This window comes from Cnephaeus nilssonii (assembly GCF_951640355.1).
Source record: "Cnephaeus nilssonii genome assembly, chromosome: 13".
Classification (NCBI taxonomy): domain Eukaryota; kingdom Metazoa; phylum Chordata; class Mammalia; order Chiroptera; family Vespertilionidae; genus Cnephaeus; species Cnephaeus nilssonii.
In genome coordinates, this window is record NC_137084.1 from 29420472 (window position 1) to 29564650 (window position 144179).

Here is a 144179-nt window from a genome sequence, read left to right on the forward strand (position 1 = left end):
TTCTCAGGTCTCCGCCAACACCCCGCGCCCATCGAGTTTGGCACCAGTGGGCCAAGCCTCTCCCTCCACACACCAATTTCTCCTCGGAGCCACGGGGCAGAGGGTGATCGGCACAATCATGCCTGCCAGGGATGGCAGGGGGAAGGGTCCCGGCTAGGGTCCGGAGGGTAGGTGAATGCATCTGGGGCTGGGCAGGGGTCGCAGAGCGCGCGAGTCCCAGTCCGACGGCCCCTGGAGGGCCAAACTTCATTCCCCACCTTTGAGTCAGAGGAGGGGGGTGCTTGCAAATTAAAAGGAAAAAAAAAAAAGTTGCTGAACTTTTCCCCCAACACCGTCGTAGAGGCGGGTCCGGAGGGCGGCGCCTGTACGGTGATTCGCGGCCGGTTCGGATCTGGAGGCTCGGATTGGCGCGCGATGTCCGGGGCCGGGAAGAGTGGGCGTGGGGGAGGGGAGCGGCCCGCCCTGCCCGCGGGATGGGCTCGCGCGGGGAGCGGGTTAATTTCAAATCGGGGGCTTGACTGCTCCTGGACGGTCACGCTACCACTGCTCTCCCGCCGGCCCGCCAGTCCCGGTCCCGGCGTTCCCTTCTGGCACCCACCTCGGCACGGCAGAAGGACCGACTGGACGGCCCGACTCGCGGGGCTCCGGAGCCTGAGTGGGGAAGAGCGCCGAGGAGTCCCCGCTCAGATTCCGCCCGCTCCGACCGTGAGGTGAACTGACAGGTCAGCGGGACGCCGAGGGGAGCAGCGCCCGGCCAGCCGGGCACCGGGAGAGAGCTGGGGAGGGCTGCGGCGGCGGCGGCCGTTTCCCGCCTCTCGCTCCGCCGGGGGCGGCGGAGGGAGGAGCTGAGCTCCCGCGCAGAGGGGAGGGGGCGAGCGAGGGGGAGGGGCGGGGTGCCGAGGTTCCGGGCGCGGGTTTGCCCGCGCTCTAGCCCCGCGCTGCTAAGGGGCGGCGCCGGCCACAGTCCGGCTTTCCGCGCCAAATTTTTAAATCGAGGGCGGAAGGTCCGGGCCCGCCCCTGGCACCTCCAACCAATCAGAGGCCCGCGGGTGGCTCTCTGAGTGGTCGGCAACCGTTGCCCTGGAAACCGCGAGGATGCTGTCCGGAAACTGCCCCGCGGGCGGCGCGCGAACCGGGCCGCGGGGGAGGGGGCAATTGACCTGGTGGAGGGGAAAGAGCGCTGCGTGCGAAGCGTGTGGCGCCAGAGGGACTGTACCTGGTCACCTTACGGAGCCAGGGCAGTCTTCCAGGGCGGGGTTCAACCTCGTGAAGCGAACTGGCCCTCCGAATAGCTAGTACAGAGCGCTTTGCATCTTTAGGAAAGCCTTTATAAAAATCTGAATCATAAGGCGTTCTTTAAATGCCCAGAGTGTGTTGGGAGCTTAAGAACTGAATTTGGAATTTGCCTATCAAGCTATTTTCCAAGACTTGACTGCTGAGCCTATGCACGTGTGTGAGTGTCAGGGGAGAAATTCAAGCATCGAAATTCAGGCTTTTAGCCAGACACTTGGGGTCGTGTCACTTCAGCGGAACCTAGGCTCGCGAGCTCAGTCTTCAGCCCTGACCTGTGACTGGGTGGGTGCTTGAGCTGGCTCCAGTCCGTTCGGAGGGCTTCCAGGAGTGGCCTGACTTCTCTGAAGGTGAGAGCGGGCTGTCACTGGAAATGCTGTGGGTTGCTTGAAGTCTCATTACAGCGGATCCGTTTGCTGAGAGAATTTACAGGCGTTTGATGTAGTTCCCTGCCCAATGGGGCTATCTCTGGTCTGGAATAAAATGTACATGCAGATTGTCAGTTTTCGTTAGTCTTTGTTTCTGTAGCCTATGGTGTCTGTGAAGGAATTTTCAGTGGATCTCCTGCTTTTATTTTTCTTTAATTTTGCTATTTCCTTTTTTCTTTCAGGATATTAAATTTTAATAGAATTGTGTGGACCACCTGAACCATCAGGATATTTGGAGGAACTTCAGATTTTTTATTTTTTTAAAAACTCTAAAAGTATGAGAAATTTACAGGATGGAGAACGAAAAGGTACCTTTTTAACTTCAGTATTTATTCTTTGTTTTAAATAAATTATCATCCTAATTTAACTCATAATTTTTCAATATCCAATATCTTAATAATTTTGCATCCTCTTTTAGTTGGCTTCTGTAAAAACCCATAAGGAAGGGAAATTTAATTTTTGAAGAGGAAGACAGTTGCCCAGAGTTAAAATAATCTTAAGTCTCAAATAGATAAGCAGAGAGAAAAGTTATTTTTAAGAATAGTAAAATTTGTTAGTTTCATTATGATATTTCTGAGAATTTTTGAACAAAAGGAATTCAGAAAGGGCATTTGACATGATTTAAGTTTGGATTTCTTTTTAAGATAATTTTCTACTGAATCACCAGCTTCTTTAACTATTGGGTCTGCAAACACTCTAAGGGAAAAAAATTTTTTTGTAAAATTGCAAAAGAATTGTCAGTGGGAGTGTCTTGACTGGTGTTCAATGACTGCTAAGTTAACAAAAAAAGAAATGTGCAAATTTCCTAAAAGTTTTATGTATTAGTCAACTGAGAAAATGGCGGATTTGGCGGTTACTTTGATAGCCTGAGGCTAAGGAGAGTAGCCTTTAGAAAAATCCCTTCCTGGGTAAGCGCCTCTCCAGTACACATGCTCAGGAGGGTTTCCCATTGGAAACCTTACATGGCTTTATGTAAGAGTGCCATAGTTGGATTGAGGATTCACGTCGGGTGTGACTTCTCGAAGCCTGGCTGTCCTCTTCTGCAGAACGGGACTATAGGATTTGGTGAAAATACAAACTGATAATCCTAAGGAGTCACAGGCATACAAAATAGTCCCATTAATCTTTGTTTCTAAAGTCACTGAGGAATTAGTGTGTCTCTCTATTCTTTCGCTTATTGCCATTCCAAGCATTTTCTTTAAAAATAGATTGGAAGGATATGTGGGGTCCCTAGTGTCCAAAAGTAGAAGAAACGTGGTCTCCATTAGTCTTATTTCTGAACTGCTGTCAATTTACCCTTTTACGCCTCAGTAGCAGTTCCCCCACTGCCAGGGAGAAGCTTTGTGACTTTGAGTAACTAATTTTATTCTCCATCAGTAAAGTGAAGGGGTAGATATTCAAAGGGCAGCCTTTTCTGGTCAGAAATCCTACTCTTTGGCACTCTGGATTTTGCTCCCTACCAGATTTTTACCAGCAAGTCTGACCACATGCTAGCCCTCACCCTCGTCTTCTTGGCTGTCTGACTCTTCTACATCAGTGGTGTTTTATTGAGCACCTACTGCATGCAGCCGTTGTGCTGGTTACACAGATGAATGGGACATTGTTTCTGCAACGGAGACCTTTACTTATTACAGTTTCACTTGTGTTAGGGCAGTGGTCGGCAAACTCGTTAGTCAGCCGAGCCAAATATCAACAGTACAACGATTGAAATTTCTTTTGAGAGCCGAAAACCGACTTCTGCACATGGGCCACGAAGTTTCAATCGCACTGTACATGCGCGCCCGCACGTGGTATTTTGTGGAATAGCCACACGCAAGGGGCCAAAGAGCCGCATGTGGCTCGAGAGCCGCAGTTTGCCGACCACTGTGTTAGGGGAAGCTGAGTGAAAGGTGTAGGAACTCTCTGCTATCTTTGCAACTTGACTCGAAAGCTAAAATTATTTCAACATAAAAAGTTAAAAATACGTAAATTTTGAAATTTTTTAATCCTTGGAACAAGAGATGAAAAAAATTAAATCCATGTTTTGTTGCAAAATTTTTTTTAAAAAATGGGAGCATTAGTTTTTAAAAGGACAGGTATCAATATCATTACTAATTTAATCAACTCTGCAACCTCCTTTGGCACTCTTTCCCGTAGCAATATTCTATTGTATAATTTCTAGAGTCAAAAGCTATCTGATAAATCCTGTTTTACAGTGAATTTAATTATTGTTTTAAACCAGGAAAATCTCTTTTTTGAGCCACATAAAAGGGGACAGATGAAAACACCTCTGAAAGAATCCACTACAGCAAATAGAGTGTTGGCAGAGATCCAGCCTGACTTTGGCCCTTTAACCACACCCACCAAGCCCAAGGAAATCTCCCAGGGAGAACCCTGGACACCAACAGCCAACCTGAAAATGCTCATCAGTGCCGTGAGCCCCGAGATCCGCAACAGAGATCAGAAAAGGGGGCTGTTCAACAACAGAAATGGATTACCTAAGCCCAAAGATTGTTTACACGTAGGTTTGCAGAGGACTGAAGGGATTTGGGGGGAGGAGAAGAGTAGCTATTGCAGAAATGCCAGCAATATAATGTATCGCCATCCCCAGACTATTAGCCTCCTCCAAAGCACGAGAAAGATTTGGACCCCATCCATTATAGCACTGGGAATTCTGAACCTTGGACTTACTTTCAGCTCAAGCTTTCCTTTTAGATCTGCCACACAGCTTATACTGGCTCCACACCTTATACTCCCCGCCCCCCCGCTAAACCCCCCAATTTTGCAGCTATTTAAACAAAGCACTCGTACCAGTGTTAGTCATAGAATGCAGATGCCCCTAATATATCTGTCAAACTTGATTTCATAAGACATATTTACCTCTTCCTTTGTAGGAACACTTATCAGGAGACGAATGTGAGAAATCCCAACCAAGTCGAAAAGAGAAAAGTTTAGGATTATTGTGTCATAAATTCTTAGCACGATATCCTAACTATCCCAACCCTGCTGTGAATAATGACATCTGTCTTGACGAAGTAGCTGAGGAACTTAGTAAGTATGCAAACAGCTCACTGAAATGGTGAAAAAAGTGACTTTGTGGACTTACGCCTTCAGACTCACACTCATCTAGACAGTGTAGTGACACAAAGAAGGCCACAGAGAATTATGAATCTCGAAAGCCCTATTAATTCAGGAATAAAGGCATATAGTTTCCAATGTCAGTGAGTCTTAAAACAACAAAAAATCACAATGGAGATTGCTTGGGACTGCATTTCAAAAGCTCTGCAGCTTTAAAGGAAGGCAGCATTGTTTTATGACTTGTTTCATATCAGCTACAACTTGGAACTTCTCTCTTGGCTCTGTGGTTGAAAAGCCAGGCTGTGGAATGGTGTCTGCACAGTTTATGATGAGCATCAGCTTGGGTGGGGAGGAGCAGGGCTTTAGCGCTCCCTGCCGCTCAACGCTGTTATAAGGACCGATGCATTTTCTGAGCGTTTGGCAAAATTACTGTGTCCTCCCTGCCCCCTTTTACTCCTTTCTTTAAAGACTCAAATCTAGTTATAGCTAAGAAGAGGTCTAAGGCAAATTTGGGGCACCTTTTTAATCATGAAAGTATCTTAAACTTCAAAGAGATATGCAGGATATTTTAATATATAGCTATTAAGCCATAAAGTTTTGATCTAATACATGTTTATAAAGGTTAATTTTACTTCACATTTTAAGAATATGCCATTGATAGTCATCGATTCACCTACATCATTGTAGCTATGTCGGATGTACTCTGTAATTCAGCAGGCATCTATTGATCGCCTACTATGTGCCAGGCAGTGTTGTAGCCACTTGTGATAACATCAGTGAACAAAAAGGAAAAATGCCTGCTCCCATGGAATCAACATTCTAGTGGGAGCAATAGACACTATTCAAAGGACCTAATGAGAAATTATAACGTATGTTAGTTAGAAGGTCATACATGTTATGGAAAAAAGAAAACGTGGACCGGGATAAAAGGATTGAGCGGGAGTGCTGGGGGCGTGTTTTGCAATTTTAAAGTAAGCAGTCAGGTCAGGCCTCAGTTTGACAAGGTGACATTTGAGCAAGGACTTGAAAGAACTGAGGTGGGGAGCCATGTGGACATCTGGGAGAGGGATTCCAGGCAGAGGAATAGCCCAGCACCAAGGCCTTCAGGCAAAGGCATATGTGGCAGGTTCCAGGAACAGTAAGAAATCTCAGCACCTTATAGCTATCATATGACAACCGTGCGTGTGTGTGTGTGTGTGTGTGTGTGTGTGTGGCGGGAGGGGGGGGGAGTAACAGAAAAAAACAGGTTGTAAAGTGTGGTATTTGGAGTATTAAAGATTTGATTTTGCCACTTACTGGCTCTGTGCCCTGGGGTGAGCCACTTAGCCAGCCTGAGCCTCGATTTCCTCCTCATTCAAGTGTGCAGGATAATACCTACCTCACACGTTTAGGCTAGAAATTTCTTAAAGCCATATGGCACATAGTAGACCCTCAATAAATGGCATCTCTAATTCATGTCAATTAATTTGTACCCTTTGAGAGTAGGGACATGTCTTTCTCATCTTCACCCTTGTTGAGTGTAAATAAGTTGTAACATCCAGAACCTACTGACAAATAACCATGGAAGAAAAAAAAGTTATTCAATTCTGTACACATTCCAAAATCTGATCCTAGTAACATACAGCTGCTCATTCCTTGTAGATGTTGAGCGTCGACGCATTTACGATATCGTGAATGTCCTAGAGAGTTTACACATGGTGAGCCGCCTGGCCAAAAACAGGTACACTTGGCACGGGCGGCATAATCTCAACAAAACCCTGGTGGCTTTGAAAATCGTCGGGGAGGAAAACAAATACGCCGAGCAAATCATGATGATCAAGAAGAAGGAATATGAACAAGAGTTTGACTTCAGTAAGAGTTGCAGTGTAGAGGATCATGTCACCAAGGCAAACACGGACCAAAACGGGCACGCAGACACGTGTTTTGTCGAACTCCCGGGAGTGGAATTTCGAGCAGGTGAGAGCTGATAGTCACAAGGTCTAAAAAGGAGGTTCCTTCGGAAACACTGCTCTAAAGCTACTGCTGCCTTTCATGTTAAAATGCCGCAGTTGTCAACTGTCTGGTCAGGTGGTGGTATTTTTAGCCTTGTTACTTTAGAAGTCACTCGTCCCTTCATGCATTTTAATTCTCTAATCCTCAATCTTCTTCAAAGCCTCTGTAAACAGCCGCAAAGACAAGTCTTTAAGAGTGATGAGCCAGAAGTTTGTGATGCTGTTTCTGGTGTCAACGCCTCAGATAGTGAGCCTAGAAACTGCTGCCAAGATTTTAATTGGGGAGGACCACGTGGAAGATTTGGATAAAAGCAAATTTAAAAGTAAGTGTCATGACTCCGTGGACTTTTGGACCTGTTCTTAATAAAATAAAATCTCTGTTACAAACTGATTTCCAAATATATTTGCTATATAAATAGGTCTTCTCTAATTATGCTTTTGTATTTTCACTTCTCCCCAGAAGCCATGGCCATCCTGCTTTAACTAATGTGTATGATCCAAAAGATATGCATATAACTACTCTGATTTGTCTGACAGTTTGTTAAAAGTTACCTCGTTTGCTACTGTAGCATTGTCGCATTTTACTAGTATACAATCTGTGGTTGCCTGAAGTCTAAATGAGCAGTAAACTAAAGTGGGACTGGAACTCGGGTCTCTGCTATTTCCACTGTCTCTCATATGTCAGAGTACAAATAACTTCTAAAATTGTCCCCAGAAGTGAATTGCGGCACAGTTGGTTTGCCAGTTTGAAAGAGTGGTTTTGGCCAAAATATTTGCTCAAAGTTGGAATAGGATTATAGGTTGGATTCCTGGCACAGAATTCTGCCCTCACATCTATAACAGACTTTGTAGGATCCTCCATGAAGGCAGAGAGAGGGTGTGGAAAAAAGTGCTTAGCAGACAGGGAGGGGTGTGCTGCACGCCCATCTCGCCAGGAGGCATTAGCAGACCACTAAGTAGGGAATGAGGCTAGCCTGAGCAAGGGACACTTTGGGGACCCAGCAGAGGCTATGGGAACACCTGGGGGCTGTCACAAATACCCCTTCCCATCCCTGAAGAGCTGTACTGGTCTCAGGAAAGGATATTCAGACATCCGTGGGTTGATAGTGGCTCTATCAAGATAAAACTAAGTAGAGAAAAAGGCAATAATGCCGACAATTGGCTTGGGAGATCTGCAATTTCAGAAAACACGTCCTGATACTACAAATGAGCTGCCTGCTTTTCTGAGTCACCAGTTTTCAGCTCTCCATTTCCCTGGTTAGTCACAGCCTTGGAAACCATTCCAGGAACTGCAGGTGTATAATTTGCTGAATCCCCAGGGAACTCGGAATTTTCTGGCGTGGCTAGGAAGAAGCGGCTTGATTTATAATTTTGTACTACCAAGCTGGAGGTAAAAGCAGACTATCTGTAACAAAACTTGTTCATATATATATAAGATCTGTAGAATTAATAAATCTAGTCTTTGCATATTATATAAGGACAGTCTAACAATTTACAAATTTTGATGGACTATGGAACTTTCCACACTTATGATATTAAGTCAGTCTTACTGTTATAAATTCTCACAAGCAGGAAAGCAATGCATTTATCATTAATGCTTTATTTCTTCTGTTCATAAAATTCTTCTGAATCCTCATTAGGAGATGGCCCGGTAATGGTGACCTTTTGTCAAAAAATCTGTGACATGTTCCTGACAGGGTGATCTCATTCAGTCATTTTTCCTTTTTCAACACACGCTTCTGTCATTTCACAATTCAGTACCCGCAGTCACTGAGTCTTTTCAATATTTAAACTACTTTTTGTTTTAACTAAAGCAGTATCACTAGGCTAACTTTAAAAGAGTCACATTTTTCTCTGCCTGACATTGATGGTTAGGATCGGATGGCTCTTTGAATATATGAAATCCTTAAGAAGCAAAGTCCTTTGATCTTTCATTATTCCATTAAGTGGTGTATATGAATTTTTTTCTCCCCAGCAAAAATTCGGAGGTTGTATGATATAGCTAATGTTCTGAGTAGCCTGGATCTCATCAAGAAAGTTCACGTTACTGAAGAAAGAGGCCGAAAACCAGCTTTTAAATGGATAGGCCCAGAAATCGGTCCTAATCCCAGTGGTATGTAATCTATTTTCTTAAATTCTTTGCTTCATTGTTTTGAATTAACACATATTTAGGGATTGTTCTCCCTTCCCCTGCCTACCCACACTCCACATGGAAAGAACATATACAGGATAAATGAAAAGATGAGTGCCAATAAGGAAGGTCTGGCTACTGGCCCCATCATCAAGCCAAGGTTTATACCCACCTCCCACACAGTGCCCAGGAGGTAGAATCTGAATGGGAAAGGATTTGGAAAAGTTGAAAGCACCACAGAACATAAGATACTATTGCTATCGTTCTTATGCTTCTCAGTGACCATGACAGAGCCTGTCCACATGGGGAATATGAAATGAATTCATCCCGGGGTCAGGATCCTGGTCTCCGTTTCAACTCTGGGATTCTGACACTGCATTCCACCAAAGCTCCCGCACAGAAGTGTTAGAAAGTGGCAAGAACATGGGCCATGGAGGCAGAGGGAGACTTGGTGTCCAGTATCAGCTCTGCCACTTATTAGCTGTGTGGCCCTGGGCACGTTACTCCTGCAAGGCTGGGTTTCCTCACCTGCAAAATGGGGAGAACCGTGGCGCCTTTGTGAGGTTATTGTCAGGTGGGATGTAATCTCAGAGAGAGGTCCTTTGCCACAGGGATTTGTAGTGCAGGCTCTGGGGCCACCCTGGTGGAGTTCATATCCCAGACCCACATTCCACCAGCTGAGAGACCATGCCTCATTGGTTAAGGTCTGAATGGGGATGCATTTCCTGAGAAGTACCTCCCCCGTGGAGTGGTTGAGAGTGTCTTACTTAGTGTGTTCAGGCTGCTATAACAGAATACCATGGACTGAGTGGCTTATAAACAACAGAAATTTGTTTCTTACAGTTTTGGAAGTCGAAGATCAAAGTTTTCATTGTAAGCTCACATGAGGGAAGAGGAGCTCCTGTTCAAGAAGGCTCTGCCCTCATGACCTTAGCACCTCCCACAGGCCTCACTTCCTAATATTATATTGAGCATTAGGTTTTGACATGAATTGGGGGTTGGGAGGAGCACACATATTCAGTCCATAGCAGTGAGGGTCACCGTATTTCATCAGATTAATACTCCACTGATGCTCTGGCCAATGTTGCTCAGTGGACTGGAGCATCCTCTCATACACCGAAGGGTCGTGGGTTCGATTCCCAGTCAGGGCACATACTCAGGTTGTGGGTTCAATCCGCAGTTGGGGAGGCATTCCATCAGTTTTTCTCTCTCCTTCTCCCTTCCTCTCTAGAATCAATGAAAAACATATCCTGGGGTGAGGATTAAAAAAATAAAAGACCACTGATTATAAGATGCACAATTTTTTATATATCAATAAGAGAAAAAAAAACCTGATAATTATGCCATAGCACACCACTGGTTATAAGTTACAATGGATTTTCGAAATGTTAAGTGTGAAATCTTATCTCAGAATTCAAGGTTTTATTTAAATAAAAGCCCATAACGCAGTGTCCGGCATGTGATTGGTGATCTAGAACTGCTGCCACTTAATTCCTAAAATCATGTTAGAACTGCGCTTTGACCTTACATCCCAAGAGGAAGATGAATCGCTCACGATTTAACGCCCTGCCCTTTTCTTTCAGGTGTGAACCCTGTCCTTTCTTTCTCCACCTCGGATGTGGAAGTGAGGCAGCCTTCAATCGAGAACTGTGCCAAAAACCTCTTTTCCACACATAGGAAGCCAAACTTTACTCGGCACCCATCTCTTATCAAACTGGTAAAGAGCATAGAAAGTGACCGGAGAAAGATCAGTTCTGCTCCCAGTAGCCCTATCAAGACCAGCAAAGGTGTGTTTTCAATCACGTCAGGGCTCTGCAGGGAAGAAGTCCTTGTTACCTGATTTTTTTAGATCCCTATGAGACTTGGAGGAGAATTGTTTCCATATCCATATGCTTAACCCCCCTTGAAGCCTAACTTATGCATGAATTAGACTCTAATTACTAGAGGATTAGTAGTTTGTGGGGGGTTTTGTTTAACTGCTGTGTGCTTTGGAGGGAGATGCATTTTTTGTGTGTTCATTGGGCTTCGATGATCTGTCATCTGTGTGAGCATTTATTCTTTCGCTTTGACCAACACCCACACCCCTTCTTTCTATTTTACCAGCTGAGAGTTCTCAGAATTCTGAACCCTTCCCAAGTAAAATGGCTCAGCTCGCAGCAATTTGCAAAATGCAGTTAGAAGAGCAATCAAGGTAGGTTGGCAATCAAGGTGGGTGGGATGAAGGACGTAGCTGCATCATTAGGATTACTTACTTTATGTAAGAAAAGGCACTAGCCTTGGAAACTGGGGAGACAGTCTTTTTCTGAAACTCACAGCAAAATATTACGGAAACTATCTGCTGGTTTCATAAAAGCAAGGCTTTCCATCTGGGACAGTCTAAAGTGGTAGAACATTTTAGAGAAAATGTGTTTATGTCATGTTTTAAATCTTGTCTTTTAGTGAATCCAGAAAGAAAGCAAAATCACAGCTGGCCAGATCCGGGCACTGCAAGCCAGTGGCCCCTCTGGACGCCTCAGTGAATGCTGAGCCGGAGCTCCCAGCACCGCCCCTCATCCAGCCCCTGGGGGTGGTCCCTTTGTTCCCCAGCCCATTGTCATCGGCGGTGCCCGTAATCCTACCTCAAGCCCCTTCGGGCCCGTCCTATGCCATCTACTTGCAGCCTGCCCATACCCACACCATGATGCCGCCCCAAGGCCTGAGCCCGACAGTCTGCCCTAACCCCTCTTCTAAAGCTACGAGACCAAAAGACTGCACAGATGCCACCACCGAGAAAGCAGCCAATGATGCCACCAAGCCCAATGTCTCCATCAGGCCAGTTAGCCTGTTGCCCATGCCGGAGAGACAGGGTGCACAGAATGGAGACACAGAATCTGCTGGAGAGAGAGGCTCAAAGAGGGCAAGCATGCTCGAAGACAGTGGTTCCAATAAGAAATTTAAAGAGAACCTAACAGGATTTGAAAATGTCTCCACAGTAAGTACATCCTTGCAATGTGCAAAGTATTAGGAACTCCCCAACTGATTAGAGGAGGATTTGGTGGCTTGTGAAATCTACCAGAGCAAAGAGCAGTCTCTCAGAAGACAAGGAACTGTTCCTTAGCATCCGTAATGCAAACAAAGCCCCAGACAGCTAATCCCCTGGCTGGGACGATGGCAGGGACATTTTTAGCCTTTGGAGGAAGGGATTATTTGCTGTCTTTTTAAAGCACCATGGGTGGTTGTCCTTAGTCCATTTCTCCACCACACACTGGAATGCAAACACCTGTCATGAAAGTCTTAAATAATTTACAAGCAGATGTAACCCCCAATGAATGGATGGATACATGGGGTTCCAGTGACTCCTACTTTCTGAGTCAGTGCCTAATGTTTGTTTGATGTCATGTAACTGGCACCTGTTGCCTAGAAGATAAATTGTTCCCCCTGTTTTTACTTTCTAAAATCGAAACCAAAATTTCTATTTTGTGTAAGAAAAATCTTAACTTGTAAGTATATTTGAGACACTGGTTTCTAGGGATTGTGATGTTCCCAATCATTTTTTCCCTAGGTGGAGTAGAGCTCAAGAAGGAATTAACATTTATTGGATGTCAGGAAGATTAGGCACTTTTACATACATTATCTCATTTTCCTCCCTTAGGACAATTATTTGTGAAAGACATGATCACAGAATGAGCACCACTCAATGTGGGAGCAGATGTTACTCTCTCATTCTGTCGCTGCTTAACTCGCATTCTTTTATTTCTCTACATCTTGTTTCCCCGCATCTATAACAAATTTGTTCCACCAGTTTTTTCCCGATCATCTACCGGGTATAAAACACTGTGCTGTGGTCCAAACCAAACCGAACCCAGCACCTTCCTTTGGTGATGGTTACCTTTGGAGTACTTGCCGCGGGGCCCTATTACAGTTTTTGTGAGGCTAGGTGAATTTATTACATGATGATATATGTAAAAGGGATGTGATTCTTATAAGATGAAGGGTATTATCTGTAACTTACTATTAAGGAGGCTTTAGAGTTTGTCAAGTCTTCCCTTAGGATGGCCTCATGGTAACCGTTCAAAATCTCTTAGTATAGTGTCATTTTGTATGTAATATCCATGCTAGGGAGAAAATTACACGGCTTGTGCCTGATTGGATTTTTGGGGGGAGGTCCATAATCTCTTTGGGCCAATGGGGTAATTTAATAATGGTCTCCTGTTGCTCACTTAGTTATTCAGGATTAGGGTTTTCAGTGGATAGATTTTCCATGTCCCCCTGCTTCTTTTTTCATCTCTGTGACTTCATTTTGACCATTTCTTTTTAGCATGAACTGAGCAGAACAAAGAAAATGTGTTAATTTGTGTATTAATTCATTCACCAAACATTTACTGAGAATCTACACTTCTGAGGGTGGAGAGAAGACAGTATACAAATAACACAAACATATCAATAAATAATAAGAAGAACTACAGTGAAAATAAACTAGGATGTGTAATAGGAAGAGGGGGTAAGAGGGCTAATGTAGGCTAGATGAGATCATAACATGCAAGTTGAAATATGTCAAATTCATTCATCCTGCTCATTTAATAATTCTTTGGTGTTTTTTTTTCAAAAAGGGAATTGGCATTGTAGGCTAAAAGATGTTATGATGAATGTAGTTTGTAGAAAACTGAAAAATAACCTGTAGTGGAGTACTACAGGTTTTGCTGAAGACTTGAAAGAATTAAACCAGCAACTTGTACTACGAGAGCATGATTAACAATAGCAAAATAGCTAAGAGGATTTGTAAAATCCCTAAATTCACTCGTTAACAATTTCTATCTCTGCAGCTTTCAAGGAACCTACCAGTAAAGAGAATGAGCAGTGCCAAGCAGCTAAGAAACCAAATTTTAAAGTTTGTGGTCCACTTTTAGCATTGTGGGTTCTGAACTGATTGGTTCCCAAGGAAAAGACATGACTATTAACAGCTAGATCAAAGTGTAGACTGTTGTTTTAACAATGTCCAGAAGAAAGATCTGGACACACACACACACACACACACACGTTTACAAGAGCAGCTTTCAGCTATTGCCAGTCCCGCTCAGGCTAAGGCCGAAGCAGGCTTCTTGGGCTTTCTCTGTTTGGTCAGGTACAGTGATCTAGCAGGCACGGGGAGGATGCGCACAGCCCAACACTCAGGCCGTTTCCATTTGGTCTGTAATGTTACTGCCTAAAAGCTTTTGCTACATGGCAGTTGAGTCTCTCATGTGAATGAATCCGTTCTCTTTTTTTACCTTAGTTTTTGAATTCTGGTGCCGTGCCCTTTAGTTTGTAATAGTATATGCATGTTTTCTTGATAATCATTAGAACCTAAAGTATTGGAAACAAATCTGTAGTTGTATAACTCCTTTGTTCTAAATCAGGGATCAGTAAACATCATTCTGTAAAGAACCAGATAGTAAGGATTTTTTACTTTGTAGACTATGTCGCCATTGTACCTATTCCACTCTGCCATGGTAAAAAGAAAATAGAAAAGCAGCTATAGACAATACATAAATGAATAGGCATGGCTGTGTTCGATGCAATTTTACTTACAAAAACAGACAGGAGGCTGGCTTTTGGCCCATGGTTTGGCAACCCCCTTCTCTAAATCAACATTTCTTAAAATGTGTTTTCTCTGAATTCCAATACTACCAAAAATTTAGTTGCCAGATAGCCTGGGAAATGCTACAGGCTGGAGGCTCCCCCTTGGAGATTTACAATGCATGCCACTATTAAAGAAATTCTCTAATTAAAACACCATTTTCCTGTGAATTCAGCATTTCCCAAACATACTTGAGCATGATTCAAGTGGTGCTTGCTTGCATCCCCTGAAACTAGGGTACTTCAGAATACTCTGGGAAATACCATTCTATGTAATTCAAGAACAATCTATAATAACATAACAGTGTCACTATGGTGTCCAACTGCATTCACTTAGTTCCCACAGTTAGCACCACATCATACCAAGGAGTCTGAGCAGGAATTAGGATGTCGGTGTGAAAGGGATCTGCTGGGTGCATCCTCCTCTCAGCAGACTCAGTGGTAGCGTTAGGACACTTCTTAAGACCACAGAGGGCATTTAAGAACACTTGGTTTGTGCTCTGGCTGGTGTGCTCAATGGTTAGATCACCAGCCTGCACACTGAAGGGTCACAGGTTCGATTCCTGGTCAAGGACATACCTGGGTTGCAGGTTCAATCTCCGGCCCTTGTTAAGGCTCATGCAGGAGGCAACCAATCAATATGTCTCTCTCACATTGATGTTTCTCTCTCTCTCTCCTTCTCTCCTTCCCCTGCCTCCCTTCCAGTCTTTAAAAATCAATGGAAAAAATATTCATGGTTTGTATGACTCAGGACAAGTGTTGGAATGGGAGGGAGGGATATTGTCTTCAGGGAGCTGTACAGCTGTCCTGCCTATAGCCCTACTGTTTGGAAGCATCAGTCTAATGAGACAACCATCAAGGTATATTAGTCCTGGAAGAGGCACAGGGCCATTTTTCTTCCAGTATTTATGTGTAAAATAAACCCTTCCTCTTTTTTTCTAGACACTGTTCCCATCGGGATACCTAATCCCTCTCACCCAGTGCTCATCCCTGGGGGCAGAGTCCCTTTTGTCTAGTAAAGAAAACTCAGGTACATTTTCCCCAAACCACAGGATCTACAGCTCCCCGATTGCAGGTGAGTGTACATCAAGCATTTATTCAAACAGTAGGGGCCCAGTGCACGAATTCGTGCACCTTGAAAGGAACTGTGGGCCACGAGGCTGCAGTGGGCACAAGGGTGGGTCTTGGCCCATCCTCCCGCCGCAGCCCCCAGTCTCCTGTCTGCTGGCAGTCCCGCTCCCGCCTCCGCCGCTCCCATGCATTGATGGTGCCGGCCCTGCTCGCACCTGCTGACAGTGTGGAGTGATTGGGGCTGGTGCCAGCAGTGTGAGCAGGGCCAGTGCCGTCAGCAGGTGCGAGCAGCAGCTGCTGCCCCGATTGCCCCTCAGGAGCAGGGTGGGGGGTGTGGAGAAGCCCTCAGGGGCGAGCAGGGCTGTTGCCGGCAGCAGGTGACAGCACCAGGTGGGACCGCAGTGCACGGGAGCAAAGAATTTTCAGTAACCACCAGAGACTCGCCCCGATGACAGCAACCAGTGCCCCACCTTGTCTGGCGCCCCCGCTCACCTGCTTCACCTGCTGTGGCCAACGCCTGCCATGTTCTGCACGCGCCCCCTGGTGTCAGCACACATCATAGTGACCGGTTGTTTGGTTGTTCTGCCGTTCAGTCTATTTGCATATTAGGGTTTTAGATAGATAGATAGATAGATAGATAGATAGATAGATAGATAGATAGATAGATAGATGGGGTCAGTCTCAAGTTTACTTAAGCCTTGTAAGCTTCTTGGACAAATGCCTGTGCTTTTAAGATATTTTCCCTCCTTTTCTTCCCAGGTGTTATTCCAGTGACATCATCTGAACTCACTGCTGTTAATTTTCCCTCTTTTCATGTAACACCTTTGAAGCTAATGGTCTCACCAACTTCCGTGGCGGCCATACCTGTAGGGAACAGCCCGGCTCTCACTTCGAGCCACCCCATTCCCGTTCAGCACCCAAGCTCGGCCATTGTAAACTTCACCCTGCAGCACTTGGGGCTCATCTCCCCCAGTGTGCAGGTGTCTGCCAGCTCCGGGCCCGGAACTCTTCCCATGTCTTCAAGAATAGAGGCTGTTAGTGTCGTACCAGAACATGCAGGCACTCAGCAAGGAAGGGCCACCCGGTATAACTCTCCGGTCCTGGGCCAGAACCAACTGAACGGACAGTCCCTTGCCGTGATGGGGGCACAGCAGGTGAGAGTATTTCCACTCATTTTTTTCCTGGGGTTATTAAGTCCCAAATGTCAGACTTGCTTTTGCTTTTCTTCTTTGGAGAGGGAAAGGATAGGGGAGTGAGGAGGCTGAAGGCCTGCCTGCTCTCCAAGCCTGGAAAAAGTGTGCAAGGAATTCATATTATTGCTTTACTGTGAGCTTCTTTTCTTGCCTTAACAAAAATAGTTGAGAATGGAAAACTCATCCAGGCTTACCTAGCTGATTTCAAAGTATGCTGGGCTCCCACGTGTGGCATGGCCTTCCAGTCCAGTCTCGTAAATGCTGCTAGAGTTAGAGCATACCTGTCTGTGGTGTGGGTTTGACTTCTTTTTTCCATTCCTCTCTTTCCAATCAGCCTGTTCCAGTAACACCCAAAGGGTCACATTTAGTGGCCGAAAGTTTCTTCCGTACCCCAGGTGGACCAGTGAAATCGATGGGCTCACACTGCATGGATTTTGATGGTGCTAATAAAACCTCCATAGGAGCTCTCTTTGTCCCACAGCGAAAACTGGAAGTCTCAACGGAGGATGTCCATTAATAGACAAATTTGGCTTCATTTAATTTTCTAAAGAGTTGTTTAATAGAGAAGATGTACTCAGACTCGTTTGGAGAACACATTCCCTGAAAATACTGTAAATACGTTGAGGGTTTACTTAATTTCAAAACAAACACTTATTTTCTTACACATACACGCATACATATATATATATATATTTGTATTAAGCTAAATTCATCATTAATCCTAAAAAATAAAAGTAAAATGTTGAACTAAGGTATATTAAATTCTAGGGGAAAAGAATGAATTATTTCACCTGTGCCTATACCATTATGCAAAGTAACTGTATTAAAGTTTACTTCCCTTTGAGTGAATATGTGACATGCCTAACACAGCATTCTCTTAAACTTTGCACAAAGAAAAAGCTGTGATGTATAATGTATTTTTACATAGGACTATAGCTATATTTTTTTGTAATTTTAATCTGTTTTTGTTGCAGTCTGTCTTTTTGTAAAGTTTGCAACAATCCTCAATCAAGTCTATGGAAAAATTATTTATAAATGTATTTTTAATCATAAATTGTTGAAATTAAAACTTTTCTAAAATGTATTTAACATTTTCATTTGGCCAATTAGGGCACTGTGGGAAGAAAATGAAAATTTATCTCACTGACCTCAAGGGCAAATTCTTGGTGTGGAGCATCATTCCTCCTGGGTTCCCTTAGACACGCAAAGTTTACCAAATATTCCTACATTCTGTCTCTCGTGTGATCTCCCATTGGCTTCATTTTTACAGAAATGGAAATGGCTTCAGAGATTCTGTTGCTTGGTCAAGGTCACCAAGCTAAGTCTCGTGCTTCCCTTCATACCCAGGGAGGTCAGAAATGAAAGGGGGATCTGGGGTGCTCACTACCCTGCCCTGGCACCACCAGCATCTACCCCAGGCCTCCTGCTGTCTACAGAGGAGGGGCTGCAATACAGTCCTCTTACCATACTTTCCAAATGACCCAGCTCCAGGGAGGGGAAAGCAGCAGTTTCTGATTTTCTCCACACTCAAGGCTCTACACTAAATCCCTCGAGCTCCAAGAGAAGACATGAGCTACAATGTGCTGAGTGCGCATCTCCTTGCCCTTCCTTTGTTATGGGACGAATTGCAACTTGAGAATTGACACGTGCCCTCCCAGGTCAGGTTCTTAAAGGATCATCATCATATCTATTTCCCACATGTTTACTGTATGCCGGGCACTGTGTTATTCAGTTTTTAAAGCTACTCTATGAGCTAGGACTATGAGGTCACTGAGGCTCTCAGAAATTAAAGCAATAAGTCCAGAGTCACACTCAACCATGTCTATTGGCCCTCTTTGTCCATTACCCACCTACCTCCATGTGCAAGCCTAGCAACTCTGGTAGAAACCAAGCGCATTGTATCAGGGTAATCGGAGCATTTGTAAGGTCACCCCTTTCAAATATACTTTTTTTTTTTAACATAACCAAGTAAAAGGGGAGAGATTTTCACATTATCCCCTCTTCCTTCTCACCACTAGATAACCAATATGAGCTATTCCAAAGTGCCTCTGCCTTTTACACTCCTTGAAAGACATGTGAATGGTTCCTGATAGAAGAAATGGCTCCTGCCTTTAGGTGCTTATTTATAAAATACAAGGGGTGAGCAAAAGTAGGTTTGCAGTTGTCATAATAATGCAAGAATAAACTTTCATGTACTCACAACTGTAACCCTACTTTTGCTCACACCTGTATAGTTGAGGGAGACAATATATACATGTGAATAAATGAGAGAATTTTCATGCAATAAAAAAAAAATTACCAAATGGTAAATACAGACAAAAGATATAGTTCAGTGGAGGCTATGAGATTCAACTGCGTACAGACAACTTCGAGGGAAACACCAACTAGAAGCTCTTTACGTCCCTCCCCTTCCCTACAGCTGAGCTGGAGAGATTGGAGGCCTGGGTGTTGTTCTGCCCCCCTCAGTTTTCCACATGCGATACCTCCCCAGGATTGACATTTAGGGAAACCAGATGCATAGAAAGAGGTATGTTAGACTCCACGGCAGCTCTGGGGATTATCCCATTCAGTTCTGCCACTCTGACAGATTCATGGGTTTGCTCCAACACCCACCTCCTGGTATTCATGTCCCTATGCAACTCCCTCCCCTTGAGTATATGTGGGACCTATGAATCCGTTCTAACCAAAAGACACGGTAAAGGTGATGGGATGGCGTGATTACATGCACACAATTATGTGCTTCCATAAGATTGTAGTGCCTGTCTTGCTGGAGTCTCTCCCTTGCTGGCTTTGAGGAATCCAAGTGGCCACGTTGGGGAACCCAACATAGCAAGGAACTATATGCAGCCTCTTTGAGCTGAGGGTGGCCTGCAGCCAAAAACGAGCAAAAAACTGAAATCCTCAGTCCTACCTAGAGCTACAAGGAACTGAATTTTACCAACAGCCCAGGTGACCTTGCCAGTGGTTCTTTCTCCAGTCAGGCCTCAGATGAGATCACAACCCTGATCCCTTCACTATAGCCTGATGAGATCCTAAGCAGAGAACCCAGCTAAGCTGTCCCCGGACTCTTGATGCATGGGAACTATAATTTAATAAATGTGTGCTGCTTTAAGATGCTAAGTTCGTGGTAATGCTGTTATGCAGCAATAGAGAACTAATACAACACACCAGTGCTCATAACTGTCTTCTTCCAATTTGTCTTATTATTGTTCATTGGTTTCATAGGCATTCATAGATGCAAACATCAGGGGCACGTGATAACCCCAAAGGCTTTCATGGGAGAAGCATGCCCATGTTTAAAGCTGGAAGCAACTTTAAAGATGCCAAATAACACAGTAGTGGACAAAGTTATTGGCCTGGTATGCAATTTCTGTCTTCAAACTGCCTTCTGATTTCCAGTTAAGGAATTACAGTGAGCTATAACTGGAGGCCCCTCATCTCTATACCAAGGGTGGGCTTGTCATCCAGGCTAGGCCAGCCTCCCTGGAATCTGATGTTTCATTTCATCCTAGCAATGATCTCACCTTTTTGGTCCCCCTGAAAGTTTGTTGCTGGATTTCCTGCTTCCCAGCCTCTGGAAAGGCCCTGGCACCTGCCCACGTTCAAACCTGATGTTCAGCCCTCCATCCATTCTGTGGGCCTTTGTATCCTTCCAATAAATTCCCTTTGCTTGACGTTGCCAATCATTTGTGGGCCTAGTAACCAAAGGACTCTTACAAATCACAGAGGGAAACCCAAAGCCAAACTTCCCAATCCCCATACCAGTTAGTTCTCTGTTCCCTGGCCAACAAGTGAATAGAAAAAGCCTTCAGATATGCTTATCTCACCAGAAAATGCAAGCAACTCACCTATGTTCAAATGAATGCAAAGTGCCATTTTAAATACCTGGAAGGGAAATAGTTTAAATAAAAGGCACAATGAATCTAGGAAACTAGAGCAACAGAATTTGATGGGGGGAAAAAATAAAATTTTATATATATATAAAACCCAGCTTTAAAACACATTTCTCAGCCTTGTCCTTTTCAAGTCATTAGTGTTCCTACAGATAAAGGATAAGGAGATTTCCAAAACTTAAGCATATAAGCTGTCTGAGCAATCCTATTAATAATATTGGAGACTGTGGGTGGACTGTAGATTCTTTACAGTATTTATCACCACTTGGTAGTTTTCAATACTTGAGGGCCTAAAGTAGGAGATAAGCTGGAAGTATACATGTCATTATTGTATGTTTTATAAAAAGAGTATAACCTTTTATTTAACTTTTAAAGAAGTGGTTTTACATCTCAATTTCCTATGCATTCAGGCCAATTACTTACTTAGTCGGATAAGTAACTAAATGTGGACTTGTCATGATTGTCAACATTTTGCAGAAAATTATAGGCAGGGAATGTATTATCAGTGTCCTCCAACAGTCAAGTAATTAACTGCATTTTGAAAGGCTGTAAGAGAATCTTCCATAGTTCATGCGTTAGGCTCAGAGACTGGTTTGTCCTGTAAATACTGAATTCTATTTTTAAAATATTTGTTCGATTATTACCCTATGCTCTGCACTGTGTTATGCAAAATCATGCCTGTTACCCTACTTTGGATAATAAAAGATTCTCTGTGTATGAATCTTCTAGAAGTTTATCTTAAATGAAAACATTTTTATTTTAGAGACTATTGATTAAAATCTTTCTAAAATGATAAAATAAGCTTCCCAGATTCCTAAATAGAGTTCCTTGAATATAATTTAACTTTTCCTTCATGTTTAAGAAACACATGAGCACTATTGTTTTGTTAAACTCAATAAACAATTTAGGCCACCTATGATAGAATCATGCCTTGGGGGCTATTAAATGTGTAGGTCTATATCCTCCTGAAATGAATGGCTCTAGAATATACCTTTCAAGTTCTGATTCTATGGTTCTTTGTCTCCAACTTTTTGTGTGTTTGTTATCTTTACCCGAGGATATTTTTCATTGATTTTTTAGAGAGAATGGGATAGAGGAGAGACAGAAACATACACATCAATTGGTTGCCTCCCACATGCTCCCTGACCAGGGCCAGGGATCATGCCTGCAACTGAGGTACATGCGCTTGACCAGAATCAAACCCGGGAACCTTCCGTCCATGGGCTGATGCTCTATCCACTGAGCTAAACCAGCTAGTGCTGTCTCCAACTTCTTTTTTATCAGCTTCAACTTTCCTCTTCCCTCTACTTTCATTATTAATTCTTGTCTCCTGACCCAGGAAAACTGCAGGATTCCAGGGAACTGCAGGCACCACCCTCGCTTCTATACACCATTCCAAGTCCACAGTTGTAACTACTTAAGAGATGCTCTGTTTCTCCCCTGTGGGGTGAAAGCAATGAGCTTCTTCCCAGGTGTTTCCCTTGCCCATCAGTGGTCTTTCTCGTGGTCCACAGGAATCCAAACTTGTTGATCCTAGGAATCTGGGACCTGATGAGGTGCCAGGGATGCTGAATATAAATTATACACCTGTATTCATTATCAAAATCCAACACTCAGACAGTAAGAGCCTTTCTACATGGAGATATCCTGAGAAACAGGATGCATCCTAGATCTATTAGGGGAAAGGGTGAGACTTGAGGCATGAAAAGAATAATTTTTATTGAGCACCTACCATTATACCTACTTCAAAACAATACTATGAGGTCATTACTAGTGGCCCCATTTTACAAGGGGCATAAGGAGCATGTCCCAGTCACACAGCATGTGTGCAAAGCCAGCATGTACTTGTTGGTATGTCTGGTGACAAAGCCCATGCTGGTTCCAGAACACCGCACTCCAGAGCTTCACCACATGACAGCAGTCACGTGTTTTCAGACTGGGGTGAAACAGGCTGACTCCAGACTGTTCATGACTAATGAGAACAGAGCTTTGGGAGCATTACTCCCAAGGCGGGACAGCTATTTCTATTTCAGGCTGGCTGCCTACAGTGATTTACACTCAACTCGTTTAAGCCAGAACAACCTTTCACACAAAAACCCCTTCATGTGTGGCTGTGCTTTTGAGTTAGCCAAAAAGAGGAATGCTGGGCCTTTTGGATTGACTGATTGACTGGTTGGCGACAGCTCTGATTCTCCAATTCAACCTTCCTAACTTTCACTTCCACAGCTCCTCCTACCATCAATCGCACAAGGTCTCATTTCTATTAGAAATCCCTTATTGCCCTAGCGGGTTTGGCTCAGTGAATATAGAGCATTGGCCCAAGGACTGAAGGGTCCCAGGTTTGATTCCAGTCAAGGGCATATGCCTTGGTTGCAAGCTTGATGCCTGGCCCTGGTTGGGGCATGTGTAGGAGGTACCCAATCATGTGTCTCTCTCACATTGATGTTTCTCTATCTCTGTCTCTACCTCTCCCTTCCACTCTCCCTGGAAATCAATGGAAAAATATCCTTGGGTGAGGATTAACAAAACAAATAAACAAACAGTTAACGTTAACTTGTTTCATAACTTCCAATTATGAGTAATTCCTTATTCATAACTCATCATGGTCTGCTTCCCTGATTAAAACCTGACTATACAATACCATGTGGCACTTTTGAAAAGAAATGGGGTGGGGGGAGTTCCAGTGGTGGCAGGGGCTATATCTACTGCCCAGTGTCCAGGGAACAGGATGTGTCAGCTAGTTCGAACTTTATAAACTAGGGGCCATTTTGTTTGCCAATATGTTTATAGCCGAAAATCCAGGGGCTAAAACCTTTTTAAGTCAAAGTGCCCTTTAAATGTATTACATGGAACTCAGCCACATTCCACTACAGCTATCTGACCCAGCTCAGTGACCAGGCCAGAAGACCCTGCATCCCAGATCCCACCTGGCTCAGCTCAGCTGGAAAATGCATGGCCCGGGAGTCAAAGTCTGGCTGCTCATCCTAGTTCTGACCCCCATATAAGGCACTTAACCTCGCAGGGCTGGTTTCTTCTTCCGTCGTTATAGAACGAGCTCAAATAATTTCTGAGGTCCCTTAGAAGTAAACCTTTATGACAAGTAAATTTAAACTCACTAGTAATTCCTAGCATATAAGCAGAAACTGCACTCAACCAAAAGAATTTTGTCAAATATATGGAAAGGGCTAATCCTACGGAGGAAAGGAGGCTCTTAATAAAACCACTAATCCTCAGACTTGAGCCTCCATGGCATTCCTCCTGGCTAACACCACATAAAGCAGATTTAGAATCTGCTGCTGTTATTATTGCAAGAAGTTGTAATTTCCACAAAACTAATCTTACAGGTTGTGAGTCCACTTATTCTCCTGTTGGTTTTAATATCTTGGCTTTTTCTACCAGTGCTCTATTTTCTTTTTGCTGTTCTGTTACAATATTTGAGATGACCTATGTCAGTGGTCGGCAAACCGCGGCTCGCGAGCCACATGCGGCTCTTTGGCCCCTTGAGTGTGGCTCAGCATTAGAACCACTTCAAAATAGACTCGCCCAGGCCGAAAACCGACTTCTGCGCATGGGCCACGAAGTTTCAATCGCACTGTACGTCCGTGCCCGCACGTGGTATCTTGTGGAAGAGCCACACTCGAGGGGCCAAAGAGCCGCATGTGGCTTGTGAGCCGCGGTTTGCCGACCACTGACCTATGTGATCTAGAGCTTCAGGTAGACATTTGAAGGAAGTGAGCAAACTGGCACCTCACTAACAAGCAGCTTTATGAATGGAATATTCTAAATAATATAGAGGTTGAGGATCTCTGACTTGGAAAGCACCTTGGAGATCATCTCAACAAGAGGTTCCCAAATTTCCAGCTTGGACTCTAACTTTGGGCCTTCAAGTTAGTGCCAGGTTGGCTAAAGGGTTTCAGGTTCGATTCCGGTCAAAAGCACATACCTCGGTTGCAGGCTTGGTCCCTGGCCCTGGGCATGTGAGGGAGGCAACCAATCAATATATTTCTCTCACATGGATGTTTTTCTCTTTCCTTCCCTTCCACTGTCTCTAAAAATCAATGGCTCAGGTGAAGATTAACAAAAAGAAGAGGAGAAGAAGAAGACGTGGAAGAGGAAGAAGAAGAAGAAGAAGTAGCAGCAGGAAGAGTAGGAGAAAGAAGAGGAGGAGGAGGAGGAGGAGGAGGAGGAGGAGGAGGAGGAGGAGGAGGAGGAGGAGGAGGAATCTCTAACCCTTAGAGACAGCATGGAGGGACCTGGAGAGTATTACAGTAAGCAAAATAAGCCAATCAGAGAAAGACAAGTGTCACATGATTTCACTGTTATGTGGAATCTAATGAACAAAATAAACTGATGAACAAACTAGATCCAGAGCATGCAATAGACTGACTAACTTCAGAAGGGGGTGGGGGGTAGGGGAAAGAGATTAACCAAAGAATTCTAACATCTCTTCTTGATTCTTTTTTAGAATTTCTATTTCTCTGCTTATATTACCTATCTGTTATTGCATATTGTCTACTTTTTCCTTTAACACTCTTAGCATATTAATGAAAGTTGTTTTAAATTCCTGGACTAATAATTCTAACAACCTTGTTGGACATGATGTACTGGGTAAAGAAACCTGGTACTGGTTCCCATGGAGGTTTATACTTGGGAGTTTCTGCTCCTAAATCGTGATTCTCGGTATCTACCTGCTTGTCTCTCCAATTTGGGGGGCAGCAGTTTATCCTGTGATCTCAATTTTCTGATGGCTCTAAGAAAAGTTGTTGATATTCAACTTGTTCAGCTTTTACTTGTTAGAATGGAATAATGACCTCCAAGGTCCTTACATGACAGAATGGAAACTAAAAGTCCCTCAAGTAGTCTTCAAGTGGAGAAGGATAAGCCCTATGGTAGATGTATGCAATGGAAGATAACTCACCACATGGATGAATCTCAAATACACTATGCTAAGTGAAAGAAATTTGGTTTAAAGGGCTGGACACTGTGTGATTCCATTTACATAACATTCTAGAAAAGGCAAAACTAGAGGGTTAGAGTACGGATCAGTGGTTAACAGTTAGGGATTTGAGTGGATTTGACTACAAAGGGTTAATACAAAGTAATTTGGAGAAGATGGTGGAATTGTTCTGTATCTTGATTGTGGTGGTGGTTATGTGAGTTCATGCATTTCTCAGAATTCATAAAACTATACATAAAAGTACATAAATTTAAAAAATTAATTGTCATTATAACATCTCATGTGAGTTGTTTCCAAATTCTGCTTGAAGATTTTCTGTGATGGGGAATTAATATTTTCAGAGGCCACTGGTCCTATGACTACATAGCTTCCCAATGGTATGAATGGGTTACAGGTTACCATGATATTAAACATCTCAGCCCTCAGGCAGTCAGGAGTCATTGGACTAATCTTTTCCACAGTGAGCTCTAAAAATTCTGTAATTTTTCTCTTATTGCCACAAAGTGAAAAGGGATTCACTATGTTATTAGATAGCTCAATGATTTTCTTCTATATTGAAACAATATCAGCCTATCTGCAGCAACAATCCTCATTGGTCCGAGGTTTTCCCTTTCTTGAAACCAATTTTCTCACTATATACATATAACAGTTCATCAGATATTTGGAGATTTGCTACACATTTTCATATTCCCACCATCACCAATTTTTCTCTGAGTAAATGTGCCTGGTTCCTTGAGCTATTCCTCACATGGCATGTTTTTATGATTCACCATTTCCCAGAACAGAATCTTCATTGTCAATATTCCTTCCCAATCTCCCAAATAAAACATGATGTTTAAGTTTCAATTAGCATAGGATCTATAAGGAAAATTTTTTTGTTTACTGAAATCAGTCCCATGATATCTGCCTTCACACACATAGGAGAGAAGGCATAATGCAATCTTCCTTTGCAGACTGAAAAAATTACAGGGTCTCATGACTATCAACTGTACTGGCTCTATAGCCTCTGAGAGTTCTTGCAACACTTTCAAATTCTAGTATTTGGGGAGAACTCACTAGAAGGAATTCATATACTTGAAACATCACCAAACAAGTCAACGATAACTGTAACAAAACCACCAATACCATCTTCAGCATCTATAAAAGGATCCACATCTATAAAAATATCCACAGCTGTCATACCATACACTTGGCCACTCTCCACCACTATGGCATTCTGTTACTAGAGCTCCTTACTACACTGACCACTTAAATACTCATGAGGCAAGATCCTCCCATCTTCCAGTAAACAGGAGACCTTTCTTAGATTCCAGCTAATCTTCTCAGGAAATTGTTTATCAATCACAAAGAATCTTGCCATCTACTTAGTTCACATTACAGTGGACAGACATTGTCATCATAGTATGTATACTCAGCAAGAAATAAATTTTATCTCCTGCAGGCTTATGAAATATTTTGGAGCCCCTTGGTCTATGACTTCAGATGTAGCAAAAGTACTTTTAACAAATTGGGTTACAAAAAAGGAAAAGAAATTGGGTTGAAGTCTGCCAACCCAAGACATCCCCTCAATGGATATTTGAAACACACATTGCAAGTTATAACTTGGCTTTGATCACAGATGATTTTTCTTCTATTTCTATTAATTCCTAGGTCAAGGAAATACAAACGGAACAAAGCCTATTTCTACAGGCTAGAAAGAAATTTCTGGATAAGTAGAATTTCTGCTAAAGCAATTCAAAAGTAGAATTTTGCTGGAATGGGTCTATTAAAAATGAGAACAGCTCTGCAAAAAGACACTGACAAAAGAATGAGAAGGCAAACCACAGCCTGGGAGAAATTATTTGTAAAAGGCATCTGATAAAGGACTGTTATCTAAAATATACAAAGAACTCTTAAACTCAACAACAAGAAAATAAACAACTCAATTAAAAAATGGGCAAGCCCTGGCTGGTGTGGCTAAGTTGGTTGGGCGTCATCCTGTGCACCAAAAGATCACTGGTTCGATTCTCAGTCAGGGTTGCAGGCTTGATCCCCAGTAGGGGGCATGTAGGAATCAGCCGATCCATACCTCTCTCTCTCTCTCTCTCTCTCTCTCTCTCTCTCTCTCTCTCTCTCTCCCTTTCTCTCCTTCCTCTTTCTTTGAAATTAGTAAAAACATTTTTAATGGGAAAAAGTCCTTAAAAAACACCTCACCAAAGAAGATATACAGAGGACAAATATCACATTAAAAGATGTTCAATATATATGTCATTAGGGAACTGAAAAGTAAAACAATGAGATACCACTACACACCTTTTGCTACCAAGAATGTGGAGCAATAGGAGAGCTCCCGAGGCAGGGCGCTCATTCATTGCTGGTGGGAATACAAAATGGTACAGCCATTTTGAAAATCAGTTTGTTTGTTTGTTTTACAAAACTAAACATATTGCTACCAAACAATACAGTAATTCCACTCTTTAGTATCCACCCAAAGGAGTTGAAAACTTATATTCACACAAAAACCTATACACAGATGTTAATTGAAGTTTTATTCATAATTGCCAAAGCTTGGAAGCAACCAAGATATCCTTCGTGGCTCACTTAGTTTTAGATAACTAACTAAACTACGGTACATCCAGACAATGGAATATTATTCAGCAGTAAAAAGAAATCACCTATCAAGCTATGAAAAGAAATGAAAGAACCTCAAATGCATAGTACTAAGTGAAAGAAGCCAATCAGAAAAGGCTACATACTGTATGATTATAACTATATGACATTCTGGAAAAGGCAAAACTATGGGCACAATAAAAAGATCCATTTTTCAGAGGTTAGGGGGGAAGGAGGGGTGAATAGATAGAGCACAGAGGACTTTTAGGGCATTGAAACTATTCTGCATGATACTCTCATTGTCGATACATATCATCATACATTTGTTGAGACTCATAGAATATATGCATAGCCCGTGGACCAAGACAACAGTGTGGTGAGGGCTGGGCCCAGGGGGTGGAGGGAGGGGCTGGGTAGAGATGAGCAAGGGGCAGGGGTGGGGGGGATGTGGGGCATCGGTAATAGTGTCAACAATAAAAAAAAAAAAAAGCCATCAAGAGTGAGCCCTAATGTAAACTACAGAATTTGGATGATAATGAGGTATCCGTGGAGGCTCATTGATTGAATGTGCCACTCTGGTACAGGAAACTGATAATGGGGGAGGCTGTTGCATGTGGGGGCAGAGGGTGTATGGAAACTCTCTGTACCTTCTACTCAATGTTGCTGAGAACCTGAAATTGCTCTAAAAAATAAAGCTTTTTTAAATGGATAAAACAGCATTTCAGACTATTGGAGGGTGGGGGTGGGGGGGCGCTTTCTTGTTATGCAAAAGGAAACTGCCACAGCACCCAGCACGAGCCAGTGACACAGGTCCACTCACCGTCTTGAGGATTCCCAATTTCCTTTGTACCCGTGACATATTGTAAGAATGCCTTCCCTAACATCCTGAGCTTAAAACTCAACATCCAAGCATCTCTCCTTCCTCTCCAAACTGTTTTCATGTATGACCTTTCCACTTTATTCTCTCCTTTATCTTTATGAACCCAACAGAGCAACTATTATTTCTGAGGTTATTGCTTGCCTAATGGACAGCCTTTCAATTTCAAAGGAATGGAGCCCTGATGTTTTGATAGTAAGGAGTTTTTTGTCAGTTTGTTTGTTTGTTTGTTTGTTTGTTTCCCTCTCTAATGAACTCTCATTTCGTAAAATATGTTGTACCCTTTCTAGTACTCAGATTTTATGTAGTGAGGCCACGGTAGGACAAAGGTGTTTTTATGACAAGATAGAATGTCTGCTCTTATTACTAAGGGATCATCACACTCAAAGAAAAATAGACTTAGTTTTTCTAACTAGAAAAGAAGAATCATCCAATTTTAGAATTAGAAGACAACTTAAAAGTCATTTTACCCAGCATGAACGTTTGTAAATAACGAAACGGAAAGGGGAGCCGACTTGTCAAAGGCGCACAGCTAAGCTAATAACAGAGCTAAAAGAAACCCATTATCTGTCCATTCCAACCAGGTGCTCTTTCCGCTTTAGCCACAGCACAGACTTTTTGGGAGAGCCAATAAAAGTCTTCTAACTCTTCTAAAATTGCATCCAATTCTTACTTTAACAGTTTAGGTAGAGTGACTATATGCTTAAATAATTTCTTCTTGCTAAGTTTGTGCTTTCTCTTTTGCTGCTTAACTCAGATCTGGTAGGAATTTAGTTATTTCAAGACCTCTCAGAAATATGAATAAATTCAACCCAAAATTTTCAGCTTGCCTACCAGGTGCCAACTCCAAGGACAAAGATAATCCAGGTGCTCTGTTCCCTAAGCGTTCACCATCTCATGAGCCAAAATAACATGTGAACAAGCATCCACAGATTCTTGTGATGAGAAGTGTGAAGGGAGTGTTTGGGGGCCTGGCACAGAGTGGCACATTCTACCTAGTGGGGGTGGGGGTGAAGGTCTGCGTGGAAGAGGCAGCATCTGAGCTGCTCATGGAAGGATGAAGAAGATTCCACCAGAGGGGGCTGGTTCAGGAGGCAAAGGACATTCCAGGCAGAGGATGGATCATGAGCAAAGCAGAGAGGCATGAAACTGCTCGCTATTTTTAGAGAACAGTGATTAGACTGGAGAGGCTGAAAGATAGGATAAGGGAAAGTGGGGTGGTGGGAGAAAACGTTGGAAAGTTAATTTGGGGCGAGATGAAGAAATTTGAACACCAAGTGAAAGGTTTTTTGTTTTTAATCCTCATCCAAAGATACGTTTTTATTGATTTGAGAGAGAGAGAGAGAGAGAGAGAGAGAGAGAGAGAGAGAGAGAGAGAGAGAGAGAGACGGAGAAGGAGAGAGAGAAACATAGATACGAAGAGAAAAACATTGATCGGTTGGTTGCCCCTGCAACCTTTTGGTGACCAGGACGATGATCCAAGCAACTGAACCACACCGGCCTGGCCTGTATCAAAGATTTTTAATCTGATCTTATAGTAATGGGGTGTCAACAGTACTCTTCAAGCTGAAGGGTGCCATCATCAGACCTGTGTTTGGAAAGTGGGCTCTGGTAGCAGCGTGAGACACGGAGAGAGGTGGGGAAAACTGCACGGGAGGCTCCAGAAAACATCTAGGCAGATATTTGAACCAGAGCAGTAAGAGGAGCAGGACTAAAGAGGAGGGCTGGATTCAAAGAACTGGTGAAGTATCTGTTGTTGACACAGGTGAACTGTCATGGACTCTACTCAACCCATGGAAATATCTTCTAAGAAAATAATCTCATTGATCCACTTCTGAACCTCTGTGAGTTCATTGCATTTGTCAATTTGCTGGCCTTGCATGGGTCAGGGGCTTGAACTGCTTTGGGCTTCTCCTAGAGGCTTTGTACTGACTGAACAACAAATGTAAGAACAGCCTCTACTGAACCCATGGGACCACTGATGTAAAGCTCTGCTGATCTCTCAGTGCAAGTTGAACTTTGGCTATGGCGGTGCTCAGACCAGCAGTGGTTCTGGGATCTACACTGTCCTCTCTCCTGGCGCCAACCAGATCTGTTAGAATTGCCCTCAGAACATTGCCTCTGGAGCAGAGAACCTGGTTCAACCCCCGACTTTACTAGCTGTGTAACCTGCCCCCTCAAGTCAGGTTCCCTTTCTATAAAAAGGGAATAATAACACCTAGATCCTCCCCTGCTTGAGAGAAAAACAGAAACAGACTTAGAGGGACAGAGAAAGAGATCACACCTGAGAGAGGAAACACATGGTCATGCTTTTAAGCTGAAAGCATTATGTAAAGAACATGTTATCTCTATAATCAGCAAGTGATGAATGGCCATAAAAAAAAAAAAAAAGAAAAATTTTAAAAATCTGGATGATGCATGTAAATTCAGCTATTTGTTTCATCAAGTCTCACTTCATTTTAGTGAAGATGGCAATATTTATTTTTTATCTCTTGCGGGGGAAAGTCATCTTAATACATTTAAGTGTTGCTTTACCCATTTCTCTGCCTTTCATGGATGGGACACAGGGTCAGGAGCAACCTTTGAATGATAGTTTTAAATTAATTCTGTCTTTGCAGTAAGAACCCGTGGCAAATGTCATACTCATGGTGCACAGAAATACTGAAAAGCACCAGTAAGGCTAAGAATGTGGCTGATATTGAATACATTAAGATCCAATCATGTTTCCTTTCAGAGTCGTTTGGATGAGCAGATAGAAGCTGATATTTCCAGGCCTCTGTGATCGACAGCCTGTTCCTTCTTTGTATGGCATGGTTTACAGCAGTGGTTTCCAAAGTTTAAGAGGACCAGCACATGAGGGAGCATGTGAAACAATACTGGAGTATGAGAAAATAAATTGAAACTTTTATTACAATTATTTCTAAATTTTTAGTATATCCTTTTGAGTATGTTTCATTATGTATATAACTAGAGGCCCAGTGCACAAAAATTTGTGCACTTGGGGGGGTCCCTCAGCCCAGCCTGCACCCTCTCACAATCCGGGACCTCTCGGGTAGGGTCCCTAGGCCTGGCCTGAGATCAGGGCCTATGAGGGCTTTCCTTCCCCTGGCTGCAGGCAGCTGGCCCCACCCCTGCCGCTGCCACTGCTTGCCATCTGTGCAGTGCTGCTCCCCCCTTCCCTGCCACCAGTGGCCTCCCTCTGCAGGTGACAGGCTGGGGTGTGATGGCTTGGCTGGCCTGGGCCTCCCTCTTTCTTTGCTGGGGGGTGGGGCCAGCCCTGCAAGGGGCCATCTGCCTACCTGGTTGCCCCTAACCGCTCGCCTGCCTACCTGATCACCCCTAACCACTTGCTTGCCTACCTGATCACCCCTAACCTCTGGTATGCCTACCTGATCACCCCTAACCATTCTACCTGCCTGCCTGATTGCCCCTAACTGCTTGCTTGGGGGCAGGGCCGGCCTGGCGAGGGGCCGTGGTGATCTGGTCTCTGGTCGTTTCAGTCGTGACACCTCTGGCCTTTTATTATATAGGATATTACAATAATTTTTATAATTTATAAATATAGGTACACATACTAGTATGTACATATGCATGTATGTGTGTGTATTGTTCAAACATGTTTACTGAGGGGACCATGATCAAACAATTTGGGGAACCACTGTTGTAGAAGGGGTTCGATCTGAGTTTAAATTTCTCTGTCTCCTTAGTGATCTGTGTTTCCAAATGATTATCAGTTTTTAGTGATTATAGGGGAATGAAGAGAAAGTAGTGGATTCGAGGCCTGACACTGCCACTGGCTTACTGTTGACTCACTGTGTGGCCTTGGAGAGTTACTTAGCCTTCCAGAGCTGCATTTACTTCATTTCTCATTCAGACAATGGGTATAATACCTTCCTTACAAAGTTTCATGAGGGTTAAATAGAAGCATGTTTATTCTGACTTGGGGTATAAAAGTCATGTTTTAAGGCATGTACTTAAGATTGTCCTCATTGTTCCACCTCACTCTTTTACCTGATCTTCTTCATGTCCTACATTTCTCAATGGCTTACTCATTTATGGTTGTTCTGGGGAAACAATGGGACAGAGAAGAGTGGGTTATAGTCCTAATCTTACCATTCACTTCCTGCTGAGTCAACATTCAGCTAGTATTGATTGAGCACCCTGCTAGGTATCTAACATGTGCTTACTATTATCTGCTCTTCATAGAATCCAAAGGGATTTGCTTCATTTGTCAGAGGAAGATGCTCAGCCATACTGTTTAAGGGAACGTCTGCAATAATGGAAACCTGCTCTCTCTAGGCCGTTCAATTTGTGGGCACTAGCCAAGTGTGGGCATTAAACACTTGGAATATGGCTACTGTGACTGGGAACTGAATTTTTTATTTTTTTAAGTTTTAAATAATTTCAATATAAATAGCCACACATGACTACTGGCTGTTGTATTGAACAGAACAACTCTAGAGACTGTTAAACTAGCATCCAAGTGTAAGGCAAAATTAAGGCTGTTGTGGGCTGAATTGTATTTCCTCCAAATTCATATGTTGAAGTCCTACCCTCAGTACCTCAGAATGTGATTGTATTTGAAGACAGTTCCTTTAAAAATAAAATGAAGTCATATGAGTGGGTCACAATCCAACATGACTGGTGTCCTTATAAGAAGAGGTGATTAGAACATAGACACACACAAGGGAAGACCTTATGAAAACATGTGGAGAATATGATCGTCTACAAGCCAAGGAAATTAACACAACCTTTTTACAGTGAAAAAATTCTATCACTCAACCAATTTTTGTGTGTGTGGTCCTGTAACTAAAGCGCTAATATGGCTGATCTGAACGAATATGAATTTTACTATTATACACCTTTCGATTAGGAACTACCTACATCTAATCTCAACATTCCGGTCAACATTAGTGGAAAGTGCCTTCACCTGAGAGACAAATGACCTGAATTGCAATCTGGAACCTGCCAATGGCTCATTGTCTGGCCTTGAGGAAGAGGTTCCTCAGTTACATCAGCCATAACATGAAGAATTAGTTTATTAAATCTCTAAACTTCTTGTCAACTATCAAATTCTACAATTCATGTGAGTCCCTGAGGGTTGATCAAAGCCAAAATATGTGCATACCAGGCAAAAAAGAAATTAAACCTCCAATGAAAATGTGGATTTACAGAGACTTATAAAAACCGGTCATAAATATGATGCCTGTCGGGTTAAATTCTTAAGTAGAAAAGATGGTGCGCAAAGTAACTCAAAACTTTTGAGAGAAAACTTTTTTTCCTAGAATGGTGGGCCATGGAGGGATGGGACCCTGATGATTACTGAGCTTTTCCCCCCAAGCTTCTTTGAAGAGCGTGTCTAAGGATCGTTTCAGACACCCATCACTCTTATTTTTAGCTCTGAGTTCTCTTCACGAGTGTACTGACCTGTGCCTTGGAGTTCAAGAGGGCTCCCAGATATGGCTCATGATTCATTTGCAGGTACCTCGCATTGATTTCCAGAAAGGTCAGAGGAGAAGGAGCCTGGAAAAATGATTTTGAACATAAATTCCTTCTTTGCTTTTGCTCCTGGTACAACCAATTGATCAGAAATTTACACTCCACAAATTGATCCCTTAGGTGCCATAGGTAATTGGCAATGAAAACAGAAGCAATATTGTTCTCCAAGGGCCCCACAGCTGGTGTGGGGGGAACAAAACGCAGGGCTTTGGTCACAGGCTATTTTCAGCCTCTGATAGCAGTTGTGTTACTCATGTCTCCCCTCAGCCTCCCTCCCGCCCTTCCCTCTTCAGGCCAAGGCTGGTGAAGGCCTCCATATATTTAAAAGGACATTAGCCCCTCCTTACTCAGTTGAGCTGACAGAGACCGAACAGGCAGGTAAGTAGAGAAAAGCAAGGGTTTGGGCTGGAGGTGGGCTCCCGGCTTGGTGGCTGGTTGGGACTATGGAAGGTCCCACAGCATAAGGATCTGTTTCACATCCCAAGTACGAGCAACCACTCTGGTGGTCCTGTGTGAGGAGATTCAGTTATGCTCGACTCTGGTGTGGACCTAACAGTTATTTAGAAAATTCCTAAAAAGGGCGATTAACATTTGGGGGCTTAAGAGAACCTCACAGACAGATAAATGAATAAGGTGTTATTTTTGGTCTAAAACTATTTTCATGGTGGAATAATGTTTCCTATTGTCTTAGCCCAGTGGTCGGCAAACTGCGGCTCGCGAGCCACATGCGGCTCACGAGCCTCGGTTTGCCGTGCTGTTGACTAATGAGTTTGCCGACCACTGCCTTAGCCTAAAGACCTGAATTCTAGTCCTAGAACCACATAATGAATGGATGTGTGACTTTGAGAAGCTCCTGCCCTCAGGGTCTTGGTCTTCTCTGCAAGGATCAGTATGGATGTAGTGACATTTTCTAGACTGTAAAATACTGCACAGTTATAAACTGGTGTGGTAGGTATAGTAGAGCAGAAGCCAGCTTTCCAGTGCTCCAAATACAAGGAATTGTGCTATTCCTAAGGTGTAAGTGAGTGATTGAGATTTTTATTCTTCACCATACCCTGTCTTGCATATAGGAAATACTCGGTGACATTTGTTGGTTTAAAATAGATTTTCCTATCCCAAGGATGTTTAGCAACAGGCTTGCTTTTAATAATTTTAAATTAACCAAAAGAGTATCTGAAAAAGGTATTGCTATGTTGAAAATCCATTGAGGGCTCTATTTAGTAGGAGGATAATTCCTAACCAGGAGTGAGGGGGTGATTCCCAGTGTTTCCTCTAGGCTTCTGTCAAGAACATTTTCTTTCCTTCTCCTCCTCCCCGCCCCCCCCCCCTCCCCACTTTTTTTTACATCCCAGTGAATGACAGGCACGAGTGTGACTGAGAATGAGGAGTGGTTTTAAGCAATGGTCTGAGTGGAAATGCTACCCAAAGAACAAAGCCGCCACCTCTAATTTCTCTTCCTATCCCTGAGCTGGGATTGTGACTTCTCCAACGTGAAGTTGGTGAACTAGTAAGAGAAACCTTGTTTCTCTGCAGTGCAATTCAATGCAAATTTAATGAGCTTTTATTGACCAAGTCCTGTTCCAGGGCTGGGGAAGTAGAGGCAGCACTAATGCAGGGAATGGTGGGCTGGAACAGCAGAAAGTGCGGGGAAGTAGGAAGAGCCTGTGTCCTCAGTTTACTTTTGGGGCTGAATCTCAAGGTTGGGTATATACAATTCATCACAGTGTATGTAAAACTGCTTTATGGCACAGAAAATGTAAGGGATTCTTCTGGTTTGGCTTTGGTTCCATTTTTAAAAAATATATATTTTTATTGATTTCAGAGAGTAAGTGAGAGGGAGAGAAAGATAGAAACATCAATAATGAAAGAGAATCATTGATCGGCTGCTTCTTGCACACCCCCTACTGGGGATCGAGCCCGCCGCAACCTTGACCTCCTGGTTCATAGGTCGACACTCAACCACTGAGCCACCCCGGGTAGGCCTTTGGTTCCATTTTGATCAACTTAGTCATTAAAATGAGCCCTGGCTGTTGGCAGGGAGTACAGCTGGCCCTCAGGGCTTGGTGTCATCTCCAGCCCAGGCAAACAGCTGCTCTTGGGCCCATGTGTGCAAGCCATTCATTAGAGAATGAGGAGGCAGCCTGAACATCACTTCTCTGAGTTTCCATTTTCTGAGCAGGAAAATTAAGGTAAGGCCAAAGGGATTTGCTAGATTCCAATGAGATGAAGTATAGGAAAGTACTTTGCAAAGCTTAATAAAGCTGCACAATACTCGAGACCTTTCGGAAAAGGCGCAGGGCCAAACCCCATGGGCTGCAGGAGGATTTCCTGCTAAGTGCAAGTGTGATGACAAAAGTCCAGAGGTCAGAGTGAATGATAAGCTGAGCGGGAGTTAGAGATGATTGATTTGTTTTACAAGAGGATGGACCCAGGATAGGAATATAATACACAGGAAATACTACTCCCGAGCAGGCAGACTTCCAGTTACAAGCGTAGGGCTCGGATATCTGGGAATACTGTGTCCAGGCTTCATGGCCAAAGAGAAATGTGATGCCTTCAAATGTAAAAAACTAGTTCTTGATCGCAGTGAAGAAAAGGAGGAAGACTATGATTGTCTTAAGGACCATGGAGGATGGGAGACTCTTCTGAGCCTCAATAAGATCCTCATCACGGGAAAGGGTTGATCATGATTTGCTGGTTGTTTACGGTGGCGGGGGAGTGGGGGGGTAGGAAGGGGAGACAATAGTAGCTTATTGGACTGGCACAACGAGTCCTGCAAGAAGTCATTCTTCAGGGGAAGAAACAAGTTTAAGGAAGCGAAGTAATTACTCAGGGTCACACGGCTAGAAAATGACAGAGCCAATGCTACATGGTCTTTAAAAACAAATTACAGCCCGGCTGGTGTGGCTCAGTGGTTGAGTGTCATCCCATGAACCAGAAGGTCACTGGTTTGATTCCCAGTTAGGGCACATGCCCAGATTACAGGTTCGATTCCCATTGGGGGGCGTGCAGGAGGAAGCTGATCAATGTTGATTCACTCCCATCGATGTTTCTATCTCTCCCTCCCTTCCTCTCCTTCTAAAATCAATAAAAGCATATTTTTTTAAAAAAAATTACAATGGTCAAAGTAGAACAAAGTGAGTTTCTGAGAGTGAAAGTTGGCCCTCCTTCAGAGATAATGTCAGAAAAGTTGTAATATGACCCCCATGTTATACCCTAAGAGTAATGGGCAGGCACGTGTACTGTGTCTAAGTTTTAAAGGGCCTCTTCACAGGGAAGAAGCTTAGGAGGAAGCTATTGACCTTGAGTGTCCTACATGTGGGAGCTGAAGGGCACTGTCTCCCTGAGCCACAGGGAGGGACTCTGCTGTTTCCCTTCAAAGCACAGGTCACCAGAGAAGTCAGCTGGTGTTAGGCAACAGAGCTGCCAAAGCAAGGAAGTGGCTGCCCTGGGTCACCAGGCACCCTGATCCCCCAAGGGGGTTGCCTCTTTCCCTGGCCTGGTTGTGTCTCTTCCTGGGTGCAGCACACTCTGAAGGTTCAGAAACAGAATTGCTTCATAGTCTGGACCAGAAGGGCCACAGAGCAGAAGTAAGGAGAAATTTGCTTGTTTTAAGAAAATGGATTTAGACCCTGGCTGGGTAGCTCAGTTGGTTAGAGCATCATCCTGATATACCAAGGTTGTGGGTTCAATTTCCAGTCAGGGCATGTACAAGAAACAACCAGTGAATGCATAAATAAGTGAAACAATAAGTCGATGTTTCTCTCTCTAAAAATCAATAAATAAAAATTTAAAAAGAAAATGGATTTTAAAAATAGAGGTAAAATAATAATAGCAACACAAATTATTAAACACCTGCTACGTATTAAGGATCTATATATAGTATCTTTGCTATTATTATTATCTTTTTTAACTTGAAAACAACCTTCTAATTCAAGCCTCCCCATCCTGTCTTTGCATGAGGACACTGGGCTCAGAGATGTTGAGCAATTAGCTGACAGTCCCACTGATTGTGTTGTTTGAACTCTGGCCATTCTTTCCAAAGCCTGAGTTTCCACTATGCCACATCATCTCCCTTACCTGGATTAAGAGACTAGACTAGAGAGGAGGCAGTGTTTGAGGGGGATGCAACTGGGGCAGCATTTCTGTAAGGTGAGGCTTCAGTTGCCATTCAGATCCCTAAATCTGTCTCAGGGCTGGAAGGACCCTTGACGGAGCCTCACAACATTGCAGCACTTGGACATCCATCCCCAGTCGAGGTAAAATCAGTAGTGAGAGAGAACTCTTCAGCTCCAAAGGAGTCCTTTCCATGTTTGAATAGCACTGGCCTTGGAAAGTCCTTTATGTTAGTGAATCGAATTCAGTCTCCCGGTTACTCCCACCCATGAGTACTCTGTCCCACGGAGAGACAATGGGTTAACCAGATTCCAATGCCCATTGTCTGGGACGTTTGGTTAATGGAGGTGCTGAGTCTTGACCCCTCTCCAGTGGGTTGGGAGACTGGACAATGGCAGAGCAGGGACAATGGGACACAGAACCAGCTTAACTGAGGTTCCAATTGAAGCTCTGCCATTTACCAGCCGTGTGACCTTGGACAAGTCACTTAAGCTCTAAGTCTCAGTTTTATTTATCTGCAAAATGGGAATAACAAACTTAGCTCTGTAGGACTGTTACACTAAAAATAGTTTATATAAAGGCAGCTGATGCATGGTTAGCAATAAGTAATAGTTAACGTTAATATAAGAACACAGCTTTGGGGTCAGAGAGACCCAAGTTTCAAGTAGCCATGTGACCTTGGGCAATGTAATTTCCCTCAGACTCCATTTCCCCATCTCTAAATTTTGTAATATTACCTAGCTTGAAGGGTTGCTGTGAAGATTAAATGAGATATGACACAGGCCCAAGGGCAGGTCCTCAGACACACATTAGCTTCAATAATAATCCTATATAATAAAGGCATAGTATGCAAATTGTCCCCTCCACTGGGAGTTGTCTGGGAGTTTGACCAGGGGGCAGGGCCAGCTGGGAGAAGGGAGGGAGGCCCCAGCCAGTGGTGGCAGCAGGCGACCAGAGGAAGGGAGTGAGTACCCGGCTGGCAGCCGGCAGCAGCTAGGGAACCTACCAGTGCATGAATTTCATGCACCAGGCCTCTAGTGTTATTATATTTGCAATAATAATGATCTCTGAGGTTCCAGATAACAGTTTTTAAGATCCAAAATCTTTGTCTCAGCCAGTGCAGACAACTTAACTCACTGTAGGATGATCAGGCTTCTAATAGGATGACTAAATGAACCAACACTGAGCTAAAAATGGCATTTTCGATTGAGGTCTCTGCTCAGTCAGGGCCTAAGATTCCTTCCCAGGTACTTTAATGGACAAAGAGGAAACTCAGTGCCCATTTTATTCACCCCACCCACTTTTGCCCTAGGGTATCACCTTTCCACTCCATAGTTGGTATTTAAAAACCAAAGAAACAAAGTGTTGGATTAGGAAGAATGTGCCTAAAATACACAGTTGGTTTTTCTTTTAAAAATTCAGTTGATGCATGGCCACTTTGAGTTAGTACTGAACTAATGGGCTCTTACATTTTATAATACTCTACAGTTGACAAAGCTATTTGACGTACTTGAACTGCTACAGTCCTACCAGCAATAGTGAAACAGACAGGACTACCATGCCAGTTTTAGAGAGGATATTGAGGTTCAGAGCGTTGAAGGGTTTTCCCCGATCATATAGCTTCGAAGAGGCAAGACAGAACTGGGACTCTGATCTGCATTTCACCAGGGCTTTCCCAGCCCCCACTACAGCACCTTCCCAGTGTGATCTCTGCCACAGCGTTATTCATTCAGAAGTTGTACAAGTTGTCTCTCACTGGGACCTGGTATCCAAAAGTCTGCAGTCCCCCATCTCACCCGCTGACATACAGGGCCCTGCCTTCTGCCTCATCCCCATAACTCTCAGACTGCCCCCCATTTCAATCCTGAGCAACTTCCTCAGTGACAACGCAGCCATCTCCTCACCAGGCCCAGGACACGGGACGGAGATGGTGACCCAGGGGACAAATGGGTCTGAGTGACAGGCATGCCTATATTTGGTGTCCCACCTTCACTGGCCCTCGCCTGTGCCGGGCAACACTGATAAACAAATGGCCCATCCCTTGGTGTCTTGCCAGCGTGAACTCACATCGTGGGCCTGGCCAGGGGAGTGTTGAGACACAGGAATTCCAAAGTAATGCAAGAGGCTGAAAAGATTATGCATGGAAGCCAGGGCCTAGATGTGCCTTCAGCCCATAGTGACTTACTGAGCAGACTGGTGCTGTCTGCATGCCCTCAGATAAAGGGCGTGACGACGCCTTGCCTTTGAACAGCTTCTCAATAAAGTCCCCCTTACCCGAGGTTCTGATTTTCTGTGGTTCCGGTTACCAGCAGTCAGCCGTGGTCCAAAAATATTAAATGGAAAATTCCAAGAAGCAAACAATTCATATGTTTTAAATTGCACGCCGTGTGATGAAACCGCGCCGCTCTAAGTAGGGATGAAATCTCGCGATGTGTCACCCAATTCGTGAATCTCGTATTCACGCTGCATACACTCCCCGCCCCCGCCCGTCAGTAGTCGGGTTCGTGTTCAGATCCACTCTTGTGCTGTCCCAGGGCTGTGTTCAAGTCACCCTCGTTTTACTTAGTAATGGCCCCAAACTGCAAGAGTAGCAACGCTGGCGATGCAGATATGCCACAGAGAAGCCGTGAAGTGGTTCCTGTAAGTGAAACCGTATGTGTAGGGTTCACTATGATGCCTGCTTTCAGGCATCCTCTGGGGTCTTAGAACATGTCCCTCCCAGGGATACTGCTGTACTGCTTTAAAGTCCGTCTTTCCATGGCCTTCACAGTGGTCCTGCGAGGAAAGTGCAGGAGACAGTATTATCGCCATTTTTCACCCAAGTTCAAGGTTACAAGGTCAGAAATAGAATCCATGCCTTCCAATTCAGGATTCTTTACAACACCCTTATCTTTGGGCCTTTAAGCATTGAAAGAAAAAAAAAATCAGAGGTGTCTTCTGTGTTTGGCCTCCACTGCTACAGTTCTATCTTCAGAAATGAAACTGGGCACCTGTTCAATAGAACCTTTACGGATTTCTATTTGGGGTTTCAAATCCTGACATATGTGTGTCAGTTATTTATGATCACTTTTTAAAAACCTGTACTAGGCTAGGTTACTTTGTGAAGAAGTAATTATCTATAATCTTATCCTCACTTTGAAAAGTATCACGTGTAGGCGATTGCTGCGCGCGCGCGCGCGCACACACACACACACACACACACACACACACACACACACACCTCATACATCCAAGAGGCATATCTCTCTCCCATTAACTTGCAGGACATGCCAATGAAATCTCCAGTGGAGATCTGAAGTGAGAAATTTGACCTCAGGTTTTTTTCCTTGAAAATTTCCACATCATTAATTTCACAAGTGTCACTGTCACATTCCTGGAGATATATTACATTTCTCCTTTATTTTATATCATATTGAAACTCCAGATCAAAATGAACATGGGCAATATTATGTGATTCTATTCTTTTCCAGATAATATATCATCTTTAATTAGGGAAAGATGGCTCTAAGAAAAGGAGGTTAGCTAAGAAATTACTACACCAAGTGTTTACTTATGCCTCACCTTGTTTATAAGTGAAGGGATTGGTCAATTGTGAAAATCTATTCCAATCATAAAAGCCCTAACATTTTAATGAAGTAAAATAAATAAACTTTTTGGGGAATATTAAGGCCTCTATGCCTTTCTGGGTGCTCTTTTCTCTGCCTGAAGTGTTCTTCCTCTTTCTCTGACGAACTCTTAGTCACCCTTCAAAACCCCATTTGGATGTGCCAACTTCTGTGACCCTTCAACACCACTGCTTTCATTTCTAATCTAAACGTGGGTAGCCATATCCTCTGAGTTTGCATGGCACGGCTCACAAGACTCTTCTCTGTTGCCTGTCTTCCTCAATAGAATGTGGACTTCCCAATTCTGGGGGACACAATTCACTTATTATTTTTATGTTTTCCTCCTTGGGTCCCTCACCAGTACCTGATACAGTTCTTGACACATGATAGGTAGGTAGTAAATGCATAGTGAATGAATGAATGAATGAATACAGACTTGATTCCCAAGTCTTTCAACTCAAAATTCATTATTCTTTCCACTAATCAAACAACTTGAACTATAGAAATAGAAGCATTAAATGTTTCCTTTAAGAAAAAAAAAGCTTTTTCTACAATTATACTGAGTTAAAGAGCCTGCTCCTATGAGAGGAAGGATAGGATGTTCCCGGCTAACCTCACACTGTTTCTGTAAATGGAAAAAGCTCCTTGCAGGGACATTCAGGTAGGGATGTTCCCTTTGGTCTGAGTATCGGGTTCAGTGGTCTGTTTGCTATTTACCTTCTGTTTCTTAGCAAAACCTGTCCTTGCTATGCGTCTGGGAGACACATTCCTGACCAGTGACCAGGAGGGCTTAGTGGCAATGGCCAACTATTATAAGAAGGTGACTAGCTTCCCAGGAGGGAAAGAGAAGGTCAGAAGCAGCCACTTGGAATGAGCTGATAGTGTCTGGTGTCGATGACAAGATGACACACCAGGCTTGGAGAAACCAAAGGATCCCAGTGAAAATTCAGGCCCCGTGGGGCTGGCAGGATTTCAGAGATGTCACTGAGTATGGGTGATTTATTTTAGTTTTGCTCTGGAGAAACTGAAAACTGGATTCATACTTATATACAGACACAGAAAGAAAAAACATTTTTCTGATGCTCCTCCTTGCCTAGTATCTCTCTCTCTTTTTTTAATCCACACCTGAGGATATTTTTCCATTGATTTTTAGAGAGAGTGGGAGAGAGAGGGAAAGACAGAGAGAAATATTAATGTAAGAGAAACACATTGATTGGTTGCCTCCTGACCAGGGCTTCGGCTGGGGAGGAGCCTGCAACTGAGGTACATGCCCCTGACCACAATCGGACCTGGGCACCCTTCAGTCGGCAGGCCGACGCTCTATCCATTGAGCCAAACCGTCTAGGGCTGTCTAGTATCTCTTAAACTTAACTCTGTAGTGAGGAGACAATGATGGCCCAGGGCTGTGGGTATCAGCAGCTCCTTGCAGCAGGATGTGCTCAAAGGGTGTGGGTAGACACACAGCATCCTCACTGGCTCTTGTGACCACACCTGGCACTGGGAGCTCTGTCATGTACATTCCTGCACATCATGTCACTTGGTCCTCTAAACAACACTGTGAAGCAGCAAGGAAAAGAATAACTCTCTTTATAGCATAGCTGGGAAGACAGATGTAAGAAAAGCTACGCAGTTCATCTTGATGCGCACAGCGAGGTGTGGGTAGCCCCGAAAGCAGAAGGTAGGTTTCCAGACCCCTGATCTAGGATAGTGCCAATATAGCTTATTGCCTGGGCTGGGATATTTCCTTAAAAAGGAATTAATGAATAGGAGGAATAAATCTGAACAGGGTATTTTATAGAGTATATATTTTTATCAGCAGGAGTAGCTAAGGCTTTGCTACCCAAAGGGTGGTCCATTACTAGCAGTATCAGCACTGCCTGGGGTCTGTTATAAATGCAGAATTTCCTGCCTCTCCCAGAATCTGCATATTATTAGCAAGATCCAAGGTAAATGGAGAAGCACTGGACTAGATCAGAAGATAATGCCACTTTAATAGGTTATTGCCACATCTTCTTCTTTTGTATTGCCACTTCTGATGGAATATTTCTTAAAACCCTAGATGGAACATATGATGACACTTAATATTTGTATATAATTTTATAGACACAAAATTAGCTCATTCATTCTCTCCAAGAACACTGAGAGGTCCCTAGGAGCAGGTGCTTTTGAAATTTAACAGAAGAGGAAACTGAGTCCCAATGTAGTGAAGTGACTTGTTCAGAGCCTTATTCAATGACTTGCACACAGTAACTATTGAATGTATGAATGAATGAATGAGTGAATGAATGAATGAACAAACCACCAAACAAAATAGGGCAGAATCCTGGTCTTCAGACTACTGCACTGTCAATGATGGTTCACTCCCGAGGCTTCCTAAATTTGGGGTATTTGCTTTATATCTTGTTAGACTTGACCTTGGTCAGAAAGTCTTCAAGATGCCGAACTTGGGTGGCGGTGCAAAATGTGGAGCCTGTGAAAAGACCGTCTATCACGCGGAAGAAATCCAGTGCAACGGAAGGAGTTTCCACAAGACCTGTTTCCACTGCAGTGAGTTGGCTGAACACCAACGAGGGCCCCTCAGCATCCAGGGGGCATTTCAAAGCTCACATTTGGCCACCAATGCTTACATATCCGTGGTTCTCAGCGTGGTCCCGGGACCAGCAACATCAGCATCACTTGGGAATTGGTGGCTCCCACCTTAGGAAGGGTCAGTGCTCTCCTGAGCACCCTCTCTCCAACCACTTGCCCAGTTCAGAAGCCATTTCCCTGCAGCTCAAAGTCAGACCAAGCTGGCCTCAGTGATGAAAGCTTTAACCCAGGGGTGACATTTGCAAGGTGTGACTTGGCAGAGAAAGACGGCCATTAGTTATCTGGACAGGATGGATTTGGCTCTAGGTGTCTCTCCCACTGGCCAGCTGTCACTGAAGTCAGCTGCAACTGGCTTTTCCTAAGAAAGAACTTGTGTCAGACAGGGGAACACGTGCCAATTGTGTTTAAGAGTCAGAAAAGGAAGCGGTTCTGGGCCTGGGCACCAGTCACTTGACAAAGGGAATTTTTAGCATCACCTGCCAGACGCAGATTCACAAAGGTTGAAGCTGAGGCAATTTTAAGACCTCATGTGACTTTGGACAAGTCATTTCTCACCTGTGAGCCCGGGCTGTAAGCATCCGTAGCAGAGCCAGGAATAGCACCTGCATCTTTGACTCTCTCTGGTCAAATGCACACTTTGACATGAGTGCGTTCTAGAATTTCTTAGTAGTTAGACCTGTTTTGGGAGAACAGTCTGTGTTGGCCACTTACCTTCTTTGCTTCCCTCCAGTAGATCTGGCTTAAGGGTCAGCTTTACTGGATATTTGGCAGATCCCCTCCCCCCAAAGTCTCCCACCCCACCGCCATGCTGCAGCCCAGTGACCACAAGGCGTCACACTGTTTCAAACAAAACTTCAAGGGGTGGGCTCCATCTGTTGCGGCAGGAGACACTCCATCCTTAAACTGCCAGAAACAGTAACGTTTTATCTGCTGCAGGCGTTTCCATTATCTCTAACCTCCCGCAGCAAACAAATATCATAGAAGAACAGGGGAAAATACTGTTCTGAGTGATTGGGTTGGCAGATTTACTGATGCTTTGAGTTTTTAACAATGGGTAATTCTTTTAAGTCACCCGACATGTCCATCAGATTCATTATTATTATTACAGTTATCCAAAAGTCATTGCTCAAGAGAGTTTATCCCATAACTCTCTGGCTTTTGTCCAAAAACAGCCCATGTTCTTAATAAAGAGTGGGAGTGGGGAATATTGGAAAGGACACTGGCATTGGAGTAAAAATGACAAGGGTTTGAGTCTGGGTTCTGCCATATACTGTGAGACCTTGGGCAAGTCATTTCTCCATCAGGCCTCAATCTCCCATCTATAAATGGAGATGGTGATACCTACCGTACAGGTTGTTGTAAGAAGAAAGCTGGAGTTCTTAATATGGAAATTCTGCTTTCTAGGCCTTTATTCTCCTTTGATCAACTTTGATACCTGAGTGGGGATGGAAAGTGGTAGTGAAGCTCTCCATGGTAGGGTGTCTTGTGTTTCCCAATCAGCAGGAGGGTGCCCCTGTTCAATGGAGCCATGGTGGAAGGGATGTGAGCATGTGATAGTGCATTCCTTTCCACCCCTTGATGTTTTCCTTAGAACTCGTAGGTGGGATGGATGGGGATCTGAGCAGTATACATTCCTAAAGTGGTAAACAGAAAGGTCCTAGATAGAAGCACACTTTTTAATATTATAATTGAAAGACTTGCCTGTCCACAGGCGACCCTGTAATCCCTGGAAATGAGGTTCAGAGAGGCACAGTCTACCTAAGCCTGTCCCCACTAGTGTTTGCCCAACTTCTAGACAAATCTTAATCCTCCTTACCAGTGCTGTCCAAAAGACATATAAGCCACATATGAAAATTTAAATTTTCTAGTAACTATATTTTTAAAAGGTACAAAGAAACAGGTGAAATGAATTGTAAAACACTTTACTTAACATAATATATATAAAACTAGAGGCCCAGTGCACAAAATTTGTGCACTCAGCAGTGACGGGGGGAGGGTCCCTCAGCCCCGCCTGTAGTCCGGGAGCCCTTGGGGGATGTCCAACTGACAGCTTAGGCCCGCTCCCCTGGGGGAGCACACTGTTCATCAGGGGGCAGCTCCTGTGTTGAGCGTCCTGTGTCGCATCATAGCGACCAGTCATTCCGCTGTTCAATTGATTTGCATATTAGCCTTTTATTATATAAGATTATAATTTATGTGTAATCAATACACAAATTATTAACAAATTATTTTTATATTCTTATTTTGTCTGTATTGAGTGCTTGAAATTCGGTGTGCACTTTGCGGTTACAGTACTTCACGTGGCAGGCGAGTGTCTGGGGTACTGGTCAACACAGCTCACTGTGTCTGTGCTTGAGAGCGGGTCAAGCATGGGAGTGGTATAGAATGGGCCAGGGTGTGCCAGGGCATCAGCAGTCCTGCAGTGACAGGAATGAGCACTGGAGGAGGAGTCAAAGCTCTGAAGCCAGGCATGGCTCAGTTGTATAATCGTGGACAAGTCGCTCGTCTTCATTCACACATGCATCCATTCATCCACTTATTCACCCACCCATCTATCCATCCATCTATCCATTCAACAAATGTTTACAGAGGACTAATTCTGGGCCAGACTGCATGTTATGTTCTGGGGATATTAACATGAAAGTCTTGCCCTTAAGGAACTCAGAATCTAGAACATCTATCAATATTTAAGAAATTGTTCTAATTGGCAACTGAGAGCAACAAGGGCAGAGACAGATATACACCTTATGTGCCCAAATATAAATCACTTTCCTCCCAAAATTATCCATCATAAGGGTTTCCCTTGTTTTCAAAGCTTTATAAAGTCTCCCATGCTATAAGACAGTCTCTCAATTATTTTATTATCCTTTTTTAAAAATTTTTAACAGAATTTTTAATACCCATAACATTGACATAATTGTTTCATAAACTTCTCTTTCCCCAATCACACAGCCACCAGCCTCTGGCCAGTCCTACCTCATCTACATCTTTATCGTCTACACACACACTCTTATTCAATTACTTCATTTTTAAAAATAAAATACCATTTGAGGAAGGCAGATGAGCCTGAAACAACCTCATTCAATGCTGAATTGCTTCTAGAGGTCATTTGATGGAACTGGTTTAAAAATAAAAAAGGAGGCAAGTAAATTGAATGTATGTGTATTCTTATTCCTGGGGCTGTGACCTCCCTCTAATAATCACTGAGCATCACCATGAACAACCTTGAAGGATCATTGCTACAAAGCAATTGAGCCCGTTGTTACTTTGTGGAAATCCTACATATTTTTAAAAGTTGCCCTAATATCATGTTAATAGGTACTTCTGATTGAGACACAATTTCCAGGTGACAGCCTCCCACCAGGTGCAAAAGGGACTGCAGAGAGTGGAGAAGAGCTGCCCGGGAGGCTGGGCCATGTGTCTCAGAGACACTGCTGATGCTGAAGATGCAGAGAAACAATCTGGCTGCCCTTGTTTCCCGAATTTGTGTGCAATTAGGAAAAGAAAAATAACATCTCCAAATCAATATGTGATTGAATTATGTCATTAAATTAAATACTGTAAGTAGGGATTTGACACTTTCATTTATATCCTTAAAAGTTTTTCTTTTAAACAGGCAAAATAAATCTTTCTAGAAATCCTCTCTCTGGGAAAATGGAGGTTTGCTTCGTACACTTCATTATGGGGGACACTTTACATTAGATAACATATGGTGACCAGGGGGCTTGAGCCAAGATAAGCCCTAAGGGTCTCTGAGGCAGGTCTGCCCCCCTCACCTCCTCTCGGCTTTCAGACTGGATCAGAAGAAGCCTCCATGGTAACTGTCTCCTTGAATGTCTCAGTGCCCTCCTAAGGCCATGATAAGTAAGAGAAACTGCTCAATCCGAATTCTTATATGATTAAGAAAAAATAAGTTCCTCTCCTGTCTCAGCTCCTTACCTTCTACTCACACACGTACACACACACATACTACCCTGATGTCATTTAGGAAGTCACTCCATAATTCAGGTTCTTCCGATTCAGGGACAATATTCTTAGCTGACCCAAGACCACACGCCTGGTTCCACTTCCACCTCTTTCTTACTGGGCACCACTGAACACATTGCTTCCCTCTCTGTGCCCCAGGACAGGTGCAGCGGTCAGGAATCAAAGTGTTCTTGGCCGAGGGCCCTTCTGGTCGGTCTCTTGGCCCCGAGCACATGGCTTTGGAGGTGCAGGGAAGTGGGGAGGAGTCTAACCCCAACCTCCTGACCTTCCTCTCTTCGGCAGTGGCCTGTAGGAAGGCTCTGGACAGCACCACGGTCGCAGCTCACGACTCAGAGATCTACTGTAAGGTCTGCTATGGGCGCAAGTACGGCCCCAAGGGGATCGGGTTTGGACAAGGCGCCGGCTGCCTCAGTACCGACACAGGCGAACACCTGGGCCTCCAATTCCAAGAGTGAGTGACTGTCCTGCTTCTCCCGGCCTGCACAGCCCCAGTTACCAGGACAGTTCATTCTGTTCCCATAGCAACGTTTCCTGGAAGTGGGAGAATGAACTATTGTTGATTTGCCAACCATAGAAATCCTCAGTCTGACCAAGTTTTAATAATGGGCCATCTCCCCAAAGTCTCTTTAAATTAACTGCCTTTCAAAAGGGCAGTTACTTTTGCACCATGGCCCTTGGTTTTCATGCCAAGAGAAAACCCACAAAGTACAGATGTTCCTTTGTTTGACTTTTATAAAACTGCATGGAGTCTCATTTCTTCCCTTTGAGGTTTTTCTGTGTAAATCACATAAATATGGCAGGGAAGCAATGGCCATTTGCTGTGTGTGTGTCACTAAAAGATTTCTTCCCTTGGGTTGTAAGATGACCAATGTCCACAGGAGGAGTGGTTCTATGGGGTGGGGCTGTGCCTCAGGAGTAAACAATCAATTACAACTATCCTGTGGGTGCCCCCTGCTGCCTGTTGCCAACATAGTGCTGAGGTTTCCCCCAACATTATCCTAGGGGGGCTGGGACCTCACACTGTGCCTCTTCGTCTGCCAGTCTATCTTGATGAGCACGCTGACCTCCAGCCCAGAACTGAGTATAGACTGGCAGCCACACACCTGCAGCTGCTATCTGGCCAGCTGGTGGCCGGGCTCAGCTCTGCAGTGGGACTGGGCAGAAAGGCAATGTCCCAGGGAGGGCCTGCCCCACAGAGCAGTCAGACCATCTGAAGAGTCACCTGGTCCCTTCCAAAGAGAAGAGCCCACGGTAGAGCCTGAGCAAGTGCAAAGATGTGTGATCAGTCATTTTGATTTTTCTCATTACTCAGTCCCAACCAGATACTATGTTTAAAGATGATACCAACTGGATTCTCTGCCATGCTCTACCCAAGGCTCACTCTTCTATGTTAGGGTTGTCTTATGATGCTGCACAAAGAGGGACAAGAGTCTGGAGACCCTGTCCCACTGCTTAAGAGCTCCACTGCTTTTGAGTGGCCCCTCCACCCTCACTTTCCTCCAACTAGTCCTGCCTTCGTTAGAGGTTATGGTGAGACTAAGGGATGAGTGGACAAGAAAACACCAAAGATATGGCAACACGGGGGTGGTTGTGGTGCCTCTATTTTGTATGTTGCTCTCATGGGGACAAGGAATGGACTATGGTTTGTTTAGTATTAACCGTCAAGATCCCATCTTGCCCTATAATATTTTCACAACTCATTTTGGAAAGTAGACCAATGGGCTTCCAAATGGAACAGAAAAATGTCTACAGTCACAGCAATAACAACAACACAGTAGCAAAATGACATTAATAAAAGCTAACATACATGGAACATTGCTAAGTGCTTTACCATAGAAAGGAAAGGTTTAAATTAATCATAGTTGATATTTAGGAACCCTTATTCATACCAGGCAAGCACTGTTCTAAAAGCTTTGCGCATGCCACCTCATTTAACCATCTCAACAACTCTGTGAGGAAGGCACTATGACTGTCCCCATTTTCTAGATGAGTCTGAGGCACAGAGAAGTTAACTAACTTGCTCAAGGTTGCACAGCAAGGGAGGTGAATGGGTTTCATTCATTTGTCTATTTCCATCAGGTCCCCAAAGCAAGCACGGTCAGCCACCACCAGCAACCCTTCCAAGTTCACTGCGAAGTTTGGAGAATCAGAGAAGTGCCCTCGATGCGGAAAGTCAGTCTATGCTGCTGAGAAGGTGATGGCAGGGGGCAAGGTAAGGACTTCTATATGAGCCAAATAGGAGCTGCTTATCTCCACTGGATCAGCTGGGAGGAATGAGAGAAGCAAGTAGAACTGTGGTGGGAGCCAGACCCTTCATTCCCTTTAGCTCTGAGGGACCACTTTAGGCGCCATCCATCCTCACCCGCGTTCCCGGGCTAAGGCTGTCCCCTGCAGTGCCCTTGGGAACCAGAACTGGTGACTCCAATGCAACAGCATTAGCCCACTAGCTATGAGGCACTCAGTAGAAGCTCCGGAGATAAAGATGCTCAAGCCTCCCTGCCCTTCAGGGTCCACAGTGCTTCCAGAGGTGCCACCACTACATAATTCAGTCTGCTGCTGGCCTCACCACTGACAGAGCAAACATGTCACAGCAGCAAGACACAACCTCCCTCAAATGTCCTGGCAATCGGGAGAGTGATCAAATGTCTGAGACAGCAACGCACACTCGCTCTACAAGCTCCTATCTCAGGCCTGACCCCAGGCTCTTCACCAAAGGATCTGGGCCCGACGAAAGGAAAACATCCTGCTTACACTAACTGAGGGGTGGAAGGGCCATGGAGAGCAGTGACTGACTTCAAATATCAGGGCAGTGTCCACCCCAGAGTGGCCATTTGAAGACACATGAGAACCCCTGGCCCATGCCTGGTAGACATGCAGATGTGCAGAAGGCAGGTGATTTGGATGTCCCAAGCCATGCACTCTCCCGACCGGAAAAACAGAGTTAAATGAGGTTGAGTTACCTGGATAATTGTCTTATTCACTTTTCTTCCTTAACTTTATATTCCATGTAAATGTTACCCACTGTCCCAAATCCAAGCTCCCCTCTCCAGTTTCTTGGTCTTCTAGCCTGTTCTAAAGGGATACACATGGAAATCACAACGATAAGTTTATTTTTTAGGGGCTCTGAGAATTGCTGGCCAAGTCCATAGCATCTCATTTTCTTCAAATCCCTGGAAAAATTATTCCGGAGGCTGATTAGGTACAGGAATGGTTAAGGCGGTGGCACTTCTTTAGATGCGCTGGTCAGGGTAGTGAACATGGAAGCAGAATGCCCTGCCCACCGCATTAAGTATATAACTCTCCTGTGCTCCTCAGCCTTGGCACAAGACCTGTTTTCGCTGCGCCATCTGTGGGAAGAGCCTGGAGTCCACGAACGTCACTGACAAAGATGGAGAACTTTATTGCAAAGGTGAGTGGTTCCGGAGACTCTCTTGAGATGTTTTCCTGAGGAGAGCTGTGTCTGCAGGACGCACGGCTGCCCAGCCTGAGCAGGGTTTGGGATCTCAGGATGGGAAGAACACCTAAAAAAGAAATCTGCCTAACCTAGCTCTGGTCCTCTCCATCGGAGCATATGGGGGATGATGCTTGCAAATGCTCAGGGGTGGTGCCCAGGGGAGAGAAGATGAGGAGGAAGAGACCACAGGCCTAGACAAATAGCATCACATTCTCTTCTGAAAACCCAAAAGCCCTCTGTGCACCTGAGTGGCAGGTGGGATTGACTGGGGACGATGAACTCTGTTTGCCCTCTCTTCAGTTCATCAAGACATATCCTTCCCTCCCTCCCTCCCTTCTTCCCTCCCCCTCCCTCTCTTTCTTCCTCCCTTCTTCCCTCCATCCCTCCATTGCTCTTTCCCTCCTGACATTACTACTGTTGACGCACACCACTTTACTAACAGAGATAAAACCGACAAGTGGGTTTTCCTTCTGGTCCTCGCAGCTCTGCCCTGAGCTGCCTCCATGATCCCTTTGTCTTGCACAGAGGTAATAGAGGCGTAGCTCTTCCCTGATGCTACAAAAGGAGAGGGATGCATTAGGGCCAAGGTAATGCGTCCTCAACCTCAGAGCCTCTCCTAGACCCCAGGAGCTGTGCTGGAGTTGGGTGAGGGGAACACTGAGAGAGGGAACACTGAGAGGGGGGCAGAGGGAGGACATTACTAATCAAGATTGTAGGTTGCCAAGGCTTTTCCCATGAGACACCATGGTTGGCTTCTCCTGGCAGTAGAGGACACAGTGTCCTCAGCATTCATAAGCCATAAAACCCTAACATGTTGCTGTGAGCAGCAGGGAGATCAACATGTAGACAAATAATTGCATGTGCAAGTGAAAAAAGCTCTAACAGCAGAGACCTACACAAGGCAGTGGCATACAGAGAGGCCAGTGATCAGTGTGGGGTGTTAGGGATGCTTCTTAGAGGACAAGCTTCCTCTGGTCTTGAAGGATACGTGTGGGTTTGGGAGGGGGCATTCCAGGCACAGGAAGCAGTGAGTGCAAAGGCCCCAAACTTGGGGCATCGTTCTATGTGCCTGGGGAGGCAGGAAGCAGCGGGAGACAGGGCTGGGCAGGCAGCCAGGGACCAGACTGCGTCAACTCCAATGAGAAAATGTCTGTGAACATAGAGAAGCGCAAAGTATAAGCAATTTTTATTAGAAGATCTAAAGTGTTCATTTTACTTACAAATTATCTTACAAAAAATTATTAAAAGGATGCTTCTTACAGGTGAAAACTGTAAGCAGACAAGGAACTGAAATAATGGTGCTAACCAACCCTTCTCTCTCCCCCACCCTGTTTTCGTTCCCAGTTTGCTATGCCAAAAATTTTGGCCCAACAGGTATTGGGTTTGGAGGTCTCACACAACAAGTGGAAAAGAAGGAGTGAAAAGTGTACCCGTTCTCAGATCTTTCATCGGCCTGAAACATTTCCCCGTGATCCTGTCCAGATGGACACCCTCCCCAAACATCCTCTCGTCGGTAGTTGGACAGGACTTCTCTTCAGAAGTGATCATAGTCTTCACCCAAAGTTAGAAGAGACCTTTGGAAGCAAATTATTAAAAGTTTAATCTGATTCCTGGGATGGGAGAGGCAATAAATACTTTATCGGTAACTTGTATGTCTCTGGATCTTTTCTTTCAAATAGAGGAGAGTTTTTAAAAAGAGAGGTAGCTCGACAAACTAGCTGCAAAGAACACAATACATGTCGGTGTCCATGTGGAAGGAGCGAGGAGGAGGACACACAGGCCAGAGGAGAGCAGTCTTCCAGAATCTTCAGCTGAGCTTCCTGTAGTCTCAGCTAATGGAGAAGCAAACAGGGTCCCCGCAGAAACAGACAACTCGACAGTAGATTTGAAAAGGGAATCAAAACTAACAAAACTGCTGAAGAGGAGGTCCTTTTGTCCCATCACAGGCTTGGCAACGTTACACATTTTGTGAAAACTTAGAAAAGGAATGAAATGTGGCATTGGCATCTGCGTCATAAATGATATGAGGATGATTTTCTTTTATTCTGGCACAATTCCTGAGGGTTTAGCAATTTCTTAAAACATCCCTTACATCAAATTGCCAGCCCTGCGAATGAAATGCAGCCAATTAAAAATGTCTGTCTGCCTCCTCAGCAAGTTCTCTGTGGCTCAAGTATGTGTCTACAGCCTCTGCTTTTAACCACCAAAGCTTTTCCCCCACCACCATGCAATTCTGAATTATTTGGAGTAAATGGAAACAAATAAAAATCTGTGGATAGCCCTGGCTACTGTGGCTTAGTTGGTTGTATCATCCCATGCACCAAATGGTCACCAGTTGGATCCCTGGTCAAGACACATGCCCAGGTTGAGGGCTTGATCCCCAGTAGGGGGTGTGCAGCAGGCAGCCTATAGTTATTTCTCTCTCTCCCTCGCCCTTTCTCTCAAATCAATAAAAACATATTTTTAAAAATTGATAAAAATCATGAAGCACTCAACTAAACAATGGGCTTTTCTATGCTCAAGTCCTAAGAACGCTTTCTTTAAAATGAGCAGTTATTCAGGGCTACTTACATGCTGTCATGGTCAAGGCCCTGCACTGCATTTATTATTTACTTTTTGATGCTTAAAATGCAATTACACCTGATCACTTTCTGCATTTGATTGGCATTAATAGAATGGCATTAATAATAGAAAGAAAAAATAGCTAGCAGAGGTTGTTTCCCATTCCACTTTCAAAGAGAAAACGCAACCCTAGCCAGTGTGGCTCAATTGGTTGGAGTGTTGGCCCATAAACCAAAAGTTCATGGGTTCAATGCCCGGTCAGGGCACATGCCTAGGTTGTGGGTTTGATCCCTGGTCAGGGAGTGTTTAGGAGACAAACTATAGATAATTCTCTCATATCGATGTATGCTTCACTTGTCCAGGGACTCTCACTGGGGTCATTCAGCCACTGAATTCCATCACAACAGCCTGAGGATGTACATTTTACATTCTCTTCAGAAGCAAGCACAGGACCATGTAGTGTTAATTTGTTAACTTTTTTGCCAGAGCTTTATAAGAGACTAGAGGCTTGATGCACGAAATTTGTGCAAGGGGCTCGGCCCTCACGGCCCCGGCCTCATCCAGAAGGATGTCCAGAAGGTCGTTCGGCTGTCTGGTTTAGCATATTACCCTTTTATTATTATAGATTTCCATCACTGTCAATAAATAATTAATAATACCAGCGATTAATTGAACTAAATCCAGTCCCCTTTAACCTGCCTGACTTTGAAAGCAGTACACTACCCTGGCCCTTCAGGAGGAAGTCCCCACACTAGAGACTTGCAAGGCTGAAGCTAAAAACTTCTGTCACCCTTAGCATTGCTCTCACCCTTACCCTTCCCTGCCTCACTCTCTAAGCCTCCCTGATTCTGACTCCAAAGCATATCTAGAACATACCCCTCCATTCCTATTCTTTGGTATGTGTTTCAGTCTGCTAGCCTCCCATAGCAAAGTACCATGGATTGGGTGACTTACACAACAGAAATGACATTTTGTTTCAGCAGCTAGAAGTCTGAGACCAAGTGTCGGCAGAACTGATTTCTTCTGAGGCCTCTCTCCTTAGCTTGTAGATGACCACCTTCTCCCTATAGTCTTGTGTGCATGTGTGTCCTGATAGTTTTTTCTTCTGAGAACACCAGTCAGGTAGGATTAGGGAGAACTTGAATGACCTCATTTTAATATAATTAACCTTTGTGAAGACCCTATATCCAAACACAATCACATTCTGAGGAGTGGTGTCAGCGTGGAAGGAGCAAGGAGGAGTTAGAACTTCAACATATAAATTTGGGGGGATGGGTACAATTTGGCCCATAACAGCACGTCATATAAGGATTTTCATGAATTGGCCTTGCACTTTCCTCCTCAACTTACTTAGACAATCTGTTCCATATAAGTAAGCTCCACCTGTACTTGAAGACTTGAAGCTTTCCAAATATGCCAAATAGCCTCACGCCGTCATGCTTTTGCTAATGCTATTCCTGTTGCCTGCAATGTCTGGAAGATGGGACCCCCTCCATCTTAACCCCCTCACCCAACTCCTGAGCCTGGTGAACTCAAAATCACAGGTCCAATGCCATCTCCTCTGCAAAACCTCTGCTAAACTACTTGAGAATTAATCCAGCTCTGATTCCACAGCCAGATATAATACAGCACTTGAAACCTTGAATTCTCACCTGTCTTCTTGTTAGAATGTGGCAGGCTTGCCTTCACAGTGCTTGACAAATAGCAGGCACTTCACAAACATTGGTTGAGTGAGTGAAATGGAAGAGTGCAGGCAGGACTAAATGCAAATGCTGCAAGAATTTCAGAAGAGTTTACTAGTACTGTCTACTGGAGTGAAGGGCCTTGGTATTGGAAAACAAAACAAAGCAAAGACAGAAAGTTATTGTGGATCAGCAGTCTTCCTATTTCTCCTCTGCCTCCGGGCACACTGTTCTATTCCGTCTCCCATGCTCCCTTGCCAGAGACTGGGACTTGGGGCTCAGTTGGTCAATGGAGGTCTGACCTCCAAGACCTCTGGGGGAGTCTCCATTCTCTCCAGACCTGTAGATGTAGAAAGCCAGTGGGCACTGAGGCCCTGGGCAATGGTGGAGCCACTAGGTTGGGAAGGAGCCTGGGTCCCTGCATGGAAGAACACCTGCTAACAGCTAAATGGACTGATGTAAAAGGGAGAAATACGCCTTGTGTTAAGCCACTGAGATTTAGGGGATGTATATTATAGCATTAACTCCCTTGACTAACACCCACCTGAAACACTGGATGTTTTATACCTGAGATGTGTATATCTCACTGCTCAGTGTCCATCCTGTCCATTTAAATCACAGGGAGCAGCATCAGGATTTTGCCCAATATTTGTGAAGCTGGTTCAAATGTGCTATTTCTGATGTGGCTATACAGACATTTGGGAAAAGAAATGAAGTTAGGGCAAAATAATCTAACACTCGCATTCCTCAGGCCCCAAATAACATGATCAGATTTCTTAGCTTTAAAAAAAAAATTAAAACAAAACCTTTCTATCCACCTCCAAGCTATGGCCTTCTCCCCACCTTTCAGAGTCCACTTAGTTCGTAGCATCTCAGCATCTCCCCACCCCACCCCACCCCACCTTCTAATCATAAATTCTCTGGTCTTTCTTTAGTTGTTTTTCTCAACTCTCCTTCGCTCCTGACCACTGACTGTTTCCTCTTTGAAATTAATTCTTCTCCTTGAATTCCATGATGCTGTACTCTCTTGATTACCCTCTTACCCAACCTCCTCCCAGTCCTTTCTTCCTCCTCCAGTTCTCCAAATCCATATTCCTCCATAAGGTCCCATTCCTGCCCTTCTCTCTCACACATTTTGTTTGTTTGCATTGTTACCTTTGGTCTCCCTTTCAAATGGATGTTCTCATTTCAGGAGGGCAGCTCTCTTTTTCATTCTCATCCCATTTCTCTGCTTCTCCCTTGTGACAATCTCATCATCTGTGCAGATGATGCTGGCCTCTTTCTGACTGCCTTCTAAACTTTTCCTCTGGATAACCTGCAAGTATCTCAAACAGCAGGCACCAACCACCAAACTCATCCCCTAGTCTCTCCACCTGTTTTCCTTACCTCTTAGAGTACCACTGCCAGCCTCTCATTCACTGGGTTCAACACCTCAAAGTCACCTGTGATTCCTTCCCTTCTCCCCCCACATTCACTCAGTAATCTGAGCCTGCCGGATTGCTTCTGTGCCTTCATTACTTCTAGCCTGGACCATTATTAAAAGTTTATCTCTAACATACTTTATCGGTTTGGGTCCAGTCAGAAAAACAGAAACCACACCAGTTTTTTGTTTTTTAAGAAAAAGAAAATAATAGAGGGAATTGGCTAAACAGCAGCTAATATTTTTGAAAATATAAGGAGGAACACACTGACTTAACACAGAGATAACTGCAGGAAGCAGCTACCACCTCTGGGTGGAGAGACAGAAAACAGGTGGAGGAATCCTTGTTTGGATGCCTCGAGGAGAAGTCTCCCAAGGACTAGGAGTCAGACCTCTGAGGAGAGAGCCCTGCCTGGTTATTGCTGGTGCTTCTAAGGGGTATAACGGACGGCTTTGGGGAGGAAAGCTAGACACTGATTTTCAGCTGTCACTGTCAGGGTGAAGGGCCATTGTTCGAACAACACTGAGAGGAACAGCGGCAAGTACAATGGAATAACTACTTTCTTCCCCTCTTTCTTTCAGTTCACTGTCAGAACTTAATAGAAAGTCAGCTGGCAAGGAGATAGTTTTCAGAATTCTGGCCCCAGAACAGGCAACACAGAGGATAGAAGGGTGAATCTGGTGCATTTCCCTACCACTAGCTCGCTCGCGCGCACGTTCGTTCCCTCTCTCTCTCTCTCTCTCTCTCTCTCTCTCTCTCTCTCCAGTCTATTTCCCAAATATTTCTTAATAGCCAGCATTTATTGATCATTTACTATGTACCTGTTACAATTCCAACCACTTTACATGTATTAACACATTTAATCCTCTTAATCACATTTGGAGGTATCTACTATTGTATCCACATAATACAAATGAAGATACCGAGGCACGAGGATATTAAGTCATTTGCCCAGAGTAAAAGTAGTTTGTAACTAGTAGACCCAGGAGTCAAACCCAAGGTGTCTAACTATAACTGATTCTCATACCTTGCTTTTTTTTTTTTAACTTTCACACTGTTTACCTGAGGGAAAAGCCACAATAGAATGGTGGAAAGTAAGATTCCTTAAGTAAATATAGTTCTCAAACTACAGCATGTGCACTTAAGAACCACCAAGGAACTTTGAGAAAATTTGGATTCCAGAATTCACTTCTCAGACACTAATTTGGAAGGTCTGAGATGAGGAATTTAAACTCTGAACACGTGATCCTGGATGCCACACCCCGACCCATGCCCCAGCCTGTGATTCTAATATAAACTGTCTATGGACCACAAGTTGAGAAGACTTACCTGGCAGTGGTTGATAAGAGAAAAAGAGAAGATATAACTTGAAAAAATCCTTCCACAGGTTCCCATTGCTCTTGGGGTAAAAGGTAAGTTGAGAATCAGTCTTCAACTCTTGATCACATCATGTCCTGCTTAAAAACCCTTCAATTCATTCAACAAGCTTATTCCACAGATTAACTCAAATATTTAATGAACACATATGTGTCAGGCAGTATTCTAAGTGACTGGGACTCTAGAGTGGCCATCCCACTTAGTATCTATGTAACCTTGGAAAAGATACAACTTCTTTAGATTTTGATTTCCTTACCTGCAAAGGCTCTGTGGGAGAAAGAACGAATCTGGTTAGAGTACAAAGCATGGTCCAGAGTGAGTACAGTAAACAAAATAATGTTCTGTTGTTTATTCAGAGCCTCACAGGTTACATGAGGATTTTAGCTTTTACCCTAAGAGCAATGGGAACCTATGGAAGGGCTTTCAGCAGGAAAGTGACATGCCCAAGGGTATGTATGTAGCATACAATACCAAGAATTAAAGTCAGTATTTCCTCCAGGACAAGGGAAATTGGCGATTATAATCACACCAGTCTAATATTTTCAGGTTACTAAGTGAAAATAATAATTCATCTTTAAGACTTCTTATATTCAATTTTCTAAGTAAGATGGAAAACTAAATTAAATCTTGCTTATTGGTGTTAACAGTGATCTCAACTCATGACTAGACTCATGAATCAGTTTGTTTTATACGTATCTTTCCTCAATTTAAGATTTGAGAAATGTTAAGTGTCAGAAACTACAGAAGAACTACAAAAAATTTTTTTATTAAGTGTGAAAGCAAAACAGTATATCTATTTAAATATTTTTACATATTTATAGATAAAACAAAGACAAATAATTTATCAAAAATTACAAGTTTAAAGAACAGACTATTTTGAAACAGCCAATAAAATATATGAAAATAACACATTTTATCCATAATTAAGTGAATATTATCCCCCCTAAAAGTAACTTGCATTTGTAAAAAATATAAAAGTTTTTTTTTAGATGTCAGCCAAGACTGCTCTTGCTAAATCTAAAAAAGTATAATGCCTTTATCGATAACTTCTGTTTTCACCAAATGGCTTTAAAAACCACCTGTGTTTCCTCTGGGCTTAGGTGAACTCTAAATCTTCACTTTTACACCACAGGGCGTGAACATAAACACAAACACATCAGAGTGAGAGCTTTGGGTTGCTGTGCTTCATACTGAGCGAAGAACTTTCTCCTTGGCTGGGTGAAAGACCATGGTGTATTGTGATGTCCAATCTACTGCATAGGGCTTCAGCAAGCCAAAGCAGCCACACTGGAAGAAATCTGCGAGGTTCTGTGTGAACCCAAGGCTGACAAGAAAGGAAGAGAACATGTCTTACTACATTTCCTGTGCAGCTCTTGACAAACATTCATTCACACCATAAACATTCACTGAGATTGTACAATATATAATGTCCTTTGGAGATCCTACAGGAATCCAGAGGTGAATCAGTTACTGGACTTATGGGACCTTAAAACAGAAGCCTAGTTCCAGTTCTGGAACTGAATCCCTAATATCGAGAGTCCCTGGCTTCTGCCCAGCAACTAAATAACTTCACTTTGGGTCTCCCACTCACTGGAATGGTCACTGCCATCAATAAGTTTCTTTCTTTCCATTCCCACTGTCCTAATTCTCTTTGATTATCTCAAAGGCCAGAAAAAATACAATCAACAAGATGGTTTTTTTCTAAACCTATATAGCTCTCTAAATGATGCCCATCTCAATTCCTTCCAATTCATTTTACATACTGGAGATGGTCTAGTCCTCCAAAACTCTGATGTACTAATAGTCATAGCCCTTCACCTCCCAAGCAAAACCCTTAAAGATACCCCTCTACTCAAACCCAGTTCTTCATCTTTGTATTGCAGGCCCTACACAATGAAGTCCCCAGGTTCCTCAGGTGTCAGCTCCCAAGCTCTCTTTATAAACCACCCACTGCAGCTACTCTAGCTCTGTTTTTCCCATGATCATAACTTCATGGGACATTCTTCTACCCTGGAACCCGCACACCTCCACCTTTCCACAGGTAACCCCTCACCCTCTGAAGTCCTACCTTCAGGGCCTGGGTCAAGGCCCACTTCCCCTTTGGACCCATCCTGTCTCCAAGTTTTTAGCATCACTTTTCCTCCATTAGTTCCTGAATACTACTATCTGATCTAGTTGTGAGGAATGTGGGATTTATGCACATGCCCTACCTTTCAAGCCTAACCCAACACCCTACACACATCAAAACACCTCTGTGCATGAGGATGACTGTGCCGCTGCTGCGGTTCAGTGACAGTGGTCAGGAAAGTCCCATCGCTATGCAGAAAGCAGCTTCCTAGGCAGAGAGCTGCCTATGTGGAATGGATGGGGTGGAGAGACATGCTGGGAATTTAATAGGCTGAGTTAGTGAGTAAAAGTCACCTACAGAAGGCAATCCTTTGGTCTGGGCAGGATTTGAAAGCTAGATTCAAAGTGGCTTAAAGGCCTTACTGTTAGTTCCTCCAGCTCATGTTGCCATTACTCAGCAATTCTGAAAAAGACCCAGCTCTCACCTCTGTGAGACGCTTTTCCAGGGTGGGCATGCCCTTCCTTCCATCTCCATCATGCTCACCCCACAACTTTCAAGGCTCAGCTGAAAATTCCACCTCTACCACAGAGGCTTCCATACTTAGTAAATATTTATTCCTCTGGTTAAACCACTGAGAAAGGGACTTTATTATTATCACTGCCAGTCTGAAACAATCATCACCAGCTTAGCACTGCTCTCCGCTCTTCATCACTTTAGCCACCTCTTCCCAATAAAGTCATTTTCTTTCCTCTTTAAATACATATCAGAGTCACATCCCAGGCTCTGATTTCCTTGTCTAACAGCCTAACAGTTTCATCTTGTACCACAAATGTGCTTTAAAATAGACTGCTCATGAGATAGGCAGTGAGTGCTCAAATCCCTGGAGGACTCTGGGTCACCTCCACAGCATTCCCAGCCTCCAAGACCCCTATACATGTGACAGGGAGATAAGCTTCAAAGCCTGATCCTTCATATCTTAAGATGACGACCTTCCTATACAAACATTCTCATTTTCAACTGAGGACAAGTTTTATACAACCAACATTCTACGAAGAACATACCCCAACCTCAAAAGCTGGCTTCTCCCAGACACAGGTGGGCACCTTAAACATAGGGCTGAAATAATTCCTGATAGAAAGCCAAGTTGAAAATCTTGGCAAAGCTCACAATCTAACGCTTTGTACAGACAGCCTTATGGCTGGCTTTCTCAGCCACATGCTTAATTATCTCACATTGACTTCATGCCAGCAATATGCAACCTTGTGACCATGTGGCTTGACTGCAGAGATTCCCCATCTTGGCAAAACTTCACAGTCACTTATTATTTGTGCTGAGTCCAATAGACTAAATCCCAAATTCTTACCACCTTGGGGCTCACGACCTTACCACTCATCTCCTGTCACTGAGGCTTCCAAGAAAAAGAGGGTCAACTCTATTGATAGCAAGTCAGAGGACAGCAGCATGGCCAAGGGTGGTGACACTGGATTGGGCAACCAATGGCTAGGCTAGCATCTTCCTTAGGATTCAGTAGAAAGAACAGATCTCACTTACTTGTATGGTGTCCTCCTGAGGGACAATGGCTGCTTCATATGCCTGCTCTGCTTCAGCAGGCTGTTTCTCTCATGGGAGGTCAGGCCCAGAAAAGCAATCTGAAAAAGGTTGGGTGGTACATGAAAAATACCACATCAGGGCTCCATCACTCTTAGCAGTGCATCATGGGAAACTGAAAAATATGCAGTACTCCCCTCCCCCCAAAACAATATCACCTACTAGCAGCCTGTTTGCACAAAGATTCGTGCAATAGACCTTCATTCACCTGGCTGCCTGCACCAGTTTTCTGCCAGCACCAGGGACCCAGGCCTTGGCTGTGGCCACCGCCTTCTGCCTTCTTTCAGGGTCGGGGCTTGGCCCCGGGCGGCGGCCTTGGGCTCGGCTGCACCCAGCGTCCCTGCTAAGGATCGTAGGAGCCGACACCCAGTGGTTGCCTGCGATCCGTGCAGGCTCCCCGCTGGTGCCCAAGGCCGCACCCCATTGTCCCTGTGACGGTTTCCTGGTGGGCGTGGCTGGTGGGTGTAGTGAAGGTACGGTCAATTTGCATATTACTCTATTATTAGATAGGATACTTCTAACCAAGGATCAAGGTGAAGGCAAAAATTCAGCAGCTCTAAGTAGACTCTCCTATGTAAATCTAGTGGCTGGGCTTTTTAAAATTATTATTATTATTATTATTATTATTATTATTATTATTGTCTTATTTTGTTAACCTTCAGGAAAGCACAGTGCATTGACTTAATAAGATCATGAAATAATTACTTTAGTAATTACTTCAAGCCAGGTCTTATGGCCATGTTTAGATTCTCAATAAATTCAGCATGCAACTTTTAGATAAATAATATAAGGTCCATATCAGTGCAATTATTTCAACTTGTATATTCTTCTTAGTATCTCTTTGAAAATAGCCAAATGAAAAAGTTAATAATCTTAAGTAAAGAATATTTAAATCCATATATTTGGGGAGAGGTAAGAATTAAAGTAACTTGAAAACTCCCATGTCATTAAAAACACTACTATTGCCCAGCCGGTGTTGCTCAGTGGTTGAGCATCGACCTAGGAACCAGGAGCTCACTGTTTGATTCCCAGTCGGGGCACATGCCCAGGTTGTGGGCTCAATACCCCCTGGGGGGTGTGCAGGAGGCAGCCTATCAATGATTCTCTCTCATAATTGGTGTTTCTATCTTTCTTCTTTCCTCTCTGAAATCAATAAAAATATATATATTTTAAAATACTACTATTTACTGAGTTATCTCATTAATTTCCCAAAACAACCCAAACATCAAGTTCCTGATCTTTAAAACAGATTACCATCTTCATTAGATTGTTTAAGGGTTTGAGATAATATATTTAAAATACCTAGTGCAGAGGCTTACAGGGGTGAAGCAACTGGTCCAAGGTCCCACAGCTTAGAAAGTGGCAGAACTGGGACTGACACCTTGGTTAGTGTGAGAACAGAGCCCATGGTCCTAGCCAGCAGTCAATAGTCTCAGTGTGACTGACCACAGTCAAAACCATAACTCACCAGAGCCCTCAGGAAATGAAAGGCTTCGAATAACTGAGTTGTTTTGTTTATTAAGAAAACTTTGCTCTGAATTCCTATACTTGAAACTACCTAAAGCATTGAGTCCATTTTCTTACCTTAGAAAATATATGCAAAATATATTAACCTTTTCTTTAAATTTAAGATTATGGTCTCACATACTTGTACTTGTTCTAAGAGTCCAGAAAAGGAAGATGAGAATGAGCATTGATACCTCAAATCTTGGATTCTACATCTAACTCTCTTTCTAGCCCTATGGCCACAAGCAAGGCATTCAACATCTTTAGGTTTAGTTTGCTCATCCATATAATGGAGAAGATACTACTTTGACACAGTCTGCATCTCAATTGTTTGTGAGGAAACAGATGAGAAGGTGCCTTGGAATATATAAAGCAAGTATAAACATTAGGTATTATAAATGACAGTAATTAGTGTTAATAATCGCTGATGCTGATAACCATTCTTAGCGCCGAAGTCTATAGATATTGGAGTGATAGGAATTTAAGATGAATGTTCAGAAACTTTAGTTCAGTCAGTATTATTAGCTTAATTCCCTTCCTTAGCAATTTTCCCTTTTAAATTTTTCTTTATTATTATTGTAGAATTGATTACTTCCCCATAAAAGTGGAAAGTATTTTGGTATCGTTGAATAATGCTCTAATTATCTCAAGTCTTGCAGTAAATGGCGCAGACTGATCGTGGCTGTCCATTCCATACGGGCAGCCATAACAACAACGAGAACCAGGTTTTGCTCAAGGGAAAGGCAGGCACCAGCGAAGGGATAGAAAGGCCACAGAAAGCTGAAGATGACTACTGCCCTGGAGCCTGAATTTTCTAATGGCCACGACCTTCTCTGGACGTGCAATTACCATGTCCACTGGTTAGTGGTGTGTATTTCATTTCTCCCCCACTTCTACCCACTTAAGCATTGCATAATAATGACAACAAACAGGGCTGGAAAAGTGAGGGAGAATAATCGCCTCACATTTGCATGCTTTACGGTTTATACCATGCTTTCACACACCATGTATTTTAATTGCATGATGGAAAAAGCCCTTAAATGGGACTGTCAGAAGACCTAAGTTTCCCGTTCTGATTTTCCTACTCATTGGATGACCTTGAACAATTCAATTCACCTCTGTACCTCTGTAAAATAAAAGGTTAGATTAGATAATTCCTAGGGCCAACACTAACAATTTATCATTCTAACATTTAAATCCAGCTGTGAGAGTAGACAGGCATTATTATCCCCATTTCACAGACAAGGAAACTGAAATTCAGGAGTCAAATAACATGCCTACACCCACAGAGAAAGTGACAGTCACTAGAAACGAAGTCTTCTGATTTGAAATTTAAGTCTTTCTACCCTAATACAGGTTATTGGAAATATTACCCAAAGGCATTAGAAGAAGAGAAATAAATACCTGAAAGAGTTGATTTACTAATACAAATGTTGACCATGAGTAATGGAAAGTTGCCAGCAGGAAGATATATAAAACCCAAGGGGAACAAGCCACAATCTGATTGAGGTAGGTCCATAGTCCATCTTCTCTGAATGTTGTGGCACAATGACTTGACCAATCTGTGAATTCACAAAAAGGAACCCATTATTTAAAAAGACAATAAATCAGTGATCATTATGCAGGAAGATTAAAATCACTGAAGTTTTTTTTAGGGAAAAAAAAGAAAGGAAGACATGATGGCCCAGATCAGAACCTGACTTCAAGATTTTATCTTCCAAATGCCAGCTCTCCTAACACAGATGAAAAACGGCACCTCACTGTTAATTGCGGCTATGATAACAATGCATTGGTAGTCAGCAGAGAAGAAATAAAAACAAAAAAGGTCCACGAAGCCATCATTAAGATCAGCATATTCAGCACAAAATGCACTGGCCAGATAAGTTAATTGTTCAAGAACTCAAGAATGATTATATTTAATAAATATTTGTCCTAGAGAATTCTCTATCTTATCCATGTTATAGCAAGATATGGGCCATCACAGAACTAAATATAAACTCTTATTAAGCGTTCAGATCAACAGGCCATTGCTGTGGGCACAAGAAATCCTGTAAGCACCTAGACACCACTGGAATACACGCTAAGGGCATGCAGTTTCCGAGCGTACTTCTGCATTGGCACCGTAATTGATCCTGCGGAGGGAGAAAGGCCAGGTGAGGAAATTCACGAGAAAGATACCCCAGGAAAAGTACAGAGAGAGAGCAAGATTCATATGATCACAGCTCAGTTTCTCCCCAGGAGAATTTATTCATATGCCAATTAAAAGAGAGGACTTCACTATGGTCTTCAGAAAACTAACCCCTAACCCATATAGCTAAGACAGCAGTGAGGTGAATGTAGGTAGGGAGCAGGAGAAACAAGGGAACAAACCTTCAAGGTTATACACTGAGTGGCCAGATTATTATGATCTCTGAACGCATAATAATATGGCCACTCAGAGTGTGTGTGTGTGTGTGTGTGTGTGTGTGTGTGTGTGTGTGTATTAGAGGCCCGGTGCATGAATTCGTGCATGGGTGGGGTCCGGCCAGCCTGGCCAGGGGGAGGGGACATGGGTGGTTGGCCGGCCTGCTGCTGGTCGAACTCCTGGTCAAGGGGACAATTTGCATATTAGCCTTTTATTATATAGGACTAGAGGCCCGGTGCACGAAATTCGTGCACTGGGGAGGGTGTCCCTCAGCCCAGCTTGCACCCTCTCTAATATGGGACCCCTCGGGGGATGTCCAACTGCAGGTTTAGGCCCGATCCCTGTGGAATCGGGCCTAAACCTGCAGTTGGACATCCCTCTCACACGGATCGCCCCAGGCACCCCCAGGGAGCGGCCACGCCCCCATGCCACGCCCCCTGGGGTGCCTATCGCCCCAGGCACCCCCGGGGAGCGGTGGCACGGGCGCGGCCACGCCCCCCCGGGGTGCCGATCTCCCCAGGCAACCCCGGGGAGCAATGGCAGGGGCGTGGCCACGCCCCCCGGGGTGCCGATCGCCCCAGGCACCCCTGGGGAGCGGCCACGCCCCTATGCCACGCCCCCCCGGGGGTGCCCATCGCCCCAGGCACCCCTGGGGAGCGGCCACGCCCCCATGCCACGCCCCCCAGGGTGCCGATTGCCCCAGGCACCCCCGGGGAGCGGCAGCATGGGCGCGGCCACGCCCTCCGGGGTGCCGATCACCCCAGGCAACCCCGGGGAGCGGGCACGGGCGCGGCCACGCCCCCCCCAGGGTGCCGATGGCCCCAGGCACCCCTGGGGAGCAGCGGCACGGGCGCGGCCACGCCCCCCCCGGGGTGCCGATTGCCCAGGCACCCCCGGGGAGCGGCAGCATGGGCGCGGCTACGCCCCCCGGGGTGCCGATCACCCCAGGCACCCCGAGGGAGCGGGCACGGGCACGGCCACACCCCCCCCCCGGGTGCCGATCGCCCCAGGCACCCCCGGGCAGCAGCGGCACGGGCGCGGCCACGCCCCCCGGGGTGCCGATCGCCCCAGGCACCCCTGGGGAGCAGCGGCACGGGCGCGAACACGCCCCCCACGGGGTGCCGATCGCCCCAGGCACCCCCGGGGAGCGGCAGCAGGGGCGCGGCCACGCCCCCCGGGGTGCCGATCACCCCAGGCACCCCGAGGGAGCGGGCACGGGCACGGCCACACCCCCCCCCCGGGTGCCGATCGCCCCAGGCACCCCCGGGCAGCAGCGGCACGGGCGCGGCCACGCCCCCCGGGGTGCCGATCGCCCCAGGCACCCCTGGGGAGCAGCGGCACGGGCGCAAACACGCCCCCCACGGGGTGCCGATCGCCCCAGGCACCCCCGGGGAGCGGCAGCAGGGGCGCGGCCACGCCCCCCGGGGTGACGATCACCCCAGGCACCCCCAGGGAGCGGGCATGGGCGCGGCCACGCCCCCCCAGGGTGCCGATCGCCCCAGGCACCCCGGGGAGCGGCCACGCCCCCATGCCACGGCCCCCCCCGGGGTGCCGATCGCCCCAGGCACCCCCGGGGAGCGGCCACGCCCCCATACCACGCCCCCCCGGGGTGCCCATCGCCCCAGGCACCCCCGGGGAGCGGCCACGCCCCATGCCACGCCCCCCCGGGGTGCCCATCACCCCAGGCACCCCCGGGGAGCAGGCACGGGCGCGGCCACGCCCCCCCCGGGGTGCCGATCGCCCCAGGCACCCCCGGGGAGTGGCAGCAGGGGCGTGGCCACGCCCCCCAGGGTGCCGATCACCCCAGGCACCCCCGGGTAGCAGGCACGGGCGTGGTCACGCCCCCCCGGGGTGCCGATCACCCCAGGCACCCCCGGGGAGCAGCTGCACGGGCGTGGCCACGCCCCACCGGGTGCCTATCACCCCAGGCACCCCCGGGGAGCGGCAGCACGGGCGCGGCCACGCCCCCCCGGGGTGCCGATCACCCCAGGCACCCCCGGGGAGCGGCAGCACGGGCGCGGCCACGCCCCCCATGGTGCCGATCACCCCAGGCACCCCCGGGGAGCAGGCACGGGCGTGGTCACGCCCCCCCGGGGTGCCGATCACCCCAGGCACCCCCGGGGAGCAGCTGCACGGGCGTGGCCACGCCCCACCGGGTGCCTATCACCCCAGGCACCCCCGGGGAGCGGCAGCACGGGCGCGGCCACGCCCCCCCGGGGTGCCGATCACCCCAGGCACCCCCGGGGAGCGGCAGCACGGGCGCGGCCACGCCCCCCGGGGTGCCGATCACCCCAGGCACCCCCGGGGAGCGGCCACGCCCCCATGCCATGGCCCCCCCGGGGTGCCGATCGCCCCAGGCACCCCCGGGGAGCGGCCACTCCCCCATACCACGCCCCCCCGGGGTGCCCATCGCCCCAGGCACCCCCGGGGAGCGGCCACGCCCCCATGCCACGCCCCCCGGGGTGCCGATCACCCCAGGCACCCCCGGGGAGCAGCTACACGGGCGTGACCACGCCCCCCCGGATGCCTATCACCCCAGGCACCCCCCGGGAGCGGGCACGGGCGCGGCCATGCCCCCCCGGGGTGCCCATCGCCCCAGGCACCCCCGGGGAGCAGCTGCACGGGCGTGGTCACGCCCCCCCGGGGTGCCGATCACCCCAGGCACCCCTGGGGAGCAGCTGCACGGGCGTGGCCACGCCCCCCCGGGTGCCTATCGCCCCAGGCACCCCCGGGGAGCGGCAGCACGGGCGCGGCCACGCCCCCCCGGGGTGCCGATCGCCCCAGGCACCCCCGGGGAGCGGCAGCACGGGCGCGGCCACGCCCCCCCGGGGTGCCAATCACCCCAGGCACCCCCGGGGAGCGGGCACGGGCGCGGCCACGCCCCCCCGGGGTGCCGATCGCCCCAGGCACCCCCGGGGAGCAGATGCACGGGCGTGGTCACGCCCCCCGGGGTGCCGATCACCCCAGGCACCCCCGGGGAGCAGCTGCACGGGCGTGGCCACGCCCCCCCGGGTGCCTATCGCCCCAGGCACCCCCCAGGAGCGGCAGCACGGGCGCGGCCACGCCCCCCGGGGTGCCGATCACCCCAGGCACCCCCGGGGAGCAGCGGCTCGGGCGCGGCCACTGGGCACCGCCATCTTGATTTTATCAACGGTCGACAGGCCACCCGGAGTCCCGCCCTCAGCCTCCGCTGGCCCAATCATGGGCATAGCGGAGGTGCGGTCAATTTGCATGTTTCTCTATTATAAGGTAAGATATACAATGAGTGGCCAGATTATTATGCGTTCAGAGATCATAGTAATCTGACCACTCAGTGTATAAAGCCAATGGCTTTTTTACAGGTACCATGACTGTTAATAAAGGGCAAACTATTTTTGAAATGAGAATTCTGTAGATTTATATATACCCTGAGGTTTCCTAAATGCTTCTGACAATTTGATCAGCAATTTAGACAGTTTCCCAAAGCAATACTTAAGAGCTCCTGGGACAGGAAGGATATATGAGTCCATGACTTCACTATCAACCAACTCTCCATTTTTGTCCCAAATATATATATATATTTTGTATCACTTAAGTTCCAGCTATCTTTCATGGATATATGCCAGAAGCATTCTAACAGCAATCATCACAGAGCAACAATCAAGGTAACAAGGCAAATTACACTCTTCAGAGCTTCTCATTGGGACAGCTCAGAAAGAAGCATCCCCTGCACCTGGTATGACATAAGAGAATGTAACTTCCACCAGCAGGCAGCAAAGACAGCTGAGTAGGAAGAGTATTGACTTTCTTTCAGCTTATGGATTTCCACTGCTCTCCTCTGGGAATTATTTCGATAACACAGCATGACCTCAAACTGAAGTTTCCATAGAACTGATTTCAGATTTAATACCAAAGATATGCTGTAAGTGGCCAAGTACATTATCTTATATGCAATATAATACTTTAATATGTACTAATACATTCACTGGCTAATGATAGGGAACTCCTATTGTGGTTCCAAGCCAATTGTTTTCATCTTTAGATAGCTCGGATAGTTAGAATGTTCTTTCTAGCAATAATCTAAGATCTTTCTCCCTGTAACTTGTACAATGCTGACATATTGAGTTACTTACTGTCCACCCTGAAAACAGACCTCACAAGACGCAATGGATGGTGCCTGTACAGAGCCAGAGGTAGCTGCAACTGGATCACACGAAAGAGGATGCACAGCAGCAGGAGTGTTAATGGTAAACAAAAAAGGTGGGAGGACAGGGAGGACGCATTAGAAAAATGGAGCACTTTTTTTTAAAGTTCATTTTTCCTGTATGTGAAATAATGATAAAAGATACAATGTCCTCATTCATTGTAAAAAAGAAACAAACTGTCAAAATATAAATGAGATAAAAGTAACCAAATATGTTCAGCTAGTTGTAAGTGAATGTGAAGGTGAGACTGTTCCTAAGAAACAAAACATTATATACAAATTCGTTCAGAGCCAGAGGATACAGACAAAGAAGAGGGAAGAACTAATGCATGTCATAAGAAAACAACCTGGAAAGAATGAATGTAATGGAAAATCACTTCTATCCTTATCAATACAGTCTTATGCTGGACAGACACACCAAACAAAGGGGACTATTTTTAGTGACGAGAGAGAAGGGGGGAGAGACAAGAGTGGTGTAAAATCTGGCTCCTTTTCCCTAGGATCAAGTCCAAGGCACAAGTTGATCCATGGGCCAGCTTTAAAACGTTTTCCAGGAACATGCTTTAATATCAGGCCTTCAAAGGGCAGCCCTTTCAACAGAAAGAAGCACTGAAAAGGTCTTTTATTTTCTACACCACAGGACATAATCTAAGAAGTTTCAAATTCCAATGCGCAGGATTACTGATGGCCTTTGGCAAGAACTGAGATCAGGGATCACAACCTTCTGACTATTAGATCCATTTGAGATGGTGACAGTTACATTGAGCCACAAAAGCATTCCCTAGTGATGTCAGGTGGGAAAAGGGCTGGCAAGGTAATTGAAGTCCTCTCCATGCCTACAGCCAGGCAAAAAACAAACCATTTCATGTAGATATTAGCAACCTCTAAAAATGAAACCCCAGACCAAACAAAACTTGTAATACTGAATGTTTCTGGGGAGGAGAGCTGGGAGGCTGAGGAACAGTGTAGAAGAAACTATCTTTCAAAAACTAAAAATTTAAACTAAAGAAAACCAGAGGGCAGGGGGGACTCAGAGAGGGGTGGAGCATGGGATGATAAAGGAAAAAGAAAAAAAGGTAGGAAAAAACTTTCCTAATATCTTCCTGAATCATTCCAGATTTTAACTCAAGCAACAAATTAGTATTTTATTGGCAAAATACAAGACTTGAGCATAAAGATAATAGGAGGGGGGATGGAAATAGAAGCTTTAGAGCCAAACTCTCCCAAAGTTTTCACAATAAGTAAATAACAGAGTGAAAATAAACTACAACAATAAACAATAAACAAATAATAAACAAAGTCAAAATAAACTACAAGCACTATAGGATTTTCCAGTAAGGTAACCTATTCCAAGGTTTGAAAAGCAGAGTCACGCATTCTTAGGAGATACCAAAATCCCTGCTACAATTTAAATGCTATTCTTAGTTGATCACCTTGCAACAGCTGGCTGTCACTCGCTATATGAAATGCCCAGAGATGGCTTTTACACTGCTACTAAAAAGTCATTTTCCTTGCTCAGGAATGCAAAATAAGTGATTTAATATTTTCTTCCAAGTTATTATTTCCAATCTTTCAATGATTGATACAGTTATAAGTTGTGACCTGAGATATATCAAGGAAATGAGCTTTGAGTTTTGTTTCAATGTGACAACCTTCTAAATCTCCCAAGCTCTCTACCTCCAATCTCCCCCTGCCTCCTTTTATTTACTTACCACTCCACTTGCTTTTGTACCTGAGCAGCTGATTTTTCCTCCTTTCACTGGGTGATAAATCTGCACTTGCCTTAAATTTATATTTTTGACCACTTTTCTAATTTATCAAGGTCATTTTAGAGTAAAATCTTTTCAAAGGTATTGACAACTAACCTCTTGTAGCATTTCCTGCAGCTTCCCAATGCCAAGAATCTTACCGGCATCCATTTAGTTTTTATTAGGGTTTAGTTTATAGTCACCTAGCCCAAATGTGATATAGAAGAGTTCACAAGGAAAAGTGTATGTATATGTGGGTTCGTGAGCTTGCTGTAAGAAAAATTTATACTTACACATGAAAGATTCATATATAATCCAGTTACACACAACGGAAAGGAAAAATAAGAAGAATATGTAATAGCGATGGTTGCCAAAACCTACGTAAAAAAGAAAAGCAACATATTTAATACTTTCTTACAATTATGTTCCAGATCAACAGCCTATTAACCACTTTCTGTCCAAAGTAAAGAAATAAGCTGTTGCTTTGCTTTTAAGTACCATTAAACCAAAACCAAACACTCTAATATGTCATGGTCAATTGTCCATGTTAACTGAACTAATATTTATTCAATACTTAAAAGAGGTGTGTTTTTTGTTTTTAATACAACAAAGTTTACTAAACATATACAGCTCTAGGATGGCTTATACTGTGCTGGAGGGAGAAACAGGCAGGAATTGGGGAAAATCATACCCTGTTTCTTCCTTCCTTCCTTCCTTCCATGTGATAAGCTTATGCAGGTATACCTTCTGGACATCAAGGATTGACTTGATCAGGGAACAGAGAAAATGAATTTGAGGAGCAGCACTAAATAGATATGTTGCAGGAGACTGGACATAGCAAAAGAGGGGCAACCTGCAGCCAGGGAAAGGCTTACTAGTATAGAAGCAAAGAGGGGGTGAGGCTGCCAGGCAACCAAGCTACACTCTTCTATGTGCTGCCCTCTGATGTTGGAGATGGGAGCATTTGTTATGCTAATGCCACAGAAGTTCCTCAGGTACCATCGCATTCCCATCTGCTCCACAGGCAGCAAAGCCCAGAAGGAGCAACACCCATTGGAATGAGACCTAGGTTTATGAATGACTAGTTGCATGACTATAGGTACAACATTCCACCTCCCTAATCCAGTGTTCTTACTTGTAATATGGGGATAATCTCTCTTTTGGGAAAGGGGGTAGGGATACTCTCTTGTACTTTACAGGCCCGAGGCAATCAAAGAGGATGATGCATGTGAAAACACCATGTTAAATGTAATGTGATAAAAAATATATGGACTCATTACTATTGTTTTTCCACTGCCATTCAAAGCTGCCTGTTATAGTGCCAATCATCTCATCTTTAAGGTGGGATGGGGTCCATGAAGTTTGGGACCCCAGAAATTATCTCTTACCTGTTCTCTAGGAAAAGTAAAGAGCATCAAAATGCACCAAGGAAACCTGAGTGAGCGGAGGCAGCCTTTTGTTTATCAAGACCATGGAAGCATATCTTCTCCTAAAAACCCATGACCACAGTTCCTCATAATAAACCCCTGGCTTTTACTGTGATGGCTCGGAGGAAACCCAGGGCTGCAGATCAGGAAAACGAATGTTCCCTGGGTGGAAGGCAATCCCAGATCTACACCATCTCTTACCTGAGCCTTTAAGAAGGCAGGTGAAGAAGGTGAACAAGAGAGACAAGACACAAAATATGGAAAGAACATGGTAATTGGAGGAGAAAACTACTACTACTAAAATGACCAGGCAAATAATTTTTTACCTTTTATATTTTTCAACTCTAAAATGGAGATAATAATACCAACCTCATAGCAGTGGTGTTTGATGATCAAGTAGGATATGATATATGAAAGTGCATTACAAATGCTAAAATTCTATATAATGATACTACAGGCCCGGTGCACGAAAATTTGTGCACTTGGGGGGACGGGGGGTTCCCTCAGCCCAGCCTGCACCCTCTTGCAGTCTGGGAGCCCTTGGGAGATGTCCACCTGCCAGCTTAGGCCCACTCCCTGGGGGATTTGGCCTAAGCTGGCAGTCAGATACCCCTCTGCCAGCCCAGGAGCCCTCGGGGGATGTCCGACTAACGGCTTAGGCCCGCTCCCTGCAGGGAGCGGGCCTAAGCCGTTAGTCAGACATCTTTAGCACTGCCGTGGAGGCACCACTGCTGCGCTGGCCAGCCATGAGCCAACTTCTGGCTGAGTGGCACTCCCCCTTTGGAAGCGCACTGACTACCAGGGAGCAGCTCCTGCGTTGAGCATCTGCCACCTGGTGGTCAGTGAGTATCATAGCGACCAGTTGTTCCACAGTTGGGGTCAATTTGCATATTACCCTTTTATTATATAGGAGGATTATCATCAACATCAAAAACAGATTTCCAAAAGTGTTATATACCACAGAGATGATTCTCTGACAAGGAAAAGCTACAAAATGGATTCCCTTCTACTTTTTCTATGAGTCACACACATAACTAAATATAAGCTTAACTTCATGTGGTAATTGAAAAATTCTCACCTATGCACCGTCCAGTCCACAGGCAGTGTTGATCATATCGAGCCACACAGGAGTTGCACACAGGGCAGTGGAGTGACCTTAATGGCTTCCTTACCTAAGTGAGCAATTAAGAGAGGCCCAAGCAAAAATCAGTCTCTCAAACTGGTAACAAATGGCAAACAAAATCTTATTCCTAAATCATAAAGACAGTGGCACAAATCATCCTAAATATCAGACCATCAATTCACAGAGAGGCTCTGGAATGCCTTAGTAATATTTACAACTGCATGACCATTTTGTCGAAGCCATTACTAAAGGGGACCTGAATTCCGGGGCTACCAGCACTGACTAACGGGATGAGGCAGTACCATACAGCACAGTGAGTACTGGACTGAGAAGGAAACCTGTGGTACATTTCTGGCTCTGCCAATAATTTGGGAAAAGTTACTTGCCCCTTTAGGCTATGATTCCTCAACTGCAAAATGAGAAGTTTCACTACGTGGTTCTTGGGTCACCATGAGCCTCTGGCTCCAAGTTAGTTTTAACATATTTAACATATGCTTCGTGGCAGGAAAAACCAAATAAAACATACAAATAGATTTTTAATCACAGGCAACGTCAAGAGATCATAAATATCATTCCCCATATGTTCAAGGCAGAAAATTATCCTGACAGTAATGCAAAATTAGAACCTGGTAGAAACAAAGGTGTATAAATATACTGCAAAGATTTGATAAATGTTTACATGAGCAATGTAACCAAGAATTTGCTTTTACTATGGGAAAAAATTATAAAGAAAAGGCTCACTCACAAGACACGATGTACAAAATGTTCTGAAGTCCAGACAACCAGTCTCTGCGAGGGTGATGATATTCTGAAAGATATGCAGTTTGACCTTGCGTTTGCATTTAATAGGGAATGTATAATGCATGGTCATATACCATAATCACAGTTCTCTCTCCAAACTGAGGTAGCTAGCAGAGCAATTTGAAAGATTTGCCAACACATCATTCTGTGCCTGAAATAATGTGATTTTTTCCAAGGCTGCGTTTTCAACCACAGCCAATAAATTAGAATGCACAAAAATTATACCCCCTTCTCTCCATCAATGGCAATGACCTCCCAGTTATAATCTGCTGGAGAAAAATAAACACAGACACTCCTAAAAAGAAACAAAAAGGACCAGCATACAACAGAACTGATGGTTATAAGCACCACGAGCTCAGTCTTTGAGGAACACGGGCTTCAGGTAACAAAGATGACACTCTCCCCAATTTCTAAACATTCACAGGCAATGGAAGACATGCCATGTCATCTGACAACTTCACATCTTAGTCAATAAGGAGGAGGACCCTCCTGCCTGCTGGCCGCGCTTGCCTACTCCATGTATTAAATGAGGGATTTTAAGTTATATGATCATTTTCTAAGTTTTACTATAAAAAAGCGAAGACCATATCTGCTAACAGGAATTACATCTGAAAAAGTCTTGGTGAGGTATTACTTTAAAGAAATTAAAAATATTTTTTAAAATTTTCATATAAACAAATGAAAAAGTATGACAGTAGAGAGATCTCATTTTGCTGATTCATACATTCCACATTTAATATTATTAGGTGCCAGGCACTAGAGACACAGTCATGACAGAAACCAACATGGCTATGATCGTCTGAAGTTCACCCTCCTATTTTAAAATCAGTAACATTACAAAGAAAGCTCACCGTTTTCCTTTCTTCTTCAGAAGCCTTAGTGAAGCCTGGATCCGTTGCCCAAGTCTTATAGAAAAAGTAGAGGAAGCCTATTATGCTGAAAATAAAAGCAAAATAGAAAGGAGTGCCTGCTAGATGTTAAAGCCAAGTTAAGGAACATATCGGACCTCCCATAATTACGACACAAGCAAATCTCATCATTGGTGCCTAAGAATCACTCTGCATTCTATCCTCACCTTCCCTGATGTAACACATCCTGCCCCCATACCTGGCCCCATCCTATGTTCTAATCCTATGGGAATTTGGTCATGGTTGACAAATTAATCCCTCCTCAATAGTTGAAACCCACATGAAATACTGATAGGAAGAGTTGCAATACATGAAGAGCAGCCTAAAGAATGAAAAACTTTCAAGATCCAAATGAATTAATCTCCAATGGTATAATGCAGCTCTCCTGAGGGCATTCAGAAAAATATTTTCTGATCATTCTAACCAAACCATTCAAAGAAAAAAGCCACTTGGTTCAGAGATTTCAACTAAAACTATTTTTTATATATTAATGCTTGCAAAAATTTCCTACTGCAAAGTTTAGTACCTAGTCATAACTGACTTAGGCTGAGTTAATTTAGAAATGAAAGAAACTGCTCTCCCTGTAAAGTGATTATAAATCAAATATTATTTGGGAAAGGCACATGATACAAACCGAGATAAAAATTGTTTCAAGGATAAATGAACAGTTCCCACTACAAATTCTTTGTATAAAAGGTAAAATTTTGCTCCAGTAAAATTTTGTGCAGTAATAAATCAATATGCCAGTAATAAACCAATGTCCTTGCCCAATTTAAATCATTATTGACACAGTAACTGTATTTGCCTTCCAGGGTGTTGCCAAGATGTCTGGTGCCAAACTCCAGAGTAGAAAAGATGGCCATAAAATAAGACTCTAAACACTTGCTGCTCAAATTGTGAGCCATGGACCCACAGCAGTGGCTTTACCTGGGAGCTTGTTAGAGGCAAGAACCACACACCTCACCCCAGACCAGCAGAATCACTTTGCTATAACTCACAGAAACCAGCACAACCACATCTGGTTCAGGTTTATCTGCAGATGGGCCTGGCTTTAAGAAATAAATAGGGTCCAGAAAATTGTGTGAAATTGAATGTTAACAAATATGCTTACTTAGAATTAATTAAGAACACTATTAAAAGGTACACAAGACAGAGCTTTTGTTAAAGAATCACTTCCTTTTACTACCCCTCTTCCCCAGAAAATCGTGATCAACATATATGACACTTTCTAAAAAACACACCAATGAATCATGGGATGATCCCTCATATTAAGCTGACTTTCTGCTCTGAATAACTTACAACTCCTCTCCCTCTAAGCAAAGTGAATTGCACTCTATCCCCTCACATAAAAGCCAAACATTCCTTGCTTCCACGCCCTTGCTTTGTGTGGTTCACTGACCTCAAATGCTCCCCATCTCCACTACCGTCCCCTTCCCCGTCTAATTATAAAACCACACTTTTAGCATGTCCAGGTTCTAAACGCCTTCCAGACCTAACTTATACCCCCTTCCCTTTGTAGGTCATTCCCTACAGAGGATTCTCCCTCTTATCTGAACCTAAGGATACTTATTCTATGGCACTTATACCTCAAAGTATAGTTATTTATAGACATCTCAACCTTTCCAGTTAGCTTGTGACTCCTGCAGTCAAAAAGTTTCTCAACTTGGACTAACTGGACTTTATTTCCTTAAGTATTCTTTAGATATTTCAGCTCTACACGATAGATCTACACGATAGCTGTCCTTTAGATCTACCCTACAGAAGCCTATTCCTCATTTGTTCAGTAAGCCTTTCCTGAGTGCCCATTCTACACAATGCACTGGCTTCCAAATGACAGACTTCCAAACACTTGAAATGGGAAGGTAGTGCTCAGGCTAAGCAGCAACATTATTCTTCATACAACACTGTTCCTTAAACAACATTGTTCCTGGTCAAGTTCCTCTGTTTATGCTCCTGCCTGCCCTTGTCTTTTTTAAAAGAACAGAATTCAAAACAGAACAAACACACTTCAGGTGTGTACTGAACAGTGCAGAGGACAGTAGATTGCTGCTGTCCTTTGCTTGGACACTCGAAGCCTTGTAACCCTATTGGAGAATACACTGGCTTCCGTGACAGCCGCATCACTACCCACACCAGGCTTTTAGTCAAAGCTCCTGGTTTTTTTTCACTTGACCTGAAACTATGTCATTTTCACATGTGCTTGTACATATTCTCTGAAACCCAGTACAGGACTTCACATGAGTTTATACCTCTTAAACTTAACTCAGCTATAGCCAGAATCTTTAATCTTTAGTCTTTAATCTTACTTCCCCAACTCATCAGTATGATCTTACCTCCTTTACTTGATACTGTCTCATAAAAATCATTATTTGCTGAACCAAAATAAATTGATCATCTGAGGAGCTAACTTAGAGGTGTCCTTAAAATTAATTTCAACATGCAGCCTTCTACATAGATTTTATTTATAAGACTAATTAATAATAATAATAATAATAATAATAGGTATTATTTACAGAATTCCAATTATGTAAAGGGGACCATGGTCAGCAATTTACAAACATCATAGCACATTAATCCTTGCAGCCACCCCACTATTATCCCCAATTTATAGAAAAACTGAGACTCAGTGAAATTAAATTACTTGCCCAATGGTAATTAATAAGGAAAAGGGCCAAAACTTAAATTCATGCTGATTCCAAAGACGGTCCTCTTTCCACAGTGCCCCAGACCCTCTTCCTATATGGCAGCTGTAGAAGCAGAAACCCCCACACAATCCAGACTTGGCAACCTGAGACGTAACTCGTATAAACACTCAGGATGGGCCTTTACAGGGTAGTTCATACCCAACGCAGTTCAAATAGCATTTACCATTCAGCTTGAAAAACACCGATCCGACGGCGAAGTGTGCCACCTACTGACTGACATTCCATCACCAGTAACATGCTCATATGGATGCCTAGATCAAATGGCTTTATGCTGTACATGCGAGTAAAATATCCCATCTCGTCAACTCCAACATCTTAAGATTCTGCCTGGCTATGGAAATCAGTTCTGATATAATGGCAGTTTCACAAACAGTGAACAGTTTGTAATTAAACTCAGCTGCATACTAAATTCTGCAATTCGGGTTTTCAAATTATAGTGTTGTTAATATTGATTCTATAAACCTGAAATAATTGTATATAATAACTACAGTACTTTTTGTGCAAAATTTGAAATAATGTTAGTTGCTCACATTTTAAAAATTCATCAGGAAACACAATTTTAAAACTGTTTACTCCAATGCCATATGGGTTGGTAAACAAACAAACAAAATCAGCCATCCCTTTTCAATATCATGTCAATTACCCTAGAATTTACCAGCCTTGGGATCTCCACAAAAGATTTTTATGTGTCTTGTGCTGTTACTTGATGGTTACGTGTAAATTTAATTATTTTTATATCACATAATGGTATCATCCAAGCTTTCATTAAATGGTGGTAATAAGGTTAGTGCTTAAAAAGCTGCCCCCAAATCAGTAATTAAGAGACAAAGGTTAAATGTAATAAAGTCAAATGAACTCCACGGTATGCTGTACCATTCATTTAGATTAAAGGAATCTAAAAAATATTAGTAATAATGCTCAGAAATAAGAAGTGCCATTAAAGTAGAAACATGCTATAATGAAAGCAGATGTATACACTTTAAGAGCTCGTATGCCTCTCACTTTACATTTACTCCTATGAAAAAATGTTCTTATATTTGAGTGTATGAATCTCTCCCATAAATACTACTCTTCCTTTTTAAAATGCCATTACCAGAAATAGAAATAATAGACAAGTTAAAGGAATATGCTTAAAGGTGCATTTCTATCCACCACATTCCTTCTTCTCCTACCTGTAAGGAAAACAAGTTTATAATGGCTTTCTAGAATCCTTGGAAGGGAAAAGGGATCCTGGAAAGAGGTAGGAAGAAGGAAAATTGGAGGAAATGCCTCTCTCCTACTGGTAGCTATAAATAGCTATAAACTACGAAGTAACCCCTGTTCCCACTTCTAGGTGACTAGATTTGGTCAACCCTAAAAGCACAGCATACCCCTATGCTGCTGGACTTGGTCTGAGCCCTGCTCCTCAAGTGATAAACCTACTAATTAGGTGAGTTTTGTTGTTGTTGTTGTTTTTAAACCATGGGCTGTCATCCATTAGTAAGCCATGAAAGAATTAAGTGGGCTATGACCAGCATGTTTTTAAAAAAGAAATACAATAGGATAAAATAAAATTTCAGAGTACTGGTAAAGCACATATTAGGAATACCATTTTCTGAAATGTTTGCTTCACATGTTTTGGGTAGCAATGTATACTTATTTTTATTGTGGACTGAGAATCACCACCTAGGATAATAACACTGTATTGACCACTGCTGAGGAGGCCACATTCCCCCCAAATCCCTCCATGTAGGCCTCCTTGGTACCCAGATATATTAACCAACTATAACTACTGACCAAATTAAAAGATCCATCTGACCTTGAAAAGAAACTCAAGGCAATACAAGAAATTTTTATGGATCCAAATAAAATAGTATTTCATTCTACTGTTTCCTTCCAATGAGTAATAAATACTAGACACCTACTATTTCCACTGTGTGCTCTGAGATTATTTTCAAAGTTGAATAGATTTTCAACACTAAACATCTTTAACCAAAATCACTAACTAAATACAAATGTGAGTTGCATTCCCTGGATCTCTTCTAATATCTAAATTTCTAACAATGTCATTACTATTTTTTAAAGGCAAAAAGAGATAGACATTTAAATTTAAGCTTAAAGGATATGAGGGAAGAATAAGATGAACCAAGTCACAAATATCCAAAAAATGGAACTTAGCAGGAAGACGGTTGGTAAGTACACAAGGCTCTTATACCCAAACAAGAACCTAAAAGAGAAAAAGATAAACACGAGGTATTAGTGAAAACAATTATGACTCACATTAATTTTAGTTCTAAATTCCATTAAATAATAGTAGTGATAATGATTCCATTAAATACCAACAACAGCTTTCACTGCTTACCATGTGCCACTTTCCACATGGTAATGAGCTACGCATCAGCATCACTCCATTCTACTCATGAGAAAACTGAAGCACAGGGCTCTCAAGAAGTAAATGTTCTCCTTCTTACAGCTAACTTATACATTACTTCATTCCCAATCACTTTATATTTTCAATGACTCTTTTATTTCTATTGAGACATATCATATTTGTATTTCTTTTGGGGGGTCACATACGCCAAAATGCAAAATTTTAAATACTTGGAGATTCACCTTCCCATCTAACAAGCTTTCTTCTAGAGGCTTGCAGGCTATTTCTGAAACATACAGATGCACATAACCTGAAGCCCTTTCATCCCACAACAGCTTGAGAAGCAGCCACTGGACATAAAAAGATACATAAAGGTTAAAAGTGGCACTAGTCATCAGAACACCAACCATCTCACTTGGATATAACAAGAAGCTTGGAAGTCCATACAAAACTTACTCAAATCTTAATATTGTAGTTTCAAAATAAAAAAAATAAGTAAATCTGTCTTTCATATTAAATACTCAATATTGTAAATCTATGCATGAATATAGTTTACCTGGATCTGTTTTTAAATTTATATCAGGAAAAGACAACAGTTTATGATAGGCATGAAAAGGGTTTTTAAAAAGCTATCAAGATCATTAGGATATTATGATAAAATATTTGAGAACTAAAATCCCAAACATAATATGCTGCCAGAATAGGCCATATAAAGCCCATGTAACCTCCAGGGCATGACCTGACTGAGATTTTGCAGCAAAAATGTGTTTGAACTAATTAAGTAGTACAGTGAACTACCTCATTTGTAAGAGACTGTTTAGTTCTGACAGGCATCACATAGCAGCCTAGGTCAATAAGGAACTCCCCCTGGAGCCTAATAATGGAAGTTTGCAGCTGCTTACCTCCACAAAATTGGGCTCTACAGAGGAGTGTGAGAGAAATAAAAGCAGTATGGATAAAGTGGCCATATGCATTTGTCTCCCATTTGAATTGTGTTAATATGTCAAGCCTGACATATGAAGCCCTCAACCCACTGTTACCAAAAACAAAGGCTTTCATATACATTTTTTTATAATGTAGGCTTTTATTAAAATAAACAAAATCTCAAATACCCCTACCCTATCCAAGATCAGTAAATACTGCCCTTGCTTTCTCTCTGGAAAAACAAAAAAAGTGATGATCATGATACCTGGTGATTTGACTTAAATTTTGTTTGGAGACTGAGTCAATCCACTTAGTGAAAAATGAATGACTATCTCTAAGTTATAAGTTTTCTGAATAGCAGACAATTTAGACACTTTGCTTGTTATTTTCCAGAAATTTGAGCTTTTACTTTATTGCTTAAATTCTAATTCATTTCCAGTCAACTGTCCTGCTCTTGAGTGACTAAATGGTAAGATTCCTCTAATACTTTGGTTTTTCTTATGACCAAAGTAGCATATGCTTATTCTAGAAAATGCTGGCAGGCATAAGAAGGGCACAGGAATCTCATAATCACACCCTGAAGAGAGCAACACTCTTTCCTTTTAGGTTTTTTCCTATGGATCATCATTACAGTTTTCTTTCACTCAGGAGAGGTTTCCTACTGGTATGGGCCTTACATTCCAGGAAACAGTGATTAAGTGCTATGAAGAAAATGAAGAAAACAAAATGGGGTATGAGGGAAGGCCTCAGTAAGGAGGTGGTATTGGAACTTGAGCCTGAATGAGACATCTCCAGCTATGCAACAATCAGAACATGTCAGACAGAGACACAAGTGAAAGCCAAGGCCCAGGGTGGGAGGAGTTTGATGTGTTCTAAAACCAGAAAGAAGGTTAGAGAACAATGAAGGAAGGAGATGAAGTCAGAGGGGAGGAAGTGAATCACATATTGCCTCCTAGGCAAGGAGTTTTGATTTTATTCTGAGTACAAGGAAAGCCCATGGAAGGCTTTAAGCAGGGAAAAAAGACAGAACCTGATTTGCCTTTTTAAAAGACTATACTGATTGCTAAGTGGGGATGAGCTGGGTGGGGGTAAGAGTTGGAGTCAGGAGGCCAGTTAGGTTTGATGTAGGGTGCCAGTTGTGGAGATGCAGAGAGCAGACCCGATGTAGGCTGAGCAAGAAGGACTTGGTAATGAGCTGGATGTGGAAAGTGAAGAGAAGGAAAGAATCAAGAATGGCATTACTCCCAGGATGATACCCATTCTTCAACGTGAGAAACTGGAAAGGGAAGAAGAGATGAGGGTGTGACAAAATTATTGAGCATTGTGTGTAAGCCATGGTTCTAACCATTGAATGCGTGTTGACCAGGAGACAGGCATTGTCACAATTATTATCCTCATTTTATACACGGAAAAATTAAGGCACAGAAAGGTAAAGCAACTTGTTATATGAATCTAGGCAATCTGACTCTTAACCAATGACTATATAGAACCATGTATAAATATTTTCCTAAAAATAGAACCACACCATAGTTACTATTTTATAACCTCCTGTGATTTAACTAGGTTGTTGCTACTAAATAACATTAAGAACAAAAATAATTAGTTCAAAATGAATTTAAATTTAGAAAAGGAAAAAGCCAAATTTCTGAAAAACAGGCAAAAATGCTTCAAGATGCAAATTAGTTACAAAAATCTCCCCATTATTCACCAAAATTATCATTTCAAAAAGTGAGCTAGGATATTTATTTTCAACCAGCTGTCAATTCAATTAAATTACTGTGTTGATCAATTAGCTTTCAGTCCAATCATATGCTACCAAAGCCCTTCCTTCCCAGCAACCCTGAGGATGTTCCTATGTGGTAAGTAACAGAGCTCAATAAAAATCTGTAATTTCAGCTAATCAATAATAGAAACAAGCAATCAAATTGGAATGCAATAATCAGCCTTGCAAAGACTAATATACACACCTTGGAAACAAAGATGCCAGAAAAAGCAATGTTATTAGAAGACATCCTTTTAAAAGCCAAGAATCTGAATTGAAGTCCAGTATGTATCCAACAGCCCACATGGTAATCACAGAAAGCATCAGCAGCAGGAAGAGCTATTAAGAGATTCAGAGTTTTAGAACTTTATGGATTTTACCTCCTAAATATCTAATAATAATTAGTTCATTAGAAGAACTACTTCCTAAACATATAATAATAAGTAATACAATAGCAGAACACAGAGTTTTCCTTCAAAGTTGCTGATTGATAAATCTGATGTTTGAGAAATTACATATCTTGGAAACAATCTTGTAAAAGCCTTACATTTTATAAAATGTTACTTACACATATTTTGTTTTGCTTTCCTCCCTTGTCAAGAAATGTTGGCCGTTTAGAAAAGTGTTAATGATAACTGACATTTAGAAAAACAATAATTTCTTTCAAACAATATATGCCAGAAAGCATAAACCAAGACAAAAAGGCCACACAAAAATCAATACACCCAAGATTTAATGAGGAGAGTATAAGAGTTCCAATCTGGGCACCAGATGGTGCCATTCCCTAATAAAGAGGGTGAGAAGGAACAAGTTTTCAGAAAAGATGAGTTTAGCTTAGCACGTGGAATTTTAGATGAATGTGGACATCTAGTGGATATCTAGGAGGCAATCAGAAAAGCAGGTTTACCAGTCAGGAGGAAACCTGGATTCATCAGCATATAGGTGGTAAAGCCATGAATGAACAACATCCCAAGGAATGCATGCATGTAAAAGGGGCAGAATCTTGGCCAACACAAACAATTAAGGAGAAAAAGCTAAGTCTTTAAAGGTAACTAAGAAAGAGTGATCAGTGCAACCAGAAATGCAGGATGAGAACCAGGAGAAAGAAAGGTTCCCCAGAAGCTAGGGAGGAGTTTCAAGACTGGAGTTATTCTTGGTGTCAATGTCACCCGGAGGCCAGAGACTGAAACATGTCCTCGCAAAGTTAAAAGAATGAAAGCCTATGAACCAACAGTGTGACTACCTGCACTGAAGCTGGCACCACATTTTTACAATGCAGCATACATCAACATACATGACCTTGGAAGCAAACGGAGAAAATATATATATATATATATATATATATATCGTCTTTAATTTTTACTTCTCTGAGCCATATTCTAAGGATGGATAATTTCAAATGGTATCAAATCTTTAAAATTTTTCCAAATTAGATTGCATAACACAAAATGAGCAAGTGTAATTTTTAAACAAAAAAGGTAAACTTAGAATCTACAAGCAATTTAACTTCAGAACAAAAATAAGTATTAAATATGGAGCTCAACATTTTAACTCCAGGTGTAACACTCACACATGAGCCACACTATTCACTTATTCAACAACTAGAGGCCCGGTGCACGAAATTCGTGCAGGGGGGGCAGCGGGGAGTGTGTCCCTCAGCCTGGCCTGCACCCTCTCCAATCTGGGACCCCTCATGGGATAACCAGCAGTTGGACATCCCTCTCACAATTCAGAACTGCTGGCTCCTAACCGCTTACCTGCCTGCCTGATTGCCCCTAACTGCTTCTGCCTACCAGCCTGATTGTCCCTAACTGCTCCCCTGCTGGCTTGATTGCCCCTAACTACCTCTGCCTCAGCCCACACCTGGTACCCAGGATTCCCTCCTCCAGCTGACCACAGGCACCCAGGATCCGGGCTTCCCTCCCTCTGGTGGTGCCCAGGCTGGCTGCAGCCTTAGGGGATGGTGGACAGGGGGCTTCGCCTGTGCTGCAGCTGCAAGTGCTGGCGCCCAGGACCGCAGGGTGGGTGGCTTCTCTGTCTCCCAGGCCACAGCCAGCCACAGGTGCTGGTGCCCGGGACTGCAGGGTGGGTGGCTTCTCCATCTACCAGGCTGTAGCCAGCTACAGGTGCTGGCACCTGGACCACAGGGTGGGCAGCTTCTCTGTCTCCCAGGCCACAGCCAGCCGCAGGTGCTGGTGCCCAGGACCGCAGGGTGGGCGGCTTCTCCATCTCCCGGGCTGCAGCCAGACTCAGGTACTGGGGCCCGGTTTCTCCATCTCCCCCAGGACGTGGGGCGGGTGGACATGGGGTGGGCAGCTTCTCCAGCTGGCCGTAGCCTGGGATCATAGGGCAAGCGGCTTCTTCGTCTCCCAGATCGCATCCACCCTCAGGTACTGGCACCCGGTTTCTTGTCTCCCCCTGGACGTGGGGAGGGCGGCTTCTCCAGCTGGCTGCGGCTTGGGATCACGGGGCAGGCGGCTTCTTCATCTCCCAGGTCGCAGCCAGCCTCAGGCGCTGAGGCCCGGTTTCTCAGTCTTCCCCAGGAGGTGGGGCAGGTGGACCTGAGGTTTCTGCTGCTGGCTGCAGCTTGGGATCACAGGGCAGGCGGCTTCTTCATCTCCCAGGCTGCAGCCAGCCTCAGGCACTGGCACCTGGTTTCTTGTCTCCCCCAGGACATGGGGTGAACCGCTTCTCCAGCTGGCTGAGGCCTGAGATCACGGGGCAGGCAGCTTCTTGGTCTCCGTGGCTGCAGCCAGCCTCAGGTGCTGGGGCCGGGTTTCTCCGTCTCCCCAGGACATGGGGCGGGGGGGGGACCTGAGGCTTCTGAGGCTGGCTGCAGCCTGGGATCATGGGACGGGCAGCTTCTTCGTCTCCCGGCCGCACCCAGCCTCAGGCGCAGGGCCCGGTTTCTCAGTCTTCCCAGAACGTGGGGCAGGTGGATGTGAGGCAGGCGGACCTAAGGCTTCTGAGGCTGGCTGAGGCCTGGGATCATGGGGCAGGCGGCTTCTTGGTCTCTGTGGCTGCAGCCAGCCTCAGGCATGCTGGCGCCTGACTTCTCCAACTCCCAGAGACCTGGAGAGGCTTGGGGGCGGGGCTGCCGCCATGTTTTCAGTTTAATTGCATACTCACTCAGATTGGATGGTGGGCGTGGCTGGGGTGTGGCTGGTGGGCGTGGCTTGTGAGTGTAGCGGAGTGATGATTTGCATATTATTCTATTATTAGGTAGAAGATTATTCCAGCGCATATACAGGGTGGGGCAAAAGTAGGTTTACAGTTGTGAATACACAAAACAGTTTACTTTGTATTATTTATTATTGTATTTTCCATACAAGTAACTGTAAACCTACTTTTGCCCCACCCTGTGTATGTAGGCACTATCCTAAGCAACTCAGATTAATCAATGAATTTAAGATCTTTCTCTCATGAAGCTTAAATTCTAGCAGGGGAAGACAGACAATGTACTAAGAGAATTCTATAAAACATAAAAAGCTCCAGCCCTTGTAAGGACTTTGGGGCCTTGTAAGGACTTTGATTTTTTTCTGGGAGAAAGGAAGAAACCTAGGATTCTGAGCAGGTGAATGATAGGATCTGATATACGTTTTAAAAGATTCATCTGGCTGCTCTGTTGAGAATAGACTAGAGGTGAGTCAGACAACTGCAATAATTTATATGAAAGATAATGGTGGCTGGACCAAAATGCCATTGGTGGAATGGTGAGTTGGCATTAATGGATGTAAACTGAGGGCAGACTCGCCTATACTTTTTTCTAATGGCCTACATACATAGTATGACTGAGAAAAGACACAGGTGATTGGAAAGCTGGAGTTACCACGTATAGAGATGTGGAAGGCTATAAATCGAATAGTTAGGGAGGGGTGGGGAGAAGAGGAGGAGTTCAGTTTTGGATGTTGTATTGGAGATGCCTATCAGACACTGAACCGGATTAAGTTATACAGGTAACAGGGAGATAGGAGTCTGGAAAGGTCTGAACTAGTGAAAACTTTGGGAGTTACCAATAAATAAATAGATGGCATTTAAAGCCATGTAAGTGCATGATCTCACTAAGGGAATGAATGAATACAAATAAAAGAAGTCCAAGGACAAAATCCTGGGGCACCCTACTATATGAGGTGGGGGAGAAGCAAAGGAGTTGGCAAAGGAGAAAGGAGACTGAGGAGCAACCATTATTTATCTCTCTCCCTCTAAATACCTAAATGCAAAATAGGTGTAGTATTCATGATGACCCTCTCCACGGAAATCTGGTGTTAGTTAATTTAGAATCATTCTGAAAGTATAGTTACCTCGAATTTCTGCAGCCACCTCCAAAGTCTGAATTTTTTGTTAGCTCTCATTTTGGCTTCTGTTTTTAGCATGTGAATAATGAGCCGATTTTTATTTTGTAGAGCCATTTCAAGAGGTGTTTCTCCCTAAAAAAAAGAAAGAAAAAGTTCAATCACATTTTTTATATAGTATGGGTACTAGGCTTTTTTTTTTTTTTTTTTTACTGTATGATTCCATTTTTTAAAAAATTGAATTTATTGGGGTGACAATGGTTCACAAAACCATACAGGTTTTAAATGTACAACTCAATAAAACATCATCAGCACACTGCATCATGTGCCCTAAGCCAAGTCTCTTCCCATCCCCATTCCCCACTCCTTACCCATCTCCACCTGGCCTCCACCCCACTGGCTATCACCACCCTGTGGCCTGTGTCTCTGTGTTATATATACGTTTTTTTGGCTAATCCTTTCACCTTTTTTCATCCAGTTCCCCCACCCCACTTCCCCCTAACAGCTGTCAGTCTGTTCCATGTATATCCATGCTTCTGTTTCATATATATATATGTGTGTGTATATATATATTTTATACATATATATATACATATTTTATGTGTATATATATGTATATATATGTATATGTATGTGTGTGTGTGTGTGTGTGTGTGTACACATTTTTTATTGATTTCAGAGAAGAAGGGAGACGGAGAGAGAGAAACATCAACAATGAGAGAGAATCATTGGTTGGCTGCCTCCTGCATGCTCCCCACTGGGGATCGAGCCCGCAATCCGGACCGGAACCGAACCTGGGACCTTCAGTCTGCAGGCCGATACTCTATCCACCGAGCCAAACCAGATAGGGCCATGCCTCTGTTTCTATTTTGTTTATCAGTTTATTTTGTTCATTAGATTCCACATATAAGTGAGATCATATGCTATTTATCTTTCTCTGACTGGCTCATTTCACTTAGCCTAATAATCTCCAGATCCATCCATGCTGTCACAAAAGGTAAGAGTTCCTTCTTTCCCATGGCTGCACAGTACTCCATTGTATAAATGTACCACAGCTTTTTTATCCATTCATCTACTGATGGGCACTTGGGCTATTTCCAGATCTTGGCTATTGTAAATATTACTGCAATGAACATAGGGGTACATTTATTCTTTTGAATTCATTTTTCAGATTCTTAGGTTATATTCCCAGAAGTGGGATCTTAAAATATATTCCCAGAAGTGAGATCACTGGGTCAAAAATCAGTTCCATTTTTCATTATTTGAGGAAACTCCCTACTGTTTTCCACAGTGGCTGTACCAGTCTGCATTCCCACCAACAGTGCAAGAGGGCTCCCTTTTCTCCACATGCTTGCCAACACTTTTTGTTTGTTGATTTATTGATGATAGCCATTCTGGTAGCTGTGAAGTGATATTCATTGTGGTTTTAATTTGCATGTCTCTGACGATTAGTGACGTAGAGCAATATTTTTAAACCTCATCAGAATCATAGACTTAACATATTTGTTCTGAGAGTAGTCAGCTATTATTGTTTACATCTATCCTGTAATAACTGAAGTCATACGTACAGCTTACCTTTATGTTAATTTATTAACCTTCTAACTGAAGATATAATAAACTAATGAAGATAAATACCTGGTCATACCTTAACATTTCGGATATCCAGGCTAGAACCAGCTTCCAAAAGTTTAGCAACTGCAGTAACATTTCCTGCTGCCACTGCCCAGTGAAGTGGGGTGTTTTGGTGTATTTTATCAACCACATTGAGAGAAGGATTAAACTTTAAAAGAAATCCAGTTGGTTCTGGCCTGTTTCAAAACAATAAAATACCAAAGGGTATTAGAGAGATGAATCATTTGAGGGGAAAATGTAAATAACCAATCTTTTAAACTAATATATCAATTAACAAATCAGAATTCTGAAAACTAAGAACTTCTTTGTGCAGAGTTCTATTGTAGTTGCTAATAAGAAAGATGCACACTCCCCCAAAAAAGATATCTATTATGTGACAATATAAAAAATATAATTTTCACATCAATACAGTGAAATAACTACTTGTTTCAAACTTTTACTTTCATGTTGTTATTTTATTGATTAACATTTTCTTTTAAATTATACATTTAACTTTGGCCAATATTAAATACTATCTTATTCATCTAATTAAAAATTAAATGTACAATACTATATTTGAGGAGATAAACCAAAAGCTAACTTCACATTTTCCTTCTAACCTATTATTAAATACAGCTGGGTGTAAATAATATCCTAAAATATGTGTTTATCTTAGAAAGTTATGGACTAGAAGGCAGAATTCAATAAAATATTGTTTTATCATCAATACCTCCCTGTCCTTCATGACTACTTGAGATTCTTTTAATAAAATAATATTCTCCTTAACTTATTCTACCGAGATCTTTAAACACTATATCTGACTTGAGTTATCAGCATATAACTTCAGTTATATGACAAAAAGCTTTCTAATAAAATTCTACCCCTACCCCACCATTCCATGAACGAAAAGGAAATGATATCAGAACTAACTCAGTTCCTAGGAGAGAAGTCTAAAGTAAAATCAAAATCAGAAATTAAGTATAACCTTGGAAATAAACTGACAAAGGGAAAACTAAAGCATATATTTGAGAGAAGAAACATAGAAGTTGGACTATATGCTGGTCATTAATCATCTATACTAATAAAAGGGTAATATGCAAATTGGTTATGACACCCTCACAGTAACAACCAAACAGCAAGCTGCATGGGGTGACAAGACTAGCAGGGGGATTAGCAAGGGACGACCAAACGACTGACCAGCAGGCTGCGTGGGGTGACCAGGTCGGCAGGTGGGTTAGCGAGGGACGACCAAACAGCTGACCAGCAGGCTGCGTGGGGCGACCAGGTCGGCAGGGGGGTTAGCGAGGGATGACCAAACGGCTGACCAGCAGGCTGCGTGGAGTGACCAGGCTGGCGGGGGGGCAGTGAGAGGTGACCAGGCCGGCAGGGGGGGAACTAAGGGGCACCAGGCCGGAGGGGGGGGCAGTGAGGGGCAACCAGGCTGGCAGGGGGGGCAGTGAGAGGTAACCAGGCCGGCAGGGGGGGAACTAAGGGGCACCAGGCCGGAGGGGGGGGGCAGTTAGGGGCGACCAGGCTGGCAGGCAAAGGCAATTAGGGGTGATTTGGCTGGCAGGAGGGGCAGTTAGGGGTGATCAGGCAGTCAGGCAGGGGAGCAGTTAGGAGCCAGCAGTCCCGAGTTTGTGAGAGGGATGTCCCCCAAGAGGTCCCAGTTTGGAGAGGGTGCAGGCTGGGCTGAGGGGACTCCCTCCCCCCATGCACAAATTTCATGCACCGGGCCTCTAGTGTGTTTATAAAAAAAATACACAGAAAAACTTAAATATGCATTTCTTGATGTGAACATATACACTATTTCCACAGGTCAGTTACAATTAATATTTTCTGAGCAGTCATCAATGTTAGAGATCCTCAACATTTACTGTGTTTATCACCTAGATTTCAAATTATGAGAACATTTAAACATGTCTTTCTTATGCATATATATATTTTTATTGTTAACATATTACAGATGTCCTGAATTTTCCCCCCACTGCCATTTTAAAAAAATGCAAACTAAGAAACGTAAGTCATTTTAATACATATATGCTATCAGGGGAGGTGGGAGGTGGGGAAGAGATCAACCAATGAACTCATATGCATATATGCATAACCCATAGACACAGACAGTGGTTGAAGGCTTGTGGGGGAGAGGGGTTGAAGAGGGCAATGGAGAAAAAAAAAAGGGACATATGTAGTACTTTCAACAATAAAGATTTATTTAAAAAATAATAAATATATGCTATGGAATCTCTACCTGTTTTATAAAGAAATTATCCTATATAATAAAAGGCTAATATGCAAATTGTCCCTTCAGGAGTTTGACCAACCGGGAGTTCAACCACTTGATATGATGTGCACTGACCACCAGGGGCAGCACGAAACAAAGGAAGGCCCCGGCCAGCAGCCGGCAGCTGGGGAAGGAAGACCCCTTTTGGCCCTGATCGCCGGCCAGGACTAGGGACCCTACCCATGCACGAATTTCGTGCACCTTGCCTCTAGTTTTCTTACAGTAGCTTTCAAACTCTTCCCCTGATCTATCAGAAAAGAGAAAATTATTTCAATGGTGCTTTTCTAAATATAACTACATGAAAAGTCCATATCACAATCACAGGGTGGAAAATCTTATTTTTATTCTCCAGAATATAGTATCATTTCATATAGATTAAGATACTTAAAATTATATACACAAAAAAAGAAATTGTCAGAAGCAAGAATCAGAATGAGACAATTCAATTAAACTCACTTACCCAAGTACTTTGTGAGCTGATAACATGAGAGGTGTCTGCCCATTTAAATCTGTCATATTCACACTCTGTTCAAAAAGAAGTCAATCAGCTTAATTGTAGACACAGTCAAAATTCTCTTTTTTTTCTTAATAGAGGTAGCTCTTCAATACATTAGCACTACCATTGTGTCTACAAGGAGGGTTCAAGTATCATTTAATAAAAGAATGTTCTGCTTCACAGCTATAGGATAAAAGTTCATTGATTTATAGAAAATATTTTTAAAAGGTATATCTGAATATATGATTCAAAGTGTTATATAATATGAATGGAAGAGTGCTAAGGGAAAGAGAAAAATTATAATCACTATCAAATATAAGAGACTTTAGAAGCAGAGACCCTAGAAGTCATCTAGTTTTAGACCTTAACTGATAGTACATGCACTGGTATTATCATTTTTTACACAAGGTCATTCAGTCTCTACTTAAACACTTCCAGTAATAGTGAACAACTATCTTCTGAGGCAACTCATTGTATTTTCTTTTATTTATCATACTAGAGGCCCAGTGCATGATTGAATCATGCACGTGTAGGGTCCTCTACATGCTTTCTCTTTCGATCACGGGGGAGCTGGGTGCCTGTCCGCTGGTGCACCAGACCTTTCAGAAGCCTCCGTCACCCCGAAGGCTTCTGAAAGGCCTGGTGCCGGAGCAGACAGGCACCCAGCTCCCCCACTTTTGATGGTCCGCAGCCGCTGAGGGGGGCTGCAGCGGACACCTGGCTACCCTGCCGTTGAGAGGCGCAGCTGGGTGTCCGCGGCAGGCCCCCTCAGCGGCCGCAGATCTGGCCGGTGAGAGGCACAGGGGGCTGGAGTCCCGCCCCCTATGCCTCTCAACAGCAGGGTAGCCCCCCTCAGTGGCAGCGGATCCGTGCCTCTCAATGGCCGGATAGGCCACCCCGAGTCCGCCCCCCAGCCTCCCGCCGCCCAATCGTGGGCGTAGCGGAGTGATGGTAATTTACATGTTACTCTATCATTAGATAGGATTATGTTTTAAAAGGTAACACATGAAAAATTCTTTTCTATTTTTCTAGAATATAAGAAAAAAGAAATCATACCTCCTTTTAATAAAATGGGCCCAGGTTCGAGGTATACAATAATGATTCCAACCAAGCCAAAGAAAGAGTTTCAATTATTTAAGATTCTTATGGGCCTTGGAGGAGTACAACATGGGAAGGAACCCAAAGAGAAGCAGGAAGGATTCCTCCTCAAACATCTTTCCCAAGTGAGCCCAAGGAGGTTATAATTATTCTACTTCGATTGGCTAAGTCTGAGAGAAAGTGCTTATTTACAGAGTACACAGTCATTCCAACAGCATTTGTGCAAACATGTGTCCACGCCTGTTATAGGTGAGTCTGCTAATACATAAACTACTTTGCTAAGAGAAAGCATATCCAGACAACTATAGCTGACAGTGAAACTCCCACTGCCAATAACCTATAATTTAACCTGTGCCATAAATGGATGCCTCTTAAGGCAAGTCATTTTTCATGGAATTACTTTAGAGAACAATAAGAAGCATACATTCAAATTGGTCTCCCATTTATACTCAAACAATGAAAGCAATGATGGGTTAATTCAGTGATGTGATTACCATTTCTACATTCAACCAGAAGAAAAATACAGGCTTTGAAGTCATGTTTTTGAAATCTCTGCAAGGATCATAAGGAAAACTATCACTGGCTTACAAGTTTAAAAACATCTATTATATGTTACTGAGCAAAATGACCTGCCCTTTTTGCTCCAATGAAGCTAGAAAGGAATTTTCAATAGCTAGACCCACTGAGGGTAATATTTGAATATCTGGATATTTTTTGCTTTTACTTTAAAAATGAAAACAGACTACTAATCATCTTCCCAATCTCTTCAAATTTATAATAGCTGTTGTATAAGATACGATTCAAAATATACCTGTCCCTTTGAGATGAGATACGCTATAATGGGCATGTGTTGAAATAATACTGCCAGGTGGATGCTGCTGAATCCTTCTCCATCGATGAGAGTGGGGTCTGCACCATACTGCAGTAATAATATGACCATGGGTAAATGCCCTTGTCTGTAAATAAAGAATAAGAAGTATAATGTATTCTGTAGCAAAAATAAATAAAAATAAAAAATCCAGGGAGAAATTGATATCCCTGAGACATGAGGGATTTTAGTTAGATATAAAAAGTATTTCCTAACAATAAGGTTTTTAAAACTCTGGGGATTCTCTAAATGTCCACACTTAGAACTATCTGGACGGTCCTTCTTGAGGGCAGGTAATAATCTTAATAACCTCCCAATCTACCTTAAACCTTATGTTGCTACCATGTATAAATAATAATGTTACATAACTAATGCTAAAAATGTAAACTTTAAAACCAGTTAGACTTCACTGTTGCTACTTTAAAATAATCATGAGCCAGATACCCTGCAATATAACATTCAGACTGCAGGTATACTGTAATATTATTCTTAGGAACTAGATATTTTTACACTTGAATATGGATCATTTTCCATATGAAGCTTACATGTGGATGAGTTTACCCTAGATTCTTCAAATTTAATAGCTATGGAGAAAAGATTCAATTCCTTGCCTTAAATGAACAATTATTCACTTTAGTTTCAGGTTCATGGCAACCCCAACAACCACAGAGAATGGAGTTAAGATGAAAAATTAAAAAATTGTTAGATATCAAGACAGGCCTTATTAACTTCAGCTTCAGATGGCTAATACCAGAGAAAAAAACTGATTGAGTTTATAGTTCACTGAACTATCACTTTTAACCATGTGATCAAGTATAAAAGATATGTATTTTAACTACATAAAAGAAAGTATAAGACACACATTTGAGTTTGAGCATTACATTGGAGGCCCAAGTTAAACACAAAAAAAATCTGTCTTTGGAAACTCCTTAAAGCTACATTTATTTATTAGTCTGTTTATTTAATGAAGGAGGGGAGGAAAGAAAGCCCTTCAAATGGTCTCTAACTGCAGTTTCCAATATGGTGGCTACTAGCTACATGTGGCTATTTGATTTTGTATTAGTTAAAATTAAATTAAATTAATTTTAAATTAAATTAAATTTAAAATGCAATTCCTTAGTTATATTAGCCCCATTTCACATATGGCTAGTGGATACCATACTGGATAGCACAGAAGAGAACCACAGAAAATTCTAGTGGAAAATGCTGATCATTAATGTTCAGAAAATAAACTTAAGTCACTTGACTTTGAATAGCAATGTCAGTGTACAAAAAACCTTTACCTGATGGCCCAGTGAAGAGGAGTTGAATTTAAATCTCCACCCAACTGATCTACCACAGCACCTTTTGAAATATAAAACCTGTTAAAAACAGACATAGATAAAAAGATTTAAAACTTAAAAATTCATACTGAGAAAGAAAACTTTATTCTTAGTAATAAATGTATTGGAAAACAGAAATTATAATAAGAACCCTCCCTAAAACTTCACAGATTGACAGAAGTCTGAAAGATTCACACAACAGCATCAAACAGAACCCTAGTGAAATATTCATAGCATATAAGTAATTACTCCTGGTGTCCTGAGCATTCAACTATAACTTACATACTAAGCATGTGATAACTATTCTGCATATTCTAATTACCACAACACTCTTGAAAGGTTTATATTTAAAAGGTTCAGGATCACACATATATTCTACTTAAATTGAAAGAAAAAGTGAAATTATGTCACTTTAAACAGCTTAAGATTAGAATTACTATGTGGAAATGAATTTTAAAAATAGTGAAAAAATAATTCAAAATCCTTTTAGAAAAGTTAGACATTTTGAATGTTTTGCTTTCTATTTGGGGACACAGATATGATACACTGAATAAGTGACTCTGTAAGGCAAAGAGACATTTTCTTCTGTGGTTTACAGGAATTAGTCTCATTATCTCAAAGTTGTGTTTCACATATCATTATCAAAACAACACATTAGTTTATTTTCACAGAAGAGGGGTTTACCTGTATGTGTATTTATTTTCAACTTTAGTATAGTATTATTTTCTTAAACCTCCAAAATTTAATATATATAATACAAATTATATGCAATTCACATACATACATATATTTTATATGCTAAGGTATAAAATAAAAAATAATGGGTAGGCAGTAGTGCTTTATGAAGAGAAAGTACAGTATTTTCTATAATTTGATACATGCCTACTTGAAAATGTATTGCACATTTAGTTTTTTAAAAAAGGTTAAATTATTCCTCTATTCATCCATTCCCCCTGGCATTATTAAGCAATGTAAAAAATTTCAATATTTCTTCTATACTACCTGAAACTTTCTGTTCTATACAGAGAAAGTTTATCTTATACTTTTTCTTTTAAAACAACGTTCAATTTCATTGCCTGAACTTTATCTTTATGATGGGCCCTGTGGCTTTGTCTTTAGTTTTCCTTTTGGGCCAATGACAACCCTGGACTGGATGATCTCCAAGGTCCTTTTCAACGCTCGGATAACTGATGTGTGTAACACAGTTTCAGGTATTCATTCATTTACAATAAAGGACTATAGATGTTTCAACATTCAAAGTTGCACTTGAAGAAAACACAAATGAAGGAGAGGTCTAGAATGATAAATACACAATTAATACACATATATCCCATCTTACTTTACAAGATCCAGTCTGTTGTTAATAGCAGCCCAATGAAGAAGCGACACATTTTCTTTGTCTGGTTGCCTGACATCATATCCTGCTTCTACCAATTCTTTACATCGTTCAAAAATCCCGTATCTCAAATAAGAAAAAAAAAGGACATAATTGATACCAATAAAATAATTTCAAATATCAAAATTTCTTTCTTTTACCAGGTTTTATCCAATCTTTCAGTCAACACAGAAATACATTAACAAAGATATATATCAAGAGGCCATATTGTAAAGCCAAACAACATCCATTTGGAGTTGAACTTGATTTTCTTAAATAAACTTTAACATTCACATTTGCCCTCCTTCAATAAATTTCATTAGATTCTCCACTATATGCCAGGAATGTATGGTGCTGATTCCTGACTATAATCTCATTCTTGAATCAAACCAAGCCCATGCAATGACCTCCCAATTAAGGAGAGAGACTAACACTTGGGATGGGATAAATTCAACAATAAAATATAAACATAGTATAAGGTATGTATGGCAAAGGAAGAAATGATTAGACATTCTGAGGGGAATGAAACATGGTATATAGAACTAAGTTTTGAGGGCTGAAGGGAGGGCATTCCAGGCAGAGGGAACAGCATGTACAAAAATCTGAGATGTGAAACTGCACAGATGTTCAGAGAAATATAAGCAATTTAACACTGAAGAAGGATAAAGCATACAGAAGAGAATGGTAAGATATGAGGATAGACTAGAGAGGCAAAGACTGCATGGGCCTTCTATGCCATGCTTTGAAGTTTATACTTCATCTATTGTTCAAAGGGAAACTACTGAAAGTTTTAAAGAGGAAAGCTCTAGGCTGGTCCGAGTGCAGTGGTGCCTACAATTAATTGATCACAGCCAGTTACAGATTTCTTTGTTCCTTCTCCACTCCCACTGCTTCACTTGACTAGCCTAAAAAAAAAATTAAAAAATAAAGAGGAAAGCTCTAAGACTCTTAAGAAAGATCGCATTAGTGTCAGTATGGAAACTAATTTGCAGAGGATGAAGCAGAGACTGAAAGACCAGTTTAGAGACTCTTGCAATAAATACAGGTCAGAGGCAATGAGAGCCTAAAGTGAGGGATGGACTTGAGGAATATTTAAGAGAGTTATTTAATTGGCTGACTGTAAGAATGAGAAACAGGAGAGAAGTGTATATTTTAATCCCATAATAACTTTTAAAATAATTCATTAGCAATATTTCTTTTAATAAAAAATATTAAGTCCCAAAAGAACACATTTAATATGCTATAAAATTAAATCATTTCTACCTCACCAAAATGTGTGTGTCCCCCTATCTGTCTGTCTTTATGGCATTTTTAAGATAGAGATAACTGTCTTACAATGCTAAATGAAAATATTAATAAAAGTAAATTGTTGATGATATATTTTTCATCTTTTAAATGTCAACTTTAACATTTTACTGGCAAAAAAACACTCCCTTTACATGAGAAATATAAGAGTACATACTAATGAGGATTTTCGTGGTTTAGAAAACACAAACATACACACACACACACTCTCGCTTTTTATTTATTTATTTATTTTTGCCTTCCCACATCTACCTAAAGATCTTCCCTCAATGACTTAAGAAGGTCTAAGACCTCAAAGGAAGGTTTAGGAATGATATAAAATGTCATATATATATATAAAATTTCAGAGAGGAAGAGAAAGATAGAAACATCAACGATAAGAAAAAAATCATTGATTGAGGTCGAGCCTGCAACCCAGGCATGTGCCCTAACCAGGAATCAAACAGTAACTTCCTGGATCATAGGTTGATTCTCAACCACTGAGCCACACTGGCCAGGTTAAAATGAGAGTTTTTAATTTCCTGTGTGCATAGCCTAATTTTTCACATTTATCTTATAGCAATTTACCAGTAGCAGAGAAACATTTAAATGTTTCCATTCTAATTAAAGCTAATATTTATCTTAAGAACATTCTCATCTTCATATAAATATAATAATATAAATAATATCAAATAATATTCTTTAAAGTAGTGGTTCCCAGGGCCTCGAGAATTCATATAAATTAATATTTAGAATATCCAAATAACTGTCAATTATTTTTTAACTAACATAAATTATATATTAGTCTACATTAAGGTCAAACAGGCTAATTAATCAACAAACATCCTTGCTTTTGACAAAAATTATATCAAGTTAGTGTGGCAACATTAGTTCCTTTCATGCTGATTAGAAGCTCTGATGGTCAAATTTATATCTGATTATTAAGAAAATGGATTAAAAATAATGTAGCTTGATGGACAAAATATTTCAAAATATATCCAATGGTAAGAGATGGGTGGATGTTAATAATCAATGAGATTCATGAGGATAAAAATGTTGGAAATTATTTAATACCCACATCTGGAGATTTTAAGGATCTCCTTTCAAAACATACTTTCATTTTTGGTGCAAGCAAAAGAACCCACTATGTTTCAAGTGGTCAGGAAGCCTATTTCTACTTTACTGACTTGCTTCTAGTACACAATAGGTACACAGAAAGTACTCAATAAATAAATGTTTAAAATAGCCATAATGGTGTGAGCTGGTATTTTTCCATTCCACCTATATATTTTGGTTGTAGTACATTTTAAAAGACTCGGATTTGTGTTTCAAACTCAGAGTCTAGTTTTAGTGTCACTTAAAATGATTCATTCATTCAAGCCAGAAGACAAAAAAAAGCATTTACTGGGCACCTAATACAAGGCAGGAACTGTGCAAAAGCAAGGGGTTACAAAGATGAAAAAAACATGCTTTTGCTAAGAAGCTGCTCACAATCTAATGCAACAGACTAGTAATAAACAGCTAAGGCGCACTGTGTTAAAGTGACCTAATACTGCTATAACAAACATACTAGCAATGGAGTAGGAAGTGAGTTGGGTATACACTGGATGCCATGAACTGCACATACATTATTACACTTCAACAGAACATAAGGGTAAAACAAAGAACTGGGAAGACTTACTGAGTAGCTTTTACAATGTCACAGTTACTAGAGTCCTCTATAAGAGGAAGAGCTTCTCTTGCCTTGGCAAGTTCTTTGTTTTCATGTGCACAGACTCCATGTCGACCAAATCCTGAAGGGTGGGGACCATGGCTGTGATTCCTGCACTGGAGAGTAGGAGTAATTTGACAAAGCACAGGAAGAGAATTAATGTCACATTCAATTACATAATGAAGAATTGGTTACTATCAACAATATCTATGTTATTAAATTTAAAATGTTTTGAGTCTTAGAGTTGTATACAAGGGACAATTTTCATCTTAATTCTCTTCATGAGGATTAGATGCTTAATATTAGAAAATTCCAAATTATAAGTATGTCTTATCATACAACAAAGCAAAGGCACACAGATAGAGCTTGGTACTTGTAGTAGGTGGAAGGTCATGGCTATTGACATTACAAATAGGAAGGCCGCCATGCCTCTGTTTTGGGAGTTGTGGCAGATACACACTAAAGAGATCCCTAATGAATCAAGTTCTTGAACATGTATAGCTTGAGTCTCAGAAGAGGAGGGAGAGATATTTTTAAATATTTGACTCAACAATAGCCAAAAATCTGCCAAATTTAGTGAAAATTACAAACCCACAGCTCCTAGAAGCTCAAAAAAAAAAGCAGAATAAACCTCAAATTTTCATACCAAGGTATATCATAATCAAATCACTAAATAATCTTAAGAGCAGGCTAAGGAAAAAGACACATTATGTTCAAAAAGCAAAGATAAGAATGAATTCAGATTTCTCATCAGTAAGTGCAAGCCAGAAGACAAAAAAAGCACAATAGTTTTGAAGAGTTGAAGGAAAACACTGTAAACCTAGAAACACCAGCAAAAATATTCTGCAAAATCAGGAATGAAATATACACTTTTTCAGACAAAAGTTAAGAAAATTGCCATTTTTTAATTGAGCTGTTTTCTTAAAATTTTGACAGTTCTTTATATTATACTAGAGGCCCTGTGCACAAAATTTGTGCACTGGAGGGAGGGGTCCCCTCAGCCCAGTCAGCACCCTCTCCAATCCAGGACCCCTTGGGGGATGTCCGACTGCCGGTTTAGGCCCGAGGATCGGGCCTAAACCGGCAGTCGGACATCCCCCTCACAATCTGGGACCACTGGCTCCTAACTGCTCACCTGCCTGCCAACCTGATGTCCCCTAAATGCCCCCCCTGCTGGCCTGGTTGCCCCCAACTTTCTCCCTCCCTGCCAGCCTGGTCTCCCCTAAATGCCCCCCTGCCGACCTGGTCGCCCTTTATTGTCCCCCATGCCGGCCTGGTTGCCCCCAACTGCCCCCCCCCCCGCCAGTCTGGTCACCCCTTACTGCCCCCCATGCCACCTGGTCGCCTCCAACTGCTCCCCCCGCCGGCCTGGTCACCCCTCACTGCCCCCCTCTGCTGGCCTGGTTGCCCCTCACTGCCTGCCCTGTGGGCCTGGTTGCCCCACACAGCCTGCTGCTCGGTCATTTGGTTGCCCCTCACTAATCCCCCTGCTGGCCTGGTCACCCCACGCAGCCTGCTGCTTGGTCGTTTGGTCGCCCCCCACTGACCCCCCTGCTGGCCTTGTTGCCCCACGCAGCCTGTTTGGTCGTCCATTCGGTTGCGATGGTCACTTAGGCTTTTATATATATAGATATTCTAGACAAAAGTCCTCTGTTAGATATGTGATTTGCAAATATTCCATTCTTACATTACCAGAGATCCTATTATTAAGTTTGAGGTATCCTTTGTCATTGTGTATATACTCTAACATATATAACATTATCCAGTATATATATATATATATATATATATATATATATATATATATATATGTGTGTGTGTGTGTGTGTGTGTGTATCCTATCTAATAATAGACAAATAGGCAAATTGACCATACCTCTGCCACACCCACAAGCCACGCCCACCATCCAATCAGAGCGAGTATGCAAATTAACCCAAACCAAGATGACTACAGCCACAGAGAGCAAGGTTTCCTAGGTAACAGAGGAAGCCAAGCTTTCCGCCTGCCCTTTCCAGGCCTAAGCCTCCACTCAAGCTACAAAGTTTCAATTATAGAAGGAAAACAAATTCAAACAAATGGCGGCAGAATGGAGCTTGAGAGAGCAGGCCAGGGTTGCCGCTGGCAACAGGGGAAGCAAAGCTTTCCGCACACCCTGGCCGGGCTCACCTGCTTAAGCCAACATAGTTTCAATTATAACCCCAACACAAATGGCTGCTGGCCTCGGAGGGACCCCCAGGCTTGGCTTGGCTTGGCTCCGCTCCAGGCTACAAAGTTTCAATTGTAGAAGGAAAATAAATTCCAGATACCAGGGCCTCCGCTTGGGTTACCAGGGGGCATGGCCGGCCTGCAAACCACCACAGGCCCCTTGCTCAGGCCACCCCACACCCCAAGGGAAACCCCACCTGATCCGGGACACCCTTCAGGGCAAACCAGCTGGCCCCCACCCCTGTACCAGGCCTCTATCCTATCTAATAAAAGAGTAATATGCAGATTGATCATCACTGCAACACACAATATAGCTGCCCCCATGTGGTCAAAGATCCTGCCCCCATGTGGACACAAGATGGCCACCACAGATGGCCAGTAGGAGAGGGCAGTTGGGAGGCACCCGGCCTGCAAGGGAGGGCAGTTGAGAAGGACCAGGCCTGAAAGGGAGGGCAGTTGAGAGGGACCAGGCCTGCAAGAAAGGGCAGTTGGAGGTGATCAACCCTGCAGGAGAGGGCAGTTAGGAGTGACCAGGCCAGCAGAGGAGGGAAGTTGGGGGCAAACAGGCTGGCAGCGGAGTGGTTAGGGGGTGATCAGGCTGGCAGGCAGAAGCGGTTAGGGGCAATCAGGAAGACAGGCAGGCAAGCAGTTGGGAGCCAGCAGTCCTGGATTGTGAGAGGGATGTCCGACCGCCCGTTTAGTCGGACATCCCTTGAAGGGTCCCAGATTGGAGAGGGTACAGGCTGGGCTGAGGGACAACCCCCCTCCGTGCACGAATTTCGTGCACCGGGCCTCTAGTGTGTGTGTGTGTGTGTGTGTGTGTGTGTGTGTGTGTGTATATATATATATATATATATATATATATATATGCTTTTATCATTTTCTTCTTAATATTTATTTCTTAAAAACAGTGGGATCACATTCATCAACTGCTTGTCTCACTTAACCATGTACCATGTATAGCTCTGCTGGTCAATAACAGTTGGATATTATTCAACTGTATAGATGTAGCATAATTTATTCAACCACTTCCCTATTGTTAGTTCTGTGGGTTGACTTCAGTCTTCACTTCTACAAATAATCCTGTAATTAACATCCAGTACATTCTTGCCATTCTGATGGCTAAAATATAACACCTTGTTTTTCATTTGTCTGCCCCTCATAGCTAATCAGATTTTTGGTAGTTTGTTTGTTATGTTGACTAGCTCTCATAATTTCTCTTTTGTGGACTGCCTTTTCACAGTCTACTGTTTTTCTAGTAGATTGTGTATCTTTTTCCATTAGTGTGTTAGGAAGATTAACCCTTTGTTTATATACAGATTTTTCATCACAGAAAATTTACTTTTTCTAAAGATACAAATTTGTTTCCTCTAATAATGCCTTAAGGCATTAAGGACATCAGCTTCATTTTTTCATGCAGGAACTGAGGGAGGATTACACATGTCAATGTAAAGAACATGGACAATTAAGAGCATTTATTTACTTATTCAACAATTAATTATTGTGTACTTATGATATACATGGCCCCCACCCTATGAAGACATAGGTTTTTATCCTCCAGGAGTTTAAGTCTAATAGTGCAGGTAAGTCAGAGATATAGTGGAAGGCAATATGTGATTAAATGGCAAAAATCGGTGGTAAAGACGAGAGAACAGGAGGTGCCTTCTATTCATGTCATCATTTTTTGGGGGGGGGGGGTGGGGGGGAGCCTAAATCCAGATCAGAGTAAAACCTAAAAATGATTATATAAATTCAAAGCCTGCTTTCAGAGTCAATGGTCTCCAAAGTGAGGCAAGTGTGCACAAGGCTATATATGCACTGACCCATTAGATAATGTGAAAAATGTTAAAGCTTCTATTCTATTACAATGCCTTTGATCTTTATTTTTAAGGGAAAGCTGCAAAATATTATAAATTTGGCCTCTTTAAGCTTTACTAATTTGAGTACTATGTTGCCCTCCCAAAATGAGCAAGTGAGCTAAACTATAAAGAGGCCATGAATTGAGATAATAACAGCATAAGTGCTACCCACAAACAAGAATACGGCAGAACTGACACTTCTCTTCAGAGAGGTAATCTTCATTAGTCGCACAAAGTAAAAACAAAGACAATCTAAACAAAAATGCCAGCTTCCTTCCAAAAATATTCAAAATTATCAAAAAGGGTGACTTGAAGCAAATTTATATTTACTATCTTTAATTTAAAACTTTACCATGTGTATATGTTGACCTATTAATGAATGAATATAATTTAGAAATATATTGTCAAATCTTACAATAACATGCCCCATGATAGTATGAATTTGTGACTGACCCCTGTCCCAAGCCCCCATGTACATCAAATAGAGGGATGCTGAACTTTTTAAGTCCCAGACAACCATATATCAGAGAATTATCCCCATCAGTGCATAGGAGTTAGAGTTATCCATTGCCAACAAGTGATGATAAATTGCAGTCAGCGCCTGGATGATCTGTACTGTGCAGCTGGATCCCTGAGCTCCCAGCCAGCTTGCAGTGCAGGCAGGCTCCAGTCATCACTCCATTCAGCTCATAATTAGTGATAGTTTACAAAAATGAAAAATTTGGATCCTACTTTTCACATTATAATAGTGTTTTATTCTAGGGGTGAAGTTCAAAATTGTTTTACTGATAGGAGTGCATGATCAATAAAGTTTAGAGACTACAGCTCTAAGTTATCCCCTTTGCTCTAGATTCGATCCTTCCCAAAATTTTCCACAAGAGCTACAGGTGAGAAAGGAGATGACCTGCTTTGGGAGAGGTTAACTAACTAGAGACAGTCCCATAAAGATGTTTTTTAAAAAAAATCAACCATATATTCCCATCACAAAGATTAAAGCAATTTATGTCATGATACAAAATCCTTCTTAGAGATTACTCTCTAGTTATCAAGCAATTATTTTTATGGTATTCTCTAGTTGTTTCATTTTTACCACAGTGAAATGTAAACTCCTTGAGAACAAGGCCAAAGTCTCAAATTTCATGTTGACTGTATGATGGTGGCTAATTACCCCATTTTTGGCTTCAGCTTCTACATTTGTAAAATGGAAGGAGCAGGTCATATAGCTATGAAGTTCCTTCCAACTCCATGTTGTATGGTTCTAAGAGGAACTGTTACAAGAGTCATTTATGGCATGTGCACTGGTAAAGACTTCACCGCACAAACAAACACCCTTTTTGGCAGTGGAAGCTTAACTGCTACATGGCTACCTACAATGTTAAGGTAACAGAACAGACGAAGCAAAATCTCAGGAAGCCAGCAAATTCCTGAGTTTTCATTAATCATTCATTCAGGGAAATGTAAAGAACGCCTACTACCTACCAATCACAGTACTAAGTAACTAGGTAATTGAGTAAGACACAGTTCCTACTACAATCCATTCATTCATTCATCAGATATTAACTGAATGCCTACTATGTGCCAGGCACTGTTCTAGACACAGGATATGGCAGTGAACACAACAGACAATATTTACAAAAGGAGGGGTGGGATACCAAGAAAGATACACATAGCTAGCTGACTACTCTCCTCCACGGGGATAACATGATATTATGAAAATCACATCTGGGGTGATTTTTATAGCAAAGCCTCCAACTTCCTTGATACTTCTCCATCAAAAGGAGAGGGCCCATGTCCTTCCTCAAAGAGGAAGCTCTATGGCTCTCCACCACTAAATACTGCAGAAGTGATTCCCAGGCCTTAGAAACTGGCAGCTTCCTCCTTCTGTCTCCTGAGATGCTCACTCTTGGAACCCAGCCACGATGCTGTGCAGAGGCCCAGCCACATGTAGGTGACCCTGCTGAAAGTCAGCATCAACTGCCAGACATGTGAGTGAAGACAGCACCAGCCCTAGGTGCTGAGTCATCCCAGCTCACGAGTCTTTCTAGCAGAGGCCCCAGATAGGGTGGAGCAGAAACAAACCATTCCTGCTATGCCATGTCCAAATTCCTGACACAGAGTCCATGAGCGTGGCAATAGGTGGTTTACCACTATGTTTTAGGGTGACTTGTTACACAGCAATAGGTAACAGGAACATCTTTAAGATATAAGGGGTCATATGATATTTCCATGAGACATCACGAATCAAATTATTTTACTAAATAGTAAATAAATACATTTAAAGTTACAGTGGGCATTCATTTTAGAGAAACCCCAAATCTACAAAACCGTATGCAAACTCTGATGAGGGTCACTGTTCTGCAAGATTATCAAATAAAACAAAAAGAGAGATCTGACTGATAACCTTTAACATTTCTCAAGACATTAACAGAAGTACCAGAGTTCAGTTTCCAAGTTCATTCATTGTACAATTATTTACCGAGTACCCACTAGTGCTAGGTACACAGCAGTGAACACAACAGATAAACATCTCTGTCCTCAAAGCCCTTCATTCAGTGGAGGGAAAGAGACAACAAACCAGACACGTAAGTATGCTAAATGGTATGAAATGCTGAGGAGAGATAAAAGCAAGGAAGGAGACTAGGGAATGTTGCTGGTAGTGGTGATACTGGGGAGGGCTTGCCACACAGAGGTGACATTTCTGTCAAGACCTTAATGAGGTGGGGAAATAAGCCATGTGGGTATGAGGAAAGAGTATTCCACACAGAGCAAATAGTAAGTGCCAAGGCCTTGAGGCCAGTATGGCCGGGGTTAATTGAACAAGCGAGAAAGTAATAAAAAATGAGGTCAGAGAGGAAACCGGGGGCCGGATGGTACAGGCATACCTTGGAGATACTGGGGGTTCAGTTCCAAACCCCTGCAATAAAGTGAGTACCTCAATAAAGCCAGTCACGTATATGTTTTGGTTTCCCAGTGCATATAAAAGTTATGTTCACACTGTAGTGTAGTCTATTAAGTGTGCAATAGCATTATGTCTAAAAAAACAATGTACATACCTTAATTTAAAAACTCCTTATTGCTAACAAATGCTAACCACCATCTGAGCCTCCAATGGGTCGTAATCTTTTTGCTGGTGAAGGGTCTTACCTTCAATTTGTAAAAAAGCAGTATCTGCGAAGCACAACAAAGCAAAGCGCAATAAAACAAGGTAGGCCTGTATTGGCAAGTTCTGCCAAAAAAAAACATCAGTTCTCAAGTTGGAACCAGAACCAAATTCCACCAGAGCAGGAATGTTTTTGTCTGTATTGTTCTGATTTATCTCCTGCACCTGTAACAGTACCTAAGTCCCAGTAGAACAAATGAAGTCTTGGCTCTGTTACTTCACAGCTATTAGACTTTTCACAGATGACTTCAATTTGTTAAGCCTCAGGCCTAATCTCCAAAACTAGCATCATAATCCCTCCCCACCTCACAGCGTCACAGTGAAGATCAAGAATGGGGGGAATATTTTGCAAACTGTAAAGCACCATAGGTAGGTAAGATCTTTACACAGTTATTGAAAAACTTAGTAGCAATTATTATTAACAACAATGATATCTCTACCTTGCCCCACTAATTTCAACCTCTGAATCATTCTCTCCCTCCATCTCTCACGGAACTGGGGCAGGGCTACCTTCCCTTCAGCAAGAGGGAGTGAACTTTTAGCACTTTACAGGCTTTTGTAAATGAGTGGCAGTAATTAAGATACGATAGTCACTCCTGTCAACTTTTCCTTGAAACTCTGAGGAGGGGAAAAATGAGACCTAGTTCCCATGTGAAAATTCTACACTCTTTTGTAAAATCCAGTCTGCATGCAAACCTCTTTTTATTTTTGTCTGTCAAAATCCAAGAACACCTACTAAGAATGCCTTGACAACTCCCCACGTGTCTTGTTCCTCACGTAAAACTACATCAGACTGTTGAAAGAAGGAAGGGAAAGGGGGAGCATGAGAAACACTCTCTAGATTGGACTTTTTTTTAGAGGCCAAGCAATCCAATCATCTCAAACTGCTTGAATCCTGCTAGCCACAGAAAATCCACTACCTAACTCACTCCAACTGGAGACAGCTTCAGTTTTCTCATCTGTATCTAGAGATTGTCGTCTTCTCAAGGATGCGTCAATTCTGGAATAAAATAATGCCTATAAAAGCATTTGGCGCATGCTAAACACTCACTGAAAGTTGGCTGAATCTGGGTATTCTTCATTTAGTCACCGTAATGTGACCAGCTACAATATGCATTGGGAAAGGGCCTTTTTTAATGTTTTTATTTTTATTTTTTTCAAAAAAGGACAAAAATCTTGTTCTCTTGGAGCGAACAAGTACCTCCTGTAACGTCCCCGACTCGCCCGTTCTGTTCTCTGGAACTACATCTGGCTTCTGGTAGTACCTCCACAGAATAGAGTCCTTCGGGGTTCTGCAGGTAGCTCTGACCCTACCTCCCTTCCCAGCCCCCTTTCTCCAGCCTAAGCAAACAGCCTGCCTTCTTTCAAGGAGTAAGCACGGGTGTGGGAACCAGAGCTAAAACAGGGCTGGGTGGTGCGACGGCGGGTGCCCAGGCGCCTCGGCCGAAAAGGAAATCAATAGAACCGCACTGACTCCAGCCCAAGGTCAAGACCGACGGGTCCAACTCAGGTGTGTCACCTGACACCTCTCCCAGGAACAGCCACCCACCCCCTCCAGGCCCCACAGCGGGTCCCTGCCAGGCACTGGGGGAGTACCGACCCCAGGGGGTGCTGTGGCCCGAGCCCGGAGGCTGGGAGGCTTGGCGAAGGCGCTCAATCCCCTGTCCAGGCCTCCGCTTCCCGGTCTCCTCAGAGGAACACCAGCATCCTTCTCGGTGTTTCCAGGCCCCTCTGGGAGCTTCCTCAAACCCACGCCCTCGCCTCGCCACAGCCGCCGCGCCTCGCCTCGCCAGTTCCCCAGGTCAGTCGTCCCCGGCCGCACTCACCTGCGAGCCTAGGCCCGGCCCCTCCATCGCCCCGGTGACTCCAGGGACTCCGCGAAGCGGCCGATGCAACCCGCTGGCCAGCGCGCCTCAAGCCTCCCGTATCCCACTTCCTGCTCGCGGCCCCGCCTCCGCCGCAGCCCCCGCTCACGCCCGTACCCGTCAGTCGGCCTCGGGAAAGCCAATCCCTGCTCTCCTCTCGTCTGGGGGCGGGACTTTCCTGCCACCGGGGAGGCTAGTGGGGAACCGCGAGTTGGAGGCCCCGCCCCCAGTCCGCGGTGAAGTTCCAGCCCCGGGTCCAGACTGCATTCTGAACTTGAATCCCAGCTCCAGCACAGCCCGAATCCCCCGACCCTCCTGCCCCACCCGGTAAAGCCCGCTGCCCACGTCCCCCGCCAATGTCTGAATCTAGTAAGGAATCAACAAATGTTAACTGAAAACATTTGCCACTCTCTACTTCTGCGATCTTCGGCAAGTCACTCCCACCATCTGGGGTTCTGTTTTCTTCATAGAACAGAAAATAGATGAGTTCCACAGCTCAGGCTACAGGGGGATTGGGCAAGAGGCCCCCACCTGCACTCCCCACGCCTCTTTAATGTCTGCACTGAAGGAGCTGGCATCTAAGATCTATTCAGCTCAAAGGACAGCTATGAAGATAGGCTAAGCCTTGGTCCCTGGCCTTGGGGAGCTTTAGTGGTGTGCAATGGGGCGTTCCTACTCAGTCCCCAGAAAACTGGAGCTTTTCTAGCCCAGCACTAACACAGTCTTTGTCATTATTTTTTCAAATATCTGTTGCTAGGCTAAACCAGATTAAGACCTTTAGGAGTTAAATTGGAAAAGAACTGAAAGTATTATGATTCCTTTATTCTAAAAAAGCAATACTAAATCATAATATAAATGTCTAGAAATCTAACAAAGTGCTGGTTTTTCCCATGATAAACAGTATAATGAATAAAATTGTTAAAATTTGTTATTGTTTTTATTATAACACCCCTGCCTATTGGGCACACCAACCATGAGTTGTCCCAAAAGCCCATTATCATGCCCTTTTAGGGTGGGAACCATGTGGTACCCATCTCTGAATTCCCAGTGCCCATCACAGCCCAGGGATATGGAAAATGCTCAGTATAATTTTATTGAGTGGAGGAGTACATGGATAGGTGTGCCATCAACTTCTATGATTCAAGGAAGGACAAACTGAGTGACAAATGGAAGTGCAGGCAATTTCCTGGAAGAGCCAGAGGAGCAAGCAATTAATTTGGTCAAGCTAGGATAGGGCGAGGCTTCACAGAGGAGAGTCTTTGGTATGGCCATTTTGCTTAGCTAATAAGAACACTGTTTATTGATCACTTCCTATGCATTGGCACCCATGACAGTGTTTTCACATACATTATGCCTAATCTGTAAGATGAGTGTTATTTTTCCCATCTCCCAGAAGAAAACAACAGGTTCAGACTGGTATCATAAACCCCCAAGTCACTCAGCTGATAAACAGTGAGAGAAGATTCAAACCCAGTTCTCTTACTGCAAAGTGCTTTGACTAAAGTGGTTTGGTCATTTCACTTTCAAGGACTGAATTAGAAGATGGTTTTGAACTTGAGGGAGGCTTGATATCTGCTATTTCAATGCTTTTGCATTAATATCCTAACACATCAGAAGGTTCTGGGACAAGTAAGTCCTAACACTTCCCTCTGCTTCTTTTATGCCTCCACTGAGCTACTTCAGATTGGGATAAGTATATGCATAACTAATGGCTATGTGAAATCAAACCCAGTGAGGCCTGAAGTGCCATCATTACCTCTCGTCTTTGAAAATGCCTTTGGCTTGTAGACATACCACAGTAGAATAGCATGATACATGGAAGCATGTTCCTGGAAAAGACTGCGTGAGCCTGAATCCCAGCTCCAGCACAGAGTATCTGTATGCTCTTGGGCAAGTTGCTCAATTTCTTTATGCTTCAGTTTCCTCATCTGTACTCAGAAGAGTTCCTGACATATGATAAGCACTATATATGGATTAGCTCTTATCATTATCGCCAGCATCCCCAACATGAGTAGATGTGGGGGAGAGCACTGCGTGGACCAGCCAAGTGGTGTCATGCAAAGAGTTTAAGATAGAGATTCAGCAGACCTTTCTTCTTGTCCTAACTTTGCCTCTATTTTACTGTATGGACTAGTATTAGTCGGCTAGGGCTGCCATAACAAAGTACTACAGACTGGGTGGCTCATAGCACAAATTTATTTTCTAACAATTCTGGAATCTAAAAGTCCAAGATCATGTCTCCACAGGGTGGTTTCTTCTGGGGCCTCTCTCCTTGGCTTGTAGATGTCCATCTTTTCTCTGTGTCTTCACATGGTCTTCCTTCTGTGCATGGTATCTGTGACCTAATCTCTTCTTATAAGACCACTAGAGGCCTGGTGCAAGAAATTCATGCACAGGTAGGGTCCCTAGACCTAGCCAGCTATCAGGGCCAATCAGGGCCTTCCGGCTGCCAGGCAGGGCCTTCCTTACAACTGCCGGCCGAGGCCTTCCTTCGTTCCACACTGCCCCCTGGTGGTCAGCGCATGTCATAGCGAGCAATTGAACTCCCAGTCTCCTGGTCAACCTCCCGAGGGGATACTTTGCATATTAGCCTTTTATATATATAGACTAGAGGCCCAGTGCACAAATTCATGCACATTGAAAGGAAATTAATTAGAAGAAATATTTTAGAGGCTGGGAGAGGCCACGGGAGGTTGGCTACAGGGCGTGTCCAGCCCATCTTGCCCAGTCCCTATCAGCCAGAACCCAGCAGCAAGCTAACCTACTGGTTGGAGTGTCTGCCCCCTGGTAGTCAGTGCGCATCATAGCGACTGGTTGAGCAGTCCACTGAACGGTTGGACACTTAGCATATTAGGCTTTTATATATATATAAGATAAGTCATAATCAATTAGGGCCCTCCCATAAACCTCATTTTAACTTACCTCTTTAAAGAGCCTACTTCCAAATATAGTCATATTCTGAGGTACTGGGTGTTAAGGTTTCAACATATGACTTTGGGAGAGCAAAATTTAGGCCATACCACTGTTACCCTGGGCAAATCACTTTCCCTCTCTGTGACAGTTTCCTTATGGGGCGGAGCGTAGCAGCAAAAACACTAATCTGGATGGTCCCGCTCAGCTTCCATCACGTGATTTCCCCAGCAGAGACTAAGCTCTACCTCTCCAATCCCCATAGCACTATTTTTTAAATCTCTTTTCAATGACATGATTTTCTTAATTCTGCAAATGTATAGTATTGAGTTCCTAGTATGTACCAAACACCATTCAGCGCTGGGGATTTAATACTGAGCAAGACAAAAACACCTATTCCCTGGCTTCCTGGGGCTCACTGTCCAGCAGCAAGTGACCTACTTTAATCAAACAGGCTCACAAATACCAACCTCTTCAAGTCAGCCTTGTCATTCTTGGGTAGGTCTTCTTTCCTCTCCTTGACCATGGGCTTCTGATGCATATCTATCTCAAGGTCTCTCACCATGCTTTGCACAAGATCTGGCATGTGCTAAAGCCTATAAGAAGTGCTGTCGAAACAAACAAACAAATGAAGGAATACAGCTTAAGCAATGGTTTACAAAAGGACATCTAAGGCAGTTCAGCTCACTAAGTCACTCTAAGAACTACTGACTTCACAGTGCTTAACAATCTTTGGCTTTGAAAAAATATTCCCCATCAGGGTTTGCTAATCCTTCCTGTCACACTATGGATGGCAACTGACTTCGGTTTTTTTTTACTGAACTTTTGATTCTGGCCTTGTTTCTTCCACGGCCCTGGAAAGGACATGGGCTTTTTTTTTAAACAGGGGCTTTGGTTATAATTATTTCAACATTGGCATCAAAATGAGCATTTGAAGTGTAAAAACACACAGACACGCACAAACACACACACACACACACGCACGCACACGCACACATCTGTCAGAACAAAGCTTCTCACTGATACCAGTGAGGAAACCCCCCTGCTCTCTGGTACCACACTAGCAGGGCTGGGGTGGGGATGAGTGCTCGCTGGGAACACTTCAGGCAACAAATAGTTATTGAGCTCCTAATACATGCCAGGCACAGGCTAAAACATATAAGTACAGTCTCTATTCTGCAGTTTCTGCATTTCAAGTCTTTTGGGGAGGCAAATACTGATAGAGATAGATAGGTGTGTGGTTTTGTGTGTGTGTGTGTGTGTGTGTGTGTGTGTGTGTGTGTGTGTGTAAAGAAATAGAGACAATGATAAGTGCTAACAAGGAAAAGTACCAAGAATATAACTCTGGGGGGATAGGTAGGGTAGAGGTTCTTGTCATAATTTATAACACTAGGTCAAAAGGGCTTTTCCAATTTCCTCTGTTTATAAATGGGAAAACAGGCTCCAGGAGGGAAGTGACTTGTCAAAGATCACCCTGTAAATTAGTGTGCAGATAGGATTAGGACAGCAGCCCTCAAGCAGCCTCAGCTTTCTAACTATAACCAACCTCACAGATTCTCACAGCTGGGGGGTTTCAAGATGGTTCCGAGGTAGCTTAGAAGTCTTGTGCCATCTCTTACCTTCTTTTTTTTTTTAATATATTTTATTGATTTTTTTACAGAGAGGAAGGGAGAGGGATAGAGAGCTAGAAACATCGATGAGAGAGAAACATCGACCAGCTGCCTCCTGCACACCCCCTACTGGGGATGTGCCCGCAACCAATGTACATGCCCTTGACCGGAATTGAACCTGGGACCTTTCAGTCCGCAGACCGACGCTCTATCCACTGAGCCAAACCGGTTTCGGCAATCTCTTACCTTCTATCTATGAAAAGATTCACAGTTAAAAACCAAGGTCTGGTAATTAGATACTCTAAGAACTAGAGTTAATTTGATCTGGGTGTGGAGATCATGGTGCATACCTCCTATATTTTATTTTATATTTTACCTGCCAGATTAACCAGATTCTTATGGGTGTGTGCAGTGGGGAGGGAGAAGGCAGGGAGAGGGATGGAAAAGCAGGAAGTATTCCTACTATATTTTGCTGGTTGCTATTTTGAGTCTTAGTCACCTGCTTGCAGTCACACATTTAAATACCAACTCCTACGGAAAGTTTTCTGGATGTGTCCAGATTGCGACAGCAACACTCCAGGCTAGGTAATAAATCTACTTTGACTCTAATATACGTTTTGACGTTAAAGAGTCTTTTCTCTATCTTCTGTATCCATCTATCATAGCTCGGTGTTTATATTCCTAGACCAGGTTAGGACCCCTGGTAAGTGTCCCTATCACCTGTCATTCTCCTAACAGCACCATAAAACATTATTTAATTCATGTTTTGAATATCTGTCTTCTCTGTATACCATAAGCAGTCTGGTCCTGTCTCAGACACAGATTAATTCCTAATGCATAGCCAGTACCTGGCCCATAGAGCCACTCAATGTTCAGTTGTTGAATGAATAAACAACCCTATGTTGTTCATTTTTATTTATACCCCTATTGCCCTAGCATATTTCTCAGCCCAGGTTAAGTGCTCACAAAAAGTCGACTTGAGTTAAAGAATCTCATCTATGGTTGTTTACGGTTTGCAAAACACTCTCATTTCATTTAGATTGAGACTCATAACATCCCTGTGAAGGAAGCAGAGCGTGGATTGGCATCTCACTTTATAGTCTGTGGCTCAGGGAAGCTTCAGCAGTCGCCCCAGAGCATCAGGCTAGAGAGTGGAAGAGCCCACGCCCAGAATCTCTGATGACAATGGCAGGACTGTCTCCTGTGTGACAAGGCTGTGGCCTTGCCAATGCCATTACTGACAAGAATCAAGTTCAGGGCCTCGGAACTAGCTGCAGGTTCAGGGTCTTTCAAAACTTCATACAGGTATTTTTTCCAAAGGTATTTTCAGATTCCTACCTGCTTGAGGGAGTCAAGGTGGAACGTGAGTTTTAGAAGCTCACTTTCTGTGTATACTTAGAAAGAGACCTTGCCACTTTGAGCCTCCAGACTCTCATCTGTAAAATTGGAATAGTCATAGACCACTTCATAAAGTAGTTGTCAGGATTAAGTGAAAGAATGCATGTAATGTGCATACACTAAGTGCTGTGTAAATGTTGGCCATTACTAGGAACAAAGGCAACTGAGAAAAACTGAAATATTAGGGGAAACATGGCCTTAACATTGATCAGAACCCAACGTGGCCTTAACATTGATCAGAACCCAACTCTGGAATATTCATGACTTTATAGGAAATATAATGACCAAGGTTCCACTGGCCAAAATGTATTCCAAATTTCAAAGAGGACTTTGGTTTGTGACATTTAATAGGAATTAGTGTTCTCTCTCCACCACCCTGCCCTACACACTATATATTTGTGTTGATGAGAAAAGCCGCATGCCCCTCACTTCTGCCATCACCAGAGGAGAAGACACTGGTTAAATCTGCTGTTAGCTATTGCCTGTCGGGCTCCAATTATAGCAGCAGAGTGGTGTCCATGGTAACTAGCCACGCTGGCTTGCTGTGGTGCAAGTTGTTCAAAAATATAGAAGAAAGGGCCATGGGAGGCCAAATTGGTTAACTGTCATCTGTTTCTAAATGAAGAAAATCCACACTGTGCTTTGGATAGATCCAGGCAACATAGGGAATTCCCAAGCTAAAGGCAGTAAGGTCATTCCTAAGGCCACTGAGTTCCTACTGAATCTGACCAACGGGGGTGCAGATTGTCAGCAATGGCAGTAGATGAGATGGCAGGAGTGGCAGAACATTGAATGAAATGATAGGGTCAAATTCTGCCACTTTTTGGACCTTCTCTGTCTCCCTATTGCCTACTGTAAAGTTCTTTGTGGGACTGGAGTTGAGCACTGAGACACCTTGTTTAAAAAAACAAGGTAGCCATGGTCTGTCTCTATGTCCCCTCTTGTGTCTCTGTGCCTCTGGGCATCTGTCCTGTTCTCTCTTTAATGCAGGTCCTTCTGCTTACTAGTGTTTTCTGCTTACTCACAACTTCTGCTTGCACATGCCATTGACTCCAGCCTTGACTTTGTAAGATTCTACAGACCCAGCTTTGACTCTGTAAGATTTTACAGTGACCTGCTTGTCACTGTTTCTGTGCCTCTTCACTCAGACTATTGAAAGAGAGAATCCACTTGACTGTTATTAATTAGTGGCTTAGATGGCCCTCGGTCACTTATCTACCCTGACCAGTCATCTGTGATGGAGTGGCTTGATTTTGCCATGATCACCAAGATATTTCGCAAGCACTGTAGGTGGGGACAATTCACAGAGAAGGGTACCTACATTACCTGAAATGCTATGAATCAGAAATTCATTTGTGCTTACAAGTAAACACATTCAGCAGGATGTATTAGTTTCCCAAGGCTGCCGTAACAAAATACCAAACTGGGTGACTTAAAAGAACAGAAATCTATTCTCTCACAGTTCTGCAGGCTCGATTCTAAATCAAGGTGTTGGCAGGGCCACACACTCTATGAAGGCTCTAGGGGAAGATCCCTCCTTGCCTCCTCCTAGCTTCTGGTGGTTGATGGCAATCCTTGTTGTTCCTTGGTTTGTGGGCACATCGCTCTCCAATCTCTGCCTCCTTCATGGTATTCTCCCTGTGTGCCTCTCTCTGTCTCCAAATCTCCCTCTTCTTATAAGAACAGTCATTGGATTAGGGCCCATCCTGATCCAATATACTCTCATCTTAAGTTGATTACATCTTCAAAGACCCTATTTCCATATTCACAGGTGCCAGGAGTTAGGACTTCAACATATCTTTTGGGGGGACACAATTCAACCCACAATAGAGGGTAAGAGCAGTCAGGAGAATTAACTTAATCCCAGTGCATCTGTCTGAGATGTCCTGAGAAGACAGCAGTTTCCATTTGGGAGGAGACAGACTTAAACTAGAGGTAATTCTGGGACTTGAGGCACTTCCTGGAGGGAGAGGCCAGGGTAGGGTAGGGTAATGACAACGAGGAGGCAGTGACGGGAACTGGGTTACTCAGCGGTTGGGAAAAAAAGCATCAGGAAATGAGAAAAGATAGACCTTTACTTATTTCACAAACTATGGCCCATGACCCACTGAGAAGTCACAGGAATCCAGAGCCAACTCGCAATAACACCTAAGACAGTGTCTAGTAAACAATAGGTACTCAGGAGATTTTAGTAAGAGAAGGAGAGAGAAAGGAAGGAGGAAGAAGAGGCTGAGGAAGAAGAGAAAGATTGGCTGTACTGTGCAAGGGCTCCCATGATACCATTCTCTGCATCCACGGCACTTTCCAATGCACCTCTCTCATTGTATCGTAACCTCCTTTTACCTGTCCGCTTCTGCCTTCAGTCTCTGACTCTGAGTCAAGGGTGTGTATCCTGCACAATTGAATATACAAAGCAGGTGCTTCATTGTTTTTCGGATGCGTTGGGGACAATAAATGATGCCTGTTTTTCCTCCACCCACGTTCAGAACACATTGTGAGTGACACACACAAAGGTCAGATACATAGAGATAAAAATGTTAGCTTTATTAGTGACAGAAACGATTATTAGAGAAAAGGGTTTAGGTCTGCTGGCCAATGGGCTTCCAATACATCACCTAATACATTATCTAATACATGAGAGACTTACCCAGTCACAGTTCCTGGTGGTCCTGGACCACTGCAAGCATTGGGGTGTCTGGGTACTTGGTTTAGAGTAGAAGGGGTACTCCTTGCAGGCAGGCAGTTTCCAAAGGGAAGACCAAGAGGCTGAGCTGGGTGTGCAAAGTTTGGCTCCCAAACTCTCTTGATGGGTAAGTCGTTCCTCCTCTCTTCGGGGTGGGAAAAGGAAATGAAGAGGGAGGAGTAGAGAGAAGCCAGAAGTATTACTCCAACCTCCTTCCACATGAAAACACAAAGCCAGGGGAAGGAAATTTTCCAAAAGGCTTGGTTGAATAAATGAATCAACAAATAAATGTTTCTAATGCTGTTTATTCTTCATCTACTATTTACTTGTCTGCCTCAGCCTTCAGTCCATGACTCTGAGTCAAGGGGAGTCTGGGACTGTTGCAGGGTAGAGACCCTCTGCTATAAATAACCATCCTCACTAGGCCTGCCACCAAGCCCAAAGTGTGGAGAGGACAGTGGACAATAGTATGTTAGTCACTTGCTGAGATACGCCTCAACTGCTGAATTGACTACAGAAGATCCTTCCTAAGCGGCTCCTATGTACCCAGCTGGCATGGATTTCATTGGCTATACCTCCCCTGTCTCAAAAACAGGATACCCATTCCCTTGCTGGATAATATATTGCATTTGCACAGGAGGGTGTTGTTGGGTGGTAAGGAAGGTATACGATGCATCAACTCAAGTGGGATTCCTTCAGGCTTCTGTATATAAAGACAGCAGTGACTAGAGATAATGTTAGGCCACAATTTACTTAAGCCCTGGCTTAACTGAAGGGCTACTGAAGTCCTGCTCATTCTTAGCTCTTTGGTGCCCCAACACAACTTGACCTTGATTCCCAAAGGTAACTGGCAGAGGGACTAATAAGCCAGATCAACATACTCTAAACAGTACTTTTTTTCTTACCCAGCCAAGTATGAAATGGCCAGATTTTTAATCCCTCTCAATAAGTGCTTGTTAAAGATTACCTTGACTCAGCAAGTGCATAAGGAAGGCTGGAGGTCAGGCACTGGCTTCGACAAGGTAAACAGTGTGTGTCCCGGGAGGCAGTATGGTCAATGGGAAGGGGCAGAGGCCTAGGAGTAAGGTTTCTACCACACATTAACTTGCTACAGACCACTGAACTTAGGTTCTCTAGGCCTCAGGCTCCCCATCTGTGAAATGGGGAAGGGCTGGGTTCAATGCCTTCAGCCCAAGCAGAGCACCTAGACTGCTGGATGGCCACCAGGGATGTCCAGCCTGGTGAAAATCTTTTGACAGTAATTTTTCTGACTGCTCCATGTTTTCTGCATCTTCTTGCAGCAGGTGTTTTCTCCTGAGTGTGGCGTGTGTAGAATATTTAAAAACAAAACAAAAGTGGCACGGTGACTCACAATTTAATATTTGTATTGTGATTATCTATGACAGCTGTCTTCTGAATCCTCAGACATTAACATTCCAAACGTCTCCCAAATCATATTTCATAACCGCCCCAACGCACATCCATCCATGAATAAGATTTCATTATTAAGAATTTCATTTCTCATAATGGATTTTTTTCTAATTTAGGCTTCATGAGCAATGCGCTGAGGTGACATGATTTATTGCTTCCGGGTTGCTGGCTTTGGATACTAATTCTGCCTGTGTACTAATTATATGGCAGGCTGAACTTCTGCTTCTTCATCAGCTTCTCCAGAAAGGAGGAAAAACTGTAGCCCTAACACCGTCAAAACCAACCAACCAACCAACAACAATAACAAAAAACCTAGAATGTAGAGGCAAACATTTCCTTAGAATGAAAGGGTCACATTTGTTCAAAAGGCTATTATCCCATCCATGGGCTACTGAAGATGGACAGAAGAAAATTAGACCAATAACTGTTCTAGTAGGAAATGGAGCAGACTGATTAATTCTTAATTAGGGTCCATGTAGAATAAACATTCTTGTATAGTAAATATCTAAGCAGTCATAGGCATTAGATTTCTACTCATAATGGAGGTCTTTCTTATCAGCAATGAAGTAATATATATGGAAATGTGTATCATTTGATATATATACATATACATTTCCAGAGCTCAGCAAGATTGTGAAGAGAGGGAAAATTAACACTTACTTAGGGTATTGGTTTCCTGTAGTTTCTATAACAAATTACATAAACTTGGTGTCTTAAAGCAATAGAAATTCTCTCATAGTTCTGGCAGCCAGAAATCCAAAACCAGTATCACTGGGCCGAAATCAAGTTGTTGGGAAGGCTGCACTGCCTCTAGAGACCCTAGGAAAGAATTAATTCCTTGTCACTTCCAATTTCTGGTGCCCACCAGCATTCCTTGGCTTGTGGACCCATCTCCAAGTCTCTTCTTTATCTTTGTACCATCTTCTGCTCGATATGTATAAAATCTCTCTCTGCCTTCCTCTTATAAGTGTGCACATGTTTGCATTTAGGGCCCAGACAGATAATCCAGAATAATCTTCCCACCTTAAAATATTTAATTTAATCACATATGCAAAAATTCCCATCCCTCCCCACTTTGGCCATAAAAGGTAACATTCCCAGATTCCAATGATTAGGACATGAATGTCTTTTGAATGGCCATTTTTTTCTTCCTACCATATTGAGCATTTACTCTGTACCATTTCCTAGTGCTGTGTTCTATGAGCAATGTCTGCCCCGAGCACAGAACTTAAAGGGTGGAGGTTTCCTCATTCCCAGCCCAGGGTTTTTTTCCTACTGCATGTTGCTCATAGATGGCTGTAGAAGGAGGTGCAGGTATACAGACACAGGTAGGAAATCAGCAAGGATAGCTTGAAAATAACATCAAGAAGCATGTAAATCTTGTGCTAGTGTTTTCTTGACTCACAATAGCCATGTGGTATGTGTCAGCCTGAAGTCAAGACTTCAGGTATCCGCCAAAACCGGTTTGGCTCAGTGGATAGAGCGTCAGCCTGCGGACTGAAAGGTCCCAGGTTCGATTCCGGTCAAGGGCATGTACCTTGGTTGCGGGCACATCCCCAGTAGGGGGTGTGCAGGAGGCAGCTGGTCGATGTTTCTCTCTCATCGATGTTTCTAGCTTTCTATCCCTCTCCCTTCCTCTCTGTAAAAAATCAATAAAATATATTTAAAATAATAATAATAAAATAAAAAAGACTTCAGGTATCCAGGTATCCTTCCAGGTATCCAAGCACCACCAGCTCTGTCTGTTCAAATTATATCAACCCTTCAAGAACTATTGAATATGCACCCCTCTAGGAAGTCTTCCCTGATAGGACAGCAAGTGCTCTTTCCCAACTCTTATGCATTTTGTCATATGCATTTCAAGTTTTCCTTAGATAGGGACAGAAGCAAGCCATCCTTGTCTCCACAGAGGTTTCATGGGCTTTTACCAGCAAGCCTTTAATTCCCTAAAACTCACCTCCAAGATTTCAAAGTTTAAAGCTAACCTTTCCCCACACCCCCAGGATCAACACAGAGAGACCAGGCAAGCTGAACCAGCTTCATCCCCTGTTCTGCCATCACCTCCCAACAACTTGGGCAAGATAAAAGGAGGCGTGGGAATAAGGATAGGGTTGGCTTTTGGAGAAAGCAGCATTTGAAAAGGAGGTTATCTATCCCCTTTGCTCATCTCCCCAAAGGTAAGTGCACAGGGCTCTTGACTGGTTTTTCTCTCTGCAGCAAAAGTCCCGTGCATTGGCTGGGAATGCATTTGGGTGCAAGTAACAAAAAAAGTGACCTGAAGTGCCTTCAGCTGGTGGTTGCTGTATTAGGTCATATTGGGCATGCTCAACCATGCCATCAAAGACACAGGCAATTTCTTCTTGTTCCACCATCCTTGTGTTGGTTTTCATCCTCTAGCTTGTCACTTTATAAATGCAAAAGGGCTTTTTCACTTCCAGGTTTTCTAGTGTTTAACGCAGGAAGAAGGGGGAAAGGCAAAGGACACTCTCCTTGCAGGCTCAGTCTTCTACCCCCGCTTTTCAAACGTATTGTATGCCTCCATGGCCAGAACTGGGTCACTTGCGGCCTAAAGCATCATCTGCCAATGGGCAAGAGGTTCTATGACTGGCTTTGATGAATCAAAATTCATCTCTTAGAGCTCCTCTCCTGATAACATGGGATCTCTGCCTGTGCAAAGTAAAGAAAGGAAGGTGGAAAGGCTACTGGGCAGGCAATAGACAGTTTCTGCTCCACCTTAAGAGAATCAATAGCAATTTTGGTGTCTACCAAAAGAGGACACTGACACACCATTCCCTGACTGGGCACTTGCCAGGTCCAGTCTCGCTTGCCTGCACCAGTGCCATCAGATTGGGACAAAAGGACACTGGAGAGAGCTGGGCAGGCAGAAAGGGGGAGGCAGGCTCTACTCCCTGGACTTCCAGATTATCGAGAGATAAGGAAGATGACTCCCACCCATGCCAAGTGCCTCAGGGTCAGGGACCAAAGAGGACAGGTGAGATTGTGGTTATGGGCTGGTTCGTGACCATCACTGATGCAGCAAGGGTCAGCTTGCATCCAGGGCATGAGTGTAAATTGAGGCTGCACAGTCAAAGACATTACAGTTTGTGGAAGAAGAAATCAATTTTAAAAGGCTCCACCCTCTGTAGTTTCACACAGTTTCCTTCAATGCCTTTCCATCACTTTTTTAACAAGCGCCACGTCAACACCGTACCTTTGTATTCAGGTAGCAACTATCTCTCTTCCCATTCCCCTCACCCTTCAGTCTAGTCTCTAGCTGCTTTTGGACCCAGCCTGATAGGAATTGAGAATATGGGTAATGTGGTTATCAAGTACCCCAACTGTAGTAGCAAGCAAGGGCTTGTTCTTAGAAGTTAACAAGACCCAGGTTATAAGCACGGAAGTCCAAGGTCAGCTCCTTCTCTGCTGAGAGTCTGGCTGCAACATGTCTAGCTGATTGTGATGCAAAGCAGACTGAGATGATAATGCTATTTTATAGATGAAGAAACTGGGGCTCAGAGAAGTGAAATGAGCTGCCTGGAGGTCACAGAAACTGTAAGTGACAGAGCTGTCTATCTTGACCAGGTCTTCAGGGGTCTCATCCTTGGCTCTCTCTGCCACACCATGCTGCCCTGAGACTTTAAGAAAGGAAGAAGTGGTCCCCTCTCCTCTTCCCTTCCCTCCAGTATTTTCTGTCTCTAATGGATTTACCACCTTGGTATCACTGTTCAGCTCACTTGGCATCTCTATGGAGAAGCCAGATCTCATCCTTCAAACCTTTTCCTCCCGAGAGCCCTTATTGCTCATCAGGAGCCTGGGGAGGAGGGAGCAGCTATGGGGTATATAAATTGGTACACATATTCTGGAGAGTGGTAGCAATGTGTATCAAAAGTCTTAACAATAGGGGTACACTTTAATTCAGCAATTCCTACAACAAATTTATCCTGAGGAAATAATCAAACAAGTGTATTAAAATAAAACCAAGTGCAAAAAAAGAGAAAACAAAATCTAAAAGGTTTCAGTAAGAGATTAGGTATCTATGCAATGCAACACCATGAAATCAAAGTGATGATGTCTGTTCATATTTATTGTTATGTAAATAAACATGATAAATAAAAAAATAGGCCATAGGTATAGTATGATCTCATCTTTTGTAAATATATTATAGTCTCTGTGTGTGTGTGTGTGTGTGTGTGTGTGTGTGTGTTTCTATACAGTGTGAGCTCTCCTAATTGACATCCAGCCACTTAGCTGACTCACCAGTTGAGTCAGTTCTCCCCTTCCACCTGGAAAACATCCTGGGCTGATGCTCGGGCCCCTGAGGCTTCTGGATGGAGGGCTGGGGGCCTTTGCACCCATTCACTTCTCTCCCACCAGATAGCTCATGTGCTTAGCTGGATTCAGTAATGTAGTTCTCTAACTTCTTTATTCCTCTTGACTTGTTGTAATTTCGTGGTTAAATATTGTATAAATTGAAAATAAATGAGTGAAAACAGGAAAAAGCAACTTTAAAAAACTAAGTGAAATTCTTAGGGTAAGTGCTATTGTATTGGGAATAGGAACATAGGTTCCTAAAAACTCAAGTTTCTCCTCTCAGACTGCTGCAAAAACATTTTTTTTTTTTTTTAGTTTTCTTTCTCCTTCAAAGAAGCCAAAACAAGAATTTGGAAACACAATGTTGTAGGGTCTCTATAAGAAAGTAAAAGGTGAAATCCCATCAGCAATGACATAAAAGGCTATATCAAAACACTGATATATTTTGAGTTAAAATTGAAAATTTAAAATATACATTTAATATTATAATTCCTTATTTTAACTTTTTTATTTCTTAACCCACTAAATACTAGTCCTAATACTAACACATAAAAAGACTTCTTTTACATATATCTAGGGAAAAAAAGGAATTGCTGATATCTGGAAGGATATAGTAAGATTCTGGTTGATTTTTACTCTCTTTTTTGTACCTTTCTTCACTTTAAAAAATAAGTGTGTCTATGGCTTTTAAAATTACAAAATACCACAAAGTCAGCATCATTTTTGGAAAGGTAAACAGGAACTTCAGGATTAAGGAAATGACATGCTGGCAATTGTGGGGTGTTCTAGGGCAATGCTATCTGTCTTCCCCTGATATCTGAAACTGTTTGGATTATGTATTTATAAATCCTAATAGTGATGATGAGTTTGGCTCCTTGGTTCCACCCCATCCTAAGAGTTAGGTGATGTCAGCACTCAGACATCTCAACACAAGTAATTACCATAAGAAGGGGGGCAGGGACTTGGTCAGAGCAGGGCTTGGGGAGGAGAGATGGGCATTCCCAGGTGATACAAACAGAGGGGACTGTTAGGAAGCCAGATCAGAATCAGGATGCAAACCTGAGAGCAACAGTTCTGAGCTCCTCAGGTTACTTTCATTCACAGAGCTTACAGCGATTGCTAAAGTCATGTGCTGACAGAGGTCGCCTTGCAGGAGGACGGGCTCAACTTTCTCATATAAATAAAACCACAGGCCTTATTTTTTATAAATATAATTCTTGTAATTATAAATAATTATTCATTCTTGACTTACAGAAATATCTGTTGAAAATTAACTTTTAACCATAACAACTAATCTAAAATTGTAATAAAGTTGCTCAAAGTCTTGTGTAAAAAAAAAAAAAAGGAAACAAAAATCTGTTCTTTTTCCAGTGCCTTTCTACAATACATTGTGCTTTGGTGCTGGAAAGGCTGAGGCGATCTGACATGAAAAACAAAACAAAACACCTGACAGGTTGAGGCCCTGCCTCTGGAACTAAGATTATTAATAATTCGAGATGTTCTGGGGAGATGGAATTTGTGGCAGCTCAAGTAGAAAAGACTTGGAGCTCTTGGAGATAACAGTCACGGTGGGGGAGTCACTTATGAAAGCAAATGACGGTCATCATCGCACACAGTCTAGCTGTGACTGGCACAGGGACTCCGCTTAAGGAACAGTCATCAGTCAGGCAGGAGCACAGGACCTGCAAAGGAGCAGAGATGAGACTGGGAAGATTCCACCTTCCCTTCCAGTTTGCTGTTGAGAGCAATGGCAGGCATCTCTCTGAGATTAGAGCCCCGACAGCATTCAATCCCATTCCAGGCAGAATTTGGTGAATTAACCTCAATCTCATGCCTCGTGATGGGCTTTGGAGTCAGCTAGACCTGGGTTCACCTCCTCACTCTGCCACGTATGAGTTCTTTAACACAGAGTTTTAAACCAATTTAAAATAGAGGACATGCTGGAGGGTACTTGTGCTAAAATTTTGTCAGCATGTCCCTGCAAGGTGGTATGTAAAGCGAGTGCTAGTTAAATGCATGAAGGTCACATTCTCTCTTCTCTCTCATATTTACACACACACACAGAAATCAGTGTAACCCACAAGACTCAGGTAGAAGTACATCATTTTTCACATTTTTCTAAGTCAACACAAATCTTACTCAGCCCTCAACTATCTGGTTGGCAGAGTCAGGAGATACAATCTTGGTCATTCTGAGGGTTGCTGCGTACAATCCCGTGATTGTACGTCAAGTTGGACCTTGCACAGTCCAGAAATTCTGAGGAGGGGCCTAGATCCTCAGACAACCACGCAGATGCTGCTGGCCAAGCCAGTGCGTGTCATCCATTTCAGGGTGGTGGCTCCGCTGGTGGTGATCACACCAACTCAGGTACACTTGGCTGCTGGGCCTTCATGTGGCTCCAAGCCATGGTGCTTTGTGCCTAGTCCACTACGCAGCCCCATAGCCCTCCTCCCCCTTCTACCTCCAGGGAATGGGAAGAGGTGGGGCTTCTCAATCCTCCATTATCCCAGTCCTGTCACCCCAGCCCCCCAGGCTAGGCTTTTGTGCCTTTGAAGCCTCTAACTCCTTTCTTATGGACCCATCTACCTTACTCCCCCACCCTAGAGCAACAGAGAAGTTGTCACCTTCCCACAGCTCCATCCTGGTCAGGGGGAGCCCAAATCTTATACCTGAACACTTGAATGAACTTTCTGGGAGGAGAAAGGGAAGATTTACCCTTCTTTTCTCTTGTTTTCATTTTCTTTCTCTCTGTGTTTGTTATTGAGTTCATAACAACAAAAAGGATGAGATACTGAATAATTTCTCAATAACGCGATACTTTTTAAAACCAAAAGCCTTTAGCAAGTCCTCTAACAGAGCAAAAACAGCCTCTAGAGATTTAATTAATAATCACCTCCCAGTAATTGCTTTGTAGATAGTTTTATTTTTAAGTGACAAAACCAATAGCATAAACATATGATGGTCACATGGCACTAAAAAAAACTCTGGAGGTAACATTCTCTTTGAGGTCAGGGCCATAGGTTTGAATCCAATTTCATCACTTACCAGTGTGTGATCTTAGAGAAGTTAATTAACCACTTTTGAGCTAAACTGTATCACAAAGGCCATTTGTTTACTTTTCTACTCTCAGGCACAGTGCTTGGTATACAGAAAGCATTCAATAAATGCATTGAATTAATGAGCAAACTAAGGGTAACTAGCACAAACTAAAGGTTCCTTCTGCATCTCTACAATTTTGTCAATTTGACAACATTTTATAAATGAAATCATACAGTATCCAACCTTTTAACATTCACTTTTTGCACTTAAGGCACATGCCCTTAAGACACATCCAAGTTGTTGCATGTATCAATAATACATTTCTTTTTATTTCTGGGTAGTGTCCCATGGTAGGGATGAACCACAGTTTATTTAATTCTCACCCAATGAAGAAACTTGGGTTGTTTCCACCTTGGGCTACTACAAATAAAGCTGCTATAAACACTTGTGTAAAGGACATTTTTGGTGAACCATGTGCTGTGAACGTTTTGTGTGAAATAAGTTTGTGTGAAAAAATTGTGCTGTGAAGATTTGTATGAATGTAAGTTTTCACTTCTCTGAAATAAATGCCCAGGACTAAGATTCATGAGTCATATAGCAAGTATATGTCTAACGTCTAAGAAATTGCCAGACAGGTATCCAGAGTGGCTATATCATTTTTACATGCCCACCAAGAACATATGAAAGATCCAATTTCTCCACATCCTCACCAGCATTTGTTTTTTTCAATATTTTTATTTTAGCCATTCTAATAGGTGCATGGTGGTATCACATTGTGGTTTTACTTTGCATTTTTCTGATAACTAGTGATGTTTATCATCTTTTGAAGTTTATTTGCCATCTGCATATCTTCTTTGGTGACGTGTCTAAATCTTTTGCTCATTTTCTAATTGGATTGTTTCATTACTGTTGAGCTTAAGGGTTCTTCATTCTGAAAACAACTCTTTTGTCAGATAGGTAATTTGCAAAAGCTTTTCCTAGTCCATATTTTATTCTCTTAACCAAGTCTTTCACTGAGCAAACTTTTAATTTAATAAAGCCCAATTAGTTCATTTTTTAATGAGTTGTTATTTTAGATCATGAAGATTTTCTCCTATGTTCTCTCCTAAAAGTTTATGGTTTTATATTTTAAGTTTAGATCTCTGGTCCATTTAAAAATATATATATTTTATTGAGTTTTTACAGAGAGGAAGGGAGAGGGATAGAAAGTTAGAAACATCATGAGAGAGAAACATCAATCGGCTGCATCCTGCACACTCCCCACTGGGGATGTGCCCGCAAGCAAGGTACATGCCCTTGACCGGAATCAAACCTGGGACCCTTGAGTCTGCAGGCCGATGCTCTATCCACTGAGCCAAACCGGTTAGGGCCTCTGGTCCATTTTGAGTTTATTTTTGTATAAGGTTTGAGGTATATAGGTCAAGGTTCATTTTATTGGTTATTCATGTCCTGTCCATTTGTTTCCGCCAAGTGAGAGAAGAGTACCAGGTTCTACAGGAGTCCCAGAGGTAAGATAGTCCTCAGGGAGGTGGGATGTCTGAACAGTCCCTTGCAGAAAAGTAATCACCCTTACATGTGTATCTAGAATAAGCTTGATGCTATGGAAACCAAGCATTTCATCAGTGAGTCTTCCTTCTGCAATCCTATTGTGCAATTACATACTGTTCATACAGGATCCCTGAGGAGACTCCTACTGCCCCTTGCATCACAGCCTCAAGTGAATTTCTGTTTGAAGCAGGAAATGACATCGGAAATCCCTGTTGCACATGATAACATATTATTTAAGGGTAGGAGAGGGTGTGTCTTATACGAAGCATGGTCTCAGAGGTGACAAGGGCCCAAACCAGGAGTCCCTTCTACAGCTTCTTTGCAAAAAACAATCTTTCATTCAACAAACATATATTGAGTAGCTACTATGTGTCAGGAACTAGGCAATGAAAGATGTAGTGAACAAAACAGATGTCCCCGCCCTCTGGTGAAGTACAGGTAATTATATAGGTACACAATATTGTTTGCCAAAAGTTAGTGATGGAATGCTAAGGGAATATATGGCAAGGACACCTAAACCAGACTTGGGGAGCCCAGCAATGCTTCCTGGAAGAAGTGACACTGAACTTGAGACCTCACAGGTGACTAGTAGAGAGCTAGGTGGAGTGGAGTGGGGTGGAGTGGGTGGGAATGATAATAAGAAAGAAGAGTCTTCCAGAGAGGAAAGAGTGTATGCAAAGGCCCAGACGTGGGAGTGCATGTAGTGGGGTGTGGATCTAAAGCATCCAGTATTACTGGTGTGTAATATCCAAGGGGAAAGGGCAATGGATAAGGCTGCCCAGAACAGACCATGAAGGGCCTTGAAAGTCACTGTGGAATTTATGGCCAAAAGAAAGTCATGGCCAAGGAATTCAGCCATTTCATGAGGACACCAGAAATCCACTGGAGGGCTCTGAGCAGGAATGTAACAGATCCACATTTATAGTGTAGAACTTTCTCTGGCAACATGGAGATTGGTGGGAATCTAGGTGACTGGCTAGGGTGTTGGTTAGGAGATTGTTACAAGAGATAAAGGGACCAGAATGGGGACAGTGGAGAAGAGTTGATGCATTAGCACTGGAGTAGGATCTGCGGCTTAAGGAAAGAGGATGAGGTTTTGAGATCACTTTGAGAAATGGGGGACAGAGTTGTGCAGAGAAACAGAAGTGAGTTGAGGAATCAGTTGCGGTTGGAACCATTGTGTGGACACTCCTACTGAGGAAGAGCGAGCTTATTCCTTCCCCCTTGTGACCCTTCCATGTTTGACAGTCCTGCTTGAGCAGAATTCTGCTTCCCTGTAACTTCTTGCCTTGGTCCAACTTTGGCCCTGAGGGACCACACAGAACTAGTCCACCTCTGCTAGTACACAGCAGCCCTTGACCATTTTAAAGACATGGTTCAAGTTCTCGCAAACTTGCTTTTCTCCAACTTACAACTAGTTTCTACAATCACGTCTCATTTGGCATGGTTCCCACCCCTCCTCTTCCGGTAGTCCTCTATCTCCTATCTTCAATTTAATAACATGGTGTCAGAAACATGGATAGAATCCATTCAGCCAGAGAGAGAACAGCAAGCCTCCCTTTCTGAACCCTGAACATTCTAGCCCAGCACCCCTCCACCTAATACTTCTGTCCTTGTTAGGGAAGTTGCCTCCCTTCCCTGAACATTTGAGCCAACATCCCCCCAGAGAGATCTGTGGTCACCCTGGGCATTGGGGACAGGACTGGGCCCAGAGCCTCAGCTGGGGAAACAGGTTTAACAAGGCCCTCACTGACTCACCTCCAACAGTAGGCAAGCTGGGAGCACATGACCCAGCCTCAGACAGAAATGGATTTCCTGCCTTTTTTCTGCTAAGAACCACAACTCTAGGGACTATTCACTGACTGGTGTGGGTGTGGAGTTTGTAAGGAAAACAGAGGTGGGACACTGGCTCCGTCTTCAGGAACTATGTAACATTTTTAGGAGAGAGGAGAGAGAATGGGTGATCAGAGAGAATGGGTTTACAGAAGAGATGGGGTGGCAGCTAGTCCTTGAAGGACAGGGGCATATCAGCTGGTGAAAAGAATAAGGCAGTGCTGTGGGATGGAAAAGGTCAGAGTATCTAAGGTGGGCACAGCAGGAAAAAAAAAAAGAAGATACTGTGGTCAGAGCAGAGACTCTTCATATGTGAACATTGAGAAAACACGCAGCAAATGAAGATTGGAACATATTGGGATGCCAGCCATAGAGTTCTGTGGTTTTTAGGCAGATCTGCACTTAATGTGGTTACCGCAGTTACAAGGGGCAAAACAAAGTCCCATAAGGATAAAGCAAAAAAGTCACCTTGGCAATTCACACTCAGGTCACTGCAGAGCTCACAGTATTGGCATCTGCTCCAACAGGAAAACCCGCATGCTTGTCAATGACATTCTAAACCCTCCCCATTTGGGCTGTGGCACCAGCATGACCAGCATGACCATGCTTGGCAAAGGATGGATCCTGTCTGGCTGTGGGCTGATGGCACTGATGAAACCCACTATTACCTTGGGGGATTGACTGAGTTCCAAGTTCTGAGTTTAGAACTTTGTTTGCCCTTTGTTGCCCAATCTCCACTGGGATTAAAAGGAGGTGGGTGTATCTTTGTCATTAAATACATCATGACAAATTAGCCATTCACAAATTCATTCAAAAATGTGCATTGAGGAACTGCTATTTGCATTAAATATATGTGTATTGGATGGATGGATGGATGGATGGATGGATGGATGGGGAGATCCAGGATCTGGTTCACAATATTACTTGCCATCTGGACATATGAACTAGAATATTTTCTATTACAAGTGACATAAACCTAAATCTAAGTAGCTTATGAGGGAATAAAATATGCATTGACTTATATATTTGAAAACTCTTCAAGTTTACAAAAGTCCCTTCTTATCTTGCACTTCTGGTTTCTTCTGTGTTAGCTTCATCCTTAGACAGTCTTTCCCCTACCCAGTGGCCAGGTGCACAAAGAATAGCTCCAGGCTTTCATTCATCTAGTTTAGCAACCCCAAAAGAAAAAGTGCCATTCTCCCAAGAGTTCTAGAAAACGTCCTCAAGAGGGTTCTCACTGGCCCAGCTTGGGTCATGTATTCATCCCTGGACAAATCCCATGGCCAGGAGAGTGCAACATTCTGATTGGCTGGGCATTCCCACAAAGTCTAGAGGTGATGTCAGCTCCAGCCCTGTGGACTGATAGTGAGGACAGGGAGGCATTCCCAGAGGAGAAGGGAATGGATGCTGGGCAGGCAAAAACCTCAGCCATCCTTTCTCTAGGTTACCGTAAGGCAGTCCCTTTGCCACTTGGAACCGGATTGTCCTCACTGCATAGGCTTCTTGTGATGTGAAAGCCCTTTGACAAGGTGGGGGTCATTCTTTTCTCTGGTCATTTATTAGTAGCCACCATGGCTTCTCTGGCTCCTCCTCCTCCTTGAAGACCTCCCCAATATGTTGGCCTCCAAATTCCTCCCATTTCTGACCTCGGCCATTTAACTTTTCATGCCACCCACTGGATGACTAATCATCAAGTATATCTAGAGCAAAAAAAGTGCCTAGACTCTTGCCAGACCCAACAAGAAATACTAGAATGAATAAAACCTTCTCTTTCCACATAGAAGACTCCCAGTGTAGTTAGTGACGAATCTAGTATTGTTTCCTAATTGCTTTGTCTATAAGTCTCATCCCCAAAACAAACTACCGGTTCTTTGTGGGCAAGGCCATGCCTCAGCTTTTTGTCATCCTGAGAGTATCAATCATTTGCTGCTTGGCTTTTTGGCTAAGATCAAGTGTGGAGAGTACCAGTCAAGGACCCTTGGAGGCCCCATCACTGACATGGCTGGATGCCCTACCCCATAGGTTCTGACCTTCTTCTTTAAAGGACCCCCATGCTCCCAGAAGCCAGGACAGTCCTCCTCTCTGTTACCTCATACTATGTGCCTTGCTTCCCACACCATCTCATCCTGGGCCCTCAGTCACCACAACATTGGTACCCTCACACCCAACTTAACAGTGACTTCCATCTTTGGTTTATGAAGTCATTAGAGCTCTGTGGCCCTGGCTGCCCTTTGGATCTAGCCATTTCCAAGCTGAGGAGGAAAAGATCTTTCTCTACCTTGTATCAAACCATCTTGCAAGGCCAGAAGCAGAGTGGCAGCTTCAAGATGTGCTCCTTTAACCAACAAATACCTTCTGAGCATCCACCATTCTGTGCCCAGAACATGTGCTGGGGAAAGTGGTAAAGAGGCAGGCAGAGTCCTATCCTTCAGGAGTTCACAGACCAGCAGTAAAGACTCCCCACCCAACCCTGGGAGAGAAGCTTCTCACACCTTCATAGTGATCCCTTCTATTCATTCATTGGAACATGGATGAGAGGAACCCGGTACAACTGCCCCAAATGGCTTGGTTATGTTCAAGGGAGTGGGGAGGAAAGGAGAGGAGTGGCCCTCATGATCAGCAACTCAAAATGGTCCTTCTATGTCATTTGTGAATCATGTCCCTGGACTTAGCACGTGGACCCAAACTCATTCTCTCCCTTTACTCTAAGGCCACAAGCTGGATCATCTTAGCTTTGGTTTCAGGCATCAGGGCTCTCCAGGGAGGTGCCTGTACACCAATGTACCCCAATCTGCAGTGGGTATATTCTTAAACCCTTACTTCCCTTACATCCTTCATGTCACCTAGCACAGTCCTGTGTGCTAGACACCACCAGCTCAAAGGACAACTGATGGGTAAGTCTAAAGTGAAATAAAGCCAGTCAAATTGAATGGCCCTCTCCTAGGCTCTTCCAGACAGAAGTTGATTTTTGAAAAATGAGGAGCATTTCCTGATCCATCTCCTCTTCACTTGAACTCCTTCTGAAGGTAAGCATTTCCCCGGCATATGTCTGTTCTTCTCTCCTTTGAACTCAGAGGTGAAATTACTCCTGGGATCTCAGTCCCCCATTCTCTCCCCACCCCCACCTCTTCTTTCTGACATTAAAATCAGTCTCTGTCTTTCATATCCACACAGGAGGGGGGTGGGGCTCCACTAATGAATGTTTGAGAAACCCTTTGAGATCTTGGATGAAAGGCACCTTATAAAATACAATTAAAAATAATAGGGGTAATTACTAGCTGGGCTAGTCCCTGTATGATAATTAGAGAGTTTTCCTCTGGCAGATTCTGAATTTGCGCAGAAACACAAGGGTTCAAACAACAAAACTGATCTGAGATTTCAAGGGTCACTGTTATGCTTCCTCCATTCAAAGATCCTGTTCTGGAGTCTCTTCTGAAATCTGAGGTGCATTGCATCAGGCTATAGCTAGAAAGGATTTTTGAGACAATCTGTCCAACCTCCTTGGTTTGCAGATAAAGCCAGTGAGGTCCAGAGAGGTGACGTGATTGGCTCAAAGTTGCCCAGCAAGTGTGAAAGGTCCAGCCCCTGGACACCCCAATTTGGGGGCTCCTGTAACCATTCCTAATCAATAACACACCCTTTCCAATCTCTACATACTGGTAACCATCTACGGCACAGTAGAAGATTGAAATAAGAGCCAGACAGCTGAATTCAAATCCCAGTTCTGACACTTATGAAAGACAATAGCTGGCAAGTAAGCCTCATTTCCTTGTGTGTAAAATGGGCATAATAATACCTGTCTTATGGGGTTGCTGGGTGGAGCCAGTGAGCAAAGCACACCGAAGCACCTGGCATGGAGCATGTGTTCTGTCAAGGCTGTAAGAATGAGTCTTGGCAGTTTGAGGGCTTTGCCTACAGTCTGCTTTATATAGCTACTAGAGGCCCGATGCACGAAATTCGTGCAAGGGGCTCAGCCTGCGCTGCCACGGCTTCGTCCAGAAGGTCGTCCAGAAGGCCGTCTGGTCTAATTAGCATATTACACTTTTATCATTATAGATGTTCAGGCTGTACTTAATGAGAACCTATTACATGCCGAACACTGCGAAGCTCTCCAGTACTTTAGCTCATTTAGTCAGTATCACATCCCCATGAGATGGGCCATGCAAAATTGAGGTTCAGGGAAGTTAGTTAACTTGTCCAAGACCACACAGCTGAAGGGGAGGTAAGCCTGGAAACCGTGCTCTCAGCCACTATGCAGGCTGCCTTCCTTCATGAAAACAAGCATGAACTTTGATCTAACCACACTGAAGCCACCTAAGGATTTTCTGCTGTGACACAGGAGAGGAGGCATGCAGAAGAGTGGGCAGGGACCGGTTGTAGCCTAAGATGATCCCCTGAAGCATTTTTGCTTTCAGTTGTGAAAACGAACTCTTCTCCTTTCATAAGGCTTATTTATTCTGAGGGCTGCACTGATGCAAGAAGTCAAATGATCTCCCCCAAGAAGGGCAGTCAGTAGCTGGAGCTGAATAATTTATAATCAAGAACCCCAGATTCAAGTCCTGCATCTGCTCCTTAGAAACCAATTACCTTTTCTCAAGTCCTTAAGATGTCTGTCTTTGGAGTTTCACGTTCCTGGTTTGTATGCTGCCCACTTTCCCCCACATTGCGGGGAGGGGGGCAGGGGGGGGGGTTCTGAGGATCAAACGGGAATGAACAGGGTGGTACTTTGTCAATTGCAACCTTTTGTACAAATGTAAATCCTTACTGTCACTGTTGCTGCTTAGAAGATTTTCCAGTGTGATATAGAAGGTGGCTGAAGTCCCAGGCTGGCCGACTTCAGCAAGACTGACTCAACACACTTGGCGGGCAGGGGACAGTACACATTCCTTGTCTCCAGAGGACAGCTCTGAGTGTTCATAGCTCTGAGCTCAGATTATTTGGTTGGAAGAGGGCATTTTAGGGAATCGGCCCTTTGAAATTCAATTGTAAACATAATGGGTTCCATTTATTTCAGGTTTTAATTTTTCCACAGCTGAAACCCAAGATGGCAACCTGGTGGGCCACACACCCTTCTTGTGTGAGCTCAGAAGAAACCAGGCCCCTGTGACGGCCCCTGGGTGAGGCCGGAACAGAGGAAAGAAGCTTCTCTGAGAGTCGTTAATCACTCATCAATTTCCTCATCCATCAAGACTTTTCCAAATACCTCCTAGAAACTAGAACAACCAGGACTGTAGTCTTCTGACTACCCTGCTCAGAATGGCTGACTCTGAGTCATCCTCTCCAGAGAGTTCCAAGGTTGACCGACAGAATGACAATGCGTCAGACTATCAGAGCCCAAGGAAACTCGCAAGGCACCCTCTGCCAGACACCTAACCCCCCAGTGATGGGCACACCCTCACATCATTAGACACACTTCAGCCACTGTCTGCCTCCATTGGATTCTCACAGTCCATTTCTCTGGCTATCCTGCTCTGGTCCACAGAACAGAGGCAGAATGGAAAATGACATTTTGAATTGTCATAAGCAGTTTAGGAGTTGGTTAGAGTCCAATGTATTGGAGAACATTTTCATGAGGAAATGAGAACCTGATGATTCATTTCAGGACCATGTGTGAGCTCTGTGTTTTTACTTCAAAGCACAGTGAGTATTGTGCCACATGGACTCCGGACATTTGGAAGAATTCCCTGGAAGCCCAGTGTGTCCTGAGGAGGGAGCATGGACCACCGACTACCCCCAACCCTACCCCTTTCCTCCTCTAGAACATTGATGCAGGTAGCGTCCAATAGGAGGATGAGTCAGCAGAGGCCTGGCTCACAGGGTGTCTGGGTGCCCTGGGAAGAAGGTTCCTAGATGTGCTGGGCATCTTTTATGTCCCACTTCACATATCCTAGGCTCACCTTTTTCATTTGGCCGCATGCTGTGGCAACCGGCTGTACCACAGCTGCACCGAATATCTCTTACTTTCAGACAGCTGCGTTAACAATGCCTGGCACAGATAGATGGTGTTATAATTACTATCATCACTATTATTGTTATTACTCTATCTAGGATCTGGTACTAGAGGAGGAAGATCAGGCTTCCTAGCTCCGAGTCTGCTGAGTTGGAGCCTGACTTACCATGGGTGGGAGGGGACTTCAGCCCTCAGGCCTGTGGGTGGGAGTGGGGGTGGGGCAGGCAGGACAGGAACTACCACTTACCAAAAGTGCAGAATCACAGAAGATTCTCATCACACCTCAGGGAGAAGATGCTCTTGCTATCTCCTTTTTAGAAATGAGGAAACGAAGGCTTGAAGAGCTAGTGGGACTTGCCCAAGGTCACATGGCTAGGAATGGCTGACCAGGGCTCCAGCTAGGCCCAGTGAGCTTGGTCCCTGTGGCCCCATGGGAGAAGGGGACAGAGGCAGGAAAGGAAAGTGTGTGTCTCTATTATTGGTGCCTGATATTATCTAGGAAGAAGAGAGAGGAGGCAGAGAGGTGCCTCCCAGCTCCCTGTACCTGCCCACAAATACTGCAGGGTATCACTTGTCAAGGCTCTTAGAGAAGGTGGAACCTGGGCCTTGCTTCCCTGATGTACGCCCAGGGGGTCAGGCTCTGGTGAGGTGAGCAGGAGGTAGGATGTCTGTTATAAAGAGCACTGGGCCAGGAGTCAGGACCTGGATTTCAGCCCTGGTTCTCTGCACAAATTCCAGCCCAAAAGCAGAACCTGCCAGACAATGGGACTCAATCAATATTTATTTAACAAGTGGATGAATAAACCAATGAATGAATGGTCTCTGCTCTCAGGGAGTTCCCAACCTGAAGGACAGACCCATAAATATCAAGATAGAGCAGCGTATGCTGTGTCAAACCTACGGGGCAGAGCACGGGAGTTACAACTGAGGAAAGTACCCTATAACTGGTTGTATTCCAAACGACAGCTTGAAGGATAAAGGGGATTCCAAGAGGCAGAGAAGAGGGAAGAGCACAGAGCACAAGGCTTGCGTGCACACAGGATTGGAGGTATTTGGGAGGTATAGGAAAAGAAAGTTTCATGCTGTACGGATCCTTCCATTCTGGAACATATTCTGCTCCAGTAAGCCCTTCCTCTTCATTGTCCCAAGGCACAACTCCACACTCCAATCCGTAAATGGGGCGTGAGCCCAACCCTCCAACACTGGTTTTCTAAAGTCCGGCCCCATCCCAGGAGCTGGTTTAGTACAGCGACCTGTCAGTTCCCAGGCCCCACAGGTCCCCTCCATCCAGCAACCACAACAAGGCCTGGTTCCAGCCAGCCCTCAGAAAGCTGCAGTTTAAGTTGAACCCAGTCTGGGTCTGGACCTCTGCCCTCCTCCTTGGCTGTCCAACCCGCCACCATGGTGTTCACTCACACACCCTCCCCACCCTGCCCTGGTCTAACACTAGCAGAGGAAGCTGGAGAAAACCAGACTGCTGAGCCTCACCAGGTAGCAGCCAGATCTTAAGGAACCCAGGAGAAAAGGGCGACATGAAGGTCACCGGGTCTCCCTGAAGCCACAAAGACACAGAGCGGAGCTGCTGTCTGCTGTGACCTACGTGGCAGAGAGTCTTGCTCTTCTGCTCCTCAACAAATGTCCGTGAGAGCTGAAGAATTATACCAACTAGTTGTAATGATCCTCAACAACTTTACAGGGCTTTCCAGTCTACAGCCTACGTTTCCACGAGGTGTCTACTCTAATAGAGACACAGCAACAGACGTGAAACTGGGGCTCTCAGCCGCACAGCAGCAGTGAGAAGAGCCAAGTGCAGCCCACTGCCGGCCCCAAAGATTCAAGTGGCTGACGTGGGCTGAGTAGCTTCAGACCCTGCTGGCCTTGAGGTCCTGGATTTCAAGACCTAGCTTCAGAGGCTTGTGAAAGTCTGGGAAAGGAGTAGGGTAATAAAGATGATGATGAAGAAGATGAGCAGGTTCTGGCCAGTCATAAGATTTTTTACCTTGTGCTAAGCACTCAGTTGTGACTTTGAGTGACTCACAACACTATAGACAGATGTCACCATTTCACAAATGGGGAAACTGAGGGTAAGTAACTTAACTGTTAGTTAGGCTAAATTAGTTAGCAATCCTGTTGGATTCAGGACTGGAGGCTGGGAATGACCATTCCAGAGGTTAAAGTCATAGACACTGCCCCAAACTGTCCTCACGGCCTTTCATGAATAACCAGCTAGAAAAAAAAAACATGGGTTCCCTTTACTATCCTCCTATATTTATATATATAATCTCCACCCGAGGACATGCTTAGAGAGAAGAAGGGAGCGATCGAAACAAATTGAACCAGCAACCTTTCCGTGATGGTGCTCAACCAACACTATCCTACTTTAAATTGGACCTCTTCCCAAACTTCCTTGGCTTCGGCTCCCTTCCTTCTCCCTAGTCTAGCATTACATGATCCCCCACAGTAATCATTGACTGCCACCTAGTGGTGCTAGGTGGAAATGTCACATTTTTTTGTATTCCTTTTTCATCTATGTGTATGATACTTCAATGACCAGAAGCCTTTGCTTCCCCTTACTTCAGCATCCCTAAGAATACCTACAGGCAGATATTATTCCTGTTTTATGAATAACTAAGTGTATATCACATTGCATAGAAATTAAGGGTTGGAATCCTGAGCATCACATACTGAGAGCGTGACTGACCTTGACTAGACATTATATTTGCTTTTGGTGCCACAATAATAATTTTTTCTTGGCTTTTTAAAAATAAAATGTTCCTTCTGCCTCTCTTATCTCCCATGCTAGTTCTACCATATTTCAAAATTTGGTGTTCAGGTGAATCTGTTTCTGAGCTATTTTTTCTAGTCTACTGACCTATTTGTCTATCCCTAGTCTGTACCATATAGTCTACAAGTTCATGATAAAGTGAAGGTCCTTTCTCCGTATGCTTCTTCTTCAAAAGAATATCATCTATTTTTATGTTTCTTTTAAAATTCATATATCAGCTTATTAAAGATTTAAATAATTCTATTGTTATTGGAGTTGCATTGAATATACAATGGAGAAATTTAAAAGAATTCATATCTTCTCAATGTTAAACATTCTTATTTATGAACATGTGCTGTCTCTTCACTCACTTAGCTGTCTTTAATGTCACTCAAAAAATTGTAGCCCTGGCTTGTTTTGTGCAGTGGGTAGAGCATTGGCCTGAGGACTGAAGGGTCCCAGGTTCGATTCCGTCAAGGGCACATGCCTGGATTGTGGGCTTGATCGCCAATGGGGTACATGCAGGAGGCAGCCAATCAGTGATTCTCTCTCACCATTGATGTTTCTCTCACTCCCTATCCTTTCCTCTCTGAATTCAATAAAAATATATGTTTTTTTAATTTTGTAAAGTTTCTACACATAGGGTTCTACATATTTTTCATAGATTTATTCCTAATTACATTTTTATATTATAAATGAATTTATTCTTAAATTATGTTTTAAATATTTTCTACTAACATATATAATGTAATTAACATTTTATAATATGGTAATAAAAAACTTCTGTATTCATCTTATAATCACTTAATATAACTATTTCATCTCTCTTTTGGTTAGTGTGTACCTGATGAATCTTTTTTCTATTTTAATCTCTTTGTGTCCTTATGTTTTAAATTGATATCTCACAAATAGTCTATAGTTGGATCTCAACAGATTGCATTCATGGCTGAAGAGAACCATTGAGGAAGTATGAAGGCGGGGGTGGGTGGTGCGGGGGATTGCTGTTCACACAGGACAAAGGTCCCAAGACAAAAGATCCAGCTCTCACTAGAATAAATATCCCTCCATCATATGAGGAGCCTAACCATGCTGAGGGGCGAGCCACAGAGGGGTAAAATGAGGATAGAGCAAGATGACCATAGAGAACTGGCCAGGTGGCTACCGCTGGGAGCTGTGCTGAACCCCAATAATCAGGCTGAGGATGGACACACACACACACACACACACGCACGCACGCATGCACACACAGAGAGACACATTAAAAATATACACACACAGAAAGCTCTGGCTTTCTGCCCAGAAGCAAAGGAGATGTGCAGATTTCGGAGAGCCACCGGCAAGGATAAACACACAGCTGCCAGTGAGTACTGGGGGTGAGTCACACCGTTACCAGAGCAGGAAGATGACAGAGAAGCGCCACTTGTTGCTGGTACACAGCAGGATGCTCAGGTCGAGTGATGGAGAAGGTAGCAGGGATGACATGATGCACCATGAGAACAGATTCCATCCAAGAGTTCATGGTTAAATGGAGAATATAATACAGGGAAGGGGAATGCTCTCAGGAGAGGATGGAGATGGACAAGCCCACTCTATTTGCCACCTGACCACAGAAGACAATGAGCTCAGTCAGCAAAATCCAGGCTCCAGACCTTGGGAAAGTTATCAAAAGGGGTCCTCATTATAGGGTCAGAGTGGTCAGATAGTCCAGAGTGGCTGGGTCCACGATCAGGGACCATCTATCTATTCCTGAACATCCCTTAGAACACAAAAGATGCAAATATGCACCAGAATGTCCTTGTACACAACTTCACAAAGTATATAGAAGTATTTGTACACATGAGACTTACTAACATGCATTGCTCATAGAACCCTGGTTCTCACAGGTGTCCCTGGCTCAACTCCAAGGATTTCTTCCTCCAAAGTCACACAAGAGAGCAGGGCTACTCTCCCCTATACTGTTGTTATCAAAGAACCAGATGCCCACACCCTTCACTCCTGCATGCTCAGTATCCCTCCTAGGATCTGGCATGGGAGGGGCTGCGTAGTGTGTTAACTTGAATCTATCTGCCTGAATGTGCACCTGGAGCTGACAGCAATTTCGGGAAAGTGCCGGACACCAGGCCTCAGCTCTGGCTCCAGCAGAAACTCTCCAGAGTCCTTAAAAGCCCTGCCTGCCCCTCCTGCTTCTCCCATGCTCCCCAGACACCTGTAAGCCCCCTAGACTGAGCTGTTAAAAAAGGTCTTCACGAGCCTTTTCTTGAGATAATCCCCTCAAACTGTTGTAGGTGAGGTGAAGGCCTAGGAGTAGGGAATAGAGAGAAAGGGGTGATAAATAAAACCAAGGATACAAAGAGGAAGGCAGAAATAGTGCCGTGCAGAGATAAACAGAGTGGAGACAAAGACAGCACAAATCAGACAGAGTCAGGGGTGGGTAGATAGAGACACAGACAGAGGCACAGAGAGAACCCCTCCCTCCCACTGGAGAATAGTGTGGGCAGAGAGCCAGCACCCTGATACTGACAGAAGGGGCTTCTTGGTTATGTGTCCTCTAGGGACAGTCTCAGCAGCACTTTGGCTGCTACTGTCTATTAGAATTGACCAACCCGGGGGCTGGGAAACACATTTCCTTTTTAGAAAGAGGTGAGATTATTAGCAGTGCAGTTCCCACACCAACAAAATCACCCAATGGAGAAAGAGTGAGGGGGAAGAACTTGGCGGGGGGGCGGGGGGGCGGGCATGGCACACTCTGGGGAGGAGCCTAGAGTTATGTTCCCTGTTCTGTGTCTGACAGGCATGTGATCTTGACAGTGCACGTGCCCTTGCTGACTCTCAGGTTTTCCATCTGTAATGTGGTGATGAAGAGCCCCTCCACCTTTGAAATCTGGATCTCTATGAGCTTTGGAGAGATGCTGATGGAGTGAAAGAAACCTATATGGCTCAGCACAATGCTGGGAGCTAAAGCAAAGAGCAGGACACCAAGGTGTAGTGGGCAGATACCTTCCACAGCAGTTTGCTGATAGTTGAATACGTCATATCAAACAAGACATCTCAACCAGACTTTCACTCAAACCAAGCTTATAAACGGTGCATAGAAATATCTCCAGACTGTAATTTCAACAGGCACTGGGACTTTTGTCTGTGATATTCACCCTTTGTTCCCCAGTGCCTACAACAGTGCCTGGCACAAAGTAGACATTCAATAAATATATGTTAAATGAAATTATGTGATACTTTGAGGAAAAAAGACATTCTAAACAGGAAAACTAGAATATTGGTTTTCCAAGCTTTCTTTTATTTCTAGAATCTCCCCAGACCTACACCTCATGTTCCCTGACAGCAGATCAAAATGGATGACAGACAGGAGAACACAGAATGAAAGGACAAATAGAGAGGAAGGAACAGATAGAGGCAGGGGCTGGCTCGCCCCAGTCAGGTGAACATGGCTCCAAGCTTCCCTCACCACACAGCTAATAGAAGCCCTAGAACTCCTGTCTCCACGATCCCCTGATTTTCTGAGAAACCTGGCTGTTGCTTAAACAAGAGCACTTTGACCTAAAAGGCAAAGAAATGGAAAGAAAAGAACTTACCCAGCCTTTACCTTCCTTCTCCTCTATCCTAGTAGAAAGTCAGCTCAGAGCTGCCTTGAAGTAGGAGGTTCTTCCTGGAGCTCTTGACTCTGAAATGAATTTCTGGTCCTCTGATAGGGAAGATTCTTGTACAACGTGCTGCCTTATCTGGTGTTGCCAAGAGCCTGAGAAGCCATGTGATTTCCTATGCAAGGACTGCAGACGACCATAACTCAGTGAGAAGGGGCACAGTGCTCTCATGAGGGAGTTCCTACCTCCTGCCCTCCTCAGCTCACCCCACCTTCACTCCTCTTTCTGACTGTTCTTCCCTTTATCCAGCCAGTTCAAGCTAATCTTGATCCATTTGCTCCAGACCCCTATGGCTCTGCCACCAGATGTCAGCCTTCGTTCTCATCACCATAGTCTTCCAGCCTGACCAAGAAGACACAAGAGATTGTAAAATCATTCCCCAGAAGTGTTTTTATAGAAAGGATTCTGTAACCCAGTGACTTTTCTGTCCCCACCCCAACCCCAGCATATGCTGCTTCCACTTTCCCAAAGTGATCCTCTCTTTCACAGCGGCTTGCTCCCCCATCCTTTCAATACTCCGCTTTCCAAATTTTACAGGAAGTGAGAAACTAATCTAAGGTAACTACAGATGAGTCCATTTCCTACAAGGGCTGTGCTTCTTACATGCTGGGTAAATTTTAAAGTGGACTTTATCCTGCCCAATAGTCTTTGTCTTCATTTTGTCTTGCTCTTCTATTGACAGATAAGCTCTAAAAGTTCTCTGCCCAGAATGACTACCCAACCCACATCTCCACA

The 144179-nt window shown here is 43.5% G+C and overlaps 3 protein-coding genes across 4 annotated transcripts; 2 read left to right on the plus strand and 1 right to left on the minus strand.

Annotated features, from left to right (window-relative positions):
• The first annotated feature begins 473 nt into the window (after window positions 1–473).
• Window positions 474–17791, plus strand: E2F8 (E2F transcription factor 8). Of its 2 annotated transcripts, none has more exons than XM_079787217.1 (13): window positions 474–722; window positions 1901–2026; window positions 3940–4218; window positions 4592–4748; window positions 6417–6731; window positions 6928–7089; window positions 8742–8879; window positions 10481–10684; window positions 11001–11088; window positions 11337–11868; window positions 15435–15567; window positions 16323–16717; window positions 17091–17791. In XM_079787217.1, exons 2-13 carry the CDS (start codon window positions 2012–2014, stop codon window positions 17271–17273), a joined length of 2601 nt encoding a protein of 866 aa, XP_079643343.1. In that variant the 5' UTR covers window positions 474–722; window positions 1901–2011; the 3' UTR covers window positions 17274–17791. The 2 variants fall into 2 exon arrangements, with proteins under 2 accessions (XP_079643343.1, XP_079643342.1); XM_079787216.1 differs by lacking the exon at window positions 474–722 and adding an exon at window positions 1184–1640.
• A 26933-nt stretch (window positions 17792–44724) lies between these two features.
• On the plus strand, window positions 44725–56379 carry CSRP3 (cysteine and glycine rich protein 3). The gene is made up of 5 exons (XM_079789361.1): window positions 44725–44839; window positions 49151–49319; window positions 50948–51080; window positions 52184–52277; window positions 53667–56379. The coding sequence occupies exons 1-5, from the start codon at window positions 44728–44730 to the stop codon at window positions 53741–53743; spliced, it is 585 nt and encodes a 194-aa protein (XP_079645487.1). The 5' UTR covers window positions 44725–44727; the 3' UTR covers window positions 53744–56379.
• Window positions 56380–58208: 1829 nt separating this feature from the next.
• ZDHHC13 (zDHHC palmitoyltransferase 13) lies at window positions 58209–110387 on the minus strand. The gene is made up of 17 exons (XM_079787416.1): window positions 110273–110387; window positions 101193–101338; window positions 98192–98314; window positions 96814–96891; window positions 95474–95618; window positions 93529–93593; window positions 90819–90981; window positions 89183–89308; window positions 85087–85220; window positions 81949–82051; window positions 77084–77206; window positions 76177–76239; window positions 75387–75480; window positions 73175–73258; window positions 65951–66108; window positions 62984–63081; window positions 58209–60688 (listed from the first exon to the last, which is right to left on the minus strand). Exons 1-17 carry the CDS (start codon window positions 110297–110299, stop codon window positions 60550–60552), a joined length of 1869 nt encoding a protein of 622 aa, XP_079643542.1. The 5' UTR covers window positions 110300–110387; the 3' UTR covers window positions 58209–60549.
• Between the last annotated feature and the right edge of the window lie 33792 nt (window positions 110388–144179).

What these genes read in the sequence shown, in the direction of transcription:
- CSRP3 (XM_079789361.1), top strand. Translation starts at nt 44,728, where the DNA reads ATGCCGAACTTGGGTGGCGGTGCAAAATGTGGAGCCTGTGAAAAGACC. An exon ending in CAAGACCTGTTTCCACTGCA is followed by an intron (nt 44,840 to 49,150) that starts GTGAGTTGGCTG and finishes TCTCTTCGGCAG; the next exon opens with TGGCCTGTAGGAAGGCTCTG. An exon ending in CTGGGCCTCCAATTCCAAGA is followed by an intron (nt 49,320 to 50,947) that starts GTGAGTGACTGT and finishes TATTTCCATCAG; the next exon opens with GTCCCCAAAGCAAGCACGGT.
- ZDHHC13 (XM_079787416.1), bottom strand. Translation starts at nt 110,299, where the DNA reads ATGGAGGGGCCGGGCCTAGGCTCGCAG. An exon ending in GACATTGTAAAAGCTACTCA is followed by an intron (nt 98,315 to 101,192) that starts GTAAGTCTTCCC and finishes TTCTTATTTGAG; the next exon opens with ATACGGGATTTTTGAACGAT. An exon ending in CTGAAGAAGAAAGGAAAACG is followed by an intron (nt 76,240 to 77,083) that starts GTGAGCTTTCTT and finishes CATATCTTTCAG; the next exon opens with AATATCATCACCCTCGCAGA.
- E2F8 (XM_079787217.1), top strand. An exon ending in GGGAGTGGAATTTCGAGCAG is followed by an intron (nt 6,732 to 6,927) that starts GTGAGAGCTGAT and finishes TCTTCTTCAAAG; the next exon opens with CCTCTGTAAACAGCCGCAAA. An exon ending in CAGTTAGAAGAGCAATCAAG is followed by an intron (nt 11,089 to 11,336) that starts GTAGGTTGGCAA and finishes CTTGTCTTTTAG; the next exon opens with TGAATCCAGAAAGAAAGCAA.